This window comes from Pleurodeles waltl, chromosome 5 (genome assembly GCF_031143425.1).
Source record: "Pleurodeles waltl isolate 20211129_DDA chromosome 5, aPleWal1.hap1.20221129, whole genome shotgun sequence".
Classification (NCBI taxonomy): Eukaryota; Metazoa; Chordata; class Amphibia; order Caudata; family Salamandridae; genus Pleurodeles; species Pleurodeles waltl.
In genome coordinates, this window is record NC_090444.1 from 75,727,999 (window position 1) to 75,852,116 (window position 124,118).

A 124,118-nucleotide genomic window follows, 5' to 3' on the forward strand; every position below is an offset into this window, starting at 1 on the left:
ACATTCTGCCATTACCATAAGTGCTATTCAATCTTCCTATCTCAAGCAAGTACTGCAAACATTGAAAATCAACAGTTACATCCATGAAGCTATAATGGCCACTAGGAAGCTATTCAGGGACATCAAAGGGTGTAACAGAAGGGTGTTGTCACTCACCCATGGACAGGCTGGAAGGGGTTATGATGGAGGTGTGGGAATGTGGGTAAAAGGGGACAGGGGAGGAGGGGGTTATGTCCCTGCCAGGGTAGGTTTAAGTGACTGGCCACCAACTCTTGTATGTGTGCAAGTCAAGTAATAGTGCTTCCCATTCCACATTTCTGGGGTATTTGCATAGTCCTCATATTTCTTGCCTCCTGAGCTCCTCTCCCTGTCCCCACTTCAGTATTGCCGCACACCAGTGGGCTATATCTAACAATACCTGGGCTTTCCAGTGCATGGCAATTAGTCTGCATGCTATCAGCAATGCTTGGTTTATAAACCGGTTAGCAGCTTTATCTGTTTTTGAGCACCTGAACAATCCCAACAGTGTGACTTACATTGTGAACACATCCAGTCACCTCTCAGCAAGTTGGACACGGACACCCATAAGGTTACAGACTGATCAACTCCAGAATACGTGCATCGTGTCAGCACCTGCATGTTGGCATCTCGGGCAAACAGAGGAGGACCCAAACATTTAGGACAGAGTTGCAGGAGTGAGGTAAGCTATATGAAATATATTATGCAGGATCTACTGAACTTGGTATTCTGCATCATCCTGGGGTATGTAAGTACTGTTTCCAGTATTTCCTTGTCGACTCGCCACCTAAGCCCCACTCCCTAAGGACTACATTTAACAGGTTGTGTGCGGTGTATGCTAGTGCACAAACAAACCAGGTGACAAGTCTACAGCCTCAACCCATTATATACAGTGTGTGTATGAGAGGGTGCTTATGGGGTTGCCATGGAGACAAAGATGGCAGCCGTAGAGTAACTTTGCTCCAGGACCTGAATGCCGCAATCAACATTAATCCTCCCATCACACACACACACACACACACACACAGACAGAGAGACACAGACAGACAGACAGACAGACAGACACAGTGCTGCATCAGACTGTCGACTGGCCAGAACCAACCTTGCATACCATACCGGGGCATGCCCGACAGAGGGGGAGGGTGTAGGGAGCTGGCTACTACAAAGACCAAAGCTGACACTAGCAGACTTTTACCCCGCGGAACATGATTGGAGTCATCCTGCATACAGTGATCCAGCAACGTATTGGCGCGGTAGACTGGGAGCACACCATGGGTAAACCGAAATCACCAAAACCTCACCCCCGTCCACCCTATCCCACACTCCATCATGGGGAGGAGCCTTGACACGGGGCAAAGACCTCCAGCTCTCCACAGGACTTGGGTGAAAAACAGGCCACCATCCTACTTACCAATAAATCCTCTTGCTCATCAGTCAGAAGCACACATAAAGGAGATATGTGTGGAATTTGGTCTCCTTCAAAAGGACCTGCGAAAACTGGCTTCCCGGTTCACCAACACAGAACGTAATATCACAGAGATGGTACCACAGCTGAAGACCCAAAAACAGACCACCCAAGACCTTCTGGACAAAGTGCACTTGTTAGGTACATCCTGAGTCATGCCAGGCTAACGCCACGTGAAGCATGCCAATGGAACTCGTGACCCTGCCATTAGCAGACTACCGGTAAAAACCAAAGACCACGGGCCAGCCCATCCACTTCTTTCTTCAACACTGTAGGCGGCTTTTTAATCAGTCTGCTCCACCCTATTAACGAGGGCTTCCTGAGGCACCGTACTGCAGTATCTCTCAGATTGCCAGCCTAACTCTAGCAAATACACAGCTCGAATCCACTCATAAGGGGACAAACCTGGATAACTGCTGGTGTGGTGGTCCCCTACTAGAACAGAAATCACCCTGCCTACAGGCTGGATATTACAATTGCAATCTGCCATTCTTCAGTATGTATCACTCTGACCTACACAGCTAACTGGCCACCCCTATAATATCTGTCGCCTATTCAATGTAATAGACCAGGCATCCCCACTATATACTAGATCAGCCTAATAGTCTGTATTGATTGACTCTTATGGAGCACCTGTTTGCGACCCTATCATCCTTCGTTCTAGGTCCATGCCTCCTAGCTTACAACAAACTACTAAACATAAACACCTCTTCAAGGGTCCAAGTGGGCTGCCTAATATTGCCCCCCTTTCCTGTTGGTCGTGGTTAAACAGGGTTGTCCCATCTCCCCAATCCTGTTCTCCATATCCATGTAGCCAATGGCGCACTGCCTCAGTTGGAAGATCCCCGTTTGTCGGGGGGGATACAGCTGGATGGAGGAACTTAGTGTTCCTTTACGCAAATTATGTTCTACTTTACATCCGAGACATGAAAATCGACACCTCCTGTTCGACATCTGCCTTTCAGGACTTCGAAGCGGTGACTGGGCTCCAAGTTAACTGGGGAAAATTCTATACTTTCTTGTTCCGAGGTGAAACCCCACACCGCCAGCATTGCCCCTACACCCTTAGCTTGGAAGTCCACAGCCTTCCGTTACCTGGGGTTCCACTTCACCACTTGCAGGAAGACAAATTTGAGGGCAACTCTGTCAGCAGATCCCCAGAGCCCTCACCGGCAAGATTGCATTCTCAAAGATGATAATCCTTCCCCAATTGCAGTATTTTGTCAACGTACCAGCCTTTCCACCATACAACTTCTGTGATCTAGAACATTTGATGGGGGATACAATCTGGAATGATGGGTTGACAGTGGTTCAGGGAGGTGTGAGGGGACCCATGTTTCGAGTCTTACTACCTGGTGGCACAGCTTGATTGAGTGGCTCGATAGCTGGTGGGCAAAAACACATTCAAGATCACCACTGATGATGCCCTGCTCCTTTCCTGGATGGTTGCCGTGGAAATGTCTAACCAGAAACTTTCGCCTAACAAACAAACCAGATTGCTCCATATGCCCCTAACATTGCAATACAGGGCCTCACCAGCGTGCTGGGCTCATTGACAAGAGAGCAGCTACCAGACTGGCAGGCACACTCATTTGACACAGTGGAAGACCTCTTCCGGGACGGCCAGCTTTTGACCAGGACTATGCCATCTCCCAGGACAATTCATCACACACTGATGCCTGCTGCCTCAATGGACTCCCTATGGTAAATCCTTACAGAAAAAACAAGACACAAAGGGCCATATTTATACTTTTTGACGCAAAACTGCGCTAACGCAGTTTTGCGCCAAAAAAATTAGTGCCGGCTAACGCCATTCTGAAGCGCCATGCGGGCGCCGTATTTATTGAATGGCGTTAGCCGGTGTTAGCCGACCGGCGCTGCCAGGTGTGCGTGAAAAAAAACTACGTACACCAGGCAGCGCCGGTGTAGGGAAAAATGGCGTTTGGGCGTCCCAAAATGGGGCAAGTCAGGCTGAGGCAAAAAAATCGTCTTAACCCGATTTGCGCCATTTTTTTTGGGCGCCCAGACGCCATTAACATGACTCCTGTCTTAGCAAAGACAGGAGTCATGCCCCCTTGCCCAATGGCCATGCCCAGGTGACTTATGTCCCCTGGGCATGGTCATTGGGCATAGTGGCATGTAGGGGGGCACAAATCAGGCCCCCCTATGCCACAAAAAAAATTAAAAAAAATACTTACCACAACTTACCTTTTCTTCCCTGGGATGGGTCCCTCCATCCTTGGGTGTCCTCCTGGGGTGGGCAAGGGTGGCAGGGGGTGTCCCTGGGGGCAGGGGAGGGCACCTCGGGGCTCATTCTGAGCCCACAGGTCCCTTAACGCCTGCCCTGACCCAGGCGTTAAAAAGAGGCGCAAATGCAGGGTTTTTTGCCCCGCCCACTCCCGGGCGTCATTTTTGCCCGGGAGTATAAATACCACGCACATGCCTGGGAGTCATTTTTTAAGACGGGAACGCCTACCTTGCATCTCATTAACGCAAGGAAGGTGTTCACGCCAAAAAATGACGCTGACTCCATGAACTTTGGCGCTAGACGCGTCTAACGCCAAAGTATAAATATGGAGTTAGTTTTGCGTTGAATTTGCGTCGAAAAAAACGACGCAAATTCGGCGCAAACGGAGTATAAATATGCCCCAAAGTTGTTTGTACAATATATCAAATGGTACACGGGTGACATCTTATCATTTGGCTTTGTAAAGCCATTGGAACACATTGACACACCCCTGATGCAACTTAGGCAGTTCTGTACGGAGAACCACAGGAGGCATTTTCATGATCATGAATGTGCCAGGGCCCTGGAATCACATAAGATGGTAACACATAAAGCATGCTAAAAGAATAACCAATAAGTGCTTCTACATAGGGGCTACATCAACCCCTTCCCCCCCCATAACAGAATATTCCTAGTGGCACACCTCACCTGCCTGAGATGCTGTTTCCCAGTGGTGCACCTTCAACACATGCTCTAGTCCTGCTACACATTGGCACACTTTTGGGACAAGCTGCATAGCACTTTGGCCACAGTCCCATAACTTAATGCACTGAAAACATGGGAGGCCACCGCACTAGGATTATTCCCATTGATGGAACCAACACAAAGTATAAGCCAAATTTGCTAAGCTGGCCCTCATATTGGCCAAATGCCTCCTCTCTTTGTATTGAAAGGCCCCGTAACCGCGTCGCAGGCCCATGGCAATTGGCAGTGTCCTGCTAGGATGAGGCAGATAGGCTTGCACTACACTGGTAGGAGGCCGGCTGTATCAGACGGTGCCCCATCGCAGCTGCATGGGATGTGATGTTGCTACAATATAAGGCCCTTACAACAGGTGCTTCCCCTTGAGAAACCCGTAACTCACTAAACCACAGCCTTACCCAATGACAAAGTGGAACCTTACCCATGCCAACGGGAGGCCCCATATTGATGAAGGCATCACGATTTCATCAGTTTACCCACACAACACCTCTCAATTCCCCAGTCAGATGAGAACTTCTCTTGCAATGCCCCTATGCAGGTGTACACATCACAAAGGAGAACCGCCAGCTTTCTCCTCAATCCACCCATCCCCTCCTGTTAAAGCAACCTCTCATGTAACTACCCTTTATGTGCTCACTGTCACCAGGCGCTTCATACAATTAAGAGGCCTGAAGGACAACCGACACACGGCCAAAGTTTGCCTTTCTGCTCCCAATTAGAGAGTTCAGCTCTTTTCCAAATAATTATTTCTGTTTATTTCCCAACACAGCACTTATTACATACAGCGTAACTCCGAGTGCTCCTGAATTCATTGACCAGCAGCCTTCCACCATAGTTAGCCGCCCTCAAATTGCAATTCGTACCAGGCAATTTCCACTGCCCCAGCCAGACAGCCCTCACAATGCAGTGCACATGATCCCCAAGCTGGAGTACGGCCACCCTCGAGTGACGTTCCCATGCACACGAGATTGCAAGGTACCTACATAGCTAATAGCTATGTATTGCATGATGTAATTCACTGCCAAATTTCCTTTTCCACTGTATAAACTATGTGTAATGTATTGTTTGTCGCTCTACTGGCATATTGTCTGGGATGGCCCAGAGTATTTCTACGGTGGCCCAGCAAGCGCCCGTATGCCAAGAAATGACATGCTGGAAGGGCATGTTCCTCCTGTAAGCATTTATAAGAAAATAATGTACCCTCCTGATACAAAGCAACTAGTGTACTTATGCCTGCCTCTACCAGGCCCTCGTGCCCACGCTACCAAACATTTTGCTGAATGAGGTTATGTAGCTCAGTGGTACCTCAAGCAAAGAATCTGTGTGATGTATCGCAAGCTCTGATTAAAACTCTCATGTGATCAGCAATAATCCATTAGCATCATGTGAAAGCCTGTCCTGGGGAAGGAAGATCCGCTAGACCACAAAGTGTGCTCGGGCTGCTGTGGGAGATTCAAGTTCTTCTGTGTGATGGCCTGACAAACAACTTGCCGACCAATGCACCTGGGCCGCCAACTAGTAATGTTCGAAATCTGGAGCACCAAATACCCCTTAGTCTAGTGACAACTGTAGTTTACAGAATGCAATGTGGCATCTCCCCTTGTTTTGAATGAAACTCCTTATGGCCAAGTGTAATGGATGGGATGTGCCTCTGGGTGACACAGACCAGGAGGTTATAGGAAAAGTAAAGTAGCAGAGGGAGCATTACCATCTTAGATAGGGACACTCTACCTTGCAAAGTGCTCCAAAAAGCCATGTGGGTTGCTATGCTTCTTATAAGGTTGCCATCTATTAGATACTTTGTCTCGTGATAGATGTTTATGCCAAGGTATCAAAACGTGCGGGCTCCTAACACAAAGGATTGGAATCCACAATGAAATGCTGCTGGCGACAGTTCGGGTGCAGCATAAACAGGCATGATTTGGCACTGGTCACCCCCAGGCCAGAAGCAACATGAAACTCCAGGGGTATGTCTTGGATATCAGCTATGCCCTCCTGTATGTTTGGGATGTAGAATAATGCATCATCTGCATATAACAAGACTACATGGATCCCCCCAGACAATGGGATACTCCATGAACGCCCCTGCTGTTGGAGCCTCAGGGATAAGGGCTCATAGCGAGGCCAAAGAGCAGAGGGGACAGCGGACAGACTTGCCACATTCCTCTGCTCACTCAGAAACAGTGGAAGATACACTGGCCAATATTCACCCGCACTGTGCGTTCAATGTATATGCGTAAAATTAACGCATCTAGTCATCCCTTGATGCCAAAAGTAGTCATGGTAAAAAACGGGCAATTTCAATCCACTATATCAAATGCTTCATGCAAGTCCAGCACCAAGCATGCAGCAAATGGCCACTGGACCAGAGGAAGCTTCATTACCCTGTGCAGAAGGTGTATATTTAAAGTTGTGGTGGACCTACCTGTGTGCACCAGATGTGGCATGTGTTCACACAGCCTGCCCGCTATAACCTTGTTCAGGATTTTATAATCAGACCTCAACATAGAATGTGGGCATTACGAGGCAAGCTCCATGGGGTCTTTCACAGGCTTGGAAAAGGATACTAAGATTTGCAGAGGGTGGGCAGAAGTCAACCGTCCGTTTGGAACTCTTGTTAAGGTTTGAGGAGTTTCAGGGCTAAAAGGTGCTTGTAGGCTTTGTAGAATTAGATTTGGAATCCATACCCAGTGTTTTATGAGTTGCTGTGCCCCTCATGACACCGTCTCTTTCTCTCATGAAAGGGGTGCGTTAAGATCTTCCCTATCTAGTGGACGACGGACTACTAAGTTGACAGACGCAAGAAAGTGACATATTGCAACCTGACTGTCCATAATAGAGGGTCATATGCGGTCTGATAATGCATAGTAAATGCCTTGTGAATCTGACTGATTTGTGACAATTGCTGGTGAATCCCTGATTATCGTGATCTGTGTGGGCAGGTTCATGCTGCGCAGGAGCCAGGACAATAAACATCTGCATACTGCTTCGCTTGGTACGCACGGATGTCGAGGTGTTGTAGTTGTTCACTCATTTGAGCATGTCTATGCAGTGCCTTAATCATTGCACCCGGCATTGTACAGTCAGCTTGGGCCGTAGTTTGCAGTGCACCCAGGGATGTCTAAATGCAGGACATGTCACTGTGTGGGCCTGCCTTCACCCCTACAGCCGCATGGATGCAGTGACCTCTGAGGATAACTTTCATCGCTTCCCAGTCAATTACCTTGGACACAGATGTTCCCCAGTTGTCGAGTAGGCTATGGGAGAGTGTCTCTGCTGTTCTGTCACAGAATACCTGATCGCCAAGCATGGTGGGCTGTAAATGCCTAGTGCGAACCTGTGACTATGACACACCCCACTAAAACTGGAGGGATTAAGGTTGGAATAGGTCTTCCACCAGATATTCTGCCCTTGAAGCCAATAGCCTAGTAGCTGTGACACAGAGTATCCAATCGAATCGGATACGCAAAGCATGTGGGGGGGGAGCGGGAGAATTATAGGAACATTCCCTAGAGTCTGAGTTCAGCAATCTCCATCAGTCCAACAAAGTCCAGTGTTGAAGCCTACACCGGGGAGTATGGGAGTTGTAGGTGGGATCAATCACGCTGTGGGTCAACTACACACCTAAAGTCAATGATACAGGGGATGTGGGCCCATTTAGTGAATATGGAGAACAGACGTGAGACGTAGGCCTGCTATGTTGAATGGAGGGCCCTAAATCCTTCCTAACAAGACCATCCTCCCATCTAGTTGCCCCTCGACCAGCATGGGACCGCCCTTCAGGTCAATTTTGATTATTGTGAGCCTGAAGAGAACACCTGGTCTAAGCAAGATTATGGCTCTGCAAGCAAAGCCAGACTATGTGGTACAAAACATTTCCTTCTACAGCATTTTTTTAAAACGGGAACCCTCCCCGACCATTATATGAGTCTTTTATAGCAGTGCAATTTGAACACCCCATCACCTAAGATACTGCTGAACCGCATGTCTGTTACGTGTGGAGCCCATATCATGGACATTCTACCTAATTATGCTAAGTTTAGACATGTCAGTATCCTAAGTGGGGAGGGTGTGGGCTCTGTAGCGGATCATAAGCCACATCATCACAGTTATCACATGTCAGTATCCTAAGTGGGGAGGGTGTGGGCTCTGTAGCGGATCATAAGCCACATCATCACAGTTATACAAAACTGTAAAAAAAAAAATCCCTACCGTGGACAACCCTCAAACATTATGATCACCTAAACAGTAAAAAAAAAAAAAGGCCTATGGATGAAAAGGTCCTACATGTTACCAGCATGCATCATGTTTGGCCGGGTGCTAGGCAAGGGGGGTAGCCAGGCTGTCTTCAGTTTCCACAGTGTGTAAGCAGTCTGCAGTTCTACTCTCTCTGGGTCAGTTGGGACGACCTGTTACTACAATCTGATGAATACAGATTACTTCACCTGAGGTTCTTGTTGTGATATAAGCTCCTCTGCTGTTTCCCTTGTCAGCTCCTGCAGGGTTGCTGAGGCCATGCTTTGACATCGGCTATGCCATCGTCTGAACAGTAAACAAGAGGTGAATGCAGTCTGCCCACAATGTAACCTCCAACCTCAAGTCTGGGCCTGTCCCTCCTTTGCCTGTTCTGGGGTAGATGCCCCTTTGAATCCAGCACCACCATGTTTGCGCGCCCAGTGCTTCTGGCGATGTGATGTTTGTGCCTCATGTTGTCGGCATGGCAGTGAAGGGAAAGCGGATGTCTCAACCCAGTCCCAGGCATCCATGGGCTTGGTAAAGCAGTAACTTTTAATTCAAACCATGGCCTTCAGTTTAACTTGAAAAAGGAGGGAATAGTGGAGGTCAGCCTGCCTCAATCTGCACGTCACCCCCAAAAAGGGAGCCCTGCGGCACTGCACTGATATAATCCGGGAAGAGGAATACTGGCATTTTTGTAACGGAATGGCTTTGCTGTTCCAGCTGAGAGCCTGTGCACACCACTTGACCAGCAGCAATGTCAGCCCCTGCTGCACTCTACACTCAGTAATATATGTTGTAAGACCCGAATTACCCCACGTAGCAGAGGGGGACAGGCAGTCCCAGTGCTGCACTGGCAAATACTCAAGTGTGGTCACTATAGGCCCAGGGGAAAAAATGGGTGGTAGCCCACACCCACTTTCAGTCTGCACTCCTTCGTGAAGCCCGCAGTGGGGTTGTTCGTCGAAGTTCAGGCCCACTGGGTCGCCGGGATTCTCAGTAACTGGTATCAACCAAAGTCTGTTCACTGATGTGTGGTGCAACCTCCTATGCTACTGCAGTTCTATGTAAGATGCTATCTAAGGTCGCCTATGCCCTGAACTCACCCGTTATCAGGCCTTGCTGTGGCCAAGAGTTTTGTGGTGGCGGGTGGGTCGCAAAAGGGAAGCAGCCTGCTTGGTCAGTTAGCATGACACCAGCACACTCTGATCCCCAAACATTCCAATTCCTGCTTGGGGGTCAACAGCGGATTTGTCAATAATCCCCCACAATATTTATTTAATCCCCCGTCAATTTTTTACCAGCAGAAAAAAGATGTGGAGGGGTATATGGTGGAGAGGTAAGCCAGTGTATAATACCATTGAAAAATGATCATATAAGCTATTTTACAGTGGGATAAGCTTTCTTAAGTTTTAGGTATGTCTCGCCAAAGGGGTTCCAGTTGCTTAGACAAAATGCCATCTGCAGTGGTAGTCTGCCTGAAAGTTTGAAATGTGTGGGTTTGAAGAGGTTTAGAGTGTTGAATGGTCCGGTATGTATTGGAGATTAGTCTTTTAGACCCGTCATATACGCTCACTAATTTTTCAAGTCAGTATAGGATATGGTAGCCCCAGAATAATTGGAGGGGTGCAATGCCCAATGATGCAGCTGGCAGTACTGAGGCCTTGTTTTTTCAGGGAGAGAGTAATAAGCCTTACACTGTTCAAATGACTTAATGGAGGCTCCCGCAAAGAGGTCTGTTAACTTCCTACACTCCTCTGCCTCCAAGCTAGTAAATAATGGAGGCAGTAGCACAAGAGTGAAATCCGGGTTGCGTGCAATTGGAGTGTTAGAGGAGGGGAAGGTAGTAAGCCCTCACCTGATTCCCAACCTGTCTCATATGTCAAGTACCGTCCTAATGGGGGGTAGCTATGTAGGTGCTGAACAATGAAACGTGCTTGGGTAGCCAGGCTAGAACCCAGAGGGGCCAGCAGTCCACTGACAGATCCATGTGGAACCAGTGTTGCGGCCAACTGGCCTGCGTCCAAGGTGGCAGTGTGGGAGTTAGGTTAATACCCCAATATCTTATTGTGTTAAGAGCCCATTGGATCTACTAGGGCTTGCATATCAGGGAGGTCCTTCTTGGGTATAGTTAAATTGAGCAGTATTCCATGTAGGGGCGTGAGCATGGATCCAGCCCCCCTCCATATACGCAAGACTCCATGTTCTCATAATTTACTCAATGATGGGTTGGCCACTAATTAAACCGGGCCCTTAGTTGAGTAAAATAAGTCCAGTGCAGAGTTTCTTAGCAACATAAAAAACTCCAGTTGTCTGCACATAGGATTCATTCTGCAATCTCATTTTGCACTTATCAGATACCATCTGTGACAGATGATTAGCCCTATAATAAAAACACATTTTAGGAGACGCAGGCCTTCTGCCACTGTATGATCCTACAGTTTAGTCCTCCGGGTCCTAGGTTTAGTCGACCCCCAATACGAATTGTTTTATCATTCTTTCAACACTCGTCAATAAAGATTTAGCAATTGTAAGCCACAGCATACCATGGACATAACTAAACCTTGATGAAAAGGTAATTTTTATAATCCTTCCATGACTTATTCTTTCCGGGGGGGAGGGGGGCGGTCTTGATTTCTCTTTGCCATGGTCTAGCAACAGGGCATCAAAAACTCTGCCTAGACCTTTTCTGCCAGAGCATCCATGTAATGTTAGGTAATAGGACGTTTGAGTATTGCAGATTTAGAATTTCAGAGGGCTCACACAATAAGGCTCTGTAATGTACCCTGGCACCGAAGAACAAAATAGCCATCTGACATGACATCATCATGTCGGAAATATTTTACAGATTGCCCAAAAAAGTGAGGCCTATTAATATAGGATGGACATAATATGTATATCTCCACGGACTTTCAAATTGGTTAGCTTCGACTGTAACCTGGCAATATCTGTACACCAATCAGGCAGTTGACCATAGACATGATATATTTCATCTATACTTTTATTAGTGTTATCTACATGTTGATGAATAAAAATCAGTTCTAATATGAAATATTTTACATTGGGTGCCATGTCTAGTAGAGTGGTGTTAAAGGTTGAGATCTTCATATATAATTAACTTCCTTAAGAATCGTGGCAAGTGTGTCTGTTTCTGCCCTTGAAAACAGTGGACCACCTTCAGCCATATTTCCAACACCTGTATTGACGTATGAAAGTTTACGGTTAGCCTCTAATCTGACATGTATATTTTTCTCCACAACAAGTTAAACTCTGATTTAACTTAAAAAGAGAACAAATAAAAACATTTAAAATGATATGACGCAAACACATGTTCACCAATAAATGAAAATTAACACACAGTCTCAGCATCAGTTGCTGCGAATACAGTTATCAATGATATTGGAGGATGACCCACAGTCCAACCGTCATGATCTCTGGAGGTGGGGGCGTGAGGGGTGGTTAAAAACCCATTGCACTCAAAGATGTATCTAAAAATATGAAAGGAAAATATGTTTGGAGACCGCCCGCCTCAGACCAGAATTCCAGCCCCTTGGACTCTAATGGTCCTTCTCACTCACCCGTGGGAAAGACTGGAAGATCTGCCCTCATTATACCTCCAGGGAACACAAAGATTACGGGACGCCAAAGGTGTTGCAAAACAAGCATTGGCAAAATCAATAGATCTCACATATGCAGGGGTGGGTCCTCCGTTAGGTCGGAGGAGCATCGCCCCCGCCAGCAGCAGCAGCAGCAGCTGCCAAACCTCTACAATACAGCAATAATGAACTATGTTTATTATTGTTTTATTGCAGAAGGGGTGGGGCCACGGGCCCTGGCGAGCACAGAGGGGGAATACTCAGTACTCCCCCTCAGTACGCATGTATGTTTAGCCGGCCATCTCAGGCTGGGCAAACATACATGCGCACTAAGCTCTGTCCAATCCAGCAATGCAGTGCTGGGTTGGAGAGAACAGGCAGACTCTCGCAGTCTGCCTAGGAGCACCCTGGCTTGGCGCTCCCCCAAATCTGAACACTTGTGTCATGATGGTAACGTTTAGATTGTCCGCAGGGCAGGCTTGGGAGCCTGTGCCTGTTGCCAAGGAAAGAGGTAATGCTTGGTGGAGGTGATGGCGGCAGCGCATTCAGGTAAGTTTTTTTTCTTCAATTATTAATTTTTCTTCACCCCCGCACCAGCCGCCCCTGCCACGCACTGCTCCTGCACATATGTAAACTATATTGATTTAGAAGGAGTGGAGTGGCATTGTGTTGCATGGCACTGTGTGGAGTGGAGTGTAGAGGAGTGAAATTTTATTAAGTGGAGTTATGTTATGTTATGTTGCAAGAAGTAGAGTGCACTGACTGAAGTGGAGTGCCTTGGCTTGGGGGAAGTGTCATTTTGTGGCCTGGAGTGTAGTGTATTGTCATTTAGTGGACTGGCATGGTTTTAAGTAGCATTGTGCAACATGTAAAAGAGTAGCATTGTGTGGATTAGAGTAGTGTGGTACATTGTGGGATAGAGTGGCACTGTGTGGCTTGGAGTGTACTGGAGTGGCATTAAGTGGTGTGGAGTTGCACTTAGAGGAGTGGAGTACGGTGCCATTGTGTAGAACAGGGGGCCTTTAAACTGGGAGGTGAGTTCCCCTGGGGGGCCTCAAATGATCCCAGGGAGGTGAGGCACCCAGTGGCATGGAGTGTAGTCATATTATGTGGTGTGAGGTGTGAAGTGGTGAGGCACTGAGTATAGTGAAGTGGCACTGTGTGGCTTGCAGTTGCATTGAGTGGAGTGGAGCCATACTGGAACCCACAGATATACATGGACTTATGAGAAAAAGAGGAATAGCAATATTCCAGCCATAGACACAGAGGAGTACACCAAGTACAAAAGAGGACTACATGTTGGAATTTGAATAAGACACTATTAAGTCAATGCAGTAGCAGCAGGACAACAATAAAAGGGCAAAATAACATGCAAAGAGTGCAAAAGAAACACACAGACCCACCAGCCAAGACATAACCGACAACAAGCATCAAGTGACAGTGCCTAGGGGCCGAGCTGAGCAATGAAAAGGGCAACTGCAGACCAAAAACGGTGGTAGGAGATGGTGGGGCAGAGAAGGAGCCCTGCTAAACAACAAATAACAAGGCATCAACTGGACTAGCAAGAACAGCTAAGGTCACACAACCAAGGGCAAAAAGAGGCCTACCTCTCTATGTGAAGAAAGTTACATAAACACAAACCAGGCTTGGCTACTATTGAGTCTCCAACAAGGTAAGTGCAAGAAATGCATCCCTGCAAGAGTGAGCTACACACTAATGAAATATACTATCATGAGGTGTGAATAAACTGTCATACAGCATGAGCATTGATACATTAAGACAACAGCTCAGCTATATAAGTAAAGATAGATGCAAATGAAGCACCTTGCAGCTGATGCAGGTCTCAAAGGAGTAAGTCTGTGTTGATTGCGGTAGATAGGATTGAGGTATATCAGGGTAGACTGCAGTAGAGTGGCTGAGATACACTGGAATGGGGTAAATTGGGGAATAGTGGATTGGGGTATACTGGAGTAGATTGGAGTGGAGTAGTTTGAAGTGGGTTAGATTATAGTGGAATAGTGTAGGTTGGAGTGGAGAAGAATGGGGTATAGTGGAGTAGATTGAGGTGAAGTAGATTGTAGTGGAGTATACTGCACTAGACTAATGCCGTAGATTGGGGTGGAGTGGGTTAGATTGCAGTGGTGTGTGGTAAAGTTTTAGTGGGATTGATTGGAGTGAAGTGGGGTAGATTGGGGTTAAATACAGAGTGGTAAAGGGGATTAGAGTGGAGTGGGCTAAATTGTAGTGGAGTACAGTGGGGTGGATTGGACTGAAGTACAGTGGGGGTAGGTTAACATGGAGTGTGATACACTGGAGCAGAGTAGACTGGGTAATTTAGAGTGTGGTAGATTGAAATGGAAGGTTTGAGTGGAGTGGCATAGATTGTAGTACAGTGGAGTGGGGTAGATTGGGTTGTATTGAATTGGAGTGGAGTGGGGTAGAATGGAGTGTAGCGGTGTGGAGTGGAGTGGCGAGCCGTGTCATAGAAAGTCTTACAGTGGAGTGTCTTGGAGTGGAGTAGCACGGTATGAAGTGAGGCTTGCATGGAGTAGAAGGGCATAGAGTGGAGCAGAGTGTTGCAGAGTGAAGTGATGTAGAGTGTTGTAGGGAAGAGTAGTGTAAAGTGGAGTGGTGTGGTGTTGCCCTACGTAGGAAGCTTATGCCCAGATGTTTATCCTGTGGTCACTGTCCCACTGAATTCAAGCTAGCCTGGCCCATAGGTGGTGATACCCTAAAAATGGTCCCAGAATGCTTGTTTATGGTCCAGGGAGGATCTGGCCTGGCATTTCAGGCTGGACTGTTCCTTGAGCAGTAGGGTAAAAACTGCTTTGCATATGGCAGGTTCCAAACTGGGGTGATATGGTGGCATGGTGGGCAAAACAAATGTTGTAATGGGATGCTGCCCGAGCAATTTCCATGGGCCGGGATTAATTCAAGCATTCCATCCATCACCTTGTCGTTTTTGCGTCCGGTCCAACAGCAAGCAATGAATAGGCTACAAACCCCAAAAGGTAAGCTGTATATATTGCAGAGGCAGTAAATGCACTGTGGGCAGTGCAGACCTAAAAATGGAGAGGAGGTGACCCCTAAGACATCAGACGTACGTACACTCCTAAATCCCATACATTCTTTCAGGCACCTGTGTAATTCAGCTTCCCAGAGTCCCAATAAAAACATAAAAAGAAAATGTAACAGGATATGTATAGTCTAACACACTAGCTTTGGTCCAGGGGTCCCCCTGGGACCCCACCAGGGCTTAAAGATATTTTGTTTTTAAATCTCTGCAAAATCTGCGGCTGGATCTGTAGATTTTGCAGAGGTTTAAAAAAATGGTCTCCCAAGTTTCACAGTTATTTTGCCCCAGGGTTGGCCAGGTCCTCAGGGCATTATGGCTTAAAAATAGGATGGGGGCACACATGATCCCCCTTACTAGTTATTTTAGAAGCCCCAGAGACCACCACCTCCCCAGGGCTAAGCTTAGTAACTATGCAAGGGCTGCGCCTATCCCCACACCCTGGAGACCACCACTTCCCCAGGGCTACAAGTAAAATAATATGATAGAGGTTAAATATAACTTGTGCAATCGCCGTGCGCTGATAATTAACCCAGATATTACAGCACTCATTACATCTGTTATAACAAAATTGATGTGTGGCCATAACATTTGTAGGAAAATGTTCGATGACATAACTGCATGGCGGGGCGGAGGTTCTAGTTACTGTAGCACGGCTGGGTGTGTCGCTCTGACTGTGGACTGTACGGCCTAATGGGGGAACAAAACCTCGCTGCAGCAAGCTGTACAGTTAACTAGTGCGCCAATACCGCGCAGGCCGGGCACCTCTTTATTTTATAACCTCCGCCCCGGACAACGTATGGTGTCACGGAGCAGGCAACAATGTAGGGGAGAGCCCGGGTGATTGTCTACTTCCCCCCCATGTTTTAGTGAACTACTACAAAAACATTCACCCTCGAACAAGGCATATGAATAACAATAACAACCAGGGATACAAAAGAAAAGAGAGAGAAAGGAAAAGAAGATAACAGCAGGATTTATTGGCTGTACACGCACACCAGTCACTTTTCTTTTAAACACATGAAGTCTCTTAAGACTTTGGCTGGGTTCAGGGTTGGGCAGCAGGTGGTACCTTTCACTTCTCCCGCTCTGCTTCAGCCCTCGTGCGGGTCCCCGATATGGGGAACAGGACCCTTCGAGATCTCATCTGGGACCTCCGTCACTTCCTGGTCAGCATTCATCTGGAGAACTTGGCTGTGAAACGTAGCCTCCTTCAAGCTCTTCGCCACTCTCCTCCAGCGGGTCAGCTCCTGAATCGCCAATCCGAGGCTCCACCCTCCAGAACCACAACACATTCCGGGTCACCTGACGCCCCACTTTTGTGGCAGCAGCGATGGTCCCAGCGATCTTCTCGACTATCTAGATGTCAGGTTCAAAAGGGGTACGGAACTTCCAACCTGGGTGGCGATCCTTCAGAATGACGGATTCCCCCACTTTTAGGTCAGAATGTTTCGCCCTTCTCCTCTTGCTGGCCTAGACATTGGTCTGTTTTCGCTTCTCCTGCGTCTTGAGTATATCCAATTCAGTAGGTTGCCACTGCTCATCAGCGTATCTGCAGTCCTGTGGTGGCAAACGAAACATCAACGCTGCCGGGGCACACCCCGTCGTGCTATGGGGTGTCTGCCGGTATGCCCTCAGGAACGGATGCAGGCATATCTTGGCGTTCTCTTGTTGACTTACTCCAGTTCGTAAAGCGGGGTTCAAGGTCCACATGAAGTGCTCAACATCCCCGTTTGCCTGGGGATATTGAGGGGTAATTCACCAGTGTGATATGGCGAAGGAAACCTGAAACTCCTGGCTGTGAAATGGAGGACCATTGTCCATTGTTATGTCCTCCAGCAGACCCAGGAGAGCAAAAACCTTCTCCAAGACAGGATGGACATGCTCAAATGCCGTGGACGTCACCAGTTCCACCATCGGGAACCGGGCGCACAAGTCAGTCATGACAGCCGTCAGCCAGCCATCAGGAAAACTACCAAAATCCAGGCTTACCCGGGGCCATGGTCGAGTGCTGGGCGGTTTGGTCATCACTGGAGCAAGGACGGTATCTTGAGCGGTGATCGCACAGGGATCACCTGTTGGTATCAGGTCATCTACCATGGCGTTCATCCTGGGGAACCACACCTTCTCACGCAAACAGGCCTTAGTCTTCGCTGTCCCCTGATGACCCTGGTAAGCTAATTCTACAACTCTAAGGTGTAGACTGCGGGGTATTACTAAGCGCTGGCCCTGGAGAGGAAGACCTTCTGGACTCACAGAGAGCTCCAGCCCTCACATTCCAAATCCACTGCATCGTCTTGCGCTCCTCAGAGTCAAAATCGTGCTTCTTGTCAAGGAAACATTTCCATGACCGATTGGCTCAGCCGATAACTGCATCTCGGATTGAGGCGTCAGTGATCTCCGTCACCATCAGCGCTGTGGGACATGCTAGGTTCACAATCATGTTTATGAAACTCTCTGTCCGTCCATCCTCCTCCTCTTCTTCTACCTGCGAGCGTGGCCGCAACGGATGGCGTGATAAGTAATCTGCAGGATTGTTGACTACAGGCCAGTAGACAATGTAAAACCGGTAGGGCTGGAGGAGCACCGCCCACCTTTCAATTCTTGGCGGGGCAATTCGGGCCGTGCCCGCAAAGAGGGATACCAGTGGTTTGTGGTTGGTAACCATCATAAATTTGTGCCCTCAAAAATACAAGTTGAAATGCTGACAGGCCCGTCGTATGGCCAACGCTTCCAGCTCAATTTGCGCATACCGGACATCCGTTGCAGAGAGGGCCATGTTGGCATAGGCCACTGGCGTCCACTGCTGGTGGCTCTGTCCTGCAGCAATACGGCTCCTAGCCCAATGGGGCTGTAGTCCACCATGACTTCCGTTTTCTTGTGCAGATGGAAGTATGCCATGACCACAGGGTCCAACAGTGAACTTTTGACTGCTTGGAACGCCTTGTCCACTTCTATGCCCGACTCCCACGGGGAGTTGGCCTTCGTGAGCTGTCGAAGAGGTTCGGCAAGTGTGGCCAGATTGGGGATGAACCTCCCATAGTACGTTGCCATACCGAGGAAGCTCCTGACTTCAGTGGCATTGCGAGGTAAGGCTGCTCCTTGGATGGCCTCTACTTTCTTGGGGTCAACCTTCAGAACTTCCCTTGAAAAGATGTAGCCAAAAAAGTCAATGGAGTTGTGGTACAAGGCGCATTTTTTCCGGTGCAACGTTCGTCCTGCTTCTGCTAACCTCTGGAGAGTGGCTCTCAGCTGTTTTTGATGTTCCTCTAACGTGTTGGAGAAAATTAAGATGTCAATTAATGACGCCGGTCAAACCGGACAGTGTCTCCCGTATGGCATTGTGGAAGATCTGCACGGCCGAAGAGCCCCCAAAGCTAAGGCACTTGTAACGTCGCAGCACCACCTGGGTTGAGAATGTGGTGACGTTACGGCTTTCTGGGGTTAGCTCCCGCTGATGGTATCCCGAGTATAGGTCCAACTTAGAGAACCACTGGGCCCTGTTAAGATCCACAACAATATCGTCCATGGTAGGTGTGATGTGGCTTTCTCAATTTATGGCAATGTTGGGAATGCGCATGTCCACACACAGGCGAATGGTGTCAGGCTGATTAGGCTTTGGGGCGATGCCGAGTGGCGACACCCAGGGCGTCGGGCCGGTCACCTTCTCTATGACCCCCACTCCTCAATTGTCTGTAGTTCACTCTCCACCTGGGGTCGTAAGTGGAAAGTCACCCGCCGGTGCCTTAGGGCAATGGGTCGTACTGCAGGATCAACATGTAACTGGAACTACTTTCCTTTCAGTTTTCCTAGCCCCTGAAACAACTCCGGGAAATGGGCCAGCACCGCCTCAGCCAGGGAGTCGTGGACTTGCCGGGTGAAAATCACTAGCTCCAGGTCTTCCACCGTGTGCCATCGGAGAAGGGTTCCTTTCTTGCCTTCCAACACATGGCATTTGGCATGTGTCGAACGGCGCTCACTAGCAACAGTAACCTCTATCGCCCCTCGCCGGGGTAACGGGTCCACGCCCCTATAGGCATATATCTTGGTCCAGCATGGTGTGAGCTCTGGTGGGGGAGATATCTTGCTGTATTGTTCCACATCCATAATGTTTACCGACGCCCCAGTGTCTATGAGCACTGTCGTGCCATTTACCGTTATGGTACACATGGGTGGTGGCCTCCACCTCTGGTCCAACCTGTCAGCAAACGAAACAACAAATATCTCCTTATCTTCATCATCCTCGTAGGGTTTGTTGCCTGGGTATGCGTCCACCGCCACCATCCCAGTGCCATCGTCTGGCGTAACTTGCTTTATTGCCGCCTTCCGGGCCAACGTGGTCACGGATCTGGGCCACCTCCCTCAGAAAACTTTGGCAAAATCGTTGGGCTTATCACATTTGGAGAAGTTCTTTCCCTTGGCAGGGCATATTCCTGGTATCCTGTGCTCTAGACCACAGCTACTGTACCTCTTTTCCTCCAGTCTCAGTGGTCGAGCCACATGCGGCTGATTGTAGCATCCTTGGACGGTGTCAACCCGTTCTTCCTTTACTGGGCCCAATTTGGCCTGGCCTGGTTCCGGAGCAGATCGCGCTAGGGCAGCATCCATGTCCTCTGTGACTATTGGACAGATTGTGTGACCTTGCAAGGATAAGTATTTCATCCAGCGATATGCCTGTATAACATCACGTTTGGGGAGGCACCGACAGACGTACAAGCTCAAACATACAGGCAGCAGCGGTATTCCTGAGCACCCTCTGACATCAGGGGGAGCGAAGACAGACGGGGATGCGCAGACAGACGGGAATGCGCAGACAGCTAGAACACCGGAAGAGAAATGCTTTTGCATTTCTCTTCCGACCGGGAGGTGGGGCGGGAGGGACAAGAAAGGAAAGGAAAGACCTTACCTTTCTTGTCTCTCACAGCATTTCTGCTGTTCGATCGCAATGCAATTGGGCAGCCAAAATGACCACTAGACACCAGGGATTTTTTTTTTAGGTACTGTCAATAAGGGGAGCAGCCCCTTGGGCAAGGATCGCTCCCTAGGGGTCCATATTATTTTTAGGCCATTTCTGCCGCCCCTGGTGGCAGATCGATCTAATATAATTAGGCCGATCTGCCCCCGGGGGGCAGAAAGCCCCTAGACACCAGGGATAATTTTTTTGTTTATTTATTTTTTTAATGTGTGGGGAACAACCCCTTAGGCAAGGGTCACTCCCCGGGGAGCCAAATTATTTTTTGCCCAATTCTGCCCCACCTGGGGGCAGAAACCACTAGACACCAGGGAATTTTATTTTTTTATCATGCTGACACATAAGGGGAGCGGCCCCTTGGGCAAGGGTCGCTCCCTAGGGGCCCATAATATTTTTAGGCCATTTCTGCCCGGTCCCACCAACCCCATGGGGGCAGATCGGCCTAATATAAGCCCCTAGACACCAGGGATATATATATTTTTTTATTTATTTTTTATATGTGGGGAGTGACACCTTAGGCAATGGTCACCCCCTGGGGGGCCAAATTATTTTTAGGCCATTACTGCCCACAGGGAGGCAGAAACCACTAGACACCAGGGAATTTTTATTGTTTTTATAGTTACTCAGAAGGGGAGTGGCCCCTTGGGCAACAGCCGCTCCCAAGGAGGGGCAAAACATTGGTAGGTAATTTCTGCACCCACGGTGGCAGATCGGCCTAATATAATTAGGACGATCTGCCCCCAGGGTGGGCAGAAAACCCCTAGACACCAGGGATAACTTATTTTTTTGTTTATTTTTTATTTTTTATATGTGGGGAGACACCCCTTAGGCAAGGGTCACTCCCGGTGGGGCCTAATTACTTTTAGGCCATTCCTGCCCCCCCCCCAATTATTTTGGGTCTTGGTTTTACGTTTGGGCCATGAGAGCTTGGTAACTCTCAAAAGTGTGCCACTTGGAATGTTGAGGGCTGCGCTTTTTGGACTTTGGGACGCTGCCATTTAGAAACATCCACAACACCTAGACACATCTGAAAACTAAACATCTAGTTGATTCCAGGATAGTGTGCTTCACATACACCCCACACCATTTTCTTTCCCACAATGCCTTGCAAACCTCCAACTTTGCTGGGAATCACACATTTCTACTACATTTTTGTGATGGAACCTTCCGGAATCTGCAGGAATACACAAACCTCCTACCTCTCAACATTGTCTCATCTATACCGATAAAAATTATGCTGCATTTGTCAGACTAAATTTTTTTTATTTCAAACTGCCTTTTTGGACCCGCTTTGGGTCCCCCTCGATTTCCACATGTTTTTGGCTCTTTCCTATCACAGGCACTTGGCCCACCTACACAAGTGAGGTATCATTTTTACCGAGAGACTGAGGGGAACATTGGGTGGTAGGAAATTTGTCCCGTTGGGGTGATCCCAAACAGAAATGATGGAAAATTTAGATTTTTTAGCTAAATGTGAGGTTTGCTGAGGATTCTGGATAAGAAAACATTGGAGGATCCACGCAAGTCAAACCTCCCTGCACTCCCTCTAGTGTCTATTTTTCAGAAATGTCTGGGTTTGGTAGGTTTTCCTAGATGGCTGCTGAATCCAGGAACAAAAACGCAGGTGCCCCCCTCCCCACCAAAACAGGTAGTTTTGTATTTGATAATTTTGATGTGTCCAGATAGTGTTTTGGGGCATTTTCTGTCGCGAGACCTAGGAGTACCCACACAAGTGAGGTACCATTTTTATCGGGAGACTTGGGGGAAATGCACAGGTTTGGTAGGTTTCCCTAGGTGCCGGCTGAGCTTGAAGCCAAAATCCACAGCTAGGCACTTTGCTAAAAACAGCTCTGTTTGCTTTAGGAAAATGTGAAGTGTCCAAATTGTGTTTTGGGGCATTTCCTGTTGCGGGCGCTAGGCCTACCCACACAAGTGAGGTACCATTTTTATCAGGACACTTGGGGGAACGCTGGGTGGAAGGAAATTTGTGTCTCCTCTCAGATTACAGAACTTTCTGTCACTGAAATGAAAGGAAAATGTTTTTTTGGGGACAAATTGTGAGGTTTGCAAAGGATTCTGGGTAAAGGAACTTGGTGAGTGCCCCACAAGCCAACCCATTCTGTAATCCCATAGGTGTCTAGTTTTCAGAAATGTCCTGGTTTGCTAGGTTTTCTTAGGTGCTGAATGAGCTAGGGGCCCAAATCCACAAGTAGGCCCTTTGCAAAAAACACGTCAAATTTCAATGTAAAAATGTGATGTGTCCATGTTACGTTTCCTGTAGCAGGCACTTGGCCTACCCACGCAAGTGAGGTACCATTTTTATCAGGAGACTTGTGGGAAAACAGAATAGAAGAACAAGTGTTATTGGCCTTTGTCTTATTCAACATTTTTTCTTTCCAAATGTAAGACAGTGTATAAAAAAGACATCTATTTGAGAAAAGACCTGTAATTCACATGCTAATATGGGTACCCAGGAATTCAGAGATGTGCAAATAACCACTGCTTCTTTACACCTTGTCATGGCCCATTTTGGAAATACAAAGGTCTTCTTGAATCCTATCTTTCAATCTTTATATTTCAGCAAATGAATTGATGTACGCCCGGTATAGAATGAAAACCCATTGCAAGGTGCAGCTCATTTATTGGCTCTGGGTACCTAGGGTTCTTGGTGAACCTACAAGCCCTATATATCCCCGCAACCAGAAGAGTCCAGCTGACGTAACGGTATATTGCTTTCAAAAATCTAACTTCGCAGAAAAAAGTTACAGAGTAAAACGTGGAGAAAAAACTGTTGTTTTTTTGGGACGTCAATTTTATTATTTTTTATTTATGTTGTTATTTCTGTAGGAAAACACCGTAGGATCTACACAAATGACCCCTTGGTGAATTATAAATTTTGTCTACATTAAAACAGGGTATGTCCCAGTAAAATGCCAAAATCAGGTTGAAAAACTGCGTTTTCTGATTCAAGTCTGCCCATTCCTGAAAGCTGGGAAGATGGTGATTTTAGCACCGCAAACCCTTTGTTGATGCCATTTTCAAGGAAAAAACACGAGCCCTCTTCTTCAGCCCTTTTTTCCCTTATTTGAAAAAACTAAATTTTTGCTGCATTTTGCCAATTTTCTTTGTCTCCTTCAGGGGAACCCACAAAGTCTGGGTACCTGTAGAATCCCTGGGATGTGGGGAAAAAATGACTCCAATTTGGCTAGTGTAGCTTATGTGGACAAAAAGTTATGAGGGCCTAAAAGCGAAGAGCCCCAAATAGACCAAAAAATCCCTGGCACCTGAGAAGGAAAAGTCCTGACTGCGAAGGGGTTAAACACCTCGTTTGAATCTGTGTTGCCGTGACTGCTCGCGCATGCGCAACATCGCGCTGGGGGAGCGGAGACGGACACACGAGCTGAAACATTCAGGAAGCAGCTGAATGAACAAGCCCCCTCTGACGTAGGGGGTGCAGATTCGGACGGGGGCTGCCGATAGGTGGAGGTTCCGTGAGCGAGCACTCGGCTGAACCTACACACACACACACAGCAGAGAGGCGGGGCCAAGGGAAAGGGAGGAGCCAAAGCATGCGGAGGGGAGGGGGGGTCCAGAGGTAGAGCCGGTTGCCGATAGGTGGAGGTTCGTGAGAGCGCACTCGGCACAAACTACGCACACAGGAGAGAGGAGGGGCCAAAGGAAGGGGCGGGGTTACGGCAGGGAAGGGGAGGGTCCAGGGGTAGAGCAGGCAGTACACCGGCTGACCTGGGACAGGTACGGGTGTTTGGGTTGCCCGTCACGTGACCGTGGAGGGCGGGGTTTCCGAAGTGCTAGCAGCGCTGACGTGTTACCGCAGGATAGTGCCGACGGCGGGGCCCCTCTGCGCATGCGCGGGTCTGCCGGCTCTGTGTCCGGGTCTGGGGGAGCTGTCATAGCTCAGCTGGGATCTTCACCGGGGCTGGGGGCCGGAAGTGGGGCTGACGAGGGCCCCCCCCAGGGAGGGAACACCAACTCACGAGACCAAGGATGGGGCGCGGCAGGAGCCGGGGGACGGAGGGCCGGGGCGAGGACAGGCGGGCGCCGGCTCGGGTCTGAGTTTGTTATTGTGTTGTCTGTGGAGGAGGTGGCCGCCCTCGGGGTGCTGTCAGTGAGGGGGGCTCCGGGCAGCAGTGGGCGGGCTGAGAGGTGCTGTACTGGGGTATGTGTGTGCCACTGCTCTGGTGAGACCGTGCCAGCTCCGGCTGGGCCCTCTTCCCACGCAGTGGGTGTCCGTCTGTCTGTCTGTGTCTGCAGGGCTGTGTGTCTTCCGTGCTGAGTGACATTATTGCAGTGTGAAAGTGTGCTTGCACCGGTGTGACTTGTACAGGACTCATTGTGCTCATACTAAGGTGCACCTGTACTGTGCTAATTGATTCCAGGTACTGGGCTGGTTGCACCTGTGCTGGGAAGAGTGTGCATTCACACCAGGCGCCTGCAGGTGATTCTGCGACTGTGCACCTCTGTTAGGGTGATTGCACTTTTTACTCCTGTGACTCTTAGCTGTGCTTGTGATAGACTGTGCTAGGTTGACTGTTCTGGCCGGAGGTCTTACTGGGGTCGCGCTTTGTCTCCGTATTGTAGATTGAGAGCTGATGCACACCGTTGGGGGGAAGTGGCAATGCTGAGGTGATTTTGACTGTACCTGTGAGATTGTGCTGCTGCACTAGGTTGAGTAGTGCGAGTGGACGTCTAAAGTAGGTTGACTGCTGCCTGAACTAGGAGCAGATTTTTTCCAGTCACTGCTGCCCGTGTCCAGATTGCTTGACCTTTTAATACTCGGTAAATCATTCTTGAGAGGCTAGCTCATCATCTTGTGGTAGATACTTCCCTGAATGTAGGAGCAGCCCTGCAAGAACAGTCCCTCTTCTGGTCCTGTGACAAGAAGCAGTGGCCAAGAGGACAAAATGGGGCGCCGAAGCCATCCAGAACTTTACCGGGCTCCTTTCCCCTTGTACACCATTCAGATAGACCCTGAAAGTGGCCTGGTTATCACAGCAGGCGGAGGAGGAGCTGCTCGGACAGGCGTAAAGAATGGAGTGGTAAGCAAGCCTGATACATCTGGGGACTGTGGTAAGGGGCAGTGAAGCTAGACTCAGAATGCATGCTCGGCGAGTGGAGCGGAGTGCTGTGGAATAGGAAGAATGGTGTATTCTGGTCTTCAGTGGTAATGTGTAGGTTGGTATATTGGTGCATGTGTAGGTAACTGTCTCTGTGACGCAGTGCACATGTTCACTTTTGTCATGAGAATTCGGTCCACTTTCAAGTTCACCACTGCATGCCCAAGTTGAAGTCTGCAGATATACAGAGTGTGTAAAAACAAGCCCTTTCATTGTTTTGTTCCATATTTAAAGGCTTAGTTTTGTGAGTTTTTGATTCTTTTTGAGAAGTGAGACCTCCTTTACAGAGCACGTTTGAAAACTTTGATGTTTTTGAAACAGTCTGTCCATACACACATTGAAGAGCTTTAAACTATTCACAATATTAAGAGTTATAACAGAACATTATGCCAGTGTGGTTGAAGTTTCTTGTTTGGCAAATTTGCTCACAGGTTGATGTTTTTGTACGTTCAAAAGTCGGGAAAGTTGCAAAATGTGGTGAACATTCAGAAACTCACAATTTTGTGAGTAGTCACAGTTTGTTTTCCACAAATAGATTCCCAGCCTGTAGTTGTTTGAGCTTTATCCTGAAAAAAACAGGCGTAAATCTGTTTTCAAGGTGGGAATAGGAATCAAGCATCTTAAAGGTTAGCGAGACAGTAGGTGAAGATTTTTTTTTTCACATAAAATGTTGTGCGTCAGTCACTCTTCTGTATAGCGTTAGTGTGCATTACAGGCCTTGATGCAGTTTAATACGGTCCATATTTGTATATTGAATTCCATTTCAAGTATGTTCCCTTAGAGTAAGTACACTATCCCTTAAAACAAGGCCTCATAATAAATTAATTTGTCTTGCTTTATTTTGTGCAAGTTGTCAGGATGTTTTGGATGTGTAAAGTTCCCACGTGTGTTCTCTTCTACATTGCTTCTGTTGAAAGGGAATGTATCATTTTCCATTTTTGTATCTCGTGCCTGACTGCTAGATTTTAAACCTGTAGCCTAACCTGTCAAAATAACCCCTTTGATATTGACTAACCTTCCTTTTAAATATTAGTACACCACCATTATGCATGCCTTGTAGCCTATGTGTAAAGGTGCATGGTATTTAAAAGTGGGGCATGTACAAATTAGTGATACTTTGTCCCTACAGTGACAAGCCCCCAGACGCTAGCTTCACTGTATAAGGCTATGGCTGGCTCATGAGAAAACTAGAGTAGATATTATTAATTCTGCTGTATCAGGTTTGGGGCTAGTTAGAAACATGATTCAACCAATATTTTTTAATATGTGTTAAAATCTAATGTTAAAGCTAGATTTTTCATAAATATTTTGTAAAACTAATCTTTAGAAAGTTAACATTTTGCGGCCTGAAGCTCCCGGAGGCTAATTTACATCAGTTCTCCAGCAGCTGCCCAGTCACTACTTGTCCTTAATGAAGTGGGAAAACTGCTCCTATCGCAGAAATAGTGGCCTGGTACGGAGTGGTGTTTCTCTTCTGCTTGCCAGAAGACCATTTAGAGAAACGTCATTCACTTGTAAAGGCCTGCCATTTCAGTAAATGTAAGGTGAGAACCTGGGAAGATAAACATTTGTTCTTCCATCCAGGCTGACCCCAAACCCTGTGGGAGGGAAGCTTCCCCAGTGCCTGTTTTGAGTGACCACACAGAAGGGAGCTGCTCATTACACTGGGCACACCTAAGAGTGGGCACACAGACTGTGGACAAGGAAGAAAGGTTTTCCCCGTCTTGAATTTTAGGAGTAAGATGCACTGTGGGATTGTTTACAATAGGGAAAACAGGAACTGCTGAAAACATGGCTGTGGTTGCTCCTGGGAACATTTACCCCATTTGTTAGAGAGGATGCAGATGCCACCCCACCCATCATCTTGTGCCAACCATAAATGTGGCATCCTAAGGCACTCTCCTCAGAACACTTTTTGGTCTGTTGAAGCACTGAATGACTGCACCTGCTGTTTGAGACCTGTTAAAAGACCTGTAGGACGAAATCTGCTCTGACTTGTACTCAGGGCAAAGAAGTAGGCTCCAAGGGTCACTTTTCTGACCTCCTGTTTGGCTGGAGGGAAACAAGCCGCAGGAGGCCTTTTTCCTGGAGTGAACAGCGACCAGTTGCACATGGAAAACCACTGGAGCCCACTGTTCTAACTCACAAGTGCTGTCTCTGAGGCCTAGGGACCCTTTGCTGAGTACAAGTCAGAGCAGGTTTTGTCCTACAGGTCTAGATGGACATCTTCATAAATCTCTGAAAAATTGGGACTTTAGAGAAACATTTTGGATTCTTCGGATAAAGTTTGCAACCTTGCCCTGCTGAATGATTTTGATTTCCAGTTCAGAGTCTAAGGGCCTGATTAGGACCTTGGCGGAGGGGATTACTCCTTGACAAACGTGACAGATATCCTGTCTGCCGCATTACAAGTTCTATTATATCCTTTGGAACTTGTAAAATGGTGGGCGGGATATCCGTCACGTTTGTGACTGAGTAATCCTCTCTGCCAGGGTCGTAATTAGGCCTTAAGTGCCTGATTACGACCTCGGCGAATGGGATACTCTGTTGTAAACGTGACACATATCCCGTCCGCTGTACTAAAAGTTCCATTATTTTGTATGGAACTTGTAAAACGGCGAGCGAGTATCCGTCATGTTTGTAACAGAGTATCCCATCCGCCAAGGTCGTAATCAGGCCCTAAGTCCTATGGTAAAATCTTTGGGGTGAACCTGCATGGCATATTCGGTCCACGCTCAATTATGATGGGCCTGAAATCATGTCTAGCTTCCAGCCGTTCATGAGCAGTGATTACTAATTGGCATTTTACTTTTTGTTGACACTTTTGCTCTTAAATCTTTAAAAATCATGTTTTTAGTTATTGGATTGGATTTGTGTTATTTTGGTATCATTTTGTCTAGTGCATTTTCCTCTATTAAGATAAATTGAAGTGGGACTTCTGTTTTGTTTTTGACTTTGTAACTGTTTTGGTACTTCCAAATGCTTTACACATTTCCTTTATGTTAAGCCTGTACGCTCTGTGCCATAGGTACTAGAAACGGAGCTCAAGTTTAACTTACTGAAACCTTTCTTAGACCTAAAATGTTAGTAACTTTATTACTTGTGGTGGTCTACCATCCACCCAAATTAATAATTTACTTTCTTACGGTATCCATGTGTCACAGTATAGCTGCTGAACAACATTGTTAGTGCTATGCAAGTCATACATAGGATTCAACTCATAAAACCACTGGTAAAATGCTGTTAAATTCCTATTTATTTCTATACTCAGTTTATTTTAGGGGTATATCACTGTGCCCCCCAAATTACACAAATCCAACTACGTTTTCAGAATGACCACAAAACATGATCTGCTTTGAATTTCTTTGTAAATGTTTCTCATGCACATTTCTCCTAGCCTGAAAATCCGAACAAATTTCTTGTTTATGTGAATGAGCAATCTCTTGAAGAGTGGAGCTTTCGTTTTTCCCTTGAAAACACTGATAACATATGAAAGTGAATATACAACAGGAAAACATTACATATTTTTAAACAGACAGACTCGCACATGCATACATATGCCCATTTCTGTTCAGTGATATAACCCCTTTCCCCATTATTTAAATAAACATTGCATAACTTTATTATGTTTAGTTTTATTCTACAGTTTATTGCTTATTTGTAGTTTAATCATCCAGCTTTAGTTCAGCTCACAGTTTATACTTAAAAATTAATACTTGTACAAATCCGAAAACATGAACCATAAATCCTAAAGCCTGTCTTCATGTCTCATCTTTGAGAGCTCACTCTCCTTTCCATGTAGTCTGAATAATTCCTCACTCAGTCCTCATGGCAACCTTTCACAGTAAATTTCTATAAATGTCCTGTACACATTTTTGTACTAATTATTTGTCAGTGTAGGATGCTGATTTATCCATTCCACTTCAGTCACTAAACAGGAATGACACTCATTGCACACATTCAGAAGACGTACATATGTAGGGTCCTTTGTATTGCCTAAGTGATAAATTCAGCCTGGAAGGAAGGACTGATGAATGTGACATTAGTGAAAAACAAATTCTTCATGCTAATCTGCAGATCATCGCTCTAGCCTGTCCAAATCTACCAACTTAATATTTTGTTTGACAGGTCTCTTGCAGATAGTTTGGAATGTGTGCCATTGCCAATGATTTCCCATATAAGGAGTGGAATTTAGCCAGACTACCCCAGATTTTCCTTTACAATATGTACTCCACTAAATTGGTGGCTGGTTTTTATTAGGCTTACTGTGCTTTCAGATCACCATTATTATCAGGATGGCTAAACTGTGTTTATGATGAAGTATTATTTGTCTGTTGTAACCTGTTCTTACAATGGGTTTCTCTGTTTATGATAGAGCAGGAGTATCTAACAAGTAGCCTGCGAGCTACTCTTAGGTCACAAGCACTCTTGAAGTCACTTTTAAAGAAGAAGTCAAACCCAGTACTTCGTTCAGAGGTTCTGTGCATATAAAAGAAGGCAGTACTACTCAGCACAAGAACCTTAGAGTGACAGCCAGCCAAACGAATGTTCGGGGCTCATAACACTCAAGCACACAGTGTCAGCCTGTGGGGTATGCTGCATGACCATCTGTCTCCTCTCTCCAGCTATCTAAGTCACAAGGAGAGTAGCTGCATAGTAGGCACTGCTCTATCAGTCACACCATGTGTGTGAACAATGAGACATGAAAGAGTGCCAGCAGTAGACGGCACAGTAACCTGTGCTGGTGCACTGCTGTGTGGGGCTGCAGGAGCCAGAGTGAAAATGTGTTAGCTGGGTGCATGATTAGACTGGGAGCAGGGGCGAGTAGGGTATGGATTCAGAACCAAGGTAATCGAGAGCCTTGTGTGCATTGTTCCATTTGTATGTATACATGTGCACACTTTTATGTACATCTGTGACATTGTGTATCTGCCTAATAAAAAGTGTTGCACCCTGGAAGCTGTTCCTGCTACCCCAATCGAACAGGGCTCATCTTAGGCTCAGTTGTGTGGGTTCATGGCATAATTGTGGCAGTGGCATAAGAATTGCTATCCTTAACATATTTTGGGATATTTTTTTTTTATCTAGTTGTGCCATACTGGCTGCCAACATTAACATACTAATAGCATTACTGACTTACATTTCAGCATCCTTGACATAATGGTGGCTGCCATTCACACAATAATGGCCATGACTGATACATGGTTTACATTTTGGCCTTTTGTGGTGTCTAGCCTTGTCTTATTGATGATACTGGTGTGATGGTGGGCATCATTGGCATTTTAAAGGCACCTTTAGTGTTATAGTGAGCCATGGGCTATGCACGCATTACTAGGTATTTGAAGCAAAAACAGCCCAGGTAAGGTATTTGTATATGTGCATGATTGAATTTGATGTTGGGGACTGTGTATTTCCTAGGAATGAAAACTGATATTTTGAGGGAAAACTTATCTTTTCTTTAGATAAATGTTTTTTTTCTGGAAAATTGAGTTATTTTGCCCCAAATAGATAGTGGGATTTGATTAAAAAAAGAAAGAAAATGTTTAAAAAAGTGATGGATACAAACATACCACACTGCATTTAAAGTTGATAATTCAAGCTGAGTTGGGAAGACTTATGTCCTTTGTACCAGATGTCACATGATGTTCTGGATGTAATTTAATTCTTCAGATGGAAGTGTTTAATATTAATAATCTTTTCCTGGCATTTCTGTTGGTAACCTCTCCTGAAATGCCTGGGTGGTAACTACTTATAATCCTGCTTAGGGTGATCTTCGAATGATGTTAATATATGTGGTCATTATTTTACAGTGATAAAATCTGCTAGTAACTCAGAAGGACTTTCTTTGAGTTCAAATAGCTATCACCACAGAAAAGATTGGAGACCCCGGAGGTAGAGCCACATTGAAAATTTGTGTTTGTATTCTGATGAAGTCTCCTTCGAGACAGAGCATGAACAGGTTACAGTAACTCAAGGAGTTGCCTCTGTATTTATGGTGTCTTCTCTTTCTCCTCAGCACTTTCTTCGTTTGGAGCAGATTAACGGCAAACTAAGTGCCTCCCTTCTCCACTCACATGACACAGAGACTCGGGCTCCCATGAACATGTCGCTGGCTGATAATGTCCTGGCAGTAGGACAGGATGCCAACTGTCACCTCCTCCAGTTCAAGATTCAGAAACCAGAGGAGAAAAAAGTTCCAAACGGGCCAGAAAAGGCTGGTAAGTCAGATTATCTTTTGATTTGCAGCTTTCCGAATTGGAAGCCATCAACAATATCAAGGCGTAGTATAAAAGTTTTCTTCGAATATGAGAAGTTATCAAATGGACATTGTCTTCCAAAGCATAAATGTCAGTAATTTCTTGGTTTTGCTGACTGTTGCTGTCCATTGTCATAATAATGCCTCTGGTCAAATTACAGCCCATTCCACAGCGGTGGTTCCTCCTTTGGGGTGTAGGAGCGTTGCCCTGCCCCCTGCTGTGAGCCACGCATTACATATTTAAAATTGAATATAAGCTCACTAGTTTATATGATCCCAAGGTCAATATCATCATAACAGCGCTTTTTGTTGTGCCGGGTCAGGTGTTGTCTTTCAGGGCAGTACGAATGCTGGAAGAGGAGAGAGAGTAGTGGACATGGTCAATAAATCTGTAGTGCGCATGTCTAATTGAACAGTTGTTGTGGTGCATCTAGCCCGACATGCGCACTTGAAGCCTCTCACATTCATGCTGTTTTAGGTGCCGGGGAGAACACAGATTCAGCCCCCGTCTCATATGGAGCGCTAGATTTGCTTGACCAAACCAATCCCAGTGCTGCTCTCAAGCTGTTTACTGTTAAAACCTTATGAGAGCAACGTCTAGGTCGGTTGTAGAGATTGGCCTGTACTCCCATGGCCCGGGCTCAAGAGGCACTGCAGGACCAATCAGTGTGTGGCTTTGTTTTGAATCCACACAGTCATTGGCCAGTTGCCTTTGACAGTCCCTCTCTCACTGGCAGCTTGCCCCCTCCCTTTGCACTGCACTGCGCAGCTGACAACAGTGTGCGGGGGAGGGAGAATGAAAGAACTCCTGCTGAGAGAGCCATTTCTTGGCCACTGGGCAGGCCCAATTGGGCATTCAGCATGCCCAGACTACAGCACGTGAGTTTCTATTGGCAACTTATGCTTCTATTGAATAGGAAATGAAATAACTTTTAGTGTTTTAAAATTGAATAGTCTTTCTCCCAGAATGTTCTCTTTGAATTGATGAGTTTTGGACTGCTGAAAGACGGTTTTGTTTTTAAACATGCCTGCATTGGTACAGTCCATGCGCTCCAGGCACAGTTTAAATGAGTGTTTGCCAACATCGAAGCGGATATTGTTAGTTTTCCTCGGGCAGCCACTCTGCCTCCTACGGTAATCCTACTTGGCTGCTGGCCCTTGTGTACACAGTATTAATATTTTAAACACGCCATTTTCTTTCTTTCTTGCCTTCTATTGACAGCGGTTTTGATTGCTTTATTTTGCTTTGTTGATGACAGACTGTTCTCTCCACTCTATATGGGATTCTACTAGACATGGCTGTGCAGGGCATGCAGGCTGGCACGCCAGCACAGCAGTTATTTGTTTCTGAAGGCCTGCGCACCCACGTCTTTATGCTCCCTGATTGCACAAATAAATTTTGCATTGAAAAATTAGCCACTCACAATTGGTTGTGCTTTTTATCCAAATACCTTATCAACATTTGTTAGAAAATGCATAATGTTGTCCTCGTTAATCCCCCAGTTGGCAATAGGACTTGCTAGTTTGGTTTGCTCCATCGCCACAATGTTTACTTTCACTTTCAAAAGTCATCATCCACACTACCATTTTATCTGTAGCTAAGATAAAACATACACTGACAAGTGCGTGTGTTTTTTTTTTTTTGTTTGATTGTTCATCCATGTAAAGCTTCCACCGAAATGCAGTTGTTTTTTACTTCAGGGTTCCAATACATAACAATGTAAAACATGCTTTTACATGCCAGTGCTTTGGCGCTGTACTTCCAGCAGTGGACTTGGTGACAGCAGAATGCCAGGCAAACTGAAAATTACAGAGCTGTTGTCACTTGCGACATAATGTTAAGTGGATAGCATGTATCCGCAATGTACCACACCCTCATTAGCACCTAGAAAAAGACAGATAAGGCAGTCTGTAACCAGACATGGAAAAAGGACTAAGACATGACTTTGTGCTTGCACGTTATGGACTTGCTGTAAGAGGTATATCTCTACACTACCTCTTTTACGTTCTATTTGATAATTCCAAAATGCAACTCTTCTATATTGCCACATGAAGGTGCTTGCTGTGTAGATGGGAGGGAGTTACACTTTTGCTCAATAGGAAGGTCTTATATTTTTAAAGTTTGCAGCACTCGGTTTCTGTATGAGTGAAGTAATCTAGTAATGTGCTTGAGCAACCGGGAGGTTTCTGCTTACCGGACTTTTATTTTTGAAATCCAGAATTCTGTCTGGTAGCTACAGTGTCATGTCATGTCTGACCTTCGAATAGTGGTGGCTGGCCAGTTGTCTCTTTGTAGTGGAGCACAAAGTTCTAGATGGTTGGTATTTCCCTTTCGCTTCTGATGGTAAGGTGGGCCAGTCTCCCATATAGTTTGTGTGTGACAGAAACAATCCGGTCGGTATGTATTGGTAACAATGCTAACGTTACTATCATAATCCAGGATTTTAGACAAAATACTAAACATAGAGTTACAGGTCTTAGAAAAATAACTCAAAGAGTCAGCAGTAGCAAATTGTCAGATACTAGAAGTGCTAAGAGAGGGTGAGATTATCAAGTTGATGGGTCTTGCCACAGCAAGGGTACTGCCAGAGAAACAACTGTTGTGTGCACATTCCAGATTTGCAGTGAACATCTCTTACTTGGGAATTTGGTAGATAACTCAGACGTCAGGCTCATCGCATTTTCTTGACCATTGAAGCTATGTACTGCAATATGTTGGTTTGCTGCTTCTTACCAAGCAAAATACTACACACTGCAAAAATGAGATCAATGTTAACCAGTTACAAAGAAATTTACGTTTATGTTTAGTGCAAGATCTGGCTTGCGCTGTGTACGGTACTGAAAGATTGCTTCAGGCCAAATAAGTGCCATTGTTAGGGAAAACACGCAGTTGAACAGTTTGGTTAGAGGACATCTTTTTGGTGAAAACACAACTTTGCACCATCTTCTAGCTGAACTTTTTGTTCAATGTTCTCTTTTCGGTAAAAGAGTTAAATGGGGCAGGCATACTGGCAACTTTCATAGATCTGCCTCCCCCGATGAGTAACAGTGCCCTGACAGCAAAACACCTTTAAAACTAGAACACTTAGTTTTTTGTGATTTCCTGGTAAAATGTATTCACTAGCAGTGGCCTAGAGGCAGATTTTAAATCCATATTTTCCAAAAGTGAAAATGTGAAAAAGGGTCCACCTAATTTATCATATTTCCAATGTCTTAATTTGCTGAACGAATTCGATATGCCTGGTTTTGTTTTCCAGTGAAGAGAACTATTAGAGTTCTGCAAGGAACTCTGTGTCTTCTGCAGTCAAAGTACACATCCTTTCTGTTTCCCCTGACGGTGAATTCGATTTTGAAACAGCAATAGTTTTTTTCTAAAGTAGGTGTTAAAATTCAATTTTTATCAACTCAAAGTATACTTTCTGTTTTACGCGTAGATTTTTGTTAAAATGCATAATTTCCTTGTAGTCAGGAACACAAGTACATAAACATATGCATGGTTTCCAAGAATTACTGTGCAAGTTTTTTTTCTATAACATATATCTCAAGTTTAAAGCATTTCGTTTAACATAACATGCACAAACTATATTACCCATGTTTCTCTTAATGTACATTACGTGAAAGGAGTGCAGATTTTCAAATATCCTTCTCAGTTCGATCCTACTGGTCACGTATGCAGCACATTTACCTTGGGTAATGGAAAAAACTGCGTAAGTTAGCCGCCATCATAAACGTGTTTGAGGGATGCTGAGTCATCTGGATGAAGGGATTTTTTTTTTAAAGAGTTGGCTTCGATGGCGGATGCGCCATTCATGGTAAATATGGTATATTCTATACTTAAAGTGCTTTGAGACAACCCCTTTCAGCCATTGATTTGTTTTGTTTTGGGACCTTTAGCCATTGGCTTGCTACATTGTCTATCACACCTTGAATTCGTCCACAGGAGTATTTTTGTATTGGCTCTTCATGCGTGTCCTTCCTCTTCGATTAAAATGCTTGAGGGACTGTTTTATAATCCATGAGAGGTGTGGCAGCACTGGGCAGTGAGCTACAAAATCAACTGAAAAGTTATGCTTAAAAAAATAAGCAACGATCTTTCTGTAGCATCGATTTTCTTTTTTTTTTAATTATTATTATTTTTATTATTATTTTTTTTTTTTTTCTTCAGAAGCTTGTAGCACGTACAGTTATCAAACATATTGGCTTTGCTATATATTATTTTTGTTCTTGCCGCTTCATTTTGAAATCAAATGTCAGTTTAGCTGTTCTTTCTTGAAAAACACTTTAGTTGTCATAAGGCGTGTAATACAGTTTTTGTTCATCTTTAACATTGCCCCTTATTCAACATATAATCACTTTTGCTGCTGATTTTGGACACCATGAGCCAAAGAAAACCAGTTGACCTCTGTGCACTTTATAATTATAGTCTAAAAGTGCACTATTTAAGCAAGTAAACAAGTATTAGTTGTCAGAAAAACTCCATAAATAGACTTCAGTGAAATGTACAAGGCACGTTACTTCTGCACTTTTGCCGACAAATCTACACGGTATGTCACTGAATGCTTCTGATTGCCAGGCATTCCTTGCCTTAGGTGCAGCAGCCTCCGAGAACACACGTTTTTACATTTCTGTACTTTTTACTAGTCCCTTAAACCCAAGCTAATATTTAGGGCCTCTTGCACACATTTGATTTAGCAATAACCTTACAAAATTTTGTCAAATTTTGTGGCAGCAGTGTCAAAACCACCTATGTGGATAAAAATGCCAGCTAACACAAGGGAAGTACCACTATGCTTTGTGTTTTATTATTAAAACCATAACATATTCATTGTTCTTGGAGTTCGAAAAATCCTTTTAATGCCCAGCTCCCTTCTGATACACCCCGGATCACATGAAATTTGCATTTCCCCACATTCATTACCCCATACAGTGAATTTGGAATCTTGGACCATATACGCTTTGGTCTGTGCTGCTAAGTCGTGTCCTTCATATGTAGCCAAACCTAAGCCAGTGTCCTGCTGTCTCTTGTGATCTCACTGCTTGGTCGTCCACCAGTGCTGGCAGTCCTCGTGTGATGACTGCCAGCTGACTGTTCTGTTAGGCTTGCCTGGAGAACCTCTAAGTGAAAGATGGCCATCGGCATTGAAGTGTACCTACCACAACGTTGAAGCCGCTTAAGCCCCACCATTCTTTCTAAGAGTTCAGGTGAATCATCGTTTAAGTGGAAAAGGGGCTACTAGATTTAACAAGGGGCTATTATTTGTAAAGTCAGATGTGTCATTCTCCTAGCCTAGTGCTTAATTTGTGTAACAGAGAGCGCCAGTGCCCAAAGCTCTGCTCAAAAGCCTGCAAGCGGTGCAACAAATCATCAGCCGGTAGTCTTTAATCCATTGACTAACACTGCTGGCCCTTGTTCTTGCCCTGGTAGGTTCCTGCTTTATTTTTGTGACAGTTTTGCCGTATTTCTCTTCCTCTTCCTCCATCTTTTCAATATGCATATTTTCCCCTCTTTTGCCCTCAGTAAATATCTGCTACAGGAAAAATAACTCCCAGTCCCCCAAAATAAGTGCTGGTGCACCCCACTGGCAACCACCAGCTCAAATTAAGCACTGTCCCAGATAGCCTATTGATTACACCAACCAGTTGTGAAATGCCCGTGGCTTTACTATTAGACAGTCCAGCTTTGGCTGTATAAGAAAAGATGTTTCTAAAACCAGATGATAACAAAGCCTCGTTTTGGACTCCTGGATCATCAAGTACACGGAGCCAAGGTTTGTTTTGTTGGACGGCCAGTTCCATCATTGTTGAAATTGGGTGGTAGCGTGCTCCGATTCCAACATGGCATGGTGCTGATTTAGCATTGCTGCAGGGTGGCGACTCAACCCTCCAGGCCTGAGCTGATAGGATAGCCCATGCCCTTACTTCTTCTGGGGACTCAGGGAGTGCCAAGATTTTCCTGTATGGCTTGCCAAGCATCTGCCGCCAGCTTAGGGGAACATCCGCGGACTGTGGAGTGCGAGACAGTTCTCAATGTCTTTGTACCATAGAGCACCCAAACACCCTAGGATTGCTGAGGTCCATGGACATGTGTGTAGTTGGGTTTGTGCTATAGAAATACCAGATACATAAATAAACGGCATTCGTGTGTAGCACAGGGTCAAAGACAAGCATAAAGTCAATGAATGATGAGAGGTAGCTAGTTTGTGGACTGTTAATGCATTGTGATGCAGCATTCTTTAAATGTGTGTGTCCTAATCAGGATCCCGCAGGTCCTGTGTGTGGTGGCAGCCCTCAAGTGGTGACTGCCAGATCATTGTTCCGTCAACTGGCCCTGCGGGGCCTACAGGTGGAACATAGTAATCACCATTGAAGTGCACGTACTGCAGTGTTTGGTATCACTGGTCTGCCATTCCTCCACCACAGGGATTATCCTGCAAGTGGCTGTGGCAGGAGAGTGGTCAGAATGCTGAGGTGGTGCCTCTCACCCAGGTCTAACAAGGGCCCATTGTAGTCTCACATTCCATATACTGGCCTGCCCAAATACTCTTTAAATTGTAAAATAGTAAAATGAAGATTAAATCAAGATTGTTAAATAAGTGCTTCTGCCCTTCATCAATGAGATACTGCTATGCTCAAGCTTACACACCATCTTACGTTCTTGACGCAAGAGTTGCTCTAATGGAACTGCAATTAGGTAGTTTAGCACAAATGCTGGGAGCCGAACCGAAAGAAATCAAGAGGATAGAAAGTATTTTTAGAAAGAGTTAAATTACTTAAGATCATTTTTATAAAGCAGGCTTGGCGTGGCCTGCCAAACATTGTGAGTTTTTTGAAGTGAGGCGTAAACCTAAGTAGCTTTTCAGTTTGTAATTTATTGGAATCGTTGTCTGAATAGATCACTTTCACAGTCGGACTCATCCAAATCTGGGCAGATGGCTAAGACCAGACCCGCTAAGCAGTCCTCCGAGGCAGGTCTACAGGTCTCTGCCTGTCTTAGTCCTTCGCAAGGCTTTACCTACGTATCTACGGAGGCCACGTGGAGATTCGCTTTCACCATGGAGAACATCAGTTGTCCTACTTTATCCTAACAACACGTCTTGTATCTCCAAACTTCATGTCCACCCTCTCAAGACCCTCGGTGGTGGCCACAAAATATCCATAAAATTACATAGAAGAGAAATATTAATGGAAATAAAACCATCAAGCTTCTGACCAGGGACAAAATGTGTGTAATTCTGCTTATTAGTCTAAACAAACTATTTTTCTTGTCACATACGACATCACAAAAAGTATATGCAGTTCCTCATTATTTTCACATCTAACATCTGTATGGTTATTTGGAGATAATTGTTCTGACTTGGGATGCAGATTCAGGAAAGGAGCAAACAAATGTAAATTAAACTGGAATAGTGTGTTGGTGTTTTAAAAAAAAATTGAATACCAATATCTTTGCTTACAAAGTGCACAGCACTCCTTATGGAGAGTTTGTGTGCCTTACAGGGTTGCAGCAGCACTGCTGTTTTCCAGTTGCTGTTTTCCACTTTTTTTTTTTATCACCTGGGTAGCCGCAAAATAAGAAGTTGCATTTCTTCAACCTGTCTACAGTGCGGATGGCGGCAAAAGGCTCTTGCTCGTTCCCAGTTCGCTTCAGATTTCCTTTTGATCTTTATTCGGCTGTTATGGCAAGCGAGGACAGCGACACCTGGAAAGCAGCTTCTGCAAAAAAAAGACAAAACCACCAATTACGAATAGAAAATAATAACTTTATGCCAAGTTTTGAAAGTTAGTGTCTCATATCTTTATTTATATTTTTCAGAAGGCCTTGCACAAACTGCTTTGCCTCCTTTGCTGTAAAGCCGATGAGACTGAAATGGCACAGCTCTGTTGCCCCACTCCCCCTCCAAATCAAAAGCATAAATCCCTGATGATGGCATCTATTATTTTGTGAACAAAAGATAAACTACTTGGGGAAATAAGAGAACTGAATTCAATCTTCACTGAGCACTGAGGGGTCATAGTTGAAAGAGATAGACATTTCATTAGGCCATAGACATTGCTAAGGAAAATAAGTTGGTTTAGTCTGTCTGTTATTGTGGAGAACAGCTGCACCCGTTTTTAACACAGGCGAGTTTGTCACTGAGTAGTGACTTCATCTTATAGCCTTGTTTAGACCATTCCTGGTATGTTAGCTGAAGTTTTGAATTGAATGTTTTGGTTGTGTTTGATTGTTTACTATATTGCATTATAATTTTGTGATGTATTATATTATATTATATAACAATCAGGATTGTCTGTCGGAGAATACAGCCTTAAACTGTGCTTATCATCTGCAACAACATCTGTACACTTTTTGCATTCACTGTTTTCATGTTTTCTTTTACTTGGTTGCTGTTACATTGTGCTCTGTGAGCTGGTTTGATTGACGTCTGTGATGTTAGTTATGAATATGGCTGACGCCATAGCATTCAGTTCTTTCTGCAACAGTTGCTGACTGGTCTGTTCGAAAAATGTGCCCCTTATATGGATCTTATTTCTTTGTTGTAGAGCATTGACCTGTTGCCTGTTAAAGTATCATACTGAATCTTCCTAATATTATATCAGAGATGGTGCATTCTTTTAAGTTGCCATAGAAGATGTTATAAAATGTTGATTATCACCGTGTCGGATAAACTTAAGGCATGTGTTCACTGTTGCCTGATGCCCATATGTAAACATTTGACTCAGCTCCTGAATATAGTACTTTTTACTCTGTCTTGTTTCAGTGTTTGCTATATGTCTGAGAATGTTGCCATACCTGTTGATCTGGCTTCCTAAACAGTGTATACACATTGCTAATCCCACGGTTTAATTATTCCCATAGTTTAATTTATGGATTTCGTATGAGATTACAGACGCAATGTTAATTTCCTTAAAGAATGTGCGCTTTACAAGTTTCTTTTATTTTTTTCCAGGTAGGGTTTTATTGCTTAGCTTTGTTTTAGGGTGCATCTATACATACAGAGGGCAGGGAAAATAATACAACCAATGACATTCTGTGAGATGACTTGAAGCCTATAAAAAATATGTTTTCAGTTTTCAACCAAGATATCTTTCGTGGTCTTCTAATACAGATCAAACCTTTATTTCCCGGGCTTAAAAAAAATACACAAAGACCTTTTTATTTCACTACAGCTCCCAATTTCGGGATTGTTTGTTTGGTATTGTCAGTCTTCCTCAGATGTTCTTAAGTTTCATTTTGCTTCAGTTTCCAGTCTCATTCTTTTCATTTTGACATCGACTTTGACATTTTCCTTTTTTCTGTGAGATCCTACTTGTGGTGTGTTGTAGATTACTCACCCCCTTCCGAAAGGGTGCTCTTCACCCCAATTTGTCATTGCCCATATTTTTTGTATGTCTAGCATGCCTCATTTAAATATTTGCTTCCCATGTGCAAATATCATTCATTGGGAGTGTTTCCCCTTGTCCCTTTCGTTGATGTCTGTAGGTTATGTTTGTTTTTCAGATTCCTGCCATGTTGCTACTTTGTTAAAGTGGTGCTCATTTTAGAACCTCATCTCATTCTCATCTTGGGGCAGACAGTATAAAAGCTTAAGTAATCATTTATGACTTGTTTCCTAATGCCTTTTTTCCGAACTAGGACATATCCGGCGCCCCTCCTCTTTCAATTCATTAAAGCATATGTATTTTGTTCTGACCCTTTTTAACAGTATCATATTACAAGCTTCCATTTGAGGAGTGCCAGTACCCCCAAGAATCGTTCTCTTTTACCAACACCCTCCATGTCCCGTCAAGACAAAACCAGCTTTTGAAATTCTTTTCAGCCCTTTCGTCTCTGCCCATGATGCAGATCTCTGTTAAGTCTGAGTTGAACTGTTTTATACTTCAAACTCCTTGCATCTCCTCGGCATCCGTTGTTGGAATCTAAAAAAGCCTTCCTTAGACTTGCCAACGGGCAACAGGTAACCAATACATCTTTGCCCAGGTCTACTATTTAGGTAAAAACATTTTGTGTGGTAGGTGTAGCCCCAGACCTGTAATAGAAAAATCATGTGTTCATGTTTCATTTTAAATTCTTAAATATAGTGTCTTTAACTTTAACTTTGAGTGGCCGAACTTTGATCCACAATGCTGTTTTATTATTTCTCAACATTTATTAGCGAAAAATGTAAGATTGCCGTTATAGGCTGGCTGACAGACAGAGTTGGAAAAGTTTAACCCACCAATAAAAGAAGACCATGTTGCTGGCATGTTGTGTACAAGCAATGAAATACCCACATGCATTTGAGGGGATTTTCTCACCTCCCTTTAACACTACTTTCTCTTCATGCCATCTCCATCGTTTGTGGTGCTTATCTTCCGTCTTTCATTTCATACTTTTTCTCACTTTTACTTTAAGTGATAGTCTTTCACTTTCTTTTTTGATCTCTCACACTATTACTCTCCCCAACCCCTCTCTGTCTGCCACACACTGTCCCTTTCGCTCCGTCGTTCTCACTACCACTCTTAATTGCGTGGTGAAATATTGTTCAAACCATCAAGGCCATTGATGCCTTTGTTGAGTTTCAACAAAGTGTTTTGGTAGGGAAATGGAATACATATTTCTACCCTAACAGCATATTTTATTATCTGTGGGGGGAGGAAGTTGTTCCACCTGTATTTCTTGTCATGATGGATACAGTGAACATTCCTGGGAAATAAAGAGCAGCTGCCGAACAGAGGTTTCTGAGATCTCTACTTTCAAGACCGAGTTTCTTCAGCAGGGACTTAACCCATGCCCGTTTCAGTAGTTTGTGAAATGTACCCTGAGAGAAGTTTAAATTTTGCTGGTGTAAGTGGAGATCCTGCCTACTTGCTATTCTGGTGTTATGAACATCCTTACAGTGTCGACCATTAAACCATAAACAATATCATCACACGTCACATAGGTTCAGTCGCTGCTGAGTCATCTAGGTGGACTTACAAGATCTCAGCTGCTGCCAGCGCGCGGGTGTTGTCCCACTGAGCCCCACCCTTTCTCTACTGAATCTCAACCCTCACTTGACACCACTCTGAAGCTCCCTCCACAACCACAGAATCAAGCGTCACCAAAATGCGAACAAGGCGCATGTGTATTTGAAACAGCTAACCTCCTCAGGGAAAAAGTTTCCATCATCCAATGATAGTATGTGCCTAATCTGTAGACAGACTGTATCTTCATCATACATGGTATAAAACAACTCCAAATCTTGCTCTCCGGTAACAAGGAGGAAAGATTAACTGCACAGCTTATAGCAAGCCAAGTGATTTTGTGTTTATCTGTAGGTTTCTGATTTCTCCATGAGCTCTGTGAAGAGTGTTTTCCATGTTGGTACATTTCTATTCAAACTACTCAAGAAATTCGACCTTACATCTTCTGTTTGACATTCTTCAGCAAGTGGGTGCTCTGTGTCCCTTTGTAGGTGCTTTGTAAGTGGCAGGTGATGATGATAATGAGCCATCTGCATTGCTACCCCAGTGCCCTGATTTCAAGATGATCTTTAAAACATGCTGCATCATACACAAAGCAGCAGCAAGTAGTTCACCCTCCAACCAGCCTTTAAGATCATTTGTAGCCAAATATATCAACAGACTAGAAGGGAAGTGCTAAAAAGAAAGAAGCCAGAGGTATGCTTTCTGTAGTTTCTTTAGTTCAGGACAGAACTGAAGACTCATTCCTTGAAAGATCATGTCATTGATCCTCACTAGGGGCTTCCCAGCTCCCACATCTACTATTCCGATGAGGTTTACTCTCCATTCTCTTTCAAGCATCTGATTTACAATCTCGTTTTTTTCTCCTCAAGTTGTGCACCTATTTCTTCATCACTAGCTAGATTTGTGCTATGTAAAAACTAATACACCCGTACACTAGAAATAATCAACATTTTGCAGCTCTCCAGTAACTTTCAATAGCTTGGTTGGTGAATGGCAAGCCATTCAAGATCCACCACTAAAAAGAATAGTGTAGAAATCATGCCTTTAACAAATGATGTTTTAGTTTGTAATTTGTCCTTGCCTGTTTTTTCTGAGAACAATGGCTACAGATCTCAAAAATTCTCATTGCAAATGTATATTGTTTCTGTGAATTTGTCGCGTAAATGTAAAATCATTTATCCCCGCAGGTGCTTGACCAGTCAGGTTATTTCCTTATGGCCTACCGTTTGTGACTCGTCACCTTTATTTTGTGCGAAGACGATATATACTTGGCAGTTGTATCCATGCATGTTACTGTGTGCTGTTTGACACGCTAGCAGAAGAACACAGTATGAGAATAAGACAATATTATGCGGCCATACCAGATCACATAACAAAAACAGGGGGGAACTATTACTACCTGAATGTTGAATCAAACAATTATATTTCAAAATTGTATTTGTTTCCTGGGAACCACTTAGGTACAATGTTTCTCTTTGCAGGAGGGAAAGAGAAAGGGCCCAGGAAGAGAAAGCCATCATCTAGCGCTGCTAAAGATGGTGGAGGAGACACAAAGAATGAGACTACTCAGGTGACGGTGGAGGACTTGCAAGTGGTGCAGACTGATTTCAGCCCTGATTCCTTACAGAAGTCTGTGTGTTTCAGCCCCGACCGTTCCATGATTGTCACCGGAGGAGTGGATGGCTTTGTTCGCGTCTGGGAGGTAACTGTTTAGTTGTTTATGATGACATTTTATTGCCTTAGAATGTATTTCTCTAGGAGCATGGTGTTCTATCATTCATATAAATGAAAGACGGGTATAGAGCTTTTTCTGTAATAAGTAGCCTTGTAGACCCCTGCTGTCCTCCTTCAGTTTCAGATAGTGCCAGGCTTTCATGGCACTTTGATTTCTATGTTGCTGCTGTGTAATGCTTGGTGGTCCAGTTCTTCTGTGTCACTCAGGGTGATGCAATCGATATCTGTGACATTAAGAACCCATTTCTCAAAGCTGAGCATCAGGTCTTGGGGAAAAAATCAGAAGTATTCACATCTCTGGTGCTTACTAAGTTCTCTACTGAGTTGTAGAAGTTGAACTCAAATTTAAAGGGTCATCCAGCACCTTCCCAGCTGTGTCTGAACTGTCTAGCATCATAGAAACGATGTAGCCACCTATAAATGTGCCACAGACTCCTTTCGTTGCAGTGTTTTAACACAACAACGAGTAGCTTGGGAGCTGCTAGTAGCTCACCAGCACCCTTGAAGTAAAACTCAGAGATTTAGCCACACATAGCAGCTCAATTTGAGGTTGTGTGTTTATGAAAGAAAGCAGCTTTACTCAGTTAAGTAACCTTAGAGTGACTGCTAGCCAAACCATTGGAAGACCTCTTAATAGTGCTCAAACACAGACAGTGTCTGCTTTTGGGGTCTGCCATTTGACTATTTCGTATTTCAAGAACTTTATGGGCTTTTGTTGCATAAAAACACAAAAAGAAGAAAAAGAACTGCCATGATACAGCAGTATAAATCACATGTTGGAAAAGGCGGGTAAAGTGTATCCCTCTCTTGTACAAGGATACTTTACTCATTGTGAAGGAAACAAAACAATAATGTGGTGCATGTAAAATAAAGCTTAAATGCTAAATGAAATACATGAATAAAAATAAGTCAAGGTTATTACAGTAGTAGGCATGACAAATCTGCAAATATGCGTGACAATTTTCACACTTATGAAAAGGAGTAGTCTGGTGAAGGTCATCGGGGATATTGGTGAAGGTCATCGGGGGATATTGGGGTAAGTAAGGACTTCAGATCTATGGTATGGTGCATTAAGGAACTATTAAGGTAAGGAGTACTCAACATTATACTGAGTAGCAAGAGATAGTGAGGTTCTTGATGTGCTGAAAGGTAATAGGAGCTCCTTGTTTCTTGTAATGTAGCAGGTGTTCATGAAGGCTTGGTGTTGGCGAAGTAGATGGCTATGACTATCTAGCTCCACCATCTCCATCTGGCTCAGTCAAGTCCCTAGTCTGCCATTCACACCATGTCTGTGAACAAAGGCGTATGAAAGAAGAATGTCAGTGGTAGCTCCAGAAGTAACCAGTTCTGACTACTGAAGTGTGGCATTGCAGAAGCCATAGTGAAAATGTGTTAGTTGGATGCATGATCAGCCCAAGAGCTGAAGCATGCATGTTATGGATCCAGAGATGAGACCATTAAGAGCCTTGTGGATTTGTCTATGTATGTGTGTGTGCATGTTTGCACTATTATGTGTGCCTGTGATGTTGTGTGTTTCCCTAATAAACAGTGCTTCTTCTTGAAAGCTGTGCCTGGTGCCTAGGACCACCAGAAGTAGATGCTACCCCCATCATTGGAGGTTAATCTCTGGCACAATTATCTGTTCGTAGCACAATCGCGGCAAGGGCACAGTGTCAAGCCATCCTTGACATTTTGTGCATTCTCGATCAGGTTGTGGCATACTGGCAGCCTTCATTGACATTTTAAAAGTAATACTGCTTTACTATTAACCATCTATAAATTAATTGTGGCCACACCTCACATAATAATGCCCATGACTGTGACATGGGTTACATCTTGCCCATTATAGTGTCCATCCTTAGCACAATGGTAGCCCTGGTATTATGGTGAGCATTATTGGTATATTATTACATACATACATGATGTTATGGTGGAGCATCTATGACCTGTGATTGTAATTCTTGTACATTAGAAACAGAAACTGTCCATGTGAGACATTTGTACACGTGAGCACTTGGTGAAAATGACAAGCTAATGCTTGGAGACTGTTTAGTTCCTAAAAATAAAAAACATATTTTGAAGGCAAAAATAATCATTTTTTTTTTTTTAAGAGACTTGAATTTGTCTACCCAAAATGGAAAACCGTATTTGAAAAATGTGTTTTTCAAAAACTAATGACCACATTTGAAGTTGATAGTTGAAAGGTAATTCAAGCTAAGTTTAGAAGACTTATGTCTTTTATTCCAGATGGCACATGATGATTTGTTTGTTATTAGTCAGCTGGAGGCATTTATTATTGCTAAGCTTTTTTCCTGGCATTTCTATTGGTAACTTCAGCTGAAATGCTTGTGTGAGCACTACTGATAATCCTGCTTATTGTAATGTTAACGTATGTGGTCACTATTTTACAGTGATAAAATTTGGTAGCGGCTTGGAAAGCCTTTCCTTGAGCAGAAGTAGCTCTCCCTACAGAAAAGGTTGGAGACCCTTTTTTTTAACATAACCTAAAAGCACTTGGCCTTCACCGATTGTAACACAGGTACCGGATACTGAAGTAAGAGAGACCCTCGGAGAGGCATCTGAAAGAAAAATGCCCCACAAAGGAGTATCCTAGGAAATAACATCCCATCTTGGAACATTGCACAAAGCATATTTCTTTTATTTATTTCAGTTTTTTTATAGAGCACAACTCATGGAATCATCATGTAACTATGGAAGGCAATGGAAATAAAACAATATCATCAACGATTTAACAACAGTCCCAGTCGAAAGAAGTAGATGATTTAATTCATACAATATTGTGATCTCAACATGTTCTAGCCTGCGGGGTAACAAGTCAAAAAGGGAGGAGCAAATGTTCACTGATAGAGGTGGACAGAATAAAAACATAAGTTAAGTTTGAGGAAAGAGATTGTGGATATTACATGGGACGACATCACGATTGAAGAGGGTAAATGATGGGACTGAGGGAAAGTCAGAAGTTGGGAGGTATTGAGGAGAGATCGCAAGTAGAGAGGAGCCATTAGGGAGGAGTTTAATTTATATATTGTGTTGGAAGGGCAGGAGTGGTGATTTGTAGAGACTCAACATTTTGCAGAGGAGATGTGAGACAGAGTTGAGCAGCGCAAAGTCTCTGGCAACACTCTAAGACAGTTAAAGAAACTGTCAGGAGTTTCAGAGGATCAAAATATTTTCTCCTGCTATTCGCCAAAAATACACAAAAACAATAATCCGTACTGCTTCAAACTGACCTCAATGATAATTGTACCAGGATCTGCTCCAGTTACCCATCTGACCATTGAGGAGGTTTTGGTGCAGCTGGATATTCTCTCTCAGGATTTCAAAGAAATTGTCTTAATTCTGTCCTACCTTCATTGAGTTTTAACAGTGGGACCTGAGTACCTACTATTTGGCCACCTGATACTCTCCAGACAAATCCATGACTATTTTGTAGGGCACTGCACGCCCTTTCTTAACACCATCCTATGACATCTATTGGAAGAGGTTCTGCATCTGTTATGTCTGGAAGCAAGTGGACCATAGAACGTGATTGAGACCATATTGTCTTATTTTTTAGGTTTGGGTAAATCAATCTACACTTATTAAAGTACAGTTGGTGCCATTATTGCATACCAAAATGTCACTATAAGCCAACTTTGTTTACACAGTCCCAGTGGTTAAAGATTTGCTGGAGAGCCTGAAAAAGTATTTGCATTATTTAGAAGACCCTCTATTCCTGTTGAGGGATTTCAATATTGTCCTTTCCGATTTGATGAGGTCTCGGTTTGAACCTAGGCATAGGATCTCCAGTACTTTTCATGGACAATGATTTTACTTATTGCTTCGGCATGAAAGATGAGTACACTTCTGGCTCTATATTCTGTGGAATTGTATAGGGTCTTCTATTATAATAAAGGTTTCTAAGAACCTACACCTCTTTCATACCAAAAAGGAGCTTTTGTCCACTACTCCTCCAGAAAAATACTTTTGTACATTAGCTGTATAAAGGACTCTAAGGAGCAATTTGGAAAAGCCAAATGTCTTTATAATTTACTGATCCCTTTGCACTTTCTTGGTATCTTGAGACATAGCTAGGTTCATTATTATCACTTGTTACCAGACAGGAAACCACCTGTTGACCAGTAGGCTGAAATTCCAACCACCAGGGGAAACTAAAACATTCTTCTGAGAAATGTACTAATCCCAGACATTTGCAGTGTGCTTGCCTACAGACTGAGTCATTATTTATTCTAAGTTTTACCGCATACAGTTGGACACTAGGAAAGATGAAGTTGTGGGCCAAGGTTCCCTATATAATGTCAGTATTTTTGTAGACATAATGATAGAAGGTTTTCCTCTTCCACAGTAAATGTTAAGTTTACTATTGTGCCATTTATAAATAGAAATAACACACTATGGAGAAATAAATGTTACTTATCTCTGATGCTAGATTTATTTCATGGGTATTCTAAAATCATTAACTGCCTGCCTGTCTTCCCTTAGGTCAGGAACATAGTTTTGGGTTAGAAGTCTATGGTCCTTCCTATGATGGACCTGCAACAATGACCTGCTAGAATGCTCACGCAGGGCATGATGAGGCAGTGCAGCTTCTGGAACATTTCAAGTGTCAGTCTTTACTTCTAAGTATAGCATAAATATAGGGTCATCAATCCTGTTGTTTGCTTTACATTTTAATTGTCTTTTTGGGCTGGTGTTTCCAGACAGAGGTCTATTATGATAACATTGCTCCATACAGGCATATCTTCATTAGTTAAATAATTATCAGACTGGAAAATTACTTTTGCAGAATGTGTACCAGACTTCTGTACCTGAGTAGATATATTTTATTGTTTATGACGTCCATGAGAATAGTAATGATAGAGACCTAGAATTACAAGGAAGAGCCTGATTTCACGTTTGGCAGAGGGGCACTGTGTCATAAATGTGATGGATTTTCTGTCTGCCTTATTATGAGTGCATTAAATTGTCAGCCAAATTCTAAATCCTGCTCTAAGTGTAATTGGCTTACTTCCAGATAAAGAGGTTCTGGTTGTCCCTCAGAATGACATAAGTAAAGTGTTTTTTCATTTAAGAAGATTAAGGAGTTATCTGCACTTATTAATTAGAATTTTTACGAACAGTGTTTTTCCTGATGACTGCTGTAAGAAACGATAGGTAGCCAAAAAGATGTGTAGACCAATATCCTCATACAATATGGGACTGGTGGCATCTGGTTTAAACAAAATGATTGTAGGCTGTCTGTTCCAATAACATCTTGCGGACAGATAATATTTTGATTGTAGAATGTTAGTTGCTTTGGAACAACGTAAATAGTTTAAGAAGATAGTGTAGATTAGTAATAATGAATGTGTATTCATGTGCTGTGAAATTACTGAAAATTAATTGATCATACAAAAGAATAAAAGATGGGAATGACTACTCTGATGAGACCTGACAATTGGTCTGAGTGCTTCAAAAGTAAGACTCTTTCACTGCATCCCATTTCCCCTTAATCTCAGGATTGTTCACAGTGACAGCTGGAAATAGCAGGGCTATCTGCCGTGATTACTAGATAGAATCTGTTATTGTAACCACATTAATATTTGTTTAACAGAGATGTCTCAAAGATTCAGACCATAGTTAACTAACTCTCTTTACATGCACATAACCAGGATGATTGAGTGTCTTTTAAAGGATGAAGGTGGAAGATAGAGTTCTGATCGGCTGCTCATGTAGTGTACACAGTGTTGCAGCTGGGGTGATGCTAAATGTATCTCAAGGCCCATGCAATGCTACCGAGTTAGCATTAGTCTGTGCGATACTGCTTTAGGGCTGCCAGTGTAACCGTATAATATTCTGTTACACTTAGCTGAATTGGAATTAGCCTAAAAAGAGGCACCTATATTAATTTATATTGAATTATTCTGTGTTTCTTTATTTCATTGTTTGTCACATATTGACAGATTTATAATTGGGACTCTAAACTAGATGCTTTCATGTCTATGCTTTTCAATACTAGTACTCTAGTATGGTTAAATGTTTGGTACCAGAAACTTCTGAAAAACCACATATCATCAGACTTTTGACTAAAAACCATATGACTACACCACGTGGAGGAATTGGTAGAACTTGAATTGACATTGTGAGTGCATGAATATTTGGAGCAAATGCTTCTTATTGGCTGTGTGATCACTGTGTCTAGTATTCTGTCTCAGCTTCTCACTTTGTGTTTTTCGATTCAGTATCCCAGTATGAAGAAAACGCTGGATTTCAAAGCACATAATGGGGAAATTGAAGATCTTGCTGTAGATCCAGGAAATAAGGTACAACCGCTTTAATGAAAAGGACTTTATGAGATGCTCTAAAGCAACAGGCTGCTGGAACATTCACTGTTCCTGGATGAGGTTGCAGAACAGTGACTTTCCATGATGGTAGTTCTTTTCATATTCATAACTATTATACTATACCTACTTCTGTTCAAATGGAGATATTGCTATAAAGAAATGTTCCTGTTTAAAGGCAAATTGCTCTTAGATTTAACATTTCACCTTAGAAAATCCAGTAGCACTTTTTGACAAAAGGGGTGTCCTTTGGACAAAAGGAGAATTCTAGGAATACATTTTGGAGATGATAACTCAGAAATTGAGTTTGCACGTCAATGGTTGAAATTTGCTACTGGCGGTCCCTAGAATTTAATTTTTGCAAACCTTGTTCAGTGGGTATGGAGTCCATTGTTGCAAACTTGTTGGTAAGTATTCACAATTAGTATCATGCTGATAGTTCTCAGAGAATAGAACACCAACCAACTGATCATGTTCAATTAAAACTAAAGAGAGTATACAAGTGAAAGGATTAACATATAAGGTCAGGTAGCCGTACCAAATGCCAAATGGGTTATTGTAAACATTGACTTTGGGGGGGGGGTGTTGCATCACTGGATTTTTTAGAGAGTATATCATGGTGGTCAGACCCTCCACTTAAGATTCTTCTAATGCCTTGTCATCAATAGAATGGTGCCAGTGTGTCTTTGTGCCTCACCCCATCATCTTGTCATGGGATCACCCATAAGTCTTTCTTTCCTTTATATTCAAATTTACAGGCAAGATGTCTTATTCCATTACATGAGTGGCAGCAAAACTTCTTTGTATTAAATTCTTGATTGTCGTCGAAGTTAGGGTGACTTTTTGATCAAAGTTCTTGGGTTTGTGGGGCAGAGGACCAAACCATCTTGAATGTAAGCTAAGTTAATCATTCTAAATTGGTAACATGACTGATCATTTGTAGCAATTTGGTCCAGTTGGTGAGTAGCATGTCGTCATAATTTGCAAAAATAGATTGAACAAAAGAAGGGGGTACTTTAGTTGCCGACAGGATAGAGAGATCACCTGGCTTATCATAATTGGTGTATGTTAGACGTTATAGTTACAACTAAGCTAGATCAATGAGGTTGTCTCAAATCAGATACGGGCAGAACAGCCTTGAAAGAAGCCTTAATCTCATTTCTCCTAATCTACTGCCCTTCGAGTCTTAGGGGTAAGGTTAATGAAAACATTGGGTTGCTTGAAGCGTGAGTATTCTTTCAGGTGCCTCTTCACCCAAGTTCTTCCTGACTCGAACAGCATTATTACTTGTGGAAGATGATGCAGTCTGTGTTGCTACATTGTTGTTAGTAGAAGAACAGGTGAGTCTACAACAATTTTCCGAATATGGAGTAGCTATGTACTCACAGCACTGTAATGTGAAGTAGGTTGAAGAGACTTCTGTTTTCATTACATGTGATTAAAAGTATCAGTAACTATGTTATTGCCCCTGGGAGTGTTGTAATCCATTTGGTACCTCAGACCATCAGTTTCAAATTCTTCCTATGATTCATCCCCTAAAGCTTCCCAGCATAGTCACTTAAATTGAACTGGACCCCTTCCATTGATACACTTTCCACATGCCCATCACTGGGGTGGGTACCTTTATTCATGTAGGTGGTTGAAATAAACTTGGCAAGTACTACAAGTTTTTTTAATTTAATTTTATTTTTTTATTTAATTTATCCTGGTTACCAAACTGCTTATAGTTCAGTGTTACCAGTGACAGAAGTACCAGATTTTGTACACCAACAGTTGCTGGTGCAATGAAGTCAGAGGTCCACTTATCATAATTAACCAAGGTGCTTTCTTTATGTTGGATACGTTTTAATTATTTCCCCCAGGAAGCTTCTATGTCCAAAAGGATTGTGTGCTTCTCAGCAGCTATAGATCAATAGCTGTCAGTAACCGTGATAAAATCACGTAGTTCACACAAGAATTGACACCCATTGTAACTTTATATTTATGCACTCAAATTAACAGGTATATCGCATTTGTTTGTCAATGAGTTCAAAAGCTCATCCAGGAGCGGTTTAACTCTAATGTTATAGGATTAATATTCAGTGTATTTGTCTTTTCTGATGTCCTGTTTTGTTTTTTTCCTCACCGTGATTCATCCAGTGTCGCCGGATATACAGGGTTACTCAGGTCTGAAGGCGTCGGAGGCAACAATAGTCAAGAATAAGTCCTTCTTCTGAGTGGGCTAGCTGGCTACTCAGATAACGTTTGCTACATCAAAGTAGACAACCCAATACTACAGAGCTGTTCTATTCCATGATCAGGCAACGATGCAGGCAGATATTTCTTTTGAGCACTTCCTCATGCATGTGGCCCCCCATGGCTGCTGACAAAATGGAGTGTTAACTTAGGACCTCAGTCTTGCCCCTTAATAACTCTTTCGGTTCCTGCCAGCAATTTAACATGTATTCATTCTAGACCACTCCTTGGTGTTTGAAGCACAGTGTAAACACTTCCTGTCTGCCTGTGCATCTTTTCAGAATATTAGAGAATTGCTACCAACTGTGCCTTCTCACTATTTTGTGGTGCCTTATGGTGCACATACCCCTGCTTGAATGCAGATTCCACACAGAGATCCAAACCTTTCCAGGCAACACAGTTTTATGGCCTTTATGAAATAATAGTCCTTACTGAAACTCCACTGATACCCTCATGCTAATTCCAACTACGCTCATTACATTTTGTGATATGGTGAATGTTCAATGACATGTGAAGCATTGTGTTCCAGTCGCCAGATCCATGGCCCTGACAGTGGCTGTTTTACTCTCCTGCTGCAGTTTGCAAAATCCCACAACATTTAGTAGCATTTAGCATCATACTGCTTTTTGGAACCATTTTGTATTCTGTAGACAACAAAATTGTATATGTCCATGGTTCCGCACCTTTCAGCGTGCAGCATTTGGTGTACTCAGCGCACTCGGTCCCAAGTCCTGCAAGCTGCACTGGGTGTCACCTACTTCATCCCACAGGTCATGTGCTTGTCAAACCATCTTCTTGGGGGTGGGTGGTGGGTAGGTGGTGGGGAGGAAGTGTGTGTGTGTGTGTGTGTCTGTGTGTCTGCTAGGAATGCCCACTCAGAGGTAAATACGCATCCATGTCTAGCTCTTCCAAAGTATGGAAAGAGGAAAACAAGCAAAAAGAAGATCTTTGTAATTCTTTTTACCCATCTTGTGAAAATTATTATTGGTCCTAAGTCCATTGCGCATTTAAATAAAATGGACATGTGTATGGATGAGAAGGCTAAACATTGTCACTGGGATATCTGTATTTCAGATTGGGGTATTGTGGCTTAGTAAGATGAAAACCTAAATTCAGTAATGATATAAGGACAGAAGGGTAACTGACTAAAGTTGGTAATGGAGACACTATAGTTACCAGATGTTATTTTAAAAATTAGTAGAAAGTGCAAATACCCTAAAATGGCATTGTGGTGCTTGGGCTAGCGTAGCTGTGACAGTTCCTCTAGACCTTGGAACTGATTAAAAGATTATTGTTTGAAAAAACAGGTCTCCAGCTTTTTGCGAAATGTGAGTGGACATGGTGTGATTCTAAGCTAGGGAGGGAGAATGATTCACAGCTTAGCAGCAAGATTGGAAAAAGTTTACCTGCCTCATCTGGAGTGGAGATTTGTGAGGTAGAAAAAGGATAAGACCCCAGTGGCATTTCAGTTAGTTTGAAAACGGTGTACCAGCAATGGCGTAATGAGCTCCGGGGCTTCACCCAGCGTGTACCCTGGCCTGAGAGCTCCTGACTGGGTCTGGGGGGAGAGGCCCCTCCATGTACTTTGAAGAGGGGGAGCTCAAGTTTTGTTACATCACTGTGTACCAGGTAGTCAGCCAATCCAAGATAAAAAGATTTAACATGGTCCAATCTAGAGCAAAAATGTGTGTTCAGGTCTCCAAGATTTTGAGGAAGTTGGCTGGTAGGGAAATAATTCCTTTGATAAAGGAGAGAGAATCATCAATGAAAAAGACAAGCTTTTTGGTAGATCTGACTGGTTGGGGCCTTATTCTACTGTCCACTAGAGAGGAGAATAAGGCAAGGATGACTTGCCAAAGACTTATGCCTCTGTTTTGTTGGTGTTGAGCTTTCAGCAGTTTTATTTCATCCACTTGGCTTTTGACATGCAGCTGGAGAATTGGGGATTGTTGGATGTGGTAATGATAAATTGTGTGTCATTGGCATATCATATATAGTGTTGAAGACAAATCTGCGTTCTGAATAATCCAGAGGAGAGACTTATATGTTAAATGTAGTAGGTCTCAGGGAGGAGCTCTGTGGTCCCTCACAGGTAAGATGGGATGGATCTGAGAAGTAGGTGGGGACATTCTTTCCATCAAGGAGCAAAGCCATATTGCTGATTCCTAGGTTAACGACTCTGGCGAGGAGGCTGGAGTGTGATACCGTATTGAAGCAGCTGATGGATCTAAGATCTGAGTGGAGGAGCCACACTGTACTAGGGTAATTCTGATGTTATTGATGGCAACTTGGTGTTGTGCAGGGCACAAAAAACGGAATGAAATTGTTATAGAAGAGTGCTAGATTCAAGGAAATTGGGCAGTTGCTTATTGACTAGTTTCTCTAGAACACTGGAAGAAAATCAAGTTAGAGATAGTTGTGTGTGTAAATAATGTGTGAGTGGTAAGGGACTGAGAGGTAGCCAGACTCGATGGATATTAGAGCAGGAATATATGTCCTCTTCAGTAAGGGGCTGGAAGACTGTGGGATAATTGAATGAGGACACTGTTGGGTCTTATACTACAGGCCAAGTTTGGCTGGCCAATGGGAAGAACTTAGGTATAGGACCTGGCACACCTCTTTGATGACTGTGTGAATACAAGACAATAAAGTGAATTTCACCCTAGATCGGTTCGGCTGAAAACATTGAAGGTAGGAAATCCCTGTCTTACCTGGTGTGATTTATCCACATATCTCTAGAAATAGGCATTACTTTACAGCTCTGATGAATGCCCCTGACCATTTATATGGCACATGGATGAGAAGAAAAGTGTTGCACAGCAATATGATGCTAGTGTCATTGTACCATTAAGCATCCACTGATAAATGTTTTTATCTTTTTTAATCAAACCAGAGGTACCACCTAATAAAGGGCCTTTCTGTGTTATATTCTTAACTCTAACTGGATGCTTGTCTTATCCAGTCATTAGATAACTTAAGAACTCCTTCATAAAGGAGTTCTATCTTACCTAAGTAGTACGAGGTTGCCAGTGGTGAAGCATGCACATCACATGGGTGAGGTCTCTTCATCCAAATATGCAATAACTTTTTGTATTTTCTGCCCCTAGGTATTTGGGATAGGATAGGGAAATAATACCCTTCCTGCATTTTCAGTCACTGTAATTTTAGATATTAAGAGGAAAGGATGTGCCAGCTGTAAGATTTATGTTAGTGAAAATAGGGTCAAACAAATGACCTGCAACATAAGATGGGCAGTGACTATTTCAGCGGAGCCAAGGCGCGACATAGAGTCAAACTCAAAACGTTATCCGGCCAAGATTTGACCATAAGAGAAAATACATACCATTTAAAAGGACATGATAAAACAATAAATATTGACAACCAAATAAAAACATAATTCACATTTTGTATAGTAGCAGTATTAATAATCAGAGCTGCATGCTAAAGGACTGACAGATAGCTGGCTATTCCTGAAATGAGCAGTAAAAATAATTCTATAATTTTAAAAACCAGTAAAACAGTAGATATAAAAAGTCATAATAAAATGCATACATTCTTAGAGTTAATTAACAGAGAGCGGTATACTTCATTAAACATATGAGTAGATACTGTTGACAAACACTGTAGTTGGGCAAAAAGGACTCATCTAAACAGTAGACAGAGTGGCTGTGCCCTTGTTTTGCTTTCACTAATGACCGAGCTGACAAAAATTTCTGGAATGCACCTCTTAGTTCAAAGAAGTCATTTATTATTTCACCACGAGGTTCCTAAAAGGAGATTAGCATGGTGAAAGCACAGGTTTAAAAATAGTCACAGCATGAAAGAAAAATATAACAAAATGATTCTCCACTGCAATGTACTCAGCAAATATATGTATTTATATTATACTGCAAAGCAAATAATGAAGTAAAAATGCATCACCGTAGGGCCTGCCAAGTTCCTCATCTTTCTCATGCCAGCAAGACGATGACCCTGTTCGACTGCGAGAAAGAGATCTCCACCCTCACGGGAAAGAAAGACATCAGACATCCGACGTCTAGAATCCTGATTGAGGCCACTCACACTGTCACACTGGGTCTTTTTATATCTTAAAAAAACAAAAGGAGCTTTCTGGAAAAAAACCCTCATTTCGCAATTCAAACATGCTGGCTAGTTTAGATCAGGGTTGAAAGAAGCAGGTTGGAACTGGCCAGTTTCCCAAGGTGTCTCTCCCAAGCCTAAGCCGTTCCCTGCTGTACCATAAACATCAGTCTGGTACATCCTTATCATGCTGACTAACTCCTCCTTATTATGTACTAGCTCTTTGGTGAGAAAGAGCACGAAAACAAGACAATGCAAGCACAGTTTACAATGTGGAATATTACGAGCAGCTTTAACATGGCAGTGTCTAATGCTACAATAAAGTCAATAGGCAGCTATACTGAATACAAGATGTAATCTGCAACTGGTGAACACTGGACAGCTTAATCCAGGTGCAAAGTGATGCAACACAAAGGCAGTGGTCAAAACACACATTTCACTACAGCCCTCGGCTAACCTTCCATTGATTTTCTGCATTTCACTGTGGCTCTAAGGAAGGAACTAACCGTCAAACATATATTGTGGCTGATCAGCAATTGCAAATGAAGTATCACTTCTCTGCATTAATAGTGCCCCAGTTCATTTAATAAGGGTTTAAGAAAGTATCTGAACTGAAGGTTACAAAAACTACAGAAAAGCATAAAATGCAGCAACATTTGCCCAGCATGACCATCACAAGGACAAGGCGGAACTGTACGCCTGAAAGGGCTGCTATCTCCCCAGAAGCACCGAGCCACCAAACTGTACCTGCGCTAAAACGAAAGCGAAGGGACTAAGAATCAGAAAGCATGATGGTGTTGCAGGAGGGCGTATGGCCAGGTGAAAGTTAAGGTTGTCTAGCATAGAAACATGAGACGCCTTAAGAGCAAAACAATGCAAGATAGTCTATTAAAAGTGAGCTTCAATTGGCTCTAGTGCCTATGGGCCTGCAAATAAGCATTTTGAAATTACGTCCTGGAGGCACTGAATTGGAGATTATATAAATGAGGCCTCCACACATAGGTAAGTCATTGCTCTCTGATAGTAGGCAAGAGAAGGGGAGCGAAGGACTGTTTTGAGGCTGCCTTCACAGCTGTGGACGCGGTTGCTTCAAATAGTGAAGTAGCTATGAGAAATGGCTAATGCCCGTGTGGAGGAAGAGCTCTCCTGAAGCCAAGTCTCTGTAAGAAACAGGGCGTTGGGTTTGTATTCCATTATAAAATTGGTCATGTGTATTTAATTTTTAGGGAGCGATCACACATTGATCAGAAAGCCATTAGTTTTGGTAATAGAGGGAGTTTGTACAAATAATGGGAGTGGATGGGGCAGGATTAGGGTTGGCAGGGAGGGAGGTACGTCTGACATAGGGGAGGGAGATAGCCTAGTTGCATTTATCACAGGATGGAGATTTAGAAGAGGCCGATGGAGGGGAAGAAGAGCTTTGCATTGCTTTCCTGGAGACTTGAGGTCAAGAATTTGGCTCTGCACGTTGCCTGAGCCTGACCTTTTACGAGAGTTATAGGTGTGCTGGCCTTTATAGATAGGACCTGTCTAGTAATGTGCATATACCATTATTTGTACATTATGCCTTGTAGAAACGTTGTAAGCACTGTGGACGTTTCCCCCTCCTCTGGTAACATGCATCTCTCATTCCTAACCCATAACTTGCTGCTGCAGAAAATTCCTAGTATTGATGGATTTATTAAATACTAATTCTGTGAATCACAATTTCGGAATTCCAACTTGAAATGCAACTTTTTGCAGTCATACTGTAAGTTATACACACAAACGTTTATTTGTGACCATTATAAAGCATTAGTAGATTTTATACATAATTTTGGAATTATAGCTAAGGTTTGATTGTGTTTTTGGGTTTGACCCATAATGGGAATGTACCATTCACACAAACATACTGTATTAAACAGTACTCTAAAGGATTTGGTACCACCTCCTTCAACCATTGGCTTCTCTAGTGCTAGGATCTTTTAGTCTATTGTTTGAGAAATTGTCTACTACATCTTGGATCAGTCTAGAGGATTATTTGAGTTTAATCTTCTTTCTGTTGGTTGTTTGGTCTATCCTTCTGTGTCTATCGAGATGCCTGCGGGACATTTTTATAACTGACAAGTACGCTCTGTTGTCACACTTTTAATTCTTTCTCATCCATATGTTTTCTACCCAAAGCAGGGATTTGTTTATTATTTTGCACTGCTGCAGCAGTTTTTTTATTGCTTTTGCCAGTGCTCGAGTGCCAATGTTTGCTTATTTAATTCTCTTTCAATAAAGTTTCCATTTGATCTGAATGAATGCATGCACTTACAATCAGAAATATGAACTTCCGTCTGGGAGATCTTTATCAAGCAATGTCTGATATTCCCACAGATCGTCTCTGTAGGACATGACTTCCAGTGCTGTGTGTGGAAAAAGGATCAGCTTGTAACCGCTCTTCAATGGAATGAGAACCTTCCCGCAGTTCCAGACAAAGCGTACCGGTACCAAGCATGCAGGTAAGCATCTCATGTTCAGTATCAAACAGATTCGGACCTAATTCACCTTTTCACTGCCATTGAGTCTTCCTGCCATAGTGAATGACCTTTGTGATCAGTTGGCCATAATGATGCACATTGTATGCATTAGCCAGGATTTTGCTCGCTTGACCTCATTACGCCTGAGACAGTATCTGACTTCTAAGGCTTTCATCTTTAATAAGCTGGCAAATTGATCTGCTGTTCTTCTGATTTTTATTTATTTAAGAACTTGTAAGAAGTCTGGTAAGTGGTCTGATTTAAAGATTGGCAGAGTAAGCATGTTTCACAGTTTTTCAAACAGGACATTTTCTTATTCCATAATAAATGGGCAGGGGTCAAACACCCTGGCCTGGCCACACTAACATAATGGGGTAATGTAAGTGAGCCAGTTCGTCCTTCATAGTGGGAGACCCTAACCCATTACCATACTGTATACTTGGGATTGTTCAGGGCAAAGCTGGTTTGTTCATTTGATAAATCCAGGGGTTATCCCAATCTTAGTTAGAAGTATGGCACGTTCTCAACGAGATGCATCAGATTGAATTGTATTTATTTCAATGCAGATAGATCCACAAAACTCGCAAAGAAACTCTCAGTTAAGAACAACCAACATGTGTTTCGCCCCTTACTGGCATGGAAGCCTGGGGCTTTTTCAAGGCTGTCAGTACATATCACATATTAAAACACAGTAAAAAAAAAAAACCTGAAACAGGAAGATAATATTGTATCAAAATCCAAATATACCCAGAACCAGGAAAAAAGAAGTGAAAGATCAATGGGCAGATCGAGGAAAAAAGAGAGAATGACAGTAAGAAGAAAGGAGAAATAAAATAAGACATTAGAAAAATGTACAATCCGTTACCAAAATCATTTAGGAATAAATGTAACAGTAGATACAATTTCCAAGTAAGCACAGTACGGTAAAAAACATACCCGGAGCACCGGAATCAACCATGTGAGTCAGAGTATTTTTTTTAAGACAAAGGGCACCCATCAAAACTGACCAATAGTATCACATCTAATCATTTTCTGAGTCTAGCCAACTGTAAAGCACACAGTTCTAAATCAGACAACCATAATCAGTGAGTTCACATGTATTTTGGCGTTCCATAGTTGAGTAATATCAAGAAGATTTATGTAAGTATATAAATATGTAAAATAAGACATCCAGTCATACATGCGGTTCCATGTGTAGCCCAACATCGTATGAATGATGGTGCACGGTATCCAGTCAAAAGTGGTAAACAAGCATAAACATCACAGAGACAGAAGAAAAATGAAGAGTTGCGCATGTAAGTATATAATTGTCATATTGAGTCTGCGGGGCAGAGAGGAAGGGGGGTGGGAAGAACGGGGGAGGGAGAAGGAACCCGAAGGTTTGTCAATCCAAAAGTGCTGGACCCGGATCACCACGGTGAAGTGAATCATTCTTTGTATTAGGCCCGTGGTCTATAAGAAAGTAATGATGATAGTCCTCAGTACCCATGTAATCTTAGCAATAAATTATGGGAAAGGCTCAAGGGAGCAAGAAGCCACAAAGTTTACGGTCTGGTGTTAAGCGCCGCAGAAACTACAGCATTAAGTCAGACTGGGCAAAACAGAAAGGCCCAAACACTGCAACATAGAAAACAGTATAGTTGTAAGCACAAACAAAAAGCCACGTATAGGCTGCACTGGTATTACGTACTGGTTGGTCCGGAAGACATACCTTATGGCTTGACAAAATACCAATGCTGTCTAAAGCAACACTGCTAAAGGTTACAAGTCCCACAAGCCTAGAGAAGAAGGGTAGAAGGGGGAAAGGAAACATGCCTTACTGAAAACTGTCCCTAGGGGAAAAGGAAGTGATTAGGATCAATCAGCAGCCAGTATGTGTGGTCCATGAAGTGACCTCTAAGGTCCTAAAGCCACTGCTTCCAGTTCTGGTAGTTTAAAGGAGGATGGGTGTGATGACTTAAAGATGGTGGAACTACCTATAGTGAAGCAAAGCACTGGAAAACCTGGCGTCGGTGGACTTGAAATGGAAGGTTCCTATTGGTGTAGAGGTGGGAAGGAAAACCAACATACAGACAAAGTAAGGCGGCAGACAAGAAGGCGCCTTGTTCGAAGTAGTTTGAACTTGTATTGCAGCCTCCTACAGTATGCAGATATTGACCACCGTAAAAATCCCCAAAGCATGTCATGTATAGTTGGCTGGGCTTTACTTGTGTATACATCGTAAGCTTCCTTTTACAGCATGAACAGTCTGCAATAACCCAATATGAAGAATTGTCATGTAATACGTTAATGTGTCACATGGATTTCCACTTGGTAAAACATTATAGATTAGATACAAGTGGGTGTAACAGAAACACTATGCACCAGACTCCATGGCGTAGGAATCCGTGGAACAGCCCTGAAATGGATCCACTCCTTCCTCTCCCGAAGTACTCAGAGGAGCAGGCTCCCTCCCTACACATCTAACCCACAGGAGTCAGCTGCGCAGTTCCACAAGGATCCTCTCGGAGTCCAGCTCTTTTCAACATATACATGACCCCACTTGCAGCCATTGTCAGAAATCACGGAATGGATATCGTGTCATACGCCTATGGGACACAACTCATAATTTCCCTCACCGAAGACCCGGACACGGGCAACAGGAATTTCCACTCGGGGATGGAAGCGTCACCACCTGGACGAGAGAAACCTGCCTCAAGCTCAACTCTGATAAGACAGAGCTCATCATTTTCGGAAACGCCACCTCAGCATGGGACGACTCCTGGTGGCCCACATCTCTCAACACCCCGACTTCACCAACTGAGCACACCTGCTCCCCTCCCCCTCCAGCGCATTGAGACCCTCACGGGTGAGTAGCCACACTCTACAAAAGCTGATTGATTGAAACAGCTGATGATGATTATTCATAATTTCACATTCATAAGCCACTTTTTGCTGTTTCTCTTCAATGTGATGCAAAGTGGATTATTATTTCTAGGTTTTCAAAACTAACAGCAAAATGTGAATTTAGAGCACCCGGTTTATAAAGCCCACCTAAAGAAACTTACTTTCTAAATCCATGATAGCAAAACCCACTACTACTACATAGTGTTCTATGAACATTGAAGGCAATTCAGAACAGATGGATCTACAACAATTTTCCAAATACGAAATAGGAAGGTACTTCTGTTGGGGAATGCTTGCATTAAATGGACATTGTTCTGGAGAGTGCTTTGGAGACCACAGGCAATAGTTGCTTATTATGATAAATTTTTGTTTCCATGCTAACTATAGTCTTTAGATGTGCTTAAAACTAAAGTTCCATACCCACAGTGTTGTGTAATTAACAGTCCTGTTCCTTTCAATGAATGAGTAAACAGAATTTGAAATGTCCTTGCACAGTCTACTTAACTGCATGTCGACCTAGAGCTACAGGTGAAACGATGGCTACCCTAAACTAGTTATTACAACTCCAATTCATTGACCAAAATCAATATTGGTGCCTCATTTAGTGGCCGTGGTTCCAAAAGAACCTGAAAATAAGTCACTAAGTTGTTAAGTTATTTAACATTTCTATTAAAGCATCAAGTTATCTTTTGAGTCTCCTGAGTTTCTGAGGCATTGAAAGCAGATCACTTGTGTCGCTATTTCCAGAAAAGGTTAACATTGCAAAACAGTAAATATGCCGATTTTCCCTCTTTTGCGATGCCTGTTTTCTAGTAAGAAGCTTTACAGAATGAATGTATGACATCGGTTTAGCTTTCATAGAAACATTGGGGATTTGGATCACTGTTTTCTAAGCAGGGCTAGCTCCTAAATAAAGATTTGGGGGAATTTCAACCACAAAGAGGCACAGAATATACTCTGCTTTTGGACAGACTTAGGAGAATGATGAATATTGATACATTCAGTACCACTGACCAGATTTTATGTTTGGCCAGATTCACTGAGCTGGTGTTCGAAACTGTGATCTGAAGTGGTTTGGTTCCATATTGGGTAGCATGATACAGTCAGCAGATCAGCTACTTGGCAGTAAATGGTGTTCCACGCAGAGCTCCCTGAAGACAAACTCTTTCTTATATTTATTTTCCATGTTATTCAAGTCCTTTGTCTTGCCTAATCGACTCACTACTTATTCTTATTGACACCCAGAGAGTCCTCTACATGGATGCATCTGCTTTCCACTGTGTCTGTTGCTAACACAGATGAGCTGCAATAGACAGGACCTCAATCTACTTTATATCTTAGCAAATCTGGATTTTTTAACATTGGCTTGCATTTGTAGTGGGCAGTCATAAGCCAGTAGCACAGATGAGTTAGTAACTATTTGTATTCAATTAATTAAAATCTTTCAAAGGAAAAACAATGATTAAAATTCATAAAAGGGCGAAGGTATGAAACATCAAACATTTATGCTATTAAAAATTAAAATACAAAAGAACACGAGTTTGCCTAGTGACCTCGCCCAGACCTGGTTTAAAGTGCAGGTGTAGAACTAAAGTAGATTCAACACACTGTTCCATAAAACTTGATAAAAGTCAGCAAATGTCTTTGTGTCATACATGCAGCTTTGTCTTGGATTTCCAGAGTGCCAGGATAGCCCTTGGTATTGATAATTAGTAACTGTGCCCCAGCTAGCACCCTATTGCGCTTATGACCGCTTATTCAGAGGACCTCTGGGGGCCATAGGTGACTTAAGGTTCAGACCTGCAAAACAGATGTTTTAAGTGCATAGGTGCTGTCTGGTGGTTGCCAAGCCCATGGCTTGACTAAAGGACCCCAAGGACCTACTTCAAAGTGCAAATAGCCAAAAAATTGAAATGTTTAGCAAACAGTTTTAAATTTGTAAAACATCACACAGTTGTTATCAAATCCAACATGCAGCTTTGTTGTAGAAATCCAGAATGCCAGGGCCAGGATAACACAGGGTTTAATGTAAGAGTCTGTTCCGCCGACTAGAAGCCTGGTCCAAGGTTTATCATACTTATATTAGTGGACTTTTCCAGGGAAAACAAAGGGACCAGGATAGCCTGGAGATTTGGTGTTGGGAACTGATTCCCAGCTGACTGCCTGGCCCAGTTTATTTTGATTTTATCCACAGGGACCCAGGGTGGCCAGGGTGCCCCAGGATTTGGATGACTGTGTCCAACCCTTTACTTTCTTAGTTGGGTTTTGTTCAAATGTATTTAAAAATGTCAAGTAACTGCAGTTCAGTATGGGGTCGTCTGGCTCTAGACAGGATATAACGGCTTGCCTACATGTGGGGGTGCCTCCTCTCCAAAGACAGCTCTGAGCAAATGCAGTTTAGGTACAGGAGGTTCTTGTCGTTTGAGGCACATAAACAGCAGCCTCTGTTTCCGGGATTTAGCCAGGCTGGTTTTTCCGTTGTGAGGGTGGGCAACCCAGGCGACGCTGCAGCAGCTTAAGTGTCAGATGTGGCGAATATGTGCAAGCTACGTATGCCGTTCGCATTAATTTAGAGTAACTGTTGATGACCATTTAGGCATGACCTCTTTTAGCAAATTCCTCTTTATCCTTTAGAAATGAGATTTTGGCAATTGCAGAGTTCACTAATGTTTTAAAAGCATTATGTGCAGGTGACAGAGCCCAGAGGTTTTCAAGGTGCTGTTTCTTCAACGATTGGTCCAAGTATTCTTTGAGGCTGCTGCTGGGATTGCAGCTACTGCCCCTGTTGTCAATTGCTAACCACGATGTTGTTTAAAGTGTTGGGTTCAGCATATTTTAATTCGAAGCAGCCCTTGACTATTGCTCCCTTCCACCTGATAGATTGCCTTTTGACGCCGAACTGCAGCCGAATTCGACTAGGAGAGGAATTATGTGTTAAATGAAATACATAGTGGTAAATTTTTGATTGGAGTTTGTTCATTAGGGCAGAATAACAGCTGTAGAGGGCCTCATTGCCATAAGATGAGTAAGGAATGCTCACGTTCGATTTGAAGCTTGGAACCCTATGTCCATATAGTATCAAACAGCTGCTTCTCTCTTTTCTGCTTGTTTTTCACCCCGCTTGACTATGGTAATGGTATAATAATTTACGGTATAATAATTTATTGTACAGATAATAAATTCCAATACAAATAAGCAAAGCAAAAAATAAATTAATTAATAACAATCGAAAATAAGTGCCCTCACAAACTGAGTTCAAGCTAAAAGCACACCATAAATTACGCATGCAACATATTAAAAGACAAACCACCCAACCTGGAGCCCCGCATAAAACACAAAGCAATGTACATAGGCACAGCCCTAAAGTGCATGGTGCATAAAATAATATTTGCACTAAACATCAACATATACTGTTAGTGTACCTCATCCTAACCAATGACGGAAAAAATGTCAAGAGCTTTGAAAGAGTTCCAACTAAACTTGTTCATTGCTCGCAGTGCCATTAAATTTAGATTGTGCAATTTTAATAAATTTGGTCAGTAACACATTTAACGTTGGATTGCCTGGGTCCAGAGACTGGATGATTGCCTGTCGACAGGAGCGGATTCCCAATTCATTCCATTTACTCCGGAACAAAAGGCTACGCTCCTTTAATAAAACTGGACACAGGCAAACCACACGATCAATGGTTCCATCCGCATTGCTACAGCCTCTACATGTCACACTGTCCCCAGGGGATAGCTGCCATTGGGATAGATGTTTTAAAAAAAAAAACAATCACCCATCCTTAGGGCCAAAAAGGCCTTTTTCAACCAAAACCCGTATGTACAAGAGAAAAAACTGGAGGACATACCTGGCTTAAAAGAACCAATTACTTCCCAGGCATGCTTCCGATGGACAGAAGAGAACGGTCTAAGTAATAAGAGTACAGTTGAATATGCCTTTTAATCTCTGATTTAAACAAGGAATAGGGAGGGTTGCTTTCCCAAAGATCCCCTACATCCAGTCGCCGTTTACATTCAACCAAAAATTGGGAGTAAATGCCCTTTGGTTTTAGCCCTCTAATTTCTTGCCACAGGACTGCCTCCAGGTGGCTGTCCGAGGCCTGACGCAGTTTGTAACACAGCTTCAGGAAAGCACCAGCGTCAACTGCCACCAAATCCAGAAGCCCGAACTCTAGCCGTACCTGCGCGGGTGATGGCAAATGCGGAACATGAAAGACTCTTTTATAGATTTTATTAACCAACCTATTTAATAGGCACGAGCCTTTGCCCAACAGAATTTCTTGACCATAAGCCAACGGAGGGGTAATCTTCGTTCTCATGACTTTCATTAGGGGCAGAAGGGTCGGCCCCTTTAAAACTTTAGCCAGCTTAAAAAAGGCCACCTGCAAGGCCACAGCTTTAAGTTCGATTTCCTTTTTATGTTTAACAAAACTGCCCCTAGAGTCAAAATGCACCCCTAGGTATTTGTAGGACTGGTCAGAAACAATTTTATGGTTTTTACCATAAGTACCAGCTGAAGCCCGAGTGTTTTTTTCCTCCCAAAGGGGACCACTTTTGTTTTCAACAAGTTAACTTCTAATCGGTTTGCGGAAGTATACATCGCGAGTTCGTTAAGCAACCGTTGAAGACCGATCTTAGTACAACTAAACAAGGCTAGATCGTCAGCATAAAGCAGGTGACTAAGCCTGAAGCCACCAATCTTGGGGGATGTGAATTGACGGCGTCAAGAGATGTTGTCATATCTGCAATAAACAAATTAAAAAGAAGAGGAGCAAGTACACAGCCCTGTTTCACACAATGGGTGGTCGGAATTTTCCTAGATAGGGAGCACCCATCGCCAAGCTTAATGCGGACCCAGGTGTTAGTATGGAGTTCAATAATGGCACTCAAAAGTACTGAAGGGATGCCCCAACTTTGCAATTTGGCCCATAGGGCACTCCTAGGGATCCGATCAAATGCTGCCTTGAAGTCCACAAAACAGCAATTCAGCATCAGGCTTGACGAGATCGCCCTGTCAATCAAGATCGAAAGTGCTAATAAGTTGGTTGAAGTTCCTGAGCCAGCAGAAAACCCCATTTGAACTATGTGGATTACACCCTTCAATTCGGCCCAAACACGGAGATCCTGCAGCAAGAGGCTGGCATAGAACTTAGCCTCATTGTCCAGCAGGGCTATCATCCTGAAATTGGCAGGATCTGACCTTGAGCCATTTTTGTATAAAGGATGAAGGATGGCACCACGCCAGGACTCAGGAATTGTTGAAGTTAAGAGGCAGTGTTCAAACTAATTTGCAAAATGATTGACCCAAAGGAGAGGATCCTGTTTGAATAACACCTGTGGAAGACCATTGGGGCCAGGGGCTCCAAATTGCTTAGCTTTCGAGATAATATGGGGGAGGTGCAATTGAAAGGACTTCCTTACTCCCTGCGAGGAGATTAGAGACCCTGTAGATGAGGGACACATTTTAAGTAAAGCTGGAATAAATCTGTGGACCCCCTCATCCAGTGATTCTGCATCCTGCTTACTATCCGAGAAATGGGTGGTCAGATAAGACGCCCATACTCCTTCTGAAATGTCAACAACGCCCGTGCCCCTTTGATTACTGTTTAGGTTATTAATAAGGGACCAAAATTTTGTGGAGTTTGGATCTTTGCTTGCGCTAAAAAGTTTAACCCAAAAGTGACTAAGATATATCTGATAATGATCATAAACAGCCTTCCTATAATCTTTCCTCAGGTGTTTATATTCAATAAGTAGACTCTCAGAATCAGGCCTTTTCCTAATTGCCCTTGCTAGCCTATTCCGTACTTTCTTTAAATTCTTGGTTTCCCTGGAAACAACAAAAGACCGAGATGGGGCACAATTACGCACAGGTTGGTGAAATTTTAAACATAAAAGGTAAGAAAGTTTCACCCATGACTTAATTGGGGACGCACAACCCAATGCCTCAGAATTAAAAAAAATACTACATTCAACCAGTACTGTGCCACTAATAGAAGCATTCCATTTTATACGCTTTAGTGATTCGAAACAAGCGCCACCACCCACTGTCCTCATGACATCATAAACAGGAAATCTTGATTTAATCGATACAATTTGTGGACGATGGTCGATCTCACTCCGAGAGGAAATCAGAAACCTTTCAATGCGGGGAAACAATTCAATGTTACAAATGGTGTAATCTAAATAGGAGTGAGATCGACCATCGGACCTTGTCCACCATGGGGGGACATCATCACATAAGCGGCCATTCAAAACTTTAAAACCCATACTGTTGAGATGCATTACTAAGTATTCTCCCAACGGGCAGTGCAAACAGCCCTGGGGCCTTGATTGTTTTCGGAATTAGCTGGCAGTTACCACAATCTGGACCCTCAAGAGCCTCCATTGAATCCTGGAACAGATTCGTGTTAAAATCATCAGTTATAAGGTAACTAGCGTGCGATTAGTCCCCCACTAGATTGGCTACAATCTGCATCAACCGAGACAATCTGCTCCTTTTTCCCTTAGATCCGGGGGCAATGTAAACATTAATTATTATAAGGGTCTCCTGCGCAGTCCCATTCCTAATGACAATCCCCTGGATCCAGTTATCCTCCCAGGCCAGAGGTAGTATACTCCCATCTAGTTTAACAGTCACATAAATGGCTAAACCGCCCTTGGCACGGCCATTCTTGCTCGTTCTATCGGCAAGCTTCCATATTTCTAAGTACCCTGGCAGTGGACAGCTGTGCTGAGCCCAGGTTTCCTGAAGTGCAATTATATTGTGACTATTGAAAAATGTTAAGAGGTCGGCCGAGGCAAATTTATGCACAACCCTGTTGATGTTCCACAAACATAGGGACAGATATCCAGGTGTTAAAACAGAACCTCCCACCCGTAATAGTCAATGGGGGCAGCTGTGCACAAGAGTGGACGGCAACCAGTCCTGATTGGAAAACCCCCTTGAACCAACACCAGTGTGGGAGGTACCAGTAAAAGTGGAGGAGCCACCCAGGGCACCTTTCAAGATTGAGAATGGTTTCGAAGCTGTGGGAGCCATCAAACATTGAGGTTCTGCTAGTAACACAGGATAGCCAGACTCTTTAAAGGGAGTTATTACAATACCCCTAGAGCAAAATAAATCTTTCCTGGCAAGAATAGACTCATCTATTGTGACAGAAATCAGTGTGACCAAAGTAGAGTCTCTTGGATAAGGCCCCCTAGAGTCCAAGAATTCAATGGATACAATGTCCTTAGAACCGATGTAGTTGAGATCCGAGATAGCATTAAGGAGTCTTAAAATATTCCCCCTGTTCAATATGTCGTGGGGGCCCCTCGAGCAGTATTCTGGGGTAAACACAAGTTTTAAAACTGAGCGTTCCACTAGAGTCATTAGAGGATGCATGGGAACTGGAAATTGTGGCTGTTCCTCTACATTCGGTAGACCTGCAAAGCCCCCCAGAACCAAATTTTCAATGGGGACGGTCCGAAGGCTTGGTGTCGGAATTGCAGGAGAACTGCTTCTGTTGGCAGACGGCAATTTAGAGGAATTGGGGGAACCAGTGTAGGAGGCTGGACTGGCTTGTAGTGAGTACCAAGGGGTACTTGCACCTTGCACCAGGCCCAGTTATCCCTTATTAGTGTATAGGGTGTCTAGCAGCTTAGGCTGATAGATAATGGTAGCTTAGCAGAGCAGCTTAGGCTGAACTAGGAGACGTGTGAAGCTACTACAGTACCACTTAGTGTCATATGCACAATATCATAAGAAAACACAATACACAGTTATACTAAAAATAAAGGTACTTTATTTTTATGACAATATGCCAAAGTATCTCAGAGTGTACCCTCAGTGAGAGGATAGGAAATATACACAAGATATATATACACAATAGCAAAAATATGCAGTATAGTCTTAGAAAACAGTGCAAACAATGTATAGTTACAATAGGATGCAATGGGGAAACATAGGGATAGGGGCAACACAAACCATATACTCCAAAAGTGGAATGTGAACCACGAATGGACCCCAAACCTATGTGACCTTGTAGAGGGGCGCTGGGTCTATTAGAAAATAGTGAGAGTTAGAAAAATAACCCTCCCCAAGACCCTGAAAAGTGAGTGCAAAGTGCACTAAAGTTCCCCTAAGGACAAAGAAGTCGTGTTAGAGGAATAATGCAGGAAAGACACAAACCAACAATGCAACAACTGTGGATTTCCAATCTAGGGTACCTGTGGAACAAGGGGACCAAGTCCAAAAGTCACAAGCAAGTCGGAGATGGGCAGATGCCCAGGAAATGCCAGCTGCGGGTGCAAAGAAACTTCTACTGGACAGAAGAAGCTGAGGTTTCTGCAGGAACGAAAAGGGCTAGAGACTTCCCCTTTGGTGGACGGATCCCTCTCGCCGTGGAGAGTCGTGCAGAAGTGTTTTCCCGCCGAAAGAACGCCAACAAGCCTTGCTAGCTGCAAATCGTGCGGTTAGCGTTTTTGGACGCTGCTGAGGCCCAGGAGGGACCAGGAGGTCGCAAATTGGACCAGCAGAGAGAGGGGACGTCGAGCAAGACAAGGAGCCCTCTCTGAAGCAGGTAGCACCCGGAGAAGTGCCAGAAACAGGCACTACAAGGATGCGTGAAACGGTGCTCGCCGAAGTTGCACAAAGGAGTCCCACGTCGACGGAGACCAACTTAGAAAGTCGTGCAATGCAGGTTAGAGTGCCGTGGACCCAGGCTTGGCTGTGCACAAAGGATTTCCGCCGGAAGTGCACAGGGGCCGGAGTAGCTGCAAAAGTCGCGGTTCCCAGCAATGCAGCCCAGCGAGGTGAGGCAAGGACTTACCTCCACCAAACTTGGACTGAAGAGTCACTGGACTGTGGGGGTCACTTGGACAGAGTCGCTGGATTCGAGGGACCTCGCTCGTCGTGCTGAGAGGAGACCCAAGGGACCGGTAATGCAGCCTTTTGGTGCCTGCGGTTGCAGGGGGAAGATTCCGTCGACCCACGGGAGATTTCTTCGGAGCTTCTGGTGCAGAGAGGAGGCAGACTACCCCCACAGCATGCACAAGCAGGAAAACAGTCGAGAAGGCGGCAGGATCAGCGTTACAGAGTTGCAGTAGTCGTCTTTGCTACTATGTTGCAGGTTTGCAGGCTTCCAGCGCGGTCAGCAGTCGATTCCTTGGCAGAAGATGAAGAGAGAGATGCAGAGGAACTCGGATGAGCTCTTGCATTCGTTATCTAAAGTTTCCCCAGAGACAGAGACCCTAAATAGCCAGAAAAGAGGGTTTGGCTACTTAGGAGAGAGGATAGGCTACTAACACCTGAAGGAGCCTATCAGAAGGAGTCTCTGACGTCACCTGGTGGCACTGGCCACTCAGAGCAGTCCAGTGTGCCAGCAGCACCTCTGTTTCCAAGATGGCAGAGGTCTGGAGCACACTGGAGGAGCTCTGGACACCTCCCAGGGGAGGTGCAGGTCAGGGGAGTGGTCACTCCCCTTTCCTTTGTCCAGTTTCGCGCCAGAGCAGGGGCTAAGGGGTCCCTGAACCGGTGTAGACTGGCTTATGCAGAATTGGGCACATCTGTGCCCAAGAAAGCATTTCCAGAGGCTGGGGAGGCTACCCCTCCCCTGCCTTCACACCATTTTCCAAAGGGAGAGGGTGTAACACCCTCTCTCAGAGGAAGTCCTTTGTTCTGCCATCCTGGGACAAGCCTGGCTTGACCCCAGGAGGGCAGATGCCTGTCTGAGGGGTTGGCAGCAGCAGCAGCAGCTGCAGTGAAACCCCAGGAAGGGCAGTTTGGCAGTACCAGGGTCTGTGCTACAGACCACTGGGATCATCGAATTGTGCCAACAATGCCAGGATGGCATAGAGGGGGCAATTCCATGATCTTAGACATGTTACATGGCCATATTCGGAGTTACTATTGTGAAGCTACATATAGGTAGTGACCTATATGTAGTGCACGCGTGTAATGGTGTCCCCGCACTCACAAAGTTCAGGGAATTGGCTCTGAACAATGTGGGGGCACCTTGGCTAGTGCCAGGGTGCCCTCACACTAAGTAACTTTGCACCTAACCTTTACCAGGTAAAGGTTAGACATATAGGTGACTTATAAGTTACTTAAGTGCAGTGTAAAATGGCTGTGAAATAACGTGGACGTTATTTCACTCAGGCTGCAGTGGCAGGCCTGTGTAAGAATTGTCAGAGCTCCCTATGGGTGGCAAAAGAAATGCTGCAGCCCATAGGGATCTCCTGGAACCCCAATACCCTGGGTACCTCAGTACCATATACTAGGGAATTATAAGGGTGTTCCAGTAAGCCAATGTAAATTGGTAAAATTGGTCACTAGCCTGTTAGTGACAATTTAGAAAGAAATGAGAGAGCATAACCACTGAGGTTCTGATTAGCAGAGCCTCAGTGAGACAGTTAGGCACTACACAGGGAACACACATATATAGGCCACAAACCTATGAGCACTGGGGTCCTGACTAGCAGGGTCCCAGTGACACATAACAAACATACTGAAAACATAGGGTTTTCACTAGGAGCACTGGGCCCTGGCTGGCAGGATCCCAGTGACACAGTGAAAACACCCTGACATACACTCACAAACAGGCCTAAAGTGGGGGTAACAAGGCTAGAAAGAGGCTACTTTCTCACAACCAGGATCCAAAGCATCGCCATTCGTATTCCTGTGGACAGTTTTGGATACAAGCTGTGTGGTGACAAGGCAAGCAGAACCTCCACAACCCTGGTACGGGGCTGCCGAACCCAACACACTACCAGGGTTGCATTTCTTTCCTGGAACCAGATAGTCCTTAAGAGGAGAATGGGTTTCTTGCACAGTTGTTCCCACCATGGGAACATTGACAGGCACAAGCTGAAGGGGATTGGGAAGTGAAGTCACCCTAGGTGCTTCTTGGGACTGCAAAGGCAGCTGCACCTCGGGGTGAGCCGATGGTCGGACATTTATCAAAGATCCTTGAAGGAGTTGGCTCCGCCTGCTGTTCCGTTGTTTGTGGAGTCTTTTTTTTTTTTTCCTCTTGCTCAACAGAGGTTGAGCCACAGAATCAACTTGTGAGGATGTTGGTTGAACTAAGACCGGTTGTGCAGTGGTGCGAGGAGGGTGAGAAAAGGCAAGCACCGCGGGCTCAAGTTCGGGAGAAAAAGGAAACGTAAATGCACCCTTAACCTCTGTGACCAATTCCGGGGCTCCCAAAGCAGCTGACCGAGGAGGATTGGTCAAAATTACACTCTTGAGAAGACAGAATTTATCTGATGTTTTTGGTTGGGTGAGCCCCCAAACCAAATCCGAGGGAACACTTGGATTCGGCGGGAGTGCCGAGGACACGTGCACTGAAGATAGCCTCTTAATTTCACATACAACTGAACTTAAAAAGGTGGGTAAGGATGACAGACTTTCAATGATTGGAGAACAGCAACATGTCGGTTGAACGTAATTGGAGTTTGTCTGTGCTCTACTGAGCTGGTTGAGATTCTCATTTTTTTTTTATCAATACCAGCTACGTAAGAGGCCAGTGTGTTCAGCAGGTCAACTTGAACGTCCAGTTTGTCAGAGTGATAATTCAAGGCCAGCACAGTGGATTGAAGAGTTTGCAAAAGCTGAGGCCAGGCCGAGCTGACTTCCGTAGGCGTAAGACGGGGCACAGGGTTAAGATCCTTGGCAGCACCACTCCGAGAATCAGATTGAAGACAGGAGAGGTCAGGGAGTGATTGGTCGTTAAGCTCACCTTTAAAGAAGTCTATTTGAGAGCTATAAGCGGCCCCACTAGAAGACCTTAGTGGTAACATTGGATGGATGCTGCCTGTTGAACTCTGGATCCATTGGGCTGCCGGGGGACTGGGTGGTAGGAAGGTGCCATGGTCCTGCAGTGAGTAGTGTCAACCTACAGTCAGCCCATCTGGCCCGGCCAACCGATGGGGACCTGAAGGGGAAACCGCTGAAGAAGGCACCTCCTCCCCTGCATTCAAGGAGTTGTCACTAAAAATAATAATCGGAGAGAGTTTGTATTTTGGCAAAAGTGCAGCCCGCTGGTCCTCAAGGGGTGGTGAAAGGCTCACTTCGCTCTGAGATGCTAACTGGTGGAAAACAGGTGAAACGGGTGCGGCTGGACGATAAACTTGTGCTACTGTTATGGAGTGTCCACAAGCAGTAGGTAAGGGATCAGTAATTGCAGGCTTCATAAGAACACTCTGGCCTAGCTCCGACTTAGTCTCCCCACGTTTTGTCAAGAGTTCCAATTTAGATTTTTTCTTAAAATATGACAGTAGAGAGGACTTGCAAAGCTTAGAAGGATGAGGATATGGCGTAAGAACAGCAGAAAGTTGAGGCTTTAAAGTCTCTGAGCTGGTCGAATCCGCAACTGGTGAAAAAAGAGCCGCTGTAATTACAGAGGCTGATGATGAAGCTGGTGGTGGAGGCGAGGAGGCATTGCCCACATCGACGGTACGGCGACATTTTTTGGCTTTTGAGGGTTTGGATGCTCCTTCCTTATTTTACCAGACCTCATGGTACAGCAGAATCCTGGACCTTCCTTAAGACAAGGACGGCTTCAAGGGGGAGAGGTGATGCTCATCGTAGGAGGATAAACCTTGAAGAGAAGCTTGAAGAGACACTTTCACGGCACTCGTTTGAAAAGTCAGCGCACCAATTGAAGACTAACAGCCTAGGAATGAAGGGATGAGGGAGTCCTAGTTGAATTGTAAGACCAGGGAAGGCAGGAGACAAGGCATGGGTAAGACGGTCCGGACAAGCCGCACTAGCGTGGCGCCAAACGCTTCTCTCAGAGCCAGGTGCCTGCAACCTAAGTTATAGTTTGTACACTGCCCAGCTCGGGCAACTTGTAGGATGTCAAACACTTGCCAGAGGCCACCGTCTCCTGCAATGCTCCTATGTTGCACTTATGTTGCTCCAATGTGACTCCTAAATAACTCCTAAGCGGCTCCCGCCCAGCGGATCTTACAGTCCACAGGGTTCCAGGTAGGTCAATATCGGTATTGGCCCAAAGTTCTCTTGTACGGCCGCCCGTCACAAAATGGAGAGCAAAAAGGAAGGCAGTGGCTAACCTAACGCAACCCACCTCCGGGCCCAAGCTCCCTGCATGCGGGTCCGGGAGCCACAGACCAGCAACAACAGCCCAGGAAGTCAAGGATGGCCAGATGGTAGAGTGGAAGGGGGGGAGACAACCGGAGGCCAACCCACTGCTGCTTGGCCGCTGAACAGCACTCCCCAAGCGCAACTGCTGATGTAATTACCCCCGAGAGATAGGCTCTCTCTCACGCAGCCTCTCTCTCGTAGGGTGCAGGTGTAGACTTACTTCAATCCTCCTCAGTCCTCCATGGCCCTCACAATTGACCCCCGGCTCCTATGCCGGCACCGGCTCCTAGTTTCAGCCGCCAGATGTCTCCGCAGCGTCACCTCTCCACCTCTCAATGTGCACCGGCTCCGATACCGGTGGCAGCGTCCTGGCAACCGGCGGACGCGTAGCAACTCAGAGGCACTGCCTCCCTGGATAATGCGACCTCTCTGCGTCGTCCTGCGCTGCGCTGTGGATGCAATGGGCGTTCTCTTTCTTCAAAGTCTATTGTAATGGATTGTTCTGGGCTGCCAAATGTAGACTTATGCCGAGCATAGCTTTTCATAGACTAGTAAAATTCTGTTGTTTTCCTTTATAACATATTTTGTTTAATCAGTTTTTAACCATACTATCCTCTTGTGCTTAAGACATTGTTTAACAGCAGTCTGTTTTTTTAAAACCCAGATTTTGCTGACATCCAAAGACGTCTGAGAAGGGAAGGGATACTTTTCTCACATGTACAATGATCAATATTGAGATGAGAAACCATGCCAAGTAATCAATGTCAACTGAGAAGTTTGCTTGGTCGTTCTCGATAAAGAGTGTTGCTGTAGTTCAGTGGTGAGCTGTCAAGCCATTGAATCACGGGAGCAATGTGGATATTCTGTATATAAAAACAGAATCTTTGAAAGTCTGCAATAAGACAAACAGAACTTAATAGCATAGTTGGATAAAGAAAGTATGTTTGTCTGGTGTGTTCTTTCCATCACTATTTACAACCGTTAGAGTAACTCCCACCAGTGAGGAGGACATCTGGAGCACTTTTGATGTTTATTAAAATAAGAATCACTTTAGTTTTTTTCTTTTCTTGTCAGTGGCAGAGAAAGTCACTGTAAAAGTGAATGAACTGCCATTCAAACAGCTAGAACCAGTGATGCCAAACATTTTCATACCAAGTCACTCACTTCACTCGTTTAAGTTCTGGCTTGCAGCCTAAGGAGGGTGATACCATTCAGTCTTCTCTGATACTTTTGGGGGGTGGAGAAATGGCTGGGTCCTGGATGAATATGCTAAAGATACCATGGGATAGAACTGTGGTTACTGAGAAGTAGTAACTAATAAGAATTGACTTTTAACACAGTAGACCAAAAGCATAACCGTGGCCTCATTAAAGACACTTTGAGGAAAATAGTTTGATCAGGATAGATTTTTGGCTCATTTGCTTTTCTTGAATTAAAATTAAGCCTGCTGATGAGTGTTATGCATCAGAGTGACTGGGATGAATTCCTCTACACCACACAATTGATAGAGGCACTATTGGACCTGGTCATTTTTGCAGGGTTATCCCCAAGCTTTTTGCCTTCCTCCTCCTGTTTTTCTGTCCCTCTTTTTGTTGGCGTTAGGACTCTGGGCACTTTACCACAGCTGATCAGTGCTAAAGTGCATGTGCTTTCTCCTTTTAACTTGGTATGATTGGGGTACACCTGTTTGGCACATTTAATTTACCTGGTAGTCCCTTGTATATCCCATGTACCCAGGGCCTGTAAATTAAATGCTACTATTGGGCCTGCAGGGCAGCTTTCACCGACCACAGAAGTAGGCTTTCAAGCCTGTCTCCAGTCTGCCACTACAGGGCCTCTGTGCACATTTTACTGCCACATTGACTTGCCATTTAAAGTTTCTTGCCAATCCTGAAGCTCCCCTTTTAGTACTTATAGGTCACCTCTACGGTAAGCCCCAGATTGCCCTATGGGCAAGGTGCTCTGTAGGTGAAGGATAGGAATTGTGCTTTCAATGTGTGGCATGTCCTGGTAGTGACAAACAGACTATTTGGTTTCCAACTGCTGTGAGTGCTACTCCTCTCATAGGTTTGCGTGGGAAATTTCCTTATATATGTCTAAGTGGTAATTCCTGATCTGTGAGGAGTAGTGTGGGCATGTTTGGAATGGTAGTGAGAAATCCTGCTTATTGGTGTAAGGAGATTTTTTTTATTACTATTGTAGAAATTACACTTTTAGAAAGTGTGCATTTCACTGTGCTTACAACTCTTGTGTTTTGCAGCCTGATTCCAATCCAAGTCTAGGGTAGAGTGACACCTGGGCTTTGTGCATACTTTCCAGACAGCCATCACACAGGAAGGGTGGAGGTGTAACAGGGTTACACCTGCACATTGAATGTTCTTCCTGGGCTGGGAGAGAGGGAGGCGGGCGTACTTACATTTTTGTATAGGCTGTGTCCTGCCCTCACACAGATGGTACGTTTACCCCCTGCTGATGTCTGGAGCCAGGGCTGGGGCTGATGCGCACTTCTAAAGTTCTTTTGAAGTGCCCCACTAGATCAAAGACATTTTGAGTTTAAGTATAGGGGTTGTACCCCATGTGTAGAGACACTGTATGGACTTATAACCAGACGCTGTTGGCTCTTCAGGCTGCACCTTGCCAGGGGACTGCCAGGAGGAACCACCATTGGATGTAGCTGCTTTTTTTTGCTGTCCTGCTACCTGCTAGGCAGAGAGAATACTGCCACCTTACTACAAGGACCCTTTGCTGGCCTAGCTGCTTGCACCCTGCTTTTGGTGCCCTTGTGTTTACCAGGGGCTCAGAGGCTTGTCTCCCCTTCCCCTGCTCTTGTGAGGGTTTTTCTGGGGTCCAGGAGGACGCCCTGGAGGTTTCCAGCGTGTGGTGAGCCCTGCTGTAGGCAGTGCATGGGAGGCGCTGTGACCAGGAGGAGTCGGCATGATGAGTGCTCCCCAGTTTACTATGTAGCGTGTGTTCTTAGTTCCTTTCTGGTGCCTGGGGCGTGTGGAGCAGTGTTCCAGCAGCGTGGACAAAGCATGCACAACTTAGTGCCCCCGGGGTACAAGCAGGCACCCAGTCCTGCTGTCGGAGCCCTAAGTGACGCAACGGTGCGCCGATAAGCTGTTGTGCTCTCACCGCCGCGCTCACCAAGGCCTCCTCAGGCTGTGTTCACCCGCAAAAGATAGATAAGCGTTGTGGCCTTCCAGCGGGTCCCGGGAGGCTGTCGCCGGAATCCTGAGCAGAGGAGGTCTCAAAACACCTCTTGTGAAGGCAGCCACACTGCGTGTTCACGGTCTGCTGCCTTGGCTTACTTCCTGTGGGGGAGGGTGGGGCAGCGAGGTCTCCCTGTGTATCCTGCAGTATGTCACCCCCCCATTGTGCAGTACCTGTGGGAGAAGGCACGCCCAAGTACTCTGGACTGAGTTTGAGGTGGTCCGGAGTGCTGGGCTTCGCGCCAGCCGAGGCCTCAGAGCTGGCGGGCTCATTCAAAGTATTGTAGTTTCCCCTAGTGGGAATGCCCGCATTTTTTGGCAGCAATACTAGAATGGAGATTGAGTGTTCTGGCTGCGTTTAGGAGTCCGTCTGCAAATCAACAAAGCTATTGTATAACATGTAACAGGAGTGTAGGTGTACTACACCCTAGGTCCAGGGGGGATACATGGCGATCTAAGCATTAATGTGAGCTGTGATGATTGACGAGTACTTCTCTAGCTATTCATGTAACACAGGGGATTTGTGCTGACTCCTCTGATTTTAGCATCTGCTGCAGTGTTGTCCTGATGTTCTAGTATGTGTCATACTGATTCCTGCATTGTCAGGGTAATGAGTCTTGGTTCAGAATCTGCCTAATATGCACAGTAATGGTGTTTTGATGATAAGTGCAACATAGAAATAATTATTTTATTGCACTCCCTGTAACAATTGCAGAGTTGGCAAAGTTATTATTGGTCTATGTTTTATATGCAGTACCATTAATTTTCATATAATAGTGTGTGGAGTCTCTTGTGCTGTACTTATTGTGTCACTGGAGTGTGTGTATTGTGCAAACACTTTATACATTGCCTCTGGGATAAGCCTGACTCCGAGCAGCAAGGGAGTGAGCAGGGGTTATCTTCGGTGTGTAGCTCCCTTACCATGACTAGAGTGGTGGGTTCTGCCTGGCTTAGGTGCATATCCTAGCCAACCAGGAACCGCATTTCTAAGTGCAAATGCTGCAGAGCTGAGGTAACATAGCTGGTCTTTACATAAACATTGAATAGGGAAATGTAGACCTCTGAAGCATATCACAGTGAATGGTTCATAACATCTGCGAGAAATGATCCAGCATTCTTCTGTGAACTGTCTCTGGAAAAAAACAAGCAAATTAGGCAGGAGCATGAAAACCAGCCGTAACTTCTTTAGCAGAGTAGATGATGACAGCAGTGAAAAGCAGCTAAGCGAATCAGCGGCATCATCACAGTGAGGTGTATATGGTCAATAGATGTGTACCAGTTCTTTACCACTTCAAAATTCCGTTCAGCATGAATTAAGAAGGTAAAAGGGATCCACACTATTTTGATAATTGTTGTGAACAGGGCATTGAATCAATTAAGCTGAGAAAGAACCGGAAGATGAGACAAGAAAGTGACTTCAGAAGATATCTAGCATTAGGTCTTTTAAAGAGTTTTCACTGAGCACAGGTGTCCTTCCTTTACATAAGTCACACTGTGCTATTCACAAAGACTTAGTGACGTTCATTCACAAACACACCCAAAACACAGTGCTTAATTCGTAAATAAAAAGGTGCCGGTGCCCAAAGCCCTCCTCTTAAATACCAGGCTGCTGAAATTAAATGTGTGAACATGAAATATTGAGGCATCGTAATCCTGAAGCCATCTCGGGCCTCTTCAATCAATTTACAGCCACTCCCTGCCCCTTCAGCTCATTCTTGCAGCTTTCTGCTTTCTCCCTTTGTGACGTGTTTTCGGTGCTCAGCACCGGAAACAACAAGCTCAAATTAAGCACTGCCAAAACCTATATTTATTGGTATAGTTCCAAACATTTTGAGTTGTGGCCACATTAGGGCACTTCATAGAAGGTAAACTGTCTGGATGAATGGATACATTTAGAAGGCAAGTGCTGCGATACTAGAAGTGGGATCTTCAGTTGACAGTAGATCTGTGTAGCAGATACGACTTTTGGAGTTAGACATGGAAAAAAGTGATGCCCTGCAGGGTACGCACTGCTCTCAGTCACATTCTGAGAAGCTCTAGTAATAGCAGGGTCTACTCAACCACCGAGTCCCTGGGCAGTGCCACTAGTAAAACCAACAGTGGTTCCTTGCAGTATAAGTATTCTCAATGCAAACAGTATAATCAATAATAGAAAATGAATTTCATTCATGTAACCATAATTCATATGAAAAATCACAAAGCAACAATTAGGGAACATTCAACGCTGTTGTTAATGTCATTATTTTTATAAAGAGAAGAAAAGCTTAAAGTGCCTAGTGCTCAGGTGGTCACGTGAGTGAAAAGGCCAAAAAACAAGGTGTGTATGTACATCAACTGACAGTAGACCATACAAACTCAACCCAAAGGCACAGGAATAACCCAGTGTAGCACAGATACTGAGAACATGTAATGTGTTAACTTAATATCTACATCAATGTCTTTTCGACTTCCATTTCTTCACTGGCCAATCATCAGGGCAATAGCGTTTTGAGAAAAATTAGAGCTGATTTCTGCCAAGATGTCTGATTTAGCTTGAGAAAGCATATAGTACCAAATCGCTGATGGCAGTATAACACAAGGTTCTGCTTGAATGGAATTTATTTAGCACTTTCTTACCCACAAGTGGGCATTGTTGCACCGAGAAAAGTCTAGCACTGAGGACAAGTGATTGAGACAACTCTAATCTTCAGTAGCAGAGACCTAGATATGGACATATTTGTCTTCGTATTAAGCTAATAAACATGTGGTATCTCACCGGAACAGTAGAAGTCCTTTGGTGCAAGCAGTGTTCCATGGTTATCATTTCTAGTGCTGGTTTGCTAGTGGGACAGAATTCCAAAAGTCATAATGTGCTTCTGATTCATTGACACAGTTACTGGTGACTTCTCCTGCTGTAAAACCTTTTCATTTGTTTATACGTTATCAGTCTGAAGTAGAAGACTCCTTTCCTCTTCATAGTGCGCTCCCCCATTGACGCAGAATTCCTCCTAGCATCGCGGGGTGACATATTTGAGATCCACTTTGCTAGTAGGACATAGTAAAGGGACTGAGAGGTGATGCAGGAGGGTGGGTTTGGGACTCTGCATATGTCTTTATCCTCTTCTTAACTTTCTCATCAATGGAGGTTTTATTTACAAAAGGTGAATGATTGTTTGTGCGTACCACACCTCTTGCTCCTAACTGTGATACATATCCCGCTATCCTCCCATTGGAGTGTGCTTGGATTGATGTTTAACAACTATGAAAATGTAATTGTCCTTTATTTATCACCCAAAGATTTGGAAAGGTGGAGGATGATAAGGATGTGCTCCGCCTCTACACCGTTCAGATTCCATACAAGAGAGAGCGCAAGCCCCCACCGTGCTACATCACAAAGTGGGATGGAAAGAGCTTCCTGCCGCTGCTCACGCAACCGTGTGGCAATGAAGTCATTTCCTGCCTCTCAGTCAGGTAACCAAAACCTCCCTGTGCTTTGGCTGTTCTGTGCTGCTCCCAACTTTTGGATCCAGGGTGCTGGTTTATTAAAGTCATTAGAACAATACATTCTGCATATTGTTTAGGGAAGCACAGTTGGGAAACACACAGGAATGTTAACAGGCTTGGGAATTTATTTGGGAACTGTTAAATTTGTGGATATAAGATTTTTCAATGTGTAATACTTTACGACTCTTGCAGTGACTGAGCAATGCAAGTGCTTGTGTTTCTATGTCCTATGCCGCCTTTGCCTGCTTCATATTTTCTGTTGTATCTAATTCATTTCAAAGAAACTGCAGAGAAGGGCAATTTAGGTTCTTTATCACACTTGTGGAAGCCATAGTGCTTGGTGCGACATTATGGGAATCGCTTAAGGCTCACGTGTGTGTGGTTTTAATGAACAAAGTGAAAAACAGTTATTGAGCTCACTCTGCAAAGTGGTGTCTCGGCACAGCTTTAGCCCACACTGGCCTGAGGAAGGATTTAGAAAAACAGTGCAGATTAGACTGACAATCTGAATTGACTTCAGTGTGGTTTCTAACATATCTGTTTCTAGAAAGAGTTCCATAATTTGAACCTTAGACTGAAAAGGTTTATGCTCTCCATAAAATTCAAGCAAAAAGGTGTTGTTGGGGCGGTCATAGACTTGTGATCTGCTTGCCGATGGAGTGTGGATTTATTTCCCCTGAGGTAGGAAGGAACAGTACCCTGCATTCTTCTAATCAGTATTTAAAAGTGTGTTCTGTCTTCCACTTGAAGTCAGTGCAAGTTTCCTCTGACATCTGAGATTCAGTTCTGTGTTCTAGATGGGCTGCAACAATTGTCAGAGTCTGCAGATAATTTAGCAGTTCTTTATTAATGCCTACATTTCGTGTATTTCCATATTCATGCCTGTGGCGGGTTAGGGCTTCCACCACCCCAGCTCTCATGGACGGTGGATAGGAGAAGATGAATGATTTTTCTGAGTGAGATGATAACAAAGTAGATGCTACTGAGAACCTGTGCTTTATTCCTTAAATTAGCATCCGGTGTGACTCCTTAGCCCTTTATTTTGCTTGATGGTTGGAGGCGTTGGTCAGCCAAAGGCAGGATTCTAAGCCCCACTTGTGACCATCTTGGAGGATATTGTATCATAAGTTGTCTTTTTGCTGTTGAGGTGAAGGTGGCTAGATTAAATCTATTCATTGTGTTCTGGTGGCAAGCCTACATATTCCCCAAATTGGTCCCAGTATGTAGATTGACTATTATCTGTGCGTCCTCAGCACAATTCTGAAATGAAATGCTCCTGTTGTGGGTGATCTTACATGTAGGGCTGATATAAGTATTGAGGAGGCATGGTGAGAATGGAGTGCCTGGATCCCTTAGTTTAGATGGTTAGTAGGAGTGCTTAGTTTGTTTGAAAAAAATGTAAGTGCCAGGGTCCTTCTCAGGAGCCTCTGCAGTCTGCACTACCCATTGCCCCTGCCAGTGCTGCCAATAACAGAACCAACACAACTACTAAACATCACACTCCAACAGTGTTCACTACTCCAGGCCACCCAGAGCTATAGGAATTGTGTGGAATAGTCTGAATTGTCATTTTTAATGTACATTGAATTATTAAACACTGTTGTGCTCATTTCATAAATTAGACAAACAGTGCCAATGCGTGGCAGATTGTCATTATTGCCGGTGTTGACAATTAAGTGTCACTGCTGAGCACCGGAAGCCATCATCTCAAATTAAGCACTGGTGACTAGGTATTTGAATTGGCCTCACTTGATCGTTGTATGTCTGTTGAAAGGCAAGGATTAAAACATTTTTGTGTACAGACCTGCATTCATTTGAGCATGAAGGTACATACACTTGCACTACTACAGCTGAGAGAGACAGAGACTCGTGCCATATTAGTTGTGCAGTCGCTCTCACCTTTCGGTTGCTTGCACGTTAACACTGAGGTGCTCTGCCGCAGAGTAAATGCTGCTGGAAATAGATGTTTGGCGTGTACCACTTCTCCATGAATGTGAGTGATGTCTCTCTTGCACCATAGGATGTTCATATCTGAGATTGTATTTCTTCCTTCCTAGTGACTCTGGGACATTCCTTGCTTTGGGGACAGTGACAGGATCTGTCGCAATTTACATTTCTTTTTCACTTCAGGTAGAGTACCAGCTCTCACATTCTTCGCCAGCCAATAAAATGCTATTCTTTCTGCCCAGCATTGCTTCTTGTGTAATGTTATCAGTGTCATCTGTTACAGCCTTTTAAAAATGTGTTTGCTGTGCGTTAGCCACTGCACATTCTGCCAACAACCCCTTCAAACGAAACTTGCATGTTTGCTTCTGAATGTTATGAAATGTAATTCTGAATGCTATGAAAAGTAGATTTATTTTGTATTGTTTTGTGGATGTTAGTGGGGGGGCTCTGACTCCGTAAATCAGGAGTAAGTCAGCATTCGACGGGGACAGAAAATAGAGCTAGGCGCTAAAATAAAAGTGACCCTCATTAGTGAATCAGATAGCTGAAAAAGTGGCCCATGTTTGCAAATTGGGGCTGTTTTGAACTTGCAAGCACTTATTCAGTGTGTCTTTACAAAGTATTGAAGACTGCATGGATTTGTGTTTGCTGCTGCCAATGTTTGTTTTAATATCGAGGAATTAAAAGTTAAATAAAACAGGCCGACAAAGACCCATAACTCCAGCCCACTCTCTGATCTGTCAGAGCAGCTCACTGGGCACTGTCTGAATGCCCTAGAGGACAGTCCAACCCTGCATTAATTCATAGCATTTGTTCCCTTTATTCACTGTGACATGTATCACATTTCCCTGGACCTTCAGTAATGGTCACCACAATTTTATGTGTCCCCGGAAGTTTTCAGGTTGTTGGTCTTAGATGTTACTGTTTCTCTAAGGCAGACAGTTCCAGCACTCTAGAGTTATATCTTGTTTTTTAAAAGGCATTATTTTATGGTAGTTCAAATAAGAGGGGTTAGTAAACCAAACAGATGTAATTCCAGTGTAAAATGGTACTTGCTTCATAAATTTAATGCTATTCAGATGGAAGTTTAAGTCCTGTTTTGTGTGTGCTTTAACTTCATAAGAGAAAGGATTAAAATCATGTCCTCATCTAAATAGATTTTTGTTCCAACTTCCAACGTGTTCCCATTAACAGCAACACCTTCATTAGCTATACTTTTGAAGAAAGCAAAAAAACTCTTCCTGTGGCCATGTATTTTTTTTTTTTTTACTGAGCATACTTATACTGTGGAGCATCAAAGAACACATTCATGTAGTTTTCCCTCCTACAAATGAGTTTTTGAAAAATCCATCTTCATAATAAGCATTTTTGTTTTTGCTGTGTAGAATGTAGCACGTTTCCCAACAACCAGTGTAATTGTGCTTTCTTGTTTGTTTTGCACTTTGAGCCAAACCTGAGTCAAGAAAATAAAGCTGTTTACTTACAACCAGTCTCCCATAGCTGTTTTGACAGGTTTTGCACAGCTTTGTATCCGGCTAGTTTCATAGGTATGCTGTTTCGACTGTTACTATACTTCTCTCTAAGATGTTTTACCAAAGAACAAAAATCCTTGCTTATTCTTAAGATAGCTTATCTGCATTTGTCAATGTTCCCTTGTCTTCCTACAGAAGCTCTATTACGTGAGGGAAGCCCATGGCATTGTGGTTACTGACCTTGCCTTTGTGCCCGAAACGCGGTGTGGACGCGCGCTCCGAGGAGAGAACGAGGCAGCTATGCTCAGTGTGGCTGTGGATAGCCGATGTAAACTGCACCTAATAAGCAACAGACGTACGTTCAACCTAGGAGTATATTAAGCCGCCATCTCTTCCAGTTTGCAAACATTACCTAGCTATAGTTTGTTTAGTCACTGGGTGAGAGCGATTGTGACTTTTGAGTGAGCAGAGAAATGGGCTTATTGTGCGTTGTAGTTGCTCGGGTTCTTGCCGTCCTGTAATACAAGAAATTGACATTTAACTCCAAAACTGTGTGCTCCGAGCTTAAAGTTAGCTTGGGCTTTCTTTATGATTCACACCTAGAAAAGTATTAGGAGCACTTCCTTAAATCTGATAAACTGTGATTTTTAACGTGTCCCCAGACACATCACTAATGAGAGCATGGTATGCACAATGTTGGGCCTTTTTAATTGGAATTCAAGCTAAGTTTGCACATGCTCAGACACACACAAATGCTGAGGTTTAAATGTATGATCCCAGAACACAATGTGTTCTAGCTGCCCTGAATAAGGAGCTGTATCTCATAATCACTTAATACTGGCCGTGGACCATGTGCTTTTCCTCAATTCATACACTTCAAAAGTGGTAGGCTTAGTGGCAAGAAACAATAGCAGATCTCTGTTCCTCCAGTTCAGCAGAACTATGTGTTAATATCAGTTAAAGGCACACTTAACTAAGAGGAGTCTGTGTTGGGAAAACACGCACCACTAGTTTCAGAACATTGCTGGCACAGCCAGCTAAGGCTAGTCTCATCATGTTTGTGCTCCTGTATCCTGATGGGAAAGGTAAAGGAACAACTGCAAATGATATAAAATCACTCACAAACAACTCCTTTTCTGGCACTCGTAGCCCAATAGTACTGCTAGCACTATTAGTTAGTTCACTGGTAGTTTTAACAACCCAAGAAGAGCTGAGCTGACTTGACCTGCTTGGATTTAAACATGTGAACTGTAGGTTACACTTCTCTGAACCACGTGCTTATAGTTGAGGTCCGTGAGAACATTTAAACCAAGATGTAGATGTGTATGAAAGGAAGAGAACCTGCATGACCACTGAGCTAAGATAAGAATGCTTACATTACCCTTGACCAACATAACATCATGAAAGGTTGTTGTAGGCCTAGGCTGCAGGTAAATGTTTCCTTAAGGCAACATCTAGGCAACATCAAGTAGTGGTAGGGCCCAGGTTAGACGGGTTACCCATTTGCTGCTAGACATTGTGTGTACTTCATCTCCGAAAAGCCCTTCTTCGTCTTTGGATATTGCCACTCAAAAGTAAGTATTGTGTTCAGAAGACTGATTCTATCCACAGACATTGTGATTAAATCTAGTCTTTTCTTTTGTTTTTTTTATGTATTTGTTTCCCAGAATTTTCAAGCCAAATCTAGCTGCAGCTGTGGTGTTCTGCGTTCCTTTTATGTTTTTTGTCCTGAGGATTTGGCCCAGAGGAGCAATGTCATTTCTTTAGTATAGCAGGGACTCCTTCTTAAGAGAAGTTTCACTTCAGACCATAATTCTCTTAGACCTTCATGATCACCTTCATAATGATTGTATTTACTGCCTTCACCAAATTCATGTGCCTCAAGATGATACTACATAGGTGACTGAAATGAGGATCATTGTCTTTGCGTACTGGAGCCTGCACTTCAGGAGAAACGTCTGTTTGATGCCTCCTCTTTTACCACAGGTAGTAATCTCAAATTGTTTAGGAATCTAGCACTGGTGATGAGAGAGATAGAGAGACAAATAGCAAGGAATACCCTGGCACCCGCTTTTCATAGACTGCCCTCTTCTTCAAATACCCGTCGTATATCTTCACTCTCTAACAAAACACTAACCCCAATTCAAGTTTATTGCTACAATTGACACGTCTACAGCATCGGCAGCGACATCACTCTCCTTCACAAAAGTCATGTCAACAACTTTAGTGCCAGCTGGAATGCTGTCTCATGCGTGTTCGTTGTCGACAACGTCCTCATCCACTAACAAAGGCCACATTAAACATAGTTTAATCATCAGGAGAATCATCCACCACAGCTCCATCACCAAGTCCACCATCAGTGACTGACAACAGTTGCCACCTTGTCAGTCGGCTTTAGAAGTGAACGAGAGGCCCTCGTCCACCAAGAAGCTGACCTTGTTGACTACACATATTGTCAACCTCAACCTCATTGATGCAGAGTGGCACTTGCTCAGTTTTCCCTGCAATCAGCGGGGTCTACTATTCTGCTCACTCATACATCACCAATTAACATCCTGGCAAGTTTACCAATTAATATCATGGATGAAAATCTAGTGGTCATGTAGTGCACTAAAGTTGAGCACTCTGATTATGCCCCAGTGTACTGTCACTTAAAACCTGAAGATAATGTTCATCAGGACAGTCATTTCTCTCCAGATGTTAATCCCAAGGAGAAAGAAAATAACTTTTTTAAGGAGGAGGAGGGAACTGGGGATATTTTCTTCCAGCACACACAACAGTGTATTTGTTTTAATATGCATCCAAATTGCCGGTCAATATGGAATTAGTCCTATGCCTCAAACATGTGAACTCTGCCCCCCCCCCACTGCATTTTTCAAGATCCCAACCACCTTTCACCCCACACTCATACAGTACTCCTGTGGAGAGAGAGGATGGCTGACAGAAAGTTCTTGCAAAGAGACTCTTCTGGCATCCAGGAACATAAGAAAAGCAACTATCAGAGAATGAATGGGAATGATAAGTTGCCCTGCAAGGTAATTACACTGGACTCTCCCTCCGAAGAGTTCCAAACTTTCATTGCAAGTACCTTCCCCTTCCCACTGTGAAGAAGCACTGCTTCATTTTTTATTTCAAGGATAAACCGCTGAAGTCTAATAAGTTGAGTCCAGCGCTGAACTACTGAATATAGCCCTTGCATACTTAATTAGACAGACAAAGCTTGACTTAGTCATTTTTAAAGGTCCGCAGAAGTGCTGGAAGAAAATGGTGGTGTCTCTGAAAGAAATCAGACACTCAGTGAAAGCTCATTGAAGTCTAATATATGTTTAATGGAAAAATAGCAGGCACGCATCAAAAATATTCTAAGTGCTATTAGCAGTTCCAACTGACTATTCACCAGTGAGGTAGATAATATTAAATTATTAAATTCCACACATTTTCATGCTAGCGAGCAGGTTCCTGGCTCTTCCTGTTGGAGGAATGTGAGACTGCTTTGAAAAAAGATACAACAATCTTCAGTAAAAAGACTGATTTCACTAAATCTGCAGTTACTGCTTTGTTGGATATTCAGGCAAAAGGCGAAAAGTCTAACATGGAATAGCAAGATGGCAGTATATTTAAAATACATTTTAATGTGCAATAATGCTAGGGCTCTCTTAGTACTGTAAGAAGTACAAAAACAAATTGACATGTTATTACTGACAACGCGGTGTACACGCCCAGATAGATGCCACCTGACAGCAGGAACTAGCTGGGATGACAAAGACTCATTCCCTGATCCCATTGTCATCGTGTGTAACACATAAGCAGTTCTAGGCTGCTAGGTTTTCCGAATGTGGAAGGGGGTTTTATTTTTTGGAAATTAGCCCTTTGGAACAGAAAGCGAAAGTCAAAGCATCTGCAGAGGTGAACAGTGTGGTAATTTATATTGTACCTCAGTGGTACCCCCACGTTATCATTACTGGATCTCGGGGACCCCCACTGAATCATTATTGGAATCAGGAGACCCTCCCCCGCTCAGTCAGTACTGAAAGTTGGGGACCTAATCTGTTAATCTTATTTAATATTCTAGGCAGCCATGGACTCCCGTGAGGAGGCTTCCGGACCCCCAGGAGTCCCCGGACCACAGGTTGGGAACCACTGTTGTAGCTCATTGATGCTACAGTCCTCTGAAGGCAGAGATGGTTGAAAAGTACCTTGTTCCAAACAGAAGTTCAATGCAATATTCTTAAATGGCTTACAATGCACTCACTCTGTTTTGACAGCATGTTATTGATGTCATTCAAATCAGCAAAGCAGACACTAGCTCAGTCACTGGCGTAGTTATATGTGCGAAGGGGATTTTCCTTTCAAAGCCTCAAGAACACATTTTACTTATATAGATTATCAGTATACAAAATGCAGATAACACTCCTTTTGCTAGCTGATCCAACAGAACACACATAAAAGGACAACACATGTGGCCTGTCAGCTATAATAGATGGCTTGCTTAGGCTTGGATCCAGGTTTCATTTAGAGTATGACTCCATGACTTCTCAATCCCTAGGATGAGCCCATTCAAATGCTTCTGAAAGTTTACATGAAGAAAAGTGCCAGTGTGTCAGGCAGCCAGAAGCCTCTGTTGAAGGTATTACCTCATTCGGAAGACATCTAGGGGTTGGAGGCCTGTGTTGACCTTACAATAACAGATTAAATGCCCTAAAATCAAGATATCATATACTTTGTGACCAAAAAGTAATTTCTTTTCACAAGTAATTTTCGGGATGCCTAATTTTCACCAAGGTTTGCACCCAAAATATTGCAAAATTCTTAAGAATCTTTGTCAATGTTGTGGGTAATAGAGCTAGCCCTTCAAGATTCCCAACCCCTGTAATAGGTCCAAACATCAAAATACTGTTAGACTAAATGCCCTCCATGTGCTTCATTTGAAAACAAGATATCAGGCTACATTTACTGTCGGCAAAAGCTCAGTGCCTATTCTACTGGCAAATTTGGATACAAGATTTCCATCTACATAGAACCCCTATCTCAAAGATCAGTGATCTGGCATATTCAGTTAGCAAGACCAAACACTGTAAGGAATGGGAGCTGGATGACACATAGTTGCAGCTCAATTTCTGCTGGCGAGACACCCCATTAATTAACTTTTTGGAAATGGCATCCGATCAGGTAATGCAAGTAGTACACCTGCAGGAATTGCCAGTGAGGTAACCAAGTGGAGTCATTTTCTGTGTAGTGGTTAGGTATTAATCACTACACCTTTCCACCATTTTTCCTCATTCCAGGAGCGCTGGACAAGCCTGCAATTTAATATGAAATGCTGTTCGATGAGCTCTACAGTGTTGATGAACAGTTCTTCTCAGGCTGTCAATAATTGAGTTGTACAAAGTGCACTCGTTTAACGAAGAATCTAGATTAGGCTTGCATCATGATTCAACATTGTTACACCATTGAATGCCTGGCTGATAGCAGACCAGTTTTGCACATTATGCATTTACCTGTTGAGACTGGCACATCTCAGGTAAACATGTTATTTCATGATACAGGAGGCAGCCACACATCCAATCTCTGTTCTTTCACTGGCTTATGCAATACTTCTCTGTTCATTTTCATCCTTGGCAAAGTTACCTTTGGTGTGCTATTAAAACTTATGGTTTCTCCCTCTGAGTACCTAAAGTAGATATGTAAAGAAGGTATTGAGTTCCTTGCTTGCAAAATACACCTACTACTACTGATCATGCCAAGTGGGTGGGGGAGGGAAATCAGTAGTTTTACAGTAAAGTCCAATTTTATTTTCTGGTATTGATTCCTTCATGTAGCTGCTTAACAAATAGCCAGCACTGGCAGTCCTTTGAAAGGCCCTGTTGCCATCACTCCTCTTGTGTAGTGATTTTCCTCCTCAGGCTTGTCAGATGTTAGTGTGAGGCCTGGGGCTAAAACTTAGTGTGGGGCCACCTCCGTTTTGGCCAGGTGCGATAAGCAGCACATGTTTCTAAGTATCAAAAGATATGTACTTCAGGTAAAGAAAAATCCTGGTTTCTGGAATCATCTAGTACAGTGGTTCCCAACCTGTGGGCCAGGGACCCCGGGGGGTCCGCAAAGCTTCCTCAGGGGGTCCGCGACTGCTTAGAAAATTTAATAATATTAGGTTTCAACTATCAGTAATGACTCAGTGGGGGTCCCCGGATTCCAATAATGATTCTGTGGGGGTCCCCGGGCTCCAGTATTGATAAAATGGGGGTCCACAGAAGTCAAAAGGTTGGGAACCACTGATCTAGTAGTTTGGCCACACAAGGTGCCTCATTATTAAAAATGACTGCAGGCTTGCTTGCAATTAAAAATCAATACATCTTACTGATAGATAGCAGATCCCTGGAAAGTGCAGGGCCTGAGGTATAATGTTCCACCAAGCCCCATATCCCTCCAGCCCCCATCTTTGTGACTGCCCTGTGCCTCTTTAGGAGAGGTGAAGAGTGATGTAGGTAGCTGTTCATCCTGGCTTGTCCTACTCTGAGGACGTGTGGACTTTATTGTAGCGTCCAAAAGACACAAGTAGTTAGTCTCTCATCCAAAGATAACTGTTTTGGGAGATAAAACATGAATTACCTCCTGATGTCCAGAGAATGCAACACCAGGAGGAAAGTTAACTAAATGACAGGTTCATTTAGATGGAACTTAATTGGTACTTCTAGGATGTAGTTAAAGTTTGACTTCACTACCTCTTGGAGACATGCAAATGAGGCTTTTTAATAGAACACTGTGTTTCCCCAGTGGTTACATCGCTCATAGAGTTTTGTGCTAGCCCTCCACTGTTCCCCTGTCTCAAGGTCCTGGAGCATACACTCTGATGCAATGAAAATCTAAAGACTGGTGGCCTTGGAACACTTCCAAGTCCAACAGTTCACGTCTCAATGGGGTGGATGGGCTCATCATAGTTCTGTGTGTGGTAAATTACATGAAAGCAAAGATAAAGTTAATGGTTAGAGACTGAATGCTGTTGATTGTGCGTACTGTTTAGGACACAGAAAAATATATAGTTTGAAAAAAAAAAAAAAACACGACTTCATGTTAAAACTATTGTTTAATTTATTCAAAATATCCCTGGTCTGAAAGGGCATGATTCAAGCATGTGAATCTATGAAAGATTGTAAGACTATAGTTACTGCCAGAGTACCTTATCCACTTTATTTCATCTCCATCCACTACTACGGTATTGTAATCTTTCATAAATTCACATTGCCTAGATTCTTCAGCCTTGTACTCAGAATAATTGAAGGCAAACTCAGCACGTCCCATTAGGAGAGAAAGTGGGTCCGGCAGACATATCTCCTCACCACTGAGGCTATAGACTGCAGTCCTCAGATGAGTGGTTTCTGTCTGAAGAGACGGTTCGCTTTCCTCCTCTTGTCAGTGACCTCTCTGCTGAGTATAATGCCACCGCAGGTCTTAATCTATTGTTTCTCAGACTACGCCACAGGAGCCAATTTGCAGGTTTGAACAGTAGTGATGTTTTTACATGGTGTGATCAGGGGTTGCTAAAGCCCTGTTGCAAAATGTAGCTCTGTGATCCTTGTCCAATCGTGAACCCCTTTTTTGCCTCCAGAAGGCATTAGGATGATGAGTTTGTCAATGTCTTTAAATGTATAAATTATGATGTTGAGTGATTTAAATATGTAAAAGAATGGGTGTCTGCTTCTTGAATCTTTCAGACCTGAATGTGCTACACCTCAAAATCATTTTCTTTTTGTTCTAGGAACGTTTCCCATCTGGTTGGTTTTGGTTTTGAGCGCCCTACTGGTGATCTTTACAATTCTTCTACTGCAGCACTTATTCCCAGGGTTTCTATAGTTAAAGAGCCCTGAGGAAGAGTTCTGCATCACCTGCTCTGGACCCAGAATCAGCTGTACTTTTTCCGATTTCTAGCCGACCATAGCATTTAAGGTATAGAGACAAAAAGGAAAGACTTTTATGAGCAATTGAGCAGAAAACATGTTGCAATGACAGTACTGGTGACCTCACATAGTAATTATGGTTTTTAGCCAGACCTGAGCTCATGTTCTCATTGCTGCTGGATCACTTGAGTTACTGCTTTTATCAGGCAATTCTTCACTGTATCCTACGTCCCTCACTGGCACAGCAAGCTTGTGTTGAGTATTGCCATCTTGAGGAGTAGCTCTCAGAAATAATGGTGGAACGCGGACTGAGAAGGAGCCAGACACCAGCTGATGAAGGATTTGTTCAAACTTGAAGTTTGAAATGGAGTGGGAACGAGGGACAAAGTGATCATCTCTTGTATCAACACACCTCACCAACCGTGCAGTATTCATGCATCTCGGATCCACCAACATTGTCCCAAAAAAGAGTTCCAAGCAGCCAGTTGTCTTGATGCTGTCGGAGATCATGTCACCACTATCGGAGGATTTAACACTAGTCGCTCCGCCTCGAGGAAGTAGATGCACCAAGGATGTCAGGCATTACTTCGGCTGTACTTGCAAAGAAAAAGAAAATAGAATTTACATCACATAAGCTTTTAAATTATCTTTTCAGTAAATAATCTCAGTGCTTAATTTCAGACATTTAATCAATAGTTTAAAATTGTGCATTTTCTTAAAAAACTTGAGGGAGACAAAAGAAAGATTTCTTCCAGTGACACAACCCACTACTGAATCTTGAGATTTCGTTTTACAGGCTATGCAGTGATGTCTCTACTTTTTCTCTGTGAATTTGTACTGAATACTACTTTAACACGTGTTACTTGTTGCCTATGGAGCCAAGTCTCACTGATATGTTTGTCATTGTTGCTCTATATGTACACATACATTTCTATTTGTTTGGAGACCCTTTTTTACATGTTTTGAGAAACATTCCTCCTTAAGAATAAGCCTCACACTGCCATGGAATATGTCTGTCTTCACAGGTTAAATACAGTTTACTCCAAATTCTTGGAGATTTTAAACCCCCTTTAAAGCTATGCTTCCTAGTGTCACACTGCCATTTCCTGCTATGTTTGAAATATATCTCTACCATATTTTAGCCTGTTTGTCCTATTTCCATTCTCTTGGTTCTTAGTGTGTTGCCTTCACTGTCTCCTACAATTTTTAAGGTCTGCAGTCATTGTGAGAACCAAGCAGTGAACATTTCAAAATCGTTTTTATCATTAACTAATATGCAAATCACTGATTTAAAAGCCAAGGTATCAGGAATCATCAATATAGAGTCTTACAATATTGTATTAGAAATTGATTTGTGTGCCTCTGCTGCTTCAGGGCTTTACTAAGTTAAAACAGACCTGTCCCATCCCATATGATTTCCTGGGAGAAACATTTCCATCAGTTCTCTTCCCGGACCTTCAGATATTTGCAGGGTAAAATACGTTGTATTGCAAAGTGAATACTCTATATACAGTTTACCATCTTGCAGTGCCTACCTAGTTGAGATTAGCTGTAATCTGGTGCTTTGAAACTATGCTGTTGAAAACTTGTTGCTGGAGTTTTTATGACTAAGCAGGCGTCAACAGTATTTTAAAAGTCTCATTGACACTGAGATAGTGATGGCATCATGGTGAATTTCCCAATGGGAAGGATATCAACATCTAGTGCTATGCTACATGTTTACAATAAACATTCAACGAGAACTGCAAAGTGTAATTTAATTTTATTTAATTTTTTACTGTAATGCATATCTCTGGCTTCTTTTACATGTGTTTTTAGCATACCTGACCACAAAGTTGAGAAATTAACTCAAAATTGGTACTGAAAAACAGTGGCTAGTGGACCTGACACCAGTAATCATCAGGAACTTAGGAGAGGGGTGATAGTATTTTCTGTCGGAAAATGCTTTCTTGTTCTCTACACTATATAGACTCGTAGGTATGACTTCCTGTTTGTAAAAAGTCCCACTTTCGGGGGCTGGAAACCACAGTCCATTTGTGTGATCTGTCTCCCAGACACCACTGAATAATGCCATTTTGGGCACTATATGCCTGAAAGGATTGAGAGGCAACGCCACTGAGGATAACTGAGGATGCCGGAAAATAGAAGGAGATTGCCGAAGCAGAGTTGTGGCATTCTGGACAGAATGCTTCTTCCTCTTTCACCTTCTCTATTCCTTCTGAAGTCACCATAGGTTAAATCTAGATCTAGGTACAGTGACAAAAACATCAGTGCTTCTGCCAGTAAGTTAGTAGCTGTTATGAACCGTGTTCCCACTGAAAGCTAGCAAATCGTCAAATAAAACTTCTAAGTATTCTCCTGCTCCATTAACACCTATCCCACCTCACAAAGAGGTTAAGAGATTTGATTTTATGAGAATGTAAAGGTGCTACTACCTTACATGTGGCATGTGCAGTATCATTTCTTGCTACTACATTATATTTTTATGGAAGACTATGCAAATGTTTGCAGATGGGTTCCTTAGGACATGTGTAAAGCTATTGTAAACAATGTAATGGCAAGAATTATTGAATGAAGGCTTTTGGTCTGTGCAGTGACAGATCCCTTTGACCTCGCAGCAGATGATTACTGTCAGTTATTGGACTTTAGGAAGATCTTCTTAAATGCCTTCTGCCAGATGCTGAATGGACAATTGTAAACATTCCCTTCCATGGCACCTCTCTTTGTTAGTCACATAGATGCACTGCTTGAAGGAGGGAGCAGAAACTACAAGAACTGTGAGCTTGGAAAAGGAGGTTGAAAGGAACCATTGTATAGAGGTGCTACCAGCAGGGGTTCAAACCCCTCAATCAACAAAACCAGCCATGACCGAAACAGTCTTTCAACCAGCACAGACCATTGTGAAAGAGGAAGCAGCCTGTTCTACCTCTGGAGTCAGACATTGTGGTGTGAGGAAATGGCTCTCAGAACGATGCAGGATCAGACAAGATTCCTTCCAATAGACATCAACATCCTTTTTGCAGAATCAAATGGTGTCTAAAGAAGCAGGATGTAAGATCTGTAAGATGTTACGTTTTATTGAAGTATATATAAATAGGGGGAGGAAACCGCTAGCCAACTGTTAGAAATGGAACCAACATATCAAAATACAGAATGCCCCTAACATTCCATAACCCTTGACAGCATCACATTTCAAAGTAAAATACTGCACATGCCACATGGATATTGTAAGGAAATGCCTCCTTGGCATGGTTACCCCCTGACTTTTTGCCTTTGCTGATGCTATGTTTTGAATTGAAAGTGTGCTGAGGCCTGCTAACCAGGCCCCAGCACCAGTGTTCTTTCCCTAACCTGTACTTTTGTTTCACAATTGGCACACCCTGGCATCCAGGTAAGTCCCTTGTAACTGGTACCCCTGGTACCAAGGGCCCTGATGCCAGGGAAGGTCTATAAGGGCTGCAGCATATCTTGTGCCACCCTGGGGACCCCTCACTCAGCACAGACACACTGCTTGCCAGCTTGTGTGTGCTGGTGAGGACAAAACGAGTAAGTCGACATGGCACTCCCCTCAGATCCTAGCCATAGAAAGGGAAAGACAAGAGATGGGCCTAGGTCCCATCAATGGTGGCAACAACATAAATAGGGTCAGAGATTCTCCTGACATGTTGAAAATCCCTAAAGGGATTGTAACTAAATATGAAGATGGTGATGACATCACCAAATGGTTCACAGCTTTTGAGAGGGCTTGTGTAACCAGAAAAGTTAACAGATCTCACTGGGGTGCTCTCTTTTGGGAAATGTTCACTGGTAAGTGTAGGGATAGACTCCTCACACTCTCTGGAAAAGATGCAGAATCTTATGACCTCATGAAGGGAACCCTGATTGAGGGCTTTGGATTCTCCACTGAGGAGTATAGAATTAGATTCAGGGGGGCTCAAAAAACCTCGAGCCAGACCTGGGTTGATTTTGTGGACTACTCAGTGAAAACACTGGATGGTTGGATTCAAGGCAGTGGTGTTAATAATTATGATGGGCTATACAATTTATTTGTGAAAGAACACCTATTAAGTAATTGTTCAAATGATAAACTGCATCAGCATCTGGTAGACCTAGGACCAATTTCTCCCCAAGAATTGGGAAAGAAGACGGACCATTGGGTCAAGACTAGGGTGACCAAGACTTCCACAGGGGGTGACCAAAAGAAAGGGGTCACAAAGCCTCCCCAGGGGAAAGGTGTTGAGACATCCAAAAACAAAAATAGTAAAGAGTCTTCTTCAGGCCCCCAAAAACCTACACAGGAGGGTGGGCCCAGAGCCTCTTCACAAAACAATTTTGGGTACAAGGGTAAAAACTTTGATCCCAAAAAGGCCTGGTGTCGTAGCTGTAATCAGCCTGGACACCAAACTGGAGACAAGGCCTGTCCCAAGAAAAGTACCACTTCCAACTCCACTCCAGCTAACACTGGAATGGCTAGTCTCCAAGTGGGATCAACAGTGTGCCCAGAGCAAATCAGGTGTCACACTGAAGCTACATTAGTCTCTGAGGGTGGGGTGGATTTAGCCACACTGGCTGCCTGGCCCCCTAATATGCAAAAATACAGGCAGCAGCTCTTAATTAATGGGACAAGTGTAGAAGGCCTGAGGGATAAAGGTGCCAGTGTCACCATAGTGACAGAGAAACTGGTTTCCCCTGGTCAATACCTGGCTGGACAAACTTATCCAGTCATCAATGATGACAATCAAACTAAAGTACATCCCATGGCTATGGTAACTTTAGAGTGGGGAGGGGTCAATGGCCTGAAACAGGTGGTGGTCTCCTCAAATATCCCAGTAGACTGTTTGCTTGGAAATGACCTGGAGTCCTCAGCATGGGCTGAGGTAGAACTGAAAACCCATGCAGCCATGCTGGGTATCCCTGAACTGGTGTGTGTCAAGACAAGGGCACAGTGCAAGGCACAGGGTGAAAAAGTAGAGCTGGAGTCTGGAAAAAGGGCCCAGCCTACCAAGAGGAAAGGAAAGACAACTGGGAAACCAGCTGCAACACAACACCAAAAAGAGAACCTCTCTTCTCAGGAAGACGTTCTGCCCTCTGAGGGAACTGAGCCTATGGAGTTAGAACCTTATCAGGTTGAGCTCTTAGGCCGAGGGGGACCCTCAAGGGAGCAGTTGTGTAAGGGGCAAGAAACCTGTCCCTCTCTTGAAGGCCTTAGGCAGCAAGCTGCTGAAGAGTCCAATGGCAAGAAAACTGGAACACATAGGGTCTATTGGGAAGATGGGCTCCTGTACACTGAGGCAAGAGATCCCAAACCTGGTGTCACTAGGAGAGTGGTAGTGCCTCAGGAGTTCAGAGAGTTCATACTGACCTTAGCCCATGATATTCCCCTTGCTGGGCATTTGGGACAAACCAAGACGTGGGAGAGACTAGTCAACCACTTCTACTGGCCCAACATGTCCCAGAAAGTTAAGGAGTTTTGTGTCTCCTGTACCACCTGTCAAGCCAGTGGTAAGACAGGTGGACATCCAAAGGCCCCCCTCATTCCACTTCCAGTGGTGGGGGTCCCCTTTGAAAGAGTGGGTGTGGACATAGTGGGTCCACTTGAACCTCCCACAGCCTCAGGGAACATGTACATACTAGTAGTAGTGGATCATGCTACTAGATACCCTGAAGCTATTCCCCTTAGGTCGACTACTGCCCCTGCAGTAGCCAAGGCCCTCATTGGTATCTTTACAAGAATGGGCTTCCCTAAGGAGGTGGTGTCTGACAGAGGTACCAACTTCATGTCAGCATACCTGAAACACATGTGGAATGAGTGTGGAGTGACTTATAAATTCACTACACCCTATCATCCACAAACTAATGGCCTTGTTGAGAGATTCACAAGACATTAAAAGGCATGATCATGGGGCTCCCAGAAAAACTCAAAAGGAGATGGGATGTCCTCTTGCCATGCCTGCTTTTCGCTTACAGAGAGGTGCCTCAGAAGGGAGTAGGGTTCTCATCCTTTGAACTTCTGTTTGGCCACCCTGTAAGGGGACCACTAGCTCTTGTGAAAGAAGGCTGGGAGAGACCTCTTCATGAGCCTAAACAAGACATAGTGGACTATGTACTTGGCCTTCGCTCAAGGATGGCAGAGTACATGGAAAAGGCAAGTAAAAACCTTGAGGCCAGCCAACAGCTCCAGAGGTTTTGGTATGACCAAAAGGCTGCACTGGTTGAATTTCAACCAGGGCAGAAAGTCTGGGTTCTGGAGCCTGTGGCTTCCAGGGCACTTCAGGACAGATGGAGTGGCCCTTACCCAGTGCTAGAGAAGAAGAGTCAGGTCACCTACCTGGTGGACCTAGGCACTAGCAGGAGCCCCAAGAGGGTGATCCATGTGAACCGCCTTAAGCTCTTCCACGACAGGGCTGATGTGAATCTGTTGATGGTAACAGATGAGGATCAGGAAGCTGAGAGTGAACCTCTCCCTGATCTCCTCTCATCAAACCCTAAAGATGGTTCAGTAGATGGAGTGATCTATTCAGACACCCTCTCTAGCCAACAGCAATCTGACTGCAGGAAGGTCCTGCAACAGTTTTCTGAACTCTTTTCCCTAACCCCTGGTCAGACACACCTGTGTACCCATGATGTGGACACAGGAGACAGCATGCCTGTCAAAAAAAATAAATTCAGACAGTCTGACCAAGTTAAGGAAAGCATCAAGGTGGAAGTCCACAAGATGCTGGAATTGGGAGTAATTGAGCACTCTGACAGCCCCTGGGCTAGCCCAGTGGTCTTAGTCCCCAAACCTCACACCAAAGATGGAAAGAGAGAGATGAGGTTTTGTGTGGACTACAGAGGACTTAGGCCCTCATTCGGACCTTGGCGGGCGGCGGAGGCCGCCCGCCAAAGTCCCGCCGTCAAAATACCGTACCGCGGTCGCAAGACCGCGGCATGTATTTTGACTTTTCCCCTGGGCTGGCGGGCGGCCGCCGAAAGGCCGCCCGCCAGCCCAGGGGAAAACGACCTTCCCACCATGAAGCCGGCTCGTAATCGAGACGGCGGAGTGGGAAGGTGCGACGGGTGCTACTGCACCCGTCGCGTATTTCACTGTCTGCTATGCAGACAGTGAAATACTAGCGGGGCCCTCTTACGGGGGCCCCTGCAGTGCCCATGCCATTGGCATGGGCACTGCAAGGGCCCCCAGGGGTCCCGCGACACCCCCTACCGCCATCCTGTTCCTGGCGGGCGAACCGCCAGGAACAGGATGGCGGTAGGGGGTGTCAGAGCTGCGCCGCCATGGGGGATTCAAATGGGCAACGGAAAACCGGCGGGAGACCGCCGGTTTTCCATTTCTGACCGCGGCCAAAGCGCCGCGGTCAGAATGCCCAAGGGAGCACCGCCGGCCTGTCGGCGGTGCTCCCGCCCCCGTTGGCCCTGGCGGTGCAACACCGCCAGGGTCATAATGAGGGCCTTAATTCTGTCACCAAGACAGATGCCCATCCCATTCCTAGGGCTGATGAATTAATTGATAAATTAGGTGCTGCCAAATGACTACACAAGATGCTGGAATTGGGAGTAATTGAGCGCTCTGACAGCCCCTGGGCTAGCCCAGTGGTCTTAGTCCCCAAACCTCACACCAAAGATGGAAAGAAAGAGATGAGGTTTTGTGTGGACTACAGAGGGCTCAATTCTGTCACCAAGACAGATGCTCATCCAATTCCAAGAGCTGATGAGCTCATAGATAAATTAGGTGCTGCCAAATTCTTAAGTACCTTTGACTTAACAGCAGGGTACTGGCAAATCAAAATGGCACCTGGAGCAAAAGAAAAGACAGCATTCTCCACACCTGATGGGCATTATCAGTTTACTGGTATGCCCTTTGGTTTAAAGAATGCCCCTGCCACCTTCCAAAGGTTGGTGAATCAAGTCATTGCTGGTTTGGAGTCCTTTAGTGCAGCTTATCTTGATGATATTGCTGTCTTTAGCTCCAGCTGGCAGGATCACCTGGTCCACCTGAAGAAGGTTTTGAAGGCTCTGCAATCAGCAGGCCTCTCTATCAAGGCATCCAAATGCCAGATAGGGCAGGGAACTGTGGTTTACTTGGGACAGCTTGTAGGTGGAGGCCAAGTTCAGCCACTCCAGCCTAAGATCCAGACTATTCTGGACTGGGCAGCTCCAAAAACCCAGACTCAAGTCAGGGCATTCCTTGGCTTGACTGGGTATTACAGGAGGTTTGTGAAGGGATATGGATCCATAGTGACAGCCCTCACAGAACTTACCTCCAAGAAAATGCCCAAGAAGGTAAACTGGACTGTAGAATGCCAACAGGCCTTTGACACCCTGAAACAAGCAATGTGCACAGCACCAGTTCTAAAAGCTCCAGATTACTCCAAGCAGTTCATTGTGCAGACAGATGCCTCTGAACATGGGATAGGGGCAGTTTTGTCCCAAACAAATGATGATGGCCTTGACCAGCCTGTTGCTTTCATTAGCAGGAGGTTACTCCCCAGGGAGCAGCGTTGGAGTGCCATTGAGAGGGAGGCCTTTGCTGTGGTTTGGTCCCTGAAGAAGCTGAGACCATACTTCTTTGGTACTCACTTTGTAGTTCAAACTGACCACAGACCTCTCAGATGGCTGAAGCAAATGAAAGGTGAAAATCCAAAACTGTTGAGGTGGTCCATCTCCCTACAGGGAATGGACTTTATAGTGGAACACAGACCTGGGACTGCCCATGCCAATGCAGATGGCCTTTCCAGGTTCTTCCACTTAGAAAATGAAGACTCTCTTGGGAAAGGTTAGTCTCATCCTCTTTCGTTTGGGGGGGGGGTTGTGTAAGGAAATGCCTCCTTGGCATGGTTACCCCCTGACTTTTTGCCTTTGCTGATGCTATGTTTTGAATTGAAAGTGTGCTGAGGCCTGCTAACCAGGCCCCAGCACCAGTGTTTTTTCCCTAACCTGTACTTTTGTTTCACAATTGGCACACCCTGGCATCCAGGTAAGTCCCTTGTAACTGGTACCCCTGGTACCAAGGGCCCTGATGCCAGGGAAGGTCTCTAAGGGCTGCAGCATATCTTGTGCCACCCTGGGGACCCCTCACTCAGCACAGACGCACTGCTTGCCAGCTTGTGTGTGCTGGTGAGGACAAAAAGGGTGCCATGCCAACCTCACATTGCCTATGCAGTATAGATAAGTCACCCCTCTAGCAGGCCTTACAGCCCTAAGGCAGGGTGCACTATACCATAGGTGAGGGCACCAGTGCATGAGCACTGTGCCTCTACAGTGTCTAAGCAAAACCTTAGACATTGTAAGTGCAGGGTAGCCATAAGAGTATATGGTCTGGGAGTCTGTCAAACACGAACTCCACAGCACCATAATGGCTACACTGAAAACTGGGAAGTTTGGTATCAAACTTCTCAGTACAATAAATGCACACTGATGCCAGTGTACATTTTATTGTAAAATACACCCCAGAAGGCACCTTAGAGGTGCCCCCTGAAACTTTAACCAACTACCCGTGTAAGCTGACTGGTTTTAGCAGCCTGCCACACTCGAGACATGTTGCTGGCCACATGGGGAGAGTGCCTTTGTCACTCTGTGGCTAGTAACAAAGCTATCACCTCCCCCAGGCAGGAGCTGTAACACCTGGCGGTGAGCCTCAGAGGCTCACCCCCTTTGTTCCCGCACCACATGGCACTCCAGCTAGTGGAGTTGCCCACCCCCTCCGGCCACGGCCCCACTTTTGGCGGCAAGGCCGGAGGAAATAATGAGAATAACAAGGAGGAGTCACTGGCCAGTCAGGACAGCCCCTAAGGTGTCCTGAGCTGAGGTGACTCTAACTTTTAGAAATCCTCCATCTTGCAGATGGAGGATTCCCCCAATAGGGATAGGAATATGACCCCCTCCCCATGGGAGGAGGCACAAAGAGGGTGTACCCATCCTCAGGGCTAGTAGCCATTGGCTACTAACCCCCCAGACCTAAACACGCCCTTAAATTTAGTATTTAAGGGCTCCCCTGAACCTAGGAACTTAGATTCCTGCAACCTAAAGAAGAAGAGGACTGCTGAGCTGAAAAACCCTGCAGAGAAGACGGAGACACCAACTGCCTTGGCCCCAGCTCTACTGGCCTGTCTCCCCCCTTCGGAAGAAAACTGCTCCAGCAACACTTTCCCCAGGACCAGCGACCTCTGAATCCTCAGAGGACTGCCCTGCTCTAAAAGGACCCAGAAACTCCCGAGAACAGCGGCCCTGTTCAACAAAGACTGCAACTTTGTTTCCAGAGGAGCAACTTTAAAGACCCCTGCAGTTCCCGCCAGAAGCGTGAGACTTGCAACACTGCACCCGGCGACCCCGACTCGACTGGTGAAGAAACAACGCTACAGGGAGGACCCCCAGGCGACTCCAAGACTGTGAGTAACCAAAGTTGTCCCCCCTGAACCCCCACAGCGACGACTGCAGAGGGAATCCCGAGGCTCCCCCTGACCGCGACTGCTTGACTGAGATCCCGACGCCTGGAAAAGACCCTGCACCCGCAGCCCCCAGGACCTGAAGGATCGGAACTCCAGTGCAGGAGTGACCCCCAGGAGGCCCTCTCCCTTGCCCAGGTGGTGGCTACCCCAAGGAGCCCCCCTTGCCTGCCTGCACCGCTGAAGAGACCCCTTGGTCTCCCATTGATTCCTATTACAAACCTGACGCTTGTTTGCACACTGCACCCGGCCGCCCCTGCACTGCTGAGGGTGTACTTTCTGTGTGGACTTGTGTCCCCCCCGGTGCCCTACAAAACCCCCCTGATCTGCCCTCCGAAGACACGGGTACTTACCTGCTGGCAGACTGGAACCGGGGCACCCCCTTACCTCCATTGAAGCCTATGTGTTTTGGGCACCACTTTGAACTCTGCACCTGACCGGCCCTGAGCTGCAGGTGTGGTAACTTTGGGGTTGCTCTGAACCCCCCAACGGTGGGCTACCTTGGACCCCAATTTGAACCCCGTAGATGGTTTACTTACCTGCAAGAACTAACCTTAACTTACCTCCCCCAGGAACTGTGAAAATTGCAGTGTCCACTTTTAAAAGAGCTATATGTGTTTTATGTAAAAAGTATATATGCAATTGTGATTATTCAAAGTTCCTAAAGTACGTACCTGCAATACCTTTCAAATGAGATATTACATATAGAATTTGAACCTGTGGTTCTTAAAATAAACTAAGAAAATATATTTTTCTATACAAAAACCTATTGGCCTGGAATTGTCTCTGAGTATGTGTTCCTCATTTATTGCCTGTGTGTGTACAACAAATGCTTAACACTACTCCTTTGATAAGCCTACTGCTCGACCACACTACCTCAAAATAGAGCATTAGTATTATCTCTTTTTGCCACTATCTTACCTCTAAGGGGAACCCTTGGACTCTGTGCATACTATTCCTTACTTTGAAATAGTGCATACAGAGCCAACTTCCTACAGATATATATATATGCACATTAAAGTGAGAAAAAGAACTATATACAATATACACATACTTCTGAAATATTCAACTGTGTACACACACACACACACACACACACACACACACACACACACACACACACACACACACACACACACACACACACACACACACACACACACACACACACACACACACACACACACACACACACACACACACACACACACACACACACACACACACACACACACACACCCCCCCCCCCCCCCCCCCCCCCCCCCCCCCCCCCCCCCCCCCCCCCCCCCCCCCCCCCACCCTGCCATCTAGTGTTGGGCTCGGAGTGTTACAAGTTGTTTTTCTTCGAAGAAGTCTTTTCGAGACCGAGTGACTCCTCCCTTTCGGCTCCATTGCGCATGGGTGTCGACTCCATCTTAGATTGTTTTCTTTCCACCATCGGGTTCGGAAGTGTTCCTCTTCGCTCCGGTTATTCGTTTCGGAAAAGTTCAAAAATCGATGAAAATCGTAGGTATTGTTTTCGATTGCGAACCATCTTGCATCAACACCTCAGCACCGGCGAAACACACCTAAGGTTGCCCTTTGCAGGAAGCGTCGAAGCCTCATGGACCGGACCTTGTTCCGATTCTGCCCACAGTGCACGCAAAATATCCATACACAGATCAACATCGGCTCTGTAATCTGTGTTTGTCACCGAACCACTGAGAGGATACCTGTGAGGCCTGCAGGTCCTTCCGTTCCAAGAAGACCTTGAGGGATCGAAGGGCGAGATGACTACAAATGGCGTTGAGGAATACCGAGCACCTAGACGTCGAAGAAGAGGAGATGGCCATCTCCATTCAAGGATCCGACTCTGACGATTCCGACGCGGACCGACCACCGACAGCAGGCCAACACGTGAGTACGCCTGCCCCGACCCAAACCCAGAGCCACTCCAAGCCCAAACAAAAGGCCTTGGGGACGCCACTGCTGGAAGGCCATGGCTCTACCCGCAAGAGATCAAGCGGTGACCAAGCAACACCATTGGCACCGAAAAAGGCCACACCTGCATCGAAGTCTTCGGACTCTAGTCGAGACACAGTCTCTGAAAAAGTTCGACATCACTCGTCGAATATAAACCCCGAAAGAGTCTTTCGGAACCGAGGCCTACTGTCACCATGGGCATTTCGGTGCCGAAAAAAACAGCGTCTGAGCCGAAAAAAGGCTCATATACTGAGGAGCATGGACTTTCTAAACAGATGAAAGAAAGCCACAGATTTGAGGAAGAACTTCACCAAATGAAAGAATTTGATGAGAGACAAGCAAGGCTGCAGATCCACAAGGATACTAGAAAAATCCTTACAGCACCTCCTCTCAAATTTAAAAGGAAACTGGCTTTCCAAGGACGTTCGGACACTGAGCAGCCAAAGGCTAAAGTGCCAAGAGAGCAATCTCCGCCACACCAGTTTTCCCCAGCACATTCTCCTCCGCATTCTCCTCAAAGAACTGTTTCTCCTCTTGCTACACCCACTGCACAGTCACCCACACACACTGTGCAGTCGCATCAAGATACAGACCCGTGGGACCTTTATGATGTCCCTGTGTCAGACAATAGCCCGGAGTGCTATCCGTCTAAACCCTCTCCACTTGAAGATAGCACCTCCTACACACAGGTCTTGGCTAGGGCTGCTGCTTTCCACAATGTGAGCATGCACACCGATCCACTGGAGGACGACTTTCTTTTTAATACCTTGTCCTCTACACATACATCGTATCAAAGTCTACCCATGCTCCCAGGCATGCTTAAACATGCCCAAAAGATTTTTCAGGAGCCTGTTAAGGGAAGGCCCATAACACCAATGGTGGAGAAGAAATATAAACCACCACCGTCAGACCGAGTATTTATCACCCAGCAGCTGCCCCCTGACTCGGTAGTGGTCAGCGCAGCAAGAAAAAGGGCCAACTCACAGTCATCTGGAGATGCACCCCCTCCAGATAAGGAGAGTAAAATGTTTGATGCAGCAGGAAAGAGGGTAGCGTCACAAGCAGCCAATCAGTGGCACATAGCGAACTCTCAGTCCCTCCTCGCAAGATATGACGGAGCTCATTGGGACGAGATGAGCGACATCATTCAACATCTCCCCAAAGAATACCAAAAAAGAGCTCAGCAAGTGGTAGAGGAGGGATAGGCAAGAACTAATAATCAAATAAGGTCTGCATTGGACTCAGCCAATACTGACGCAAGAACAGTAAACTCTGCAGTGACAATTAGACGCCATGCATGGCTTAGATCATCAGGTTTCAAACCGGAGATTCAACAGGTGGTCCTCAACATGCCATTCAACCAGCAACAACTATTTGGCACACAAGTGGACACAGCCATAGAAAAGATGAAGAAGGACACCGATACAGCCAAAGCGATGGGAGCGCTTTACTCATCCCAATACAGAGGGACATTTAGAAAACCGCAGTATCGGGGGGGCTTCAGGCCACAGCCATCAGAACCATCCACCTCATAGACAAAGCCCTCATACCAATCACAATATCAGAGAGAGGGGTTTCTAAGATCCAGGGGAAAATTCCAGCCTACAAAGCAAGCCACTAACACCAAGCAGTGACTTTGCCATCACCTTCCCCCAACATATATCCCCTGTGGGAGGAAGACTGGAAATGTTCCACAATCAATGGGCAAACACCACAACAGACACATGGGTTCTATCAATTATCCAACATGGTTACTGCATAGAATTCACACATTCTCCACCAGATATTCCCCCAAAAGCGCACAAACTATCGTCGCACCATTTGACAATGTTACAAACAGAGGTGCAGGCACTAATAACAAAACAAGCCATAGAACTAGTACCTCATCAGCAAAAAGGAACAGGAGTCTATTCCCTGTACTTCCTTATTCCCAAAATAGGACAAAACACTAAGGCCAATATTAGATCTCAGGACTCTCAACCTTTACATCAAATCAGAACACTTTCATATGGTGACACTACAAGATGTAGTCCCATTACTAAAACAGGGGGAATACATGTTAACACTGGATTTAAAAGATGCGTATTTTCACATACCAATCCATCCATCTCACAGAAAATACCTCAGGTTTGTTATACAAGGAAAACATTACCAATTCAAGGTGTTACCCTTCGGGATAACAACAGCCCCCAGAGTATTTACAAAATGCCTTGCTGTAGTAGCAGCATACATAAGGAGACAACACATGCATGTATTCCCATATCTCGACGATTGGCTAATAAAGGCCAACACCCAAGAGCAGTGTCAAGATCACACACGTTACGTAATAGATACCCTACACACACTAGGGTTTTCAATAAATTACCAAAAATCACACTTGCAACCATCCCAAACTCAGCAATACTTGGGAGCTACACTCAACACTCAAAAAGCGATTGCAAGTCCAAGCCCACAAAGGGTACAATCATTCCACACCATGGTGCCAAAAATACAACCAAATCAGCATTACACAGTCAGATTGGTGATGAGACTCCTGGGCATGATGGCATCATGCATCACGATTGTCCCAAACGCACGGTTACACATGCGGCCCTTACAGCAGTGCCTTGCAAAACAATGGTCGCAGGCACAGGGTCACCTCCAAGATCTAGTGTTGATAGACCGCCAAACACTATTCGCTTCAGTGGTGGAACCCCAAAGATGTAAACAAAGGGCGGCCTTTTCAAGACCCTGTGCCTCACGCCATTCTCACAACAGATGCATCGATGATTGGGTGGGGAGCACACCTCGACAATCACAGTATACAAGGACAGTGGGACAACCAGCAAAAACAGCTACACATAAACCACTTAGAGCTGCTAGCAGTCTTTCTAGCACTAAAAGCTTTTCAACCTCTTCTGGCTCACAAACACATTCTTGTCAAAACAGACAATATGACAACAATGTACTGCTTAAACAAACAGGGGGGAACACACTCATCGCAACTTTGCCTCCTAGCACACAAAAAATTGGCATTGGGCAATTCACAACAACATTCACCTAACTCAATACACTCCAGGGATTCACAATCAATTAGCAGACAATCTCAGTCGGGATCACCAGCAAGCTCACGAGTGGGAAATACATCCCCAGGTACTACAAAAACACTTTCACCAGTGGGGGACACCAGCCCAATCTCAATAGATCTGTTTGCCACAAACCAAAACGCGAAATCCCAAAACTTCGTGTCCAGGTACCCACACCCTCACTTCAAGGGCAATGCTCTATGGATCAACTGGTCAGGGATATTTGCTTACGCTTTTCCCCCCTCTCCCACTCATTCCATTTCTAGTCAACAAACTGCGTCAAAACAAACTCCAACTAATACTTATAGCACCAATGTGGGCATGCCAACCGTGGTACACCACACTGTTGGACCTCTCAGTAGTACCTCACGTCAAGCTTCCAAACAGACCAGATCTGTTAACACAACACAAACAGCAGATCAGACACCCAAATCCAGCAATGCTCAATCTAGCAATCTGGCTCCTGAAGTCTTAGAGTTTGGCTATCTAAATCTTCCAAATTAGTGTATGGAAGTCATTAAACAGGCAAGAAAACCTACAACCAGGCCTTGTTATGCTAACAAATGGAAAAGATTTGTCTTCTACTGCCAAGCAAAATACATCACACCGTTGGATGCGTCCATACAAGACATCGTAGGTTATTTACTACACCTACAAAAAGCAAAGCTAGCCTTTTCATCCATCATAATACACCTCACTGCAATTTCGGCTTATTTGCAAATTAAACACACAAAATCCCTATTTAGAATACCAGTCATTAAAGCCTTCATAGAAGGACTAAAATGGATCATACCTCCAAGAACTACACCAGTACCCTTGTGGAATCTTAATATTGTACTTACACGACTCATGGGTCCACCTTTGGAACCCATGCATTCTTGTCAGATCCAATTCTTAACTTGGAAAGTGGCATTTTTAGTAGCAATCACTTCATTACGAAGAGTTAGTGAAATACAGGCTTTCACTATTGAAGAACCCTTTATACAAGTACACAAACATAAAGTGGTTCTCTGCACAAATCCAAAATTTCTACCAAAAGTCATTTCACCGTTTCATTTAAACCAAACAGTGGAACTCCCAGTCTTCTTCCCACAGCCAGACTAAGTGGCAGAAAGAGCACTGCATACATTAGATATAAAAAGAGCTCTAATGTACTATATAGACAGAACAAAAGCATTTCGTAAAACTAAACAGTTGTTCGTCGCATTCCAGAAACCCCATACTGGTAACCCTATATCCAAACAATGCATAGCCAGGTGGATAGTGAAATGTATACAAACTTGTTACCTAAAAGCTATAAGACAACTACTCATTACACCAAAGGTACACTCCACTAGAAAGAAAGGAGCAACAATGGCCTTTCTAGGTAACATACCAATGACAGAGATTTGTAAGGCAGCCACTTGGTCCACACCTCATACTTTTACCAAACACTACTGTGTAGATGTGTTAGCAACACAACAAACCACAGTAGGACAGGCTGTACTAAGAACATTATTTCAAGCAACTTCAACTCCTACAGGCTGACTACCGCTTTGGGGAGGATTACTGCTTTGTAGTCTATGCACAGCATGTGTATCTGCAGCTACACATGCCACTGAACGGAAAATGTCACTTACCCAGTGTACATCTCTTCGTTGCATGTTCCGCTGCAGATTCACATGCGCCCTCCCACCTCCCCGGGAGCCTGTAGCTGTTTAAGTTGCAATTAGAAATTGTACATATGTAAATAAACATTCCTTTACCTCAACTTTGTACATACATCTCTATCCCATTGCATGGACATCTTTACTATTCTCACTCTATCACTCCTACCTTACCCTCTGCGGGAAAACAATCTAAGATGGACTCGATGCCCATGCGCAATGGAGCCGAAAGGGAGGAGTCACTCGGTCCCGTGACTCGAAAAGACTTCTTCGAAGAAAAACAACTTGTAACACTTCGAGCCCAACAGTAGATGGCAGGAACAGTGCACAGCATGTGAATCTGCAGCGGAACATGCCCCGAACAGATGTACACTGGGTAAGTGACATTTTCCATACACACAGTGGAAAACCCAAAGGCTACAGGGATGTTATATTAGGAAATAGAATTTAAAAAAAATAAAAAAAATAGAAATTCACTGAAAAAACCAAAGGCTACAGGGACGTTATCGTTAGTAAATAGATTTTTTTTTTTTAAAACATAGAAATTCACATAAAAAAAACTAAAGTTACAGGGACATTATAGTTAGGGCCACATTTTAAACGCACAAAACCATAGAAATTCACCTGTTATAGTTATTTCAAGTAACTATTATTTGTGCCCTGCGGTAACTATAACTCGCGCCCTCAGCATGCCGTTTTTTAGTTAAAAATGTTACTGCAAATATTACATTGATATTATGATGTTATCAAAGATGTCATGAGTGCCGTACTTTGTGGGGTAATTAGCAGTGTGTAGCGAGGGTCCTAACTATAACTACCTACTGGTGACTACCAGTAGGTAATATATAAATGTTTGATGCATGTGTGGCTGTAGATTCACATGCTCTGCATGCTTTCACCATCTAGTGTTGGGTCTGGAAGTTTGCAAACTGTTTTTGTTCAAAAAGTCTTTAGAGTCAAGGTATAGTGACTCCTCCTCTTGCTTGCAACCTTCTGGACCCAACACTAGATGGCAGAAGTATGCAAATCATGTGAATCTACACCACTTCATGCCACAAACAGATGCTTGCTGGGTAAGTAACACTTTTTATTTGTGTATGTGTGTATGTATTTATATATGTGTGTATGTATATATATATATATGTACATATATATATATATGTGTTCGATGGCATGTGTAGCTGCAGATACACATGCTTTGTACATCCCGCCATCTAGTGTTGGGCTCGGAGTGTTACAAGTTGTTTTTCTTCGAAGAAGTCTTTTCGAGTCACAAGATCGAGGGACTCCTCCCCTTTCGGCTCCATTGCGCATGGGCGTCGACTCCATCTTAGATGGTTTTCTTTCCGCCATCGGGTTCGGACATGTTCCTTCTCGCTCTGTGTTTCGGTTCGGAAAGTTAGTGAAAATCTAGGAAAATTAGACGGTATTGTTTGCGTTTGGTATAGGGTTAGTAACAACAGATCGACACCGAATTTTGAAGAGCTCCGGCGGCCCTTCGGGGTTTTCGATTCCCTGGCGGGGCCTGGTCGGCCCGACCACGTGCGTCTTCAAGGCTAATGGAACGGACCCCATTCCGCTTCTGCCCCGAATGTCACAACAAGTATCCTTATACAGATCAGCATCTGGTCTGTAATTTGTGTTTGTATCCAGAACACAAGGAGGATACCTGTGAGGCCTGTCGAGCGTTTCGGTCCAGGACGACCTTAAGGGACCAAAGAGCAAGAAGACTACAGATGGCGTTGGTGCCGATAGGACAAAAACACATGGAGGAAGAATAGGAAACCTTCTCCATCGAGGATTCGGACTCGGAAGAGGTCGATCCTGAACAGACGCCGAAAACCGTGAGTAAGACGTCGATACACAAAACTCACGCAAAGACCACGAAAGCCCAGGGGACGCCACCGCCGGCAGGCCATGGCTTAACCCGAAAAATAGGTGACCGAGCATCGGCACCGAAAAAGGGCATGCATGTGTCGAAGTCATCCGACTCCGGTCGAGATACCGGCACAGAGCAGACTCGACCCCGAGACACCGGGTCAGAGCAATCTCAGCACCGAGAGAGCGGCACCGAAGCAAGTCGGCACCGAGAGATCACTACGCCGAAGAGCCAAAAAGTGTCGTTGGAACCGAAAAAAGCGGCTGAAAAAGTTTCGGTACCGAAACATCCGGCCTCGGAACCGAAAACAAGTTCCTACACAGAGGAACAAGGCCTGTCCTCACAAATGCAAACACATAGATTTGGACAGGAGCTAGAGACAATGGAGCCAGATTACACCCAAAGAAGGCTCCACATTCAAAAGGAGACAGGGAAGATCAGTACTCTCCCTCTGATACGAATGAAACGGAAACTTGCCTTCCAAGAGAAAGACAAGCAGCCACAGGCAAAGGTGGCAAGACAAGTAACCCCGCCACCATCTCCACAATGCTCTCCACAACCATCACCGGTAGCCACTCCACCAATGATGCAGTCCCCAACTCATAAAGGGATGAGTCAGGATGATCCAGACGCGTGGGATCTTTATGATGCGCCAGTGTCAGATAACAGTCCCAACTGTTATCCAGCTAGACCGTCACCACCTGAGGACAGTACCGCCTACACACAGGTGGTGTCAAGAGCAGCGGCGTTTCATAATGTCAGCCTGAATGCAGAACCAATTGAAGACGACTTTCTATTTAACACACTCTCGTCCACACATAGCCAGTACCAGAGCCTCCCCATGCTACCTGGAATGTTAAAACACTCCAAACAAGTGTTTGAGGAGCCTGTCAAAGGAAGGGCCATTACTCCAAGGGTGGAGAAAAAATATAAACCGCCACCACCAGACCCTGTGTACATAACACAACAGTTAACACCAGACTCAGTGGTAGTAGGGGCAGCGCGCAAGAGGGCGAACTCACACACGTCAGGAGATGCACCACCACCAGACAAAGAGAGTCGTAAGTTCGACGCGGCGGGGAAAAGAGTAGCGGTACAAGCAGCCAACCAGTGGCGCATTGCCAACTCACAGGCCTTGTTGGCGAGATATGATAGGGCTCATTGGGACGAAATGCAACATTTTATAGAACATTTGCCCAAGGAGTTCCAAAAGAGAGCACAACAAGTGGTGGATGAAGGACAGAGTATCTCAAACAATCGGATACGGTCAGCAATGGATGCAGCAGACAGAGCTGCTAGGACTGTAAATACAGCAGCAACAATACGGAGACATGCATGGCTGCGTACATCTGGATTCAAGCCGGAAATACAACAAGCTGTGCTGAATATGCCATTTAACGGATAGCAGTTGTTTGGGCAGGAGGTGGACACTGCTATCGAAAAACTTAAAAAGGACACAGATACGGCCAAAGCCATGGGCGCACTCTACTCCCCACAGAGCAGAGGCACATTTCGGAAATCACAGTTTAGAGGGGGGTTTCGAGGACAAAGCACAGAACCCACAACCTCACAAACAAGGCCCACTTATCAGAGCCAATACCAGCGGGGAAGTTTTTGGGGACAATATAGAGGGGGACAGTTCCCAAAGAGTAGAGGGAAGTTCCAAAGTCCCAAAACTCCACAAAATAAACAGTGACTTCGATGTCACAAATCCCCAACACATAACACCACTGGGGGGGGGGGAGACTAACCAAGTTCTACAAAGACTGGGAGGAAATAACAACAGACACATGGGTCCTAGCCATTATCCAGCATGGTTATTGCATAGAATTTCTAGAATTCCCTTCAAATGTCCCACCGAAAACACACAACATGTCAAAACAACACATGGATCTTCTACAACTGGAGGTCCAGGCGTTGTTGCAAAAAGATGCAATAGAGTTGGTACCAATTCATCAGAGAGAAAGAGGAGTTTACTCACTGTACTTTCTCATACCCCAAAAAGACAAAACTCTAAGACCTATATTAGATCTCAGAACATTAAATCTCTACATCAAATCAGATCACTTTCACATGGTGACACTGCAGGACGTAATCCCATTGCTCAAACAACAAGACTACATGACAACACTAGACCTAAAGGATGCGTACTTCCATATACCGATACATCCTTCACACAGAAAGTACTTAAGGTTTGTATTCTAAGGGGTACATTACCAATTCAAAGTGTTGCCATTCGGGATAACAACTGCGCCAAGAGTTTTTACAAAATGCTTGGCAGTAGTGGCTGCTCATATCAGAAGACAGCAAATACATGTGTTCCCGTACCTAGACGATTGGTTAATAAAAACCAACATGCAGGAACGGTGCTCACAACACACAAAGTATGTCATAGAAACTCTTCCCAAACTAGGTTTCTCACTCAAATACAACAAGTCACACCTTCAGCTGTGTCAAATACAACAATACTTAGGAGTGACAATCAACCCAACAAAAGGGATTGCCACTCCAAGTCCACAAAGGGTACAGGCATTTCACAATGTAATACAGGCCATGCACCCAAAACAAAATATACAAGTCAAGATAGTGATGAAACTACTAGGCATGATGTCCTTATGCATAGCCATTGTCCCAAACGCAAGATTGCACATGCGGCCCTTACAACAGTGCCTAGCATCACAAAGGTCACAGGCACAGGGTCAACTTCAAGATCTAGTGTTGATAGACCGCCAAACATACACCTCGCTTCAATGGTGGAACACTATAAATTTAAACAAAGGGCGGCCTTTTCAAGACCTGGTGCCTCAATACGTAATAACTACGGATCCCTCCATGATAGGGTGGGGAGCACACCTCAACCAACACAGCATCCAGGGACAATGGGACACTCAACAGAGACAGTTTCACATAAATCACTTCGAACTACTGGCAGTATTTCTAGCGCTGAAAGCATTTCAACCTATAGTAATCCACAAACACATTTTTGTCAAAACAGACAGCATGACAACGATGTATTATCTGAACAAACAGGGAGGAACACACTCAACACAGTTGTGTCTCCTGGCACAGAAAATATGGCATTGGGCGATTCACAACCACATTCGCCTAATAGCGCAGTTCATTCCAGAAATTCAGAACCAGCTAGCAGACAATCTCTCTCGGGATCACCAACAGATCCACAAATGGGAGATTCAACCCCAAATACTAAACACTTACTTCCAAAGATGGGGAACACCACAAATAGACCTATTTGCAACAAAAGAAAACGCAAAATGCCAAAACTTCGCATCCAGGTACCCACAGGATCAGTCTCAGGGCAATGCGATGAGTTGGTCAGGGATATTTGCATACGCTTTTCCCCCTCTCCCACTCCTTCCATATCTAGTAAACAAATTGAGTCAAAACAAACTCAAACTCATACTAATAGCACCAACATGGGCAAGACAACCTTGGTACACAACACTACTAGACCTCTCAGTAGTGCCTCATGTCAAACTACCAAACAGACCAGATCTGTTAACTCAACACAAACAACAGATGAGACACCCAAATCCAGCATCGCTGAATCTAGCAATTTGGTTCCTGAAGTCTTAGAATTCGGACATCTAGACCTTACACAGGAATGTATGGAGGTCATAAAACAAGCTAGAAAACCAACCACAAGACATTGCTATGCAAATAAGTGGAAAAGATTTGTTTATTACTGCCATAATAAACAAATTCAACCCTTACACGCATCTGCTAAAGACATCGTCAGCTACCTACTGCACTTACAAAAGTCAAAGCTAGCTTTTTCATCCATTAAAATACATCTCACCGCAATTTCAGCTTATCTGCAAATTACGCACTCAGCTTCACTATTTAGGATCCCAGTCATAAAGGCTTTTATGGAGGGCCTGAAAATAATTATCCCACCAAGAACACCACCAGTTCCTTCGTGGAACCTCAACATTGTCTTAACACGGCTCATGGGTCCACCGTTTGAACCCATGCACTCATGTGAGATACAATATTTAACATGGAAAGTAGCATTTCTAATTGCCATCACATCTCTAAGAAGAGTAAGTGAGATACAAGCATTTACCATACAAGAACCCTTTATTCAGATACACAAGCATAAAGTAGTTTTACGAACAAATCCTAAGTTCTTACCAAAAGTCATATCACTGTTCCACTTAAATCAAGCAGTAGAACTACCAATGTTCTTTCCAGAACCAGATTCTGTATCTGAAAGAGCACTACATACATTAGACATCAAAAGAGCATTAATGTACTACATTGACAGAACAAAACAAATTCGAAAAACAAAACAACTGTTCGTTGCTTTCCAAAAACCTCATACAGGGAATCCAATATCCAAACAAGGCATTGCCAGATGGATAGTTAAATGCATTCAAACCTGTTATCTCAAAGCAAAAAGAGAACTGCCTATAACACCAAAGGCACACTCAACAAGAAAGAAAGGTGCTACCATGGCCTTTCTAGGAAACATTCCAATGACTGAATTATGTAAGGCAGCCACATGGTCTACGCCTCGTACGTTTACCAAGCATTACTGCGTGGATGTGTTAACAACACAACAAGCCACAGTAGGACAGGCAGTACTACGAACTCTAGTTCAAACAACTTCAACTCCTAAAGGCTGAGCCACCGCTTTTGGGGAGATAACTGCTTACTAGTCTATGCACAGCATGTGTATCTGCAGCTACACATGCCATCAAACGGAAAATGTCACTTACCCAGTGTACATCTGTTCCTGGCATGAGATGCTGCAGATTCACATGCGCCCGCCCGCCTCCCTGGGAGCCTATAGCCGTTTGAAGTTGATCTTGAACATTTGTAAATTTGTAAATATATCTCTTTAAACCACATTATGTACATACATATTTACTCCCTTGCATGGGCACTATTACTATAATACACAACTCCTACCTCACCCTCTGCGGGGAAAACAATCTAAGATTGAGTCGACGCCCATGCGCAATGGAGTCGAAATGGGAGGAGTCCCTCGGTCTCGTGACTCGAAAAGACTTCTTCGAAGAAAAACAACTTGTAACACTCCGAGCCCAACACTAGATGGCGGGATGTGCAAAGCATGTGAATCTGCAGCGTCTCATGCCACGAACAGATGTACACTGGGTAAGTGACATTTTCCATATAAAATACTCCAAAACCCAACAGAATTATTTATTTATTCATTTTGTCATATCTCATTGAATCAGAGGTTTGCTATATATGACGCAGTAATCGGCTGAGCAATATTTTAAGAATCAGTTAGTGTAATAAGGTTTGTTAACTTGCTAGAAGATGGCCGCTGCCAAACTCCGCTATGTAGTATTTATGTGAGTCGCTTTCAGTTTTCATTATTCTTACATTAGCGACGTGCCTTTTGTTTGTATTATAATGACCGCCGAACAGTTTGTTTTTTGACATTGAGAAAGGCTTTTATGTCGAAACGCGTCTGTCAAAGCTTTCGAGAGTGGCTGAATAAACATTTCCTGAACAAGGTCAACAAGACTCTTCGATATCTCCTTTGGAGTGATCAACATTGTTTTGTGAGAAACGGAGGTACTGTGAGGCCGTCCTCACTTTTTGTAGCACCCGCCATGCAAGAGGTGCAGCGGCTTCTTCGGTGGCTTTTGGGAAATTAATATATATATATATATATATATATATATATATAATGTATGTGAATTATAAGGGTTTCCAGTACAAGTGACTGTGCGGCCCAATTGATGGCATGATGCTGAAACACGTTAGCAGGTACCAGTGTTTTTTCGTTTGTGAGCACCTGAAAATAAGAGAACGGTATTTTTCACCTATATGACTTTTTTAATTGCCTTAATGTTATAAGAAAACCACGTATTGTTTCACAATTGTGCCACTGTGTCACTGGTTGACGAGAATGCTGCGGGGAGAGGTGTGTGTGTATGTATGTATATATATATTTTTATATATATGTATATATATGTATGTAAAATTACTATGGTGGAGGCCGCCACTAGGTATTTATAGTAAGGACCTAATTTCTGTAGAAAAAGCTGTTTTTTGCTTGCCTATATCTTTGGCGCCACTTGACGAATCTTCAAGAACTTTTCCCCAAACAATTGACAGTCACGTGAGCAGTCGTCTGGAAAGTTTTGGGGGGATCGTCAAGCGGGGGCTGAGATAAAGCAGGGCTGAAATTTAGAGCGCTTTCAATGTTAATTCCCATAGGAAAAATTGAACAACGATAGCACAAAAAACACTGGACAGAATTACACAATTCGGCAGAAAGATAGCTCTTGGTCCAGAAAGAGCCCTTCCTGTTATTTGGTGTAAATCCGTTCAGTAGTTTTTGAGAAATTTAAGGAAATCCAAATTTGTATATCTAGGGACGTGAAGGATTTGCGAGCCCTCCCAATCTTGTGCTGAGATCTGATTGGCTGCCAGTACTTCAACCATGAAGTGTTGGCAGCCATTTTAGGACTCTACTGAAGCAGAGTCCCAGAAAAAAAGAATTAAAAAAAAAAAATTAAAAAAAAGGGGGTCAGGGTATGAATACCCTGAACCCTTAACTCTGGTGCTGGGGTCTCAAAGGGACCCCCCCAGGGCTAAAAAGCATTTTTTTTAAAACATTTTTACTGCAAATTTGTAATAATGTAAATAAAAACGAGTGTGGGCTCCCGTGCTTGTTTTTAAATAAGCCCCTGGGTGGGCCAGGTCGTAAGGGCACTCTTTTCTTTTTATTAGGGGGGGGGGCTCCTGGCCCCCCTATAGCCCCGGGGACCACCACCTGCCCGGGGCAAATAATGTAATATGAACAGGGAGCTGAACATAACCAATTAGTCTAAAACTCCCTATTTTCCATGCCGCATAATATTATTAAGGTTGCTGCGGAGTCGTGTAATACTTCCACATACTTTTGGACCGGAAGGGCTTCACTTCAATGTCCAGATGAGAGCAGCCTCCCAACGTTCTGTATCTATATCTTTCCTCCCTTAATATTGCTGTGAAGCCAGGGGTGGCCTGCTCTCACATATCCCAGTGTTCGCAACACCAGGCTGCACACAATGATTTCACTGGATCATCTCAAGTTCTTGTTTCTTTATGCCCCACTTGCCAAGGAAGCCAGAGCTTGTTAGAATGTAGTCCTGTATATCTTGTAACTATAGACATTGATACTATTCAGCCAGTAAATAGAAAATATCTCTTTAGCTGAAGCATTGCAAATAGGTGTGCTCATTTTGTGCACAGAAGATAGTCTGACAGCTTGCACGAAATATAGCAAAGAAATAGAGGTTTATTTCGATGCCTCAGTTACAGACCTAAAGCTTAACTAACACAAAGTATGTCATTCAGTGCACACAAAAAAACATGGGCCTGATCTAGATCTTGGCGGTCTTACCACAAAACAGCAGCGGCGGTGGGCCCAAGAACACCACCGATGCAACGGTGTTCTGCCTGCCATATTTAGCTGTCTTGCGGCTGAGCCACCAACCGCCATGATGGCGTGCTCACCCTAGCCGACAGGCCTGAGGGTTCCCGCTGCCCGTATTTAGATGTTACAGACATGCAGGCTGTGTACTGGCGGTGGTTTTCTGATGGAGGGAGAACATCGCTGGACCCAATGGACATCAGACAATGGCAGTGGCTGTGAAATAGAGGTAAGTTTTACACTTACACTTACACACACACACACACACACACACACACACACACACACACACACACACACACACACACACACACACACACACACACACACACACACACACACACACACACACACACACACACACACACTCTCTCTCTCTCTCTCTCTCTCTCTCTCTCTCTCTCTCTCTCTCTCTCTCTCTCTCTCTCTCTCTCTTTTTCCCCTCCCCACAGGCATTCCTTCATGACACAACACACCACATAAACAGCATTAGCCATTTCCATTACAACACAACACGTACATGCCACAACATACACACTATTGATGCTGCACCCACACACAACCGAAACAACCAACATAACTACTCACTCATCTACACAAACACACTCACACACAAGCACAACTACACATATCTCGACAATGACCGTCACACAACAAGATGCACCTGTGTGTTGCAATCAGCAACACAATATCCATGCCATGTGGAAGTGGCACACGTAATGACACAACCATATCCCCACTGCACCTTCCTCCACTTCACCCAGCCAATCGCATCACACACACACATACATACATACACGTACTGACTCACACACAACTTGATGCACAACATGACAGGTACAGGTCCTCTTGCAATGTGCCCAGTTGACAAGTGTGATTGTGGTGCCAGCATTCATTTGGCAATGAATACTTGCACCATAATGACAGTTGTGTATGTTTTCGATATGTGTTGTGTACCTGTGTGTCCCCATCCGTGTCTGACCTACCCGTGTCCCCGATATATGCAAGTCTCAGTAATTTAAAAAAAAAATACTCTGACCTGTATTTGTCTAGAGTGGTCCAGTGCTCATGTGCAGTGACCCTCAACATATTTAGCCAATGCAGGTTTCCTACCTGTGTCCAGAGAAGGTGGGGTTGAGAGTTTAATGTTTTTTATACCAAATGCTCCAACATCCCTGCCACTGTCTCAGTTATTGATAATCTTAATTGAACTGCATTTTAGAGCACAGTCAATGTTACGCTTGTAATTTCTTTTTTTTAATAGTAAACAAGGACAACTCATGCATCCAGGCAGGAACCAGTGTAAGTTGAAAAGTAGTTTAATGCAGCAATATTTTAATATAGTGTTACTGAGGTGATACAGTTAATCGAAAACAGTGATCTAAATACAATAATAAAAATAAAAAGTAGGTGGGGGGATATATCATCACAGTTAGACGAAATGTAATCAAAGTCTGTTTACACATGATTAAACAAAGAGCAGTGCAAGGCAGTGTATATACAAAATAAACAGATAGCTTGGAAGGGCAATAGAATAAAAGTGAGAGGAGGCCAATATAATGGGTTAATTCCCAATCATATGATTTAGTTCCTTCTGAATGTCCCCTCCCCCTCTGAAATACCCCATCCTTGTTCAGCAAACCTGGCCCTGCTGAACTTCAACCCTTCCTCAGTGGTCAAAGGGGAACAGCATTAACTGAGGCTCTTGTGTGGCACCAACACCTTGATTCCTGAAGGTGCCTTCAGGCCAGTTTCACACTCTCTGGTGCTGTTGAGGCAGGGCTATGGAAATTCTCTCTTCATATGTCTTCTCAGATTACATCTGGAACCTCTAGGTGGCACTTCACACTGTAGCAAGACCGGTTAAAGGCGTGAGAAAGGGTGATCACCTTGAAATGCCTCCTCATTGATACAAGATGTGGCATGCATAACCCATAAAGCAGTCTGGAACCACAACTTGTCCACACAGCAACTGACCACCTATGGGGGGGACAATGACAACCCAAGGGCACTGACACTTTTCTTATTGAAGTGCCATCATTCAAGAAAACTAATGCAGTTATTCAGGGTGGGCGCTCCTAGAGTGTGGAACTTTCTTCCTGACAACAGCAAGACAAGTACCTGCTAATCCTTCGCCTATTTGTTTTATTATATGTGGTTTTATGTTCCACGTAATCCTGAGCGTACGCAAAGCTCTGATCCACGCTATACAACACTGCTCAAAAAATATTAAATATATATGAAGCCTACTCTTAGAGAGCAGCATATTTTCGCAAGAAGGAACAAATTCTTTAAGAGTATGTAAACTTAAAAAATGACCATTATAGTGTCACAAGTATTGAACATTTGCATCGTGGAATCGTGAATTCGCGTTACAGATATTACATGACTTTTGTAAAAATCAGTGACTTCCTAATTAAATATTGCACTCTGTTGTACTCTACAATAGAGGCTGACATTTATTAAGTCATGTGAATTATACATGTTCTACCGGTGATACACGTCAACTATAACTCTGAAAAACCTTCAAATCTTAGGGACATATTTACAAGAATGTGGTGCATCAGCTTTGATGTTCCACTTTTCTTGCGCCCCCCCCATAACGTCACCATGGTAGCGGCCGTATTTAAAATATGGCGCATGTTAGCATAATAGCGTCAACATTTTTGACGCCATTGTGGCGCATTGGCCGACTAGCGCCAGTCGACTTGGGCTAGTCCAGCAATGCTCGGAGAGGCCCATTGGAAACAATGGGAGCATCACTTTAACGCCTGCCTTGGGCAGGCATTAAAAATGACGGGTAAATAGGCGCAGTAAAATCTCGTAAATTTAACTGCACCATTTTTCTGGGCCTACTAACAGGGGAACGGCCCCCTTGCATACATAATGCCTGGCGCAGGCATAATGTGGCGCCAGGGGTTACAAAGTGGTGTAATTCATGCATTTCACCAGTTTGTAAATATGGCGCAGGACGAGCCCTCCTTAACAGCACATTTGCGTAAAAAAATGATGTTAGTGTGTTGCACAAGAGGCTTGTAAATATGCCCTTACTGTTTATAGCAAATATATAATTCATATCATATGGTGAGAGTGGAAACGGCTCAAAACCTTTTGCTGAACAGATGATGTCATTAAGGAGGTTCCAGGATGCAGGTTGTGTCCTTCAGTGCCCTGTAAAGCAGATTGTATGGCAAAGTCTGCCTTGCCTTTCCTTATTCTCTTTCATTTGACTCTAAAGTACCTTTCACAGTTTTAAATGCCGATGATGTGAGTTCAGAAAATGAATACAGTCACTCCTTTACTATGTGAAAATCATCATCTAAAATTCTAAGTGAATCTGACATGTTTTTCAATATCAGCTCCTGTTATTCACTTAGCTGCTTCTCTTGATGAATAGGGTGACCTCTGTATAACCCCAATGGCTGCAAGTGGAGTGCGGTCTTGCTGAGACCTGGTCTGACATTTGGGACCTTTAAGAAAAATATTCACATCTGAATATTCATTAAATACTTCAATGTGGGGTGCAGGGAAAGTCAAGGAATTAGGAAACAGCATCTGGAAAAGTTTGCCAACACGATATGGTGCAACCTAAAGTTTATTTGCGAGTGGACGTAGAAATTATTTGGCAAATTGAACTTTATGTAGAAATCAGTGTCACCAACAAATATTCCCTTAGATGTATCAATTCTCCCATGTATGATGCTCAATGCAGGATGCTCAGCTATCTCCATTCTGATGCAAAAGTGACCCTGAAAGTGAGGCATGCAGGTGGATAGTCCTAAATCTGTGCTAGACCTGCTGACGCCGGAACAATCGATGCACGATGTTATGTTAAGGGGATTTATAAAGCACATACCTGCTCCAAAAACACAACTTCCCAGTGCTAGACCTCAAAGATGGAAAAGTTGTAACCAACAGCCTAACAGAAAAGGACAGGTCTAGGATGGGGAAAAGCCATGTCTTCAGGGATTTTCTGAAGTGCAGGTGATTCTCAATATTTCTGATAGAAAGTAGTAGGTTCCACAGAAAGGGGGCCTTGTCACAAAAGCAGGTGCCTGTTACCAATTTAACTTGAGCCTCAAAGGCCATGGTGTTGTCCATGACAACTCCTAGGTTTTTTATGGAAGCCCTGGGATTGGGGTGGG

The 124,118-nt window shown here is 44.2% G+C and overlaps 1 protein-coding gene across 1 annotated transcript; it reads left to right on the plus strand.

Moving 5' to 3' along the window:
* The first annotated feature begins 24,023 nt into the window (after positions 1–24,023).
* Positions 24,024–95,304, plus strand: PREB (prolactin regulatory element binding). Its single transcript, XM_069233606.1, has 9 exons — positions 24,024–25,406; positions 31,501–31,702; positions 44,169–44,389; positions 50,664–50,744; positions 59,439–59,563; positions 82,045–82,218; positions 84,309–84,381; positions 85,866–86,025; positions 93,424–95,304. Exons 1-9 carry the CDS (start codon positions 25,272–25,274, stop codon positions 93,516–93,518), a joined length of 1,266 nt encoding a protein of 421 aa, XP_069089707.1. The 5' UTR covers positions 24,024–25,271; the 3' UTR covers positions 93,519–95,304.
* The last annotated feature ends 28,814 nt before the right edge of the window (positions 95,305–124,118 follow it).

Coding starts and splice junctions, on each gene's coding strand:
- PREB (XM_069233606.1), top strand. CDS start 25,272: ATGGGGCGCCGAAGCCATCCAGAACTTTACCGGGCTCCTTTCCCCTTG. Junction 31,703..44,168: donor AAACGGGCCAGAAAAGGCTG/GTAAGTCAGATT, acceptor TTCTCTTTGCAG/GAGGGAAAGAGAAAGGGCCC. Junction 44,390..50,663: donor GCTTTGTTCGCGTCTGGGAG/GTAACTGTTTAG, acceptor TTTTCGATTCAG/TATCCCAGTATGAAGAAAAC.